General features: G+C 45.6%; 1 long non-coding RNA gene across 1 annotated transcript; it reads left to right on the top strand.

Annotated features, from left to right (window-relative positions):
- Positions 1–23,635: 23,635 nt before the first annotated feature.
- Positions 23,636–129,917, top strand: LOC307210127. The gene is made up of 2 exons (XR_013835848.1): positions 23,636–24,401; positions 128,902–129,917. It is a non-coding gene; the product is annotated as an uncharacterized lncRNA (long non-coding RNA).
- Positions 129,918–142,216: the final 12,299 nt, after the last annotated feature.

Raw genomic sequence — 142,216 nt, 5'->3', positions numbered from 1 at the left:
GAAGGAACTAGTATTTTGTGGGCAAGCAGTTTACTGGCTGGCACAGACAGAAATGTGCTAGAAAAACCTGGGGGCAAGAGGGCTAATAGTTGGGTCACTGGTGTCTGCTTTTGTTTCCTTTTAGTCACCAAAAATTATCTGAAAGATTTTCGTTTGCATATGGGTGTGATATATGATATGTGGGACAGGTTTCACAGCCACTCTCCAGACGTTTTTGACTATGTTTAGTTAGGGAGGTGTTTTGTTTTTGCAAATAGAAGGGCTTGATGCTTCTTCTTAAAATGCTGAGGGCTTCAAAGGGATGGGCATTGCTTTTTTGTGCTCAAAAGGCAAGATTTCATGTTGCCCATGGCACCCCCACTTGTTCAGCCTTCTGCACTCCTCCTCCTGCCCACAAATAAGGTTCATAATTGATCTAGAATTGCAGTCCCTAACACGCCCTTGCCATCTTTCAGTTGATCTTAACAGACGAAAGGGCTCATACAGGATAACATGCTCCCAGAAGTGCGCTGAGCCCATGCCACCAAAACCAACCTGTAATTTGGATTTATTCTCTTCTGCTTGGCTCACATCATGGAAAAACAAAGGTGGATGTGACGCTGTGCCACCTCTTCACACTGATAGAAAGCGTAGCTGTCAACTTTTCCCTTTTCTTGTGAGGAATCCTGAAATATACTCAGAGTCAAGAGTGGATTTCATGCTCTTTATTCAGCTCATAGTGGTGAGGAGGAATGGAAGTTCCCCCAGAAATGTATAGTTTATATACATTATTTACACAATGTGCCCCACGTGATTGGCTAATTCCGGGATTCTCCTGTAGGCCAATCAGGTTGCGGATTCACTTCCACCTGGAGCTGGATTGGGTGGCTCCTGTGGACCAATCAGACTGCTGCATTCTGAATCCTATTGTTCTAGGACCAATCACACTGCTGCATTTTGGATCCTATTCAACTCAGTACATCACAAATCCTATTCGGAATAAGGGATTTTCCCTTCAAAAAAGGGAAACATTGACAGTTATGATAGAAAGGGCCCCATTTGAGATAGAAGCCAGCATTGGAGTTAAGTCCTAGCTCTGTATTCCAAGAGACCTCCAGCCTGTGTTGTGCTTCTTGGTTAAGTGGAGCAGGAAAAAGGAAGCAGTGAGGACAGCAAAGAGGAGAGCGCAGCAGACGAGACAAACTAAGGCCGACCAGGTGAACTGTCACCCTCGCTAGGTAGTGTGAGGGAGCTCACGTCCTCATTTGCCTCTGAGTCAGAGATGAGGAATGCTGGAGCCAGTGTTATCTCTCAGTGCCTGCGTGGAGCTGACGAGGACCCTTCCTTCCTGCAGGGATTGCACTACTCAATGTTTACCTGTGAGCAAGCAGAGCCCGGCGGGGGGGGGGGGGAGGGCAGAGTTTAGCAGGGAAGGTGCAGCTCTCATGGTTGCGGTTTCAAGGGAGGAGGCCGCAACAGGAATCCCTGAGCAAGAGCTTTGCACGCAACCAAACAATCGTCTTATTATTACAAGTGATGCCATAAAGCCCGGCGCAGCACAAAAGCCCTCTCTCAACGCCGAAGCTAGAATAGACAGCAGCACCTGAGTCACTGCTCATAAAGGCATGCTGATTTCATTTGCTAACCCCCACTCTGTGTTTGGGGGAGGCAGGGAGAGAGAAGCTAAGAACAAAATGCCATCTATCTCATATATATATATATATATATATATATATATATATATATATATATGTTGTACTTGGCAACACGATAGCAATTAAAACGGAGACACACAGAGGCTTCTGTCTCTCCTAAGTGGAGGGCAAAGGTACTTTTTCGCTGCTTGATTGCAGAGTTCTTTTGTGACTGTCTCCTCTGTGTGGTAGTAAATAATGGCACACCCCCTTGCATTTCTCTATGGGCACTTTGGAAACCATGTTTTATTTATTGCAGTTTCATTCCACCTTTCCTAAAGGTGACACATATAGTTCTCTTCCTTCTCATTTTATCCTCACAACAACCCTGTGAGGTAGGTGAGGCTAGGAGGCAGTGACTAGATCACCCAGTGACCTTCATAGCTGAGTGGGGATTTGAACTCGGGTCTCCCAGGTTCTAGTCCAGCACTCTAGCCATTACACCACACTGGCTTTCATGTTGGAGGCAGACAACTGCAGCAATCCAGTTATCACACTGTTAAGCTATAGGAAAAGAAGGGGAGAGTTTCATAGCTCAGTCAGTAGAGCATGAGACTCTTAATCTCAAGGTCATGGGTTCAAGTCCAATGTTGGGCAAGAGATTCCTGCATCGCAGGGGGTTGGACTGGGTGACCCTTGTGGTTCCTTCCAGCTCCACAACTCTGTGATTCTATAATTTGGGAGGAAGCTGGAATGAAAAAAACAAAAACCCGTCCCTAAAGCTATAACACCATTTTAGGTTTTCAGCCAGAATATACCCTGACCTGCCGTTTGTCCACAGGAACAGCTTGGGGTGCTAAATTGGGCTCATGCTAATGAAGGGGAGAGGGACGCGGGTGGCGCTGTGGGTTAAACCACAGAGCCTAGGGCTTGCCGATCAGAAGGTCGGCGGTTCAAATCTCCACAACAGGATGAGCTCTCGTTGTTCGGTCCCTGCTCCTGCCAACCTAGCAGTTCAAAGGATGTCAAAGTGCAAGTAGATAAATAGGTACCGCTCTGGCGGAAAGGTAAACAGCGTTTCCGTGCACTGCTCTGGTTCGCCAGAAGCAGCTAGTTATGCTGGCCACATGACCCGGAAGCTGTACACCGGCTCTCTCGGCCAATAAAGTGAGATGAGCGCCGCACCCCAGAATCGTCCACGACTGGACCTAACGGTCAGGGGTCCCTTTACCTTTTTACCTTTAATGAAGGGCAGAAGCTCAAGGGATTCCCCCCTTCTTCAACGTCTTCTTCTTGTGCTTCTGATGCCCACATGCCATATCACAAGCAAGCTGTGTTTGAAACGTGCCCCCTCATTTCCAACTTCCATTGCCTTGACTTTTAAAAGCAGTTGACCACATAGCAAGGGGAACAGGTATTTGAAAAATGCAAGTCTAAATAATTTTTAGGCATGCAGAACTAGTGCCCCAGTTCTCTCTTTGGATCTGGGTTACAATATTCTCAGTCCCAAGTAGTGCGCTGCAAAATGCCCGGTTGTCTACAAAGTTAGGAGCAAATGTTTGCCTTCTTGCCAGGGAGCAGGGGGCAGAATGGGGTGGGGAACATGGCTAGATTCTTGGCCTACCTGGATAGATTACCAGGCGCAGACCAAGGGCTTCCAGCCTGTCAGTATTTTACAGTGGAATTTAGTGTGACATACTAGTAAATTCAGTTTGTGCAGTTAAAGCGGATTTGCTGGTCTTGTGCAACAAGTTTGCTGCTCCCCACCCCCCACCCCAAATTTCTTAGCAATAAGGAAAGTGGAGCTGAGTCTCCAATATTTTGGCCACCTCATGAGAAGAGAAGACTTCCTGGGAAAGACCCTGATGTTGGGAAAGATGGAGGGCACAAGGAGAAGGGGATGACAGAGGATGAGATGGTTTGACAGTGTTCTCGAAGCTACCAGCATGAGTTTGACTAAACTGCGGGAGGCAGTGGAAGACAGAAGTGCCTGGCATGCTCTGGTCCATGGGGTCACGAAGAGTCAGATACGACTAAACGACTAAACAACAACAACAAGGAAAGTGACAGGAAAGTGCATGGGATCGCATTTGTTTAACATAGCATCATATAACTTCCCTGCAAACAAGTGAAAATGAATATTTAGCAAGCCCCTGGCACATTGTATATGACCTCATTGCAAACATTGTGCAAACAAATCAGAATGAATGTTCAATAAACCGGTTATCTGGACACAACCCAAAACAGAGCACCAAGTGCTGAGCATTCTGTGTTGGTTAGCTGCTTGTAGGAAGCCACAATTAGATTTTTTCTTCTTCCCCTTTTAAGTAGGCTTCCTCTGGTACATGCTAATAAACCGCTCCAGAGGTTCATTGCTGTTGCATAATCTTACAAAACCACCAATGGTAGCTGGAATGAGCTTGCGCTTTATGCCTCAGGGTTGTGTCAGTTTTGGTACTTGTGGAATATTGTGTGCTCTTGATACAGATTCAAAACTTGCAAAGCAGTTATGGAATATGCAGAACTGGCAAAACTAACAGAAAAAAATTACATGAAAGGACAACAAAAACTTTAAAAGAGAATGGGAACCATTTACAACATATATGAAGAGGCAACATAAAGAAGTGGACTCATTGGCAGGGTTTGAGTAAAATCACAACTGTATACAACAAAAAACAATACTGTATGTATTGAGAAAATTTGGGGGAAACAATACGCAGGGTGAACAATATGGAAATAAAACAAAACGGGAGTATGAGGGATGTCCAGGGGAGGAGGGTCGAAAAATGAAAAATCGTTAAAGATATATTGTTAGAAGAAGTATATATGGAAAAATCAATAAAAATTATTTTAAAAAGACAAAAACAAAACGAAACCTGCAAAGCAGTGAAACCATCCGCGGAAGTCCTTGACTGATCTACTCACTCGGGCAGTGAGTAGGAAGGAGAGATTTATCCTCAAGAGGCACCGAGAGATCAGGTCGCAGAGAAGAAAAGGGTTCCCTGGAGGAAAATTTGTCATTTTAAACAATTGGCAAGGTATCAGTTCTGAAGATGTGGCTTTTGGGAACGTCCTCCTGAAATGTAATTTTCCATTGCTACAGGTGTTATACATATCAAGGCAGAGTATCATCAGCTCACGGTTCCACCGACTGCTTGGCCACAGCAGTAAAATGGCGGCAGCCGTGGGTCGGCAGGCGGGTGGGCATCTGCTGTTGGCCTGTCCGGGCCTCCTCCTTTCACGGAGCTCAGCCTTAGGAAAACTTCTTGAGAGAAGCAGATTCAGAGCTACCAAGACAATATCCCAAATTGCCCTAAATGTTCCTGAGATGAAGGTATCTTCTCTAGATAACTGCTTGAGGGTAGCGTCTGAAGATTCTGGAATTTCAACATGCACAGTGGGACTTTGGATTGACGCTGGAAACAGATACAAAAATGAGAAAAACAATGGAACAGCTCACTTCCTGGAGCGTATGGCTTTTAAGGGGACAAAAAAAAGAGGTCCCTGTTGGATCTAGAACTGGAGATTGAAAACATGGGAGCTTACCTTAATGCTTATACAATAAGAGAACAAACTGTATATTATGCAAAGGCTTTCTCAAAAGACCTGCCAAGAGCTGTGGAGATTCTTGCTGATATCCTACAGAAAAGCACACTTGGGGAGGCAGAGGTTGAAAAGGAGCAAAGAGTGATCCTTCAAGCAGTGGCGTAGCGTGGGGGGTGCAGGGGGGGCCGGGCGCAACATCTGAGGGTTAGGGTTAGGGGGCGCAAATCCACGGGTTAGGGGGCGCAAATTACTTGCCTTGCCCCGGGTGCTGACAACCCACGCTACGCCACTGCCTTCAAGAAATGCAGGAAGTTAATTTACAGGAAGTTGTCTTTGACTGTCCTTCATGCCGTGGCTTATCAAAATACAGCACTGGAACGGACCATATTAGGACCCACAGAAAACAAGACAGAGTATCATCCTCTAAGTGTTTTGGGAAACAAAGCGGAAATGGTTTCATAGGGCTATTCTCTTCCCCCACTGCCCAGCCCCTCTCTCTTTTGAATTGCCCTGCAAAAGCATCATGCAGATTGTGTGGTTTTGCATTCAGCTCCGTCAGTTCTGTGCCACAATTTTAAATCGCTGGGATGGATGCAGGAGAGATGCTCTCCTATAAAATGCTGGGTGTATACATGTTACTGCATATCAGAAAGACTTGGAAATACGTAAGCCGCTCCAAGATATATGCGTATATTTTTAAAGACCTGCTATTTTAAATCATGCATTGGCACACCTGATGCATTTTGTTTAGTGAAATAAATAGCAGGTATGTGCACCAGTCTGTTTCCTATAAAAATATGCCAAAGCATTCTTCCAGTAGTAGTAGTAGTAATAATAATAATAATAATAATAATAATAATAATAATAATAATTTATTATTTATACCCCGCCTATCTGGCTGAGTTTCCCCGGCCACTCTGGGCGGCTCCCAATCAAATGTTAGAAACAATACAGCATTAAATATTAAAAACTTCCCTAAACAGGTCTGCCTTCAGATGTCTTTTAAAGATAAGATAGCTGCTGATTTCCTTGACATCTGATGGGAGGGTGTTCCACAGGGTGGGCGCCACTACCCAGAAGGCCCTCTGTCTGGTTCCCTGTAACCTCACTTCTCGCAATGAGGGAACCGCCAGAAGGCCCTCAGAGCTGGATCTCAGTGTCCAGGCTGAACGATGGGGGTGGAGACGCTCCTTCAGGTATACCAGGGATGTTACCCCCACCTGCTTCTGCTCCCCATTCAAGGCGACTCTATTTTGCGCAGCCTTTGACTGAGCACTCCATCCTCTGGCTTCAAATACAAACACATTTGCTCACTGTTGTCTGTGCTGGGGATTCTCCCTTCCCTTGTTTGTCTCCCAAATTCGGCAAAATTCAGATTGCAAGCAAGCTACTCCAGCAGCAGGGACGTTTTTTGGTGTGGGTGTGTAAACCCATAAAGCAGGGTATTCAGTGTAATGCCCTGAAACTTATCTTGGACTCCCAATAGCCCCAGCCAGCAAAGGATTGTGGGAAGTAACAGTTCAACACCTAGAAGACACCTTGTTGACTATAACGGCTGTTTGGTGTATATACATAGAGGAAGAGATTATTATTATATTATTGTATTTTTATTTTCGCTTTCACCCTGCTGTCCATCACATCCCACCTGCATTGTCTCGGCTCTGCACGTGTCTGTTAAAACCCATCTGTGAAGCATGGAAACTCTAGCCAGACAGTGACCTCAAGGGCTCCCCTAGGGGCCTCCTGAATCATTAAGCAAATTAAGTTGTTAGGAAAGGCGGGGGCTGCCCCTGTAATTGGGTGTGAGTGCCCCAGGGGAGTCTGCAATTGTTACAAAGAAAGAGAGTGTTAGTGAGTGGAGAAGAGAGAGTGCCATCTTCCCCTCTCCTTCTACCCACCCCTTAACTCCCGCTCCCTTAAAGTTCAGGCTTGCCAAGAAAGATGGTTCCAGCCAGCCCGTTTGACTTCTCACCCAATTTGCTCTCCATTGCCTGTTCAAGAAATTAATTTCCTTCCCCTCCTCTTCCTCCAGATAGAATGATCTAATTATGACTGTGCAAGCCAACTCTCCGAAAACTCCTCTTGGGTCAGAATAGCTACAAATAGCAGCAGATGCATATCAGCCTTTGCAGGCTTAGGAACATGAAAAAGCAAATGTCTCGTCTGGGTCTGTTCTTTGGTGTCCCTTGGTGTGTCGTTTCTAGGGTTCCAAAGGTTTCCCCCACCCATAAATAGATTTTAAGCATTCAGCACATACATCAGTGATAAATACTGAACAGTAAAATGGACAGTGAACCACAGACTGAGTCTTTCCTAAGTAGATGCAAGTAACCTCGCACCACTGTTGACACATTTCTGACACTGCTGCTCCCTATACCTCAAAGCCTGCCATGTTCATGGAGACAGGGGCTCCTCTGATGATGGGTCCTGCTGCTCTGGTTCCTGTGCATCGACCCCCATCCCCTCACCATTCTCTCTCGTCACCCTGTGAGTACTTCCTTCCCCATCCCCATTGTCCTGCCGGTTCATGACCCCGGGAAAGGTCAAGGAGCAAACCCTACACAAATCCAGAGTGGAGTTCCTCAGATGGTTGGATGGCGCCATGTATGCCTCCTTCCGGCAACTCCCACAGCCAAGCTGGTGCCAAACATATTGCTCTGCATTCTTTTGGTCCACATCTGCATATCTCTCCCCGCCCCCATATAAAGATCATATGTTCATAAATTGTTATGAATAAAGTGCCCCTAGCATCAAGTCCATACCTGTGTCTCACCTCTTTCTTCCAGTCTCTGCACCTGAGTGTAGTTTTTGGGATCTTGATGACACTCAGCCATCAGTCTTGTGTGATTTCTGTTTTCCAGCTTCGTTGTCAGGATTACAAGGGCAAGTGTGTGTGTGTGTGTGTGAGAGAGAGAGAGAGAGAGAGATACGAGACTATGCCTTTCAATTGATTTATGTATAGAAGCCTAGTAGGACCCTATCCAGGATACAGCCTTTCCCTTGACTCACAATTTATTACTCATCTCCTTACAAGGTGTGTTAATTTTAAAAGTTTCCTGCTTGGCTCTGAGACCATGTGGTTCCTTTTTCCCTTTTGAAAAAAAAATGCTTAAGTAGTGCTTTAAAAAAGCAAAAAAACATGACTTCTAAATGCCTCCTTAAATATTGCCCCTTTTCTTCTGGCTGGCTGTTAAGCTTGCCAATAATCCCTCCTTGTCATTTCTTGTTGCTCTGATAGACAACACTATGTGTCAAAGTGCCGATCAGAAGGACCCCGAGGTCCCGTGGTTCATATTATGCCCGTGTGAATTAACTGGGGCTGTGTATATTATAGGCTCTGACAAATGCTGATGGATTGGGCTTCCCAGTCAATAGGAACTACTGTGGGAGCTGTCAGTACAATGGCAGTCATTGTTTGGCAGGGCAAGCCTCTGCCTGTTACCTAAAAGACTTGAGACAGGTGTATCGTGCTGTGGTCACGCTATGGAGCAGAGCGGCAGCCAAGATTTCCCCTTGCTCGGTTATGTCTCTCTCTTTTAAGGTTCTTAAGTTATGTCAGTCGTAACTTCATCTGGAGCCGAGTTAACAGCAGCCACCCTGCTCAGCTCCCCCTCATTACCAGGCCGCACTTGACATTCTGCTTCGGAGAACCAGAGCTTTAGGCACTGGAATGACAAATGGCAGGCCTCCAAAACTGGGTGGATTTCCTCTCCTTTTCACAAACCTCCTGCTTTTGGCAAAGGGAACAAAGGTGCAAGGTGCACGCTTCATTTCCAAGCTAAAGAAGTCCGTGGATGTGTCTCCTTCGAAAAGCATGCAGGCTCTTTCGCTACGCTTTTCCATATTTGCCACTGAAGCATTGCGAGGTAGGAACCTATTATCTTCATCTTGAAGACGGAGCATGGAGGGCTGCTTCCGACGTCATTTTTCTTTACTTCAGACCTCCATGGTTTGTGGCCCACCAAGTCAGGCTTGGCTAACCCAGGCCCTCCCAAGTGTCCCTGTTTTCCAGGGACAGTCCCATATTTACAGAAGCCATCCCAGTTTCTGATTTGATAACGGAATGTCCCGCTTTTCCTTAGGAAGTCCCAATTTTCGCTGGATAAATGTTGGAGGGTATGGAGTGGGCCAAGCCTGTCCGCCATTGAGCTGCAACCTCTTCCCCTGTGAGTTCATCCTGCCTATGTCTGCAATGACCAGGGGTCAGCAGACTTTTTCAGCAGGGGGCTGGTTCACTGTCCCTCAAACCTTGTGAGGGGCCGGACTATATTTTTTTGGGAGGAAATGAACAAATTCCTATGCCCCACAAATAACCCAGAGATGCATTTTAAATAAAAGGACACCTTCTACTCATGTAAAAACACTTGTTGTTGTTTAGTTGCTTAGTCGTGTCTGACTCTTCGTAACCCCATGGACCAGAGCACGCCAGGCACTCCTGTCTTCCACTGCCTCCCGCAGTTTGGTCAAACTCATGCTGGTAGCTTCAAGAACACTGTCCAACCATCTCGTCCTCTGTCGTCCCCTTCTCCTTGTGCCCTCAATCTTTCCCAGCATCAGGGTCTTTTCCAGGGAGTCTTCTCTTCTCATGAGGTGGCCAAAGTATTGGAGCCTCAGCTTCAGGATCTGTCCTTCCAGTGAGCACTCAGGGCTGATTTCCTTAAGAGTGGATAGATTTGATCTTCTTGCAGTCCATGGACTCTCAAGGGTCTCCCCCAGCACCATAATTCAAAAGCATCAATTCTTCGGCAATCAGCCTTCTTTATGGTCCAGCTCTCACTTCCATACATCACTACTGGGAAAACCATAGCTTTAACTATACGGACCTTTGTTGGCAAGGTGATGTCTCTGCTTTTTAATAACCCAGAGATGCATTTTAAATAAAAGGACACATTCTACCCATGTAAAAACTCTCTGATTCCTGGGCCATGCATGTGCCAGATTGAGAAGGTGATTGGGCTGGATCCGGCCCCTGGACCTTTGTTTGCCTACCCATGACATTGACCATCATTTGATAGTGAAACTGAAACAGATTGCAGTGGAGAATGTTTCCATTCTGATTTGCCAAAAGAGGAAGGGGAGTGAAATAGCAATATGGGTACCCCTTGCCTCTGGAGCTCTTCTTTGCAGCAGGCCTGTCCCTCATCCATTCTAAGGGGAAAGGTGTTCTGCATGCTATGTTCACATTACTGGCTTAAAATGCCATGAATTTGCCCCCCACCCCTTGCTGCATTTTAAACCACATTTGCACAGTTTTGTTCACATCAGCAAGCGGGCAGGGATATATTTACCTGACATGCATGCCCTTTTCAGATTTCTCGCCCTCGCAACTCCCCTGGAACAAAGCACTCACCTGTGCATGCATGCTTACCTGTGCATGTGTCATGGCTGTCTCAATGCACACATCATTCTTAAAAACGTACCGAATGCAGCTTATGTTTTCTAGTCAGGTTGAAAGGGGAGAGGATCACTGAACAGCAGCATCTGTCAACATCAGTATGGATTGTGGCTAACATTGTGTAAATGCAGCTTCCAAAACTAGCAGCGGGAGCACACCAGATGCAGCGTGTAAGCAGTAATGTGAGCATATCCCAAATTTACTTCCCTTCCATGGAAAGACCTTTCCCCCACTTTCAGATCCATTATTTTTTGCTTTCTGCTGTTTGGGAAGGGGAATGGGGTGGGGTGGGGGAGCTGGCCTCAACAGCTTATTTTGCATTGCCTCCTAAAAGTCATCTGCTGAAGCTGAACTATGGAAAATATTTGTGAAAGTTCTCAGAGGTCTGAAATTTGCTATGGCAAGGGTGTTGTGTTTCTCCTTTTCATGCTCTTGCTCTCCTTTAAAAAAACCCAAACACACACACCCCTCCCACTTGAAACTCTCAGCAACAAGTGCTGTTTTATTGCAGATAACTTACCAGTAGCATAAAGGCTGCTTTGTAATGCTGGGCTCCAGATGTTTAGCATTTTCAAGCAAATCTAATCATAAGGTACCTGTCTCATGAAAACACCAGCTGGGGAGGAGGAAAACCATAGATTTTCAAACTTCTTTGCAAAAGAGGGAGGGAGGGAGGGAGAAAAAGAAAGAAAGTGAATTTTTGCACTGCTCATGCAGCTGGTGTAAGTTCTGGGTTTGGGAAGCAGGAGAAAGCCTCCCTGTCACTGTGGGTGACCTGGTGATGCCCTGTTTCAATAAGGCTCAAGCCAATTGTGACTGAATGCCAATGGGGGAGTATGGCCTAGCAGTGAAAGTGCAGCTCAGAGGCATAGCAGAACCAGTTATCTCACCTGGGGAAAATAATCAATTTTGGAATGCTTTGTGTATTGCTCTGCATGCGTGTGTCTTATTCTGCTCCCCACCAAAATGTGCCATACAGTACATAACTATTCAACTTCCTTTAGAAGTGGCTCTTTTTTTGCCTTTTAACAATCACATCAGCCTTGCTTCATGTAAGTCAACAGATCCTTGGGCTTTTGGATTGTTGACGCATTACACCAAATGCAGGTAAAAGCTGTCTCTGCACATAGAATCAAAGAATTGTAGAAATGTGCAGCTGTCTGAGTCGGGAACTGAACCTGCAACCTTGGTGTTATCAGCATCCCGCTGTAACCATATACAAATATTTGTGTGAAAGGCTGTACGTGTGTTGAGTTGTGCAGCTCACCTGTTGTGTACACAGACTGCCCATACATTGAATAATAGAATCATGGGATTGTAGAGTTGTAAGGGATCCTGAGGGTCATCTAGTCCAACCCTCTGCAATGTAGGAATCTCAATGAAAGCATCCATGACGGATCCATCCTCTGCTTAAAAACCTCCAAGGAAGGGGAGTCCACCATCTCCCGAGGGAGACCATTCCACTGTCAAATAGCTCTTACTGTCAGAAAGTTCTTGTAACTTGAAGTCATTGGTTTGAGCAGGAGAAAACAAACTTGCTCCATCTTCCATATGACAGCCCTTTAGATATTTGAAGATGTCTCCTCTTTACCAGGCTAAACATACCTGTCAGAGCTGCCTCTAGGTCCCAGCTCACAGAGGACCAACGCTAGGCTGTAGTTATGTACAAAAGTCTTTATTGAGGTTCAGTTTCCATTTTAAAGCCGCAGCGCGCATCTCTACGTCTCAACCCTAGACCGGCGAAGTCCCGTCTGAGTCTCCGCCCCTTCCACACCAGTTTAAGACTCTTGCTTTGCTCCACCTCTTCCTAAGTTCCTTTCTCCTCTGGGCCCTCCTGCCCGCTAGGGTTTCATCCTTTCTGGACTCCTCTGACGCTGACCCCCCTGATTCTTCCCCCTCCTTCCGGCGGGCTTTAGGACCTGGTTCCCTATCCGGGCTACCTTCTGTGCCGCTCGCCTGTACATTTGAACTTGGCGCGCGCGCCCAGCCTGCAACTTTCCTCTTGACCGTTCCCTTGCTCTCCGATGGAGGCGTGGCCACCCCTGACTCATCTTCTCTCGCTGGTGGTGAATATGTGGGCTCTGATACCTGGGACTCCTCCCCCCCACTACGCTCTGGTGGGGAAGCTGGTCCTGATTTCCAACTGCTGCTCTGGGAGTCCCCGCTGGCCCCTTGTTTCTGGGGTGTCCCCCTTGGGTCCCCCCTTGCCCTGCCCATCGGCGCCCCCTTCTGTGAATCTTCCGATTCGGTGGAGAGGCTCACGGAATCTATCGGGCTGCTGTCATCCTCTCCTACGCTGCCCTCGGATTGCTCCCCCTCGCTCTCCATCTCCTCTCCTCCCTGCACTCCCGCTGAGTCCTTCAACCATTCCTCATAAGGCTTGGTTTCCAGACCCTTGACCATCTTGGTCGCCCTCCTCTTCACAGGTTCCGGCTTGTCAATATCTTTCTTAAACTGTGGCACCCAGAACTGGACACAGTGTTCCGTGTGTCTGCCTGAGGTAGAAAAGTGTTACATGTGAATAGCTGTATGAGTGTACAGTTCAAACATTTGTTGAATGTAGTGTGTGAAGAACACCCCTCTTTACTTGCTCTTTACTTGATTTCTGGTCGTACGGTAAGTGGAGTTAAGAGATGTGTTTACTTCTCCTAGAATGTGTTCATGTAATTCTAGTTTTCTCAGTGTAATTATCAGGGTGACTTTAGGGCTGACAGTGCAATCCCATGCCTGTTTACTCAACATTAAGTTTTGCCGAGCTCATCTGACTCCCAGGGAAGTGTGTATGGGATTGCAGCTTAATGTGCCTTCTTTTATTTGTTTAGAAAATTGATTGGCTGCTCTTCAGCAAAAGGAGGTATACTTTTTAAAAGAGGAACAGAAGTACAATCAAGTAGCTCAATGATAGAATGCATACCTTAGATGGCAAACATCTCAGGGTCAATCTCTGGCATATCCACGAAAAGGGATCAGGTAATGGGGGAAATCCCTGGGATCTCAGAGAGATGCTGTTAGTCAGAGTAGACAGTAATGGACTAGTTTGAAAATAGTTGGAACTGGTAAAAGGCAGCTTCCAATGTGCCTGGTCAGCAAAAACAAACAAACCAAAAAACCGCAGAGACAATTTCAGGTGGAGAAGGGATTCCAAAGGTAGGGTGCCTTACCTCACATGGTAGGGAGGCTTGGAGAAGGGCCTCAGAGGATGGTCTTAATAGCTGGGCAGGTTTGCTGAGATGTTACATCCCACCCATGTTAGTGGGGCATAATTATAGCGGAGAGATAATTGCAGAGGTTGTGTGAATGCCAGTGAATAACTGCACTTGCTTCCTGCTCACTAGCACCTCATAACTGTCAGGAGTTCAGCCTACACTCGAGTACGACCCTGGCAGAGACACATGCCCGACTGGTATGTAACATCCCTCAATCCCCACACCCTGCTTTCTGGTAGCTCCTGGGACTTGGCTGCATAGTTTAAAGTTCATAAGGACTGTTGTTGTTTACTCGTGTCCAGCTCTTCGTGTCCCCATGGACCAGAGCAAGCCAGGCACTCCTGTCTTCCACTGTCTCCCGCAGTTTGGTCAAACTCATGTTGATAGCTTGGAGAACATTTTGCAACCATCTCGTCCTCTGTCGCCCCCTTCTCCTTGTACCCTCCATCTTTCCCAACATCAGGGTTTTTTCCAGGGAGTCTTCTCGTATGAGTTGGCCAAGGTGTTGGAGCCTCAGCTTCAGGATCTGTCCTTCCATTGAGCACTCAGGGCTGATTTCCTTAAGAATTGATAGGTTTGATCTTGCAGTCCATGGGACTCTCAAGAGTCTCCTCCATCACCATAATTCAAAAGCCTTGTTTTAGAAACAAGCTTTTAGGTTGTCCCTAGTCCTTATGCACCTGCATTATTTTTGCCATTGGCATGTCCTCACCCCTGACACCCCTCTTTTTACAGTGTTTGGGCACAGGACCCTGACTTAGCAAATGCTGAATTGACATGGGCTCTCCTCAGAATTGGCTCTCATTTAGTGTTGCCTTTGGAGGCTTGTGCAAACAGCCCTAATTGTGCTCATTTATCATGGACCAAAAGAGCAAGGGAGTTGTTTGAGGATACTGCCCTTTCTAGATGAATTGTCTAGTGTGTGATATTGCACAGATGCTGTCTGAGAATCATAATTATTACTTCGAATAATGCACAGAATGTAGCTTATATCAGCAATAATAAATCAGACCTTAATGCCAATGAAAACTGGGCTCCAAAAACATCCCACAGCTGCATCCCTCACAGAATTAACTCTTTCCTCCCTGTGGTTTTAACTCTTTACTCCCTGTGGTTTTCTCTTCTTGAATGCGGAGAGGTGACTGTTTCTCCATGGGCATCCATGCTGTCTGTCCCTTGAGTTTAAAAAGGCATATTGCAGCCAACTAACCCAATAGAAATGTTAGTAGGTAGCACAATTATTTATCAATCCACATCATAAACAATTTCCAGTCAAGACAACAGGGGACAATTGGATGTGAGAATCAACTTATTAGTTCTTTGTTTTAAAACTGATGCAGGGGGGATATTATTTCAGATCTTCTCTCTCCCCCGCCCCTTATTTTCATAGAAAATAATATATATTTTAAATAAAGTTCAGTTTAAAGAAGAAATTTGTTTCTTTCTGGCATGACTGTGCATCAGAAAATATAGCCCAGGGAATGGCTTTAAGTCTTGTCAGGGGTTTCTATATCACAGATGCAATTCTGAACACACCTGAAGGAACTCAGACATGATATAGAAACCCCTGACAAGAAACTCTTTTGTGATTGGGGTGGAAGTCCCTTTAATAAAGAGGGGGGTGGGGAAAGTTGCACCAGTAGGAGTTAATACGAAGCAGAAAAGAGGTAAATGCTAGTTGTACGATTTGCTTAGTTTACTGTACAGTACAATTTAATGATGCTATTATTATTTGGAGGGGAAATAACTGTCAAGTGCTTACAGGTCCAACCAGTGATTATGCACTCTTCGGACATAACAATGGAAATTGGGAGCGGCAGGCTTAGTTTTAAGTGAACAGCTCTCACATCTCCATAAATTTTTTTAAGTGTCAGATTAGAGATAGGGAAGATTAGAGATAAGGAATCCATGTTTAGCCACAAAACTCACTGAGCCGCTTTGAGCAAGTCACTGTCTCCCTGAGGGTTGTCGTGAGGATAAACTTTTCAGCAGGGGGCTGGTCCACTGTCCCTCAGACCTTATGTGGGGGCAGACTATTTTTTTTTTGGGGGGGGAGGAAATGAATGAATTTCTATGCCCCACAAATAACCCAGAGATGCATTTTAAATAAAAGCACACATTCTACTCATGTAAAAACACGCTGATTCTCGGACCGCCTGTGGGCCGGATTGAGAAGGATATTGGGCCAAATTCGGCCACCAGGCCTTAGTTTGCCTACCCATGGGACAAACCATTGTGAGGATAACACGGAGAAGGGGGAAGAACCACTGATGTCACCTTGAGCTCCTGGGAGGAAAGCCAGAATATGTAACTGCAATATGTAAGCAAATATTTGGGGTGGGTAAAATATGGGGTGGGTGGAGAGAACCTGCATTTCTAGATGACCATTGGGTTCCCTGTCCAACTCTGCAATTCTGTGTTTTGTTTTTTAGGACACCCCAGCTGCTCTCTTGACTGCTGTTATTATTTATTGATGCTAAAAAATAAAATAAAATAGCTGTTTGCAGAGTATGAACCCCCCGAAATGGTTTGTTTATTTACTTATTAAATCCACATGCCGCCCTTCGAGAATCACACGGCGGTTTTTAAAGTATAGAACAATCCACTGCAGCATAGGAGGTCCCTTCAGCCCCCCCCAATAAAATATTTGAGGGGACTGCCCCCCCCAAAGTTGATGCACATTGCCATTCAAACAGTGTGCATGCACCACATCTTGTAATCAATTATGTGGGGCATGGCTTAGCTGCCCCCCCCAATATTTTATTCAGTTTGGCTACTCTGCATTGGAAAAACCGGTTCCCACGACTTGGTTCCTTAGTTAAACCCAGATGCTGGTTCTCCCCTCATTCTGATAAAGGGGGGGGGAAGAGTCTCTAATGTTGAGGGGGGGCTGCCAAATTCCTGCAGAGGAAGAGAGAGAGAGAGAGAGAGAGAGAGAGAGAGAGAGAGAGACGCCTTCATCCCATCCTGAGCTCATCAAGCGGGACGGAACACAAGCGGTCCTCTGTCCGGCCTTCCCCTCTTAATAATCGGATGCCTTTTGTGTCTCCCTCTCCCTGAACACTCCCAGCAATGTTATCATTCCCTCTGCCAGGCAGGCGCCTAGGAGAAAGAGAGAAATCAGAGACACCCCTTTTTCCTTGCACATTATTTCATTGTCCAAAGAGGCCACCTGCTCTCCACACTTTTATTTCCCAGGACACCTGATTTATTTTTTATTTTGTGTGTGTGTGGAAGGGAGGGGGAGTAGCTTATTGAGGGTAGGTTTCGACTTCTTTCTCCTCCTCTCCTTGCCCCCCACCCTCCAGCGCCTTAGGAGACCTGGTTAATGAGTAACTATAGCGTGCTTGGAGGCAGCTGTTTCAGACAAACCAAAGAGAAGATTTTTTTTCTTTCTTTCTCTCTCTCCCTCTGAGCTTCATAAGGGAGCGTTTGTTCTGTGGCTTCTCAATAGATCCTTGTGCAGGAGGCAAAAGAGTGGAGGGAGGCAGAGAAACGAGACACTAAATCACTGGACTCCCTGAAAAGCACCCCTCTTCCCCCCCCCCTTAAAAATCTCCCTTTTATAATAGCCCCAGCCTTTCAAGTCCAAGCTCCTCATTTAGGGTTGAGGAGGAGGTCTTTAAAAATCCATCTCAGCTCGGAAGGTTGCTTCAAATAATATAAAGCAAAAGAAGAAGAATGCAGAATTTATAGAGATACCAATAGCAGAGGCTGGAATCACCCATCCCTATCCCAGTACAGTAAGCCTTATGCAGGCGTTATGTTTTGGGGTCGTGCCTAAAGCCAAAATTATGTATAGTCAAAACCAACTGGGTTCAATGGCGGGTGGGATTGTCAAAGTCATTTTTTTCCTGGAACCCCACCCCCTTTCCACCTATTTTTATTTTATTTTAGTCATGCACGTAAAGTTGAATGTGCACAAGCTAAAAGTTTGTAAGTTGCAGGCTTACAGTATATAAAGGAAGAGACTGGGTGATAGCCAGCTAAGGAAACAATCCCCAAAGGAACTAACCACTGCCCAGTCCACTGGGGGGGGGGCACAACATTTACCTCACCCAGGCGCCAGCAACCCACGCTACGCCCGACCAAAAGCGAACCGTTTAGCCTCACAGGTGCCCAAGGTAATTAGTTCTCTTTCTTCCCTATGGTCAAGCTATTTTCTCCCCCAGGCAGGGAGAGCAGCCTGGAAAAGAAAGTAAGGACATCTCTGTCAGGGCCATCTTTGGCAGATGCAGCGCCGGGGTGCAAATATCCGCCCAGTGCCCCCAAATTACCAAGGATAGTGTTGGAGTGATCCCCACAGAGGCTTGGGGGTGAAGTTTTGCCTCTCCCAAGCCTTCGCGGGAGGAGAGTGCAGCTTCCCTCCTAATAATAATAATAATGATAATTATTAGTTATACCCCGCCCATCTGGCTGGGTCTCCCCAGCAACCCTGGGCAGCTTCCAACAAAGTATTAAAATACAGTGGTCTGTTAAACATTAAAAGCTTCCCTAAACAGGGGTGCCTTCAGATATCTTCTAAAAGTCTGGTTGTTGTTGTTCTCTTTGACATCTGGTGGGAGGGTTTCCACAGGGCGGGGCGCCACTACCGAGAAGGTCCTCTGCCTGGTTCCCTGTAACTTGGCTTCTCGCAGTGAGGGAACCGCCAGAAGGCCCTTGGCGCTGGACCTCCGTGTCCGGGCAGAATGATGGGGGTGGAGACACACCTTCAGGAATACTGGACAAAGGCCGTTTAGGGCTTTAAAGGTCAACATCAACACTTTGAATTGTGCTCAGAAACGTACTGGGAGCCAATGAAGATCTTTCAAGACTGGTGTTTTGTGGTCTCTGCAACCTCGCAGAGGCTTGGGAGTGAAGTTGCACCCCTCCCAAGCCTCCGCGGCAAAGCTGTGCAGCTCCCACAATTGCTGGGGCGCCCCTGAGAGGCCAGTGCCCTGGCGCAACACACCACTAAGCCCTATGGGAAAGACGGCTCTGACCTTTATATCCCACTATGGAGGATGCTGACAATTACTCTTGGCTTGTTGACCACTGTTGACCAGTGATGTGATCACATCTTTCCCTTTTGCTATAAGTCAGGTGTGGGGAAGTTTTTTGGCTCCACAGGCGTGGGATTGATGGGAGTTTGAGTCCAACAATGAATGAAGGGCATCATATTAGCTGTTCCTGCTCTATGACTCTAATAGTGTCGTTGGCATTGAGCACTTTGCAAATGGAACAGCTCTGATGAAAACTAGGATGAGTGTGTTAACTATACAGAGTAATGAATGCTTTCAACGCAGTGACATGTTGTCTGAAGAGAGAGAATCCTTGTTATTGTTATATAAACATAACAACCTGTCCAATCCAGCAGAGATGTGATTGTCAGACTAGGAGGCCCCAGGTTTGAATCCTCACTTACCTGTGAAGCTCATTAAGTGAGCTTGATTCTGCCATTCTCTCTCTCAACTACTTTGCAGGGTTGTTGTGAAGAGAAAGCGGGAGCAGCATGTATGCTGTCCTGAACTCCTTGGAGGATGGGTGGGGTATTGGGAAGGGGAGGTAGCTCAGTCATAGAGCACATGATTTTCATGCAAAAGGTCACAGGTTCAAACCCTGACGTCTCCAGGTAGGGCTGGGGGGAAAGGCCAGTCTAAAAGGCCAGTCTAAAACTGTGGAGTGCTGCTTCTGGCCAATGCGGACAGAACTTAGCTAAAATGGACCACTGGTCTGGAATAAGGCAGTTTCCTATGTTCCTATACCCATAACAAAGAAATTAATAAATGGGTGCTGATAGTTACATGCACATCAGATTTGTTTCAGTTGGTGGTGCGAATTAACTGGCTATATCAGAGGTGGAGAACCTGTTTCTCATCAGATGTTGCTGGACTGCAGATCCCATGATCCTTCACCATTGGCCATGTTGGCAGGAGCAGATGGGATTCAGAGTCAAACAACAGGTTCCTCACCACTGGGTCAAGCCAAAAGTTTCCAATTTCAAGGAGCAGTTTGAAGGAAGTGTTCTGTGAAGGAGTTCAAGGCAGATGGAGAAGCATGGGAAGAAGAAGGAGCTATGCTGATGAGAGTGAGCAAGTTGGGGAAGCGAAGTTCGCAGTAAGGGTATCATGAGAAATAAGGGGAGGGAATATGGGGTGAGGTCATGCCACAGAAAGCTTCACAGGTGAGGGCAAGGGCTTTGTGCTGGATGGAAAGTCAGGATCTGATGCCACATGTTCTGGGAACAGCTTTTGCACCGGTGGTTTGGACAGAGACGAAAGGTCTGGCTGAGAAGAGACTGCCAGAAGGAAAGTTGGAAGAGCCAAAGGCAGCCAGGAGCTGACCAAAGCAAGCTGTACAAAACCCGAGAGGTTGTTGTTTTTTGCAGTGTTGTATAGGGAGAAGCTATATCTGTGGGGATTTGAATTGTGCGCTAAACATTGTGTCCGTTGTGCCATTTCCAGAGAGCTGGATGCTTTCAATATATACAGAGAGCTGAAAAAGGCTTTCAGAAGTTTGTTTATACTCCACACACACACACACACACACACACACACACAGAGAGAGAGAGAGAGAGAGAGAGAGAGCGCCTTGCGTGACTACAGCTTTGGCTGGAAACATAAAGTCATTGTTTTAAAGTGATAGTCTCCTCCCTTTCTCCAACCTCCTTGTAAGAGGACAGCATTCCTCCTTCGCATTCCTTAACCACTGCTGAGATGGGGAGGGAAAGCTGTGGAGGGAGCGAAAGAGAGGGCTGGAGGAAGCAAATGTTTTAATTACTAAAATGGGCTGGAAAGGAGCGAAGGCACCCACTGAAAAAGCAAGATAAAGGATGTACGAAACAGGTAAATTAAGCATGATTGCCAAGAAAAGAAAAAAGAAAAAAGCAAGCCCGCAGGCTGAATAATATGTCAACCAGATGTTGCTAAGATACAAAGAATTAGTGGCGTTTCCCCCACAGGCTCACATGAGCAATTCAAAGCATCCTTTATTCTATTTAACCTGGAGGTCTCCTTGGTGGGGGGGGGGGGATGAGAGCCTTGTGTAGTGCCCATCCTGTGTGAGCCACAGGTAATCGTAGGTCTCAAGAGAGCAGTAGAAAGATGCTTTTGACAGACTGGCTGATAAGCAGACAGAGGCCTCGACTGGCAGAGGATTGTGGTCTTGCAAAGAAAACTAGGGGTTTACCGAGCAGATCATGATGTGCCGAAAAACACCAGGGCATAAGGTACCGAAGGGCATTGTTCCAGAACGAGCAGAATTCTCACTCACTTTCATCCTGGTCCGTAACACGTTTTATTGGACGCATAGAACATCCTTCCAATTATGGTGCTTTGGGATCGGAGTCCTAAACACTGCAGGTGAAGATCTTTCTGTAGCTGCCAGGGATAAGGAGCCTATGGCCCTCCAAGCTGCAGCTCCCGTCAGCCCTAACCATTGGGCATGCTGGCTGGAGCTGATTGGGAGCCCAACAATATCTTGAGGGCCACAAGTTTCCCATCCCTGCCTTAGGCAGTGGGAAGTAGACATTGAGATAGTGATCATTCAGCTTTTAAAAGTTGTGTGAAGTTGTGTGCAGTTTGGCTTTCTGCCAAATCTGCCATGCATTGGGGGGTGGGGACGACCGGGCACATGCTCACTTCTGAGACTGCAGAGGCTGATATTACAGTGCAGAATGCAAATCAGTTGGTCAGGGAAAGAAAGATGCTCACAGGAAGTGTTTCAAAAGATGGAGGGACTCTGGTCCACTGCCGATGGGTATTCCAGGTGGGGTTAGGCGAGTACGGTTATCTGAGAACTGTTTGAACCCTAGCATTGCAATGGGCAGCCCAAACCTGTTTTTCCTTTGTGACAAATCACCCAGCTCTTTCTGCCTGCTGCTGCTGGGTTCAAGAACCTGGAGCCTAGCAAGTAAGCTGGACCCATTTCCCCCTTTTGACCCCTCATCTCTGAAAACTATGCCATGGATGTGTGTTTTGTCTGCAGCCATCGCAGCCATTCTTTCCCTATTTTCTGAATTCATCCAATAACCAACCATGTGTGCATAGCCGGCCTTTAAGTTCACTAAGGACTACAAACTTTCCTGGAGCGGTTTTACAGTAAGATATGGGGGGTGGGGTGGGGGAGAGATCTGGTTCCATTTTCATCTTGGAAGTGTATCTGAGAAGTCTGGAAACGATTTAAATGCTTAGCAGGTGAGTGACAGGAATTCTCATCTAAGCATTACCTAACACCTTGCAGGAGGACTATAAATATCAAATTATCATCTGTCATCTCTCTAGCTGATGCCATTATTTCTCCTTGCTAACTGGTCACTGCAAAGGTTTCTTGCCTTATTGGTAGTGTGTGTTTTAAATAGCTGTTCTTATCTACAGTGCTGCTTGCTGCTACATTTTTTGAAGCTAAACCATTTTTGGTGTAAAACATGGAGAGGCAAACTAAGGTCCGGGTGCCGGATCTGGCCCAATCGCCTTCTAAATCTGGCCCACGGACTTTCCAGAAATCAGCGTGTTTTTACATGAGTAGAATGTGCCCTTTTATTTAAAATGCATCTATGGGTTATTTGTGGGGCCCACCTGGTGTTTTTACATGAGTAGAATGTGTACTTTTATTTAAAATGCATCTCTGGGTTATTTGCTGGGCATAGGAATTTGTTCATTTCCCCCCCCCCAAATATAGTCTCGCTCCCCACAAGGTCTGAGGGACCCTGGGTGTAAAATGATCCCTAAAACAAAAGGCTGCAGAGTGCCCAATTGGAAACTGTATGGATGAGAGGAAATTTGGGGGAAAGCTTTGTGTCCCCCCCTCCAAGAAAACTCAGAAAGATGCTAGTGTTTTGCTCATTCTTTAATTGTAAGAGTTTGAAGATAAGAGCATCCATCCCTTTATTTCTCTGTCAGAACACGAATGGGGGGAGGGATTCTTAAATATAATGGTCAAGAAATTAAAATAAGAGAGAGGCTAAAATATTTTTGTTTATTTTTGTTTTATTTATTTTATCTTATCTCCAAAACCCTGCCCTTCAACGTGAAATTACTCAGGGTGGATCACAGCAGACAGCACCACACAAAACCAATCATTTAAAAAAAAAAAATAGTATATGAGGATTGCCTTAAAGTTCTATTCAGTCGATCCATTGAAATCAATTGACCTAAGTTAGTCATGTCCATTAATTTCAATAGGTTTACTGTGAACACAGAAAACATTGAATAAAACAGAATCTGTAATTCAACATGTTTATTTAATGTACTTTTTTTTTTAAAAAAAAGCCAATTTCTAACTTGTACAAATAAAGTTAAGTACTCCTTGCATTCTGCACTATTTTAGATTCGTGTAGTCCCCAAAAGACTAAAGAAATTCATCCAATTCCTATGAATTCCTATTATAGGAATAAGACCAACAGGAAATGGGACCAGCAGTCCCCGCTCTAAATGACTTCGCTGTGCCCCGCACATGAATGGGGTACAAAAACGGCGCTAGTACTGCTGCGTCAAGGACATAGCGTGACGTCAGAATTGCGGTAGTTTTTTTTCCCACCCGGTGCATGAATTCGCTTAGCCTCACAGCCCAGGTGCATGCTTACTCACAAGTAAGCCCCGTTGTGGTTATGAGAATTTATTATTGCATTTCATTATCTATCTATCTATCTATCTATCTATCTATCTATCTATCTATCTATCTATCTATCTATCTATCTATCTATCTATCATCATCACGTTTAAATAACGAAGTATATAAACTGGAAAGTGGCGAGAGAGGGAGGGACGGAGGGAGAGGAAAAACTACGACTCCCGTGATGCTCTCTGCCTCGGCTTGCCGCAGTCGAGCGAGCCTGCGGCTGCGGAGTATATAAAAGCAGGCATGGCTCGAGCCCGGGCAGTGGGAAGGAGGTGGGCAGGGCGCGCGTTTGCCTGGTTCGCGGCGAGAGCGCGTCTCCTCCGGAGCTGCTTTTTTGGCGGCGCTCGGCCGGCGGGGTCCGGCAGGAGGGGCATGGCTAAGGCGCAGTTGGTGGGGGTGGACCTCTCGGCGCCTCCTCGATGCGAGGCGAGACGCTCCGTGATCCCGCGAGCGGGTGCTTCTTCCAGCCTCTTTCTCTCCCGGGTGCCTGGATGCGCTGGGAGCTGCTCTCGCTCTTTTGGGGCTGGCCCGGAGAGAGACAGAGAGCGCGCGCCTCGCCGGGCACAAATCGCGGGGGATCGTGCGCATTTCTCGGCTGGCTGCTGCAGGTCGGCAGAAGCCCTAAACCCCGAGTGTCTGCAAAGGGTGGGATGCGGGTTATTATGGCCCCCACGACCTGGACGCATCTTCCCCGTTGGACAAGGAAGGACCCCGCTGCGTTGGATTTATGCCTCCGGGATGTTCAAGCATCGCCCTTCCGGGAAGAGGGCATCTGCTGGAGAGGAGGGAAGATGCTGGCAAGAACACCTGGGAGAACCTGGCCCCTTGGTCTCCCTCGGGCCTGGATTATTGTGGTACCTCTGCCTCGCAACGATGGTTTTTGCGCACCCCGGTTAGGCTTGGACACCTTTGCCTGACGCAAAATCCGGTGCGTTTTGGAGCTGATCTGCTTGGTGCCCTCTCCGTCCCCGCCTTCATATTTGGAATATAATTCTTGCTGCGCTTTTCGCAGCAGCCTCTCTCCACATGGGGGATGCCCTCCAGGTAAGTTTCCTGCTTGCCCTCGATTGCTTTGGATTCTCTGGGAAGCGGTGGCGTGAGGGTGAGGGGCAGCTGGTGCTCTTCGTCTTGGCATCTCGGCTCCAACGTGGATGATGGAGCGCTTTCTGTTGTTACTGCTTTTTAAACAGTTCTGCCAGTGATTGTTTTACACGCACCACCAATGTGTATGGATGTACGTGATGCTCTTAAGGAGACATCGCCAAACTGGGAATAATAAGCGGGCGAATCCCCAGCACTGTGATGAGGGTGAGCGTAAAAATCATTCCCCTTTCTCTCCCTATCGCGTTCCGGGAAGTTTCGCTTTATTATCGCTTTGCATTCAGGGCCCGTTACTTGAAGGCTTGTATTAGCGAGGGAACAGCGCCCACCCACCGCAGGGAAGCTCCAGGCAGCCCGCAACCCGGTGAGATGGAGCCGCGAATGGATACAGACGAGCCTTGCGCGCGGCGCCCTGACTGGTGCAATTCTGGGGTGATTTGCTTGGGGGTGTCGAGAAAAAGCGGCGAGGCGAGCGAGTCATGTAGGAAATGGCATCTGGGGAGAGGAAGTGCATTATGTGCCTGGCGGTGGGTGTGAGGATGAAACGCACCTGTCCTTTGGGGAAAAGTCCTGTGCAATGTGTGTGGCTTATCCGTGCACATAATTAAAAAGTGTTCATCTTTTTTTTGGGGGGGGGAGAGCCTTGCATAATATTTCCTTCTTCCTTATTTTTCAAAAATAAGATCTAATAAAAAGCATGCATGTACTGGAGTTGTTGGAATGGTCATGTCCTGTTATGCAGGCGAGCTAGCCCAGTGGCTTGATCACAAAGCCTTGCAGTTCTTCCGTAGATGCACACATGCAATGCTTTGTCTGCTTGTTCCCCCAACACAAATTTTGGTTGTGCCTCCTTTTCCAACACGGGTTGGTTTTTTTCAGTCTCCTGTGCCTCCTTATTTTGTCCCTGGGGGCACAGGTGCTGTTAACCTTGCTCTGTAACTTAATACTGAGTCCTTCATCTGTGTAAATGGGCTCTAATGGTTTGCTTTAGGCTGCTCTCTTCTATATAATCAGCCTTTGTTTTCATTAGGGTAGCCAATATGCTCCTTGTTTTTCTTCCTTCCTGGGTGCCTCTCTGATCTCTGGAATTTCTTCCCACTAGGACATATTTCATGCACCCTCTAGCCAGGGTGTGCAAAGCTAGAATTCCCTCCTCAGCCTTCCTCTGTGTTTCAGTGACTCACCTGCCCAAGAGGCAGAGGCAGTTTATCTTGTTCCCTGACAGCACTACTAGCTCCACGGTGAGGTTTGCCGACCCCTGCGCTTGTACTGGGATGCTACACACTGCCTCACCACCACAGCCTTTTTATAGAGCTCTTGTGGGAACTGGTGCAATCTTGTCGCCCATGAATCTTATTTATGGCAAGAATGCCTTAAACCACATTTCTTAGCTTGACAAGGATCTTGGATCGAATGTCTCTTTTGCACTGCTTCCCTTCCTTTCACCCTCACTTGTGCCTGTTCTTGCTTCTGGGAGCACATTAGCGAAACTTGATTTGAATGATCTTATAGGAGCCATTTGCTCCCAAGGCAGCTCCAAATGTCCGTTAGATATGCATAAACATGTTTTAGTCTCTTGCAGTGGTGTGAATGAATTTCCATCCTCTCAGATTTTTTTTACATTTGTCGTCTCCCAAGACAGAGCATTTATGTTTTCAGTGGTGGTGGAGAAGTCAGTAGAGCTGACTGGCAGGAAGGTCATAGGAGGTTAGATACAAGGAAGAACATCCGAATCATTCAAGGTAGATAGATTAGTGCATGGTTTTCTTTGTATGGCAGATAGCTCATCCAACTCTCAAAGCTCACATGTCTGAGATTTCAGCCTCTGCAGGAATGCACTCATTTGGGAAGTGTGTAGACTACCTTGAAGGAAAGGTGGTGTAGAAATGTAAAAAATAAAAGGGTCTGTGTTGTCAGTGTAATCTTTTAGGCAGTTCCAGCATGATAGTTTCCTTTCCATCACTATACTAATTTTGGGGGGGATTGGAACATCATTTCTTGTATTTCAACTGCAACCTTATAGTGAAAATGAATGAGGCTCACGTTCCCACACAAGTACTTGAGCAATGGAAATCACTGTTAAAGAAACTGTAGGATCATCTCTGTGTGTTTCATCATGAGGGAGATGAAACTTCTGGCAGAGCTATGATGGTCTTTGCCTTGGCATAGGGATTTGGGCAAGCTAACATCATTAAAAAACAAACGGGATCCAGTGGTGACACTGGAACTTGCACGTTGTTGCAGTTTGTGTGATGTGACCATTAGCTTGTTGTGTTAAATACAACAATAAAATTCTATGTTTGAGCAGAAGCATACAGCAGAAGCAGAATGTCTAACTCTGAATATACATTCATTCAGATGCATATTCTAATAAATATGCATTCATTCTGATATATATTGCAGTAAAGGTTTATCATCCATACATGGTTCTGTAGCAGCAATATCACACACACACACACACACACACACACACACGGGTTTATAGATGCAATCTTTCTCATGGGAATTCGAGTGGTGCTATCAGTTTTATTTCCTTCTTGTCTGTGAATTGCATTCACTCTGACATTGTAGAAGCCTTTCTGCATGTGTGTGCATGCTCATAACCTCACGTCAACTCTCGGCGAAATATATTATCTCCTTTCTTATTTTGCTTCTGTAAATAAAGGCTACACCCCTCTGGTCCCGTGTTGGACAATTACAAAGGGATCGGGGCAAATCCTTTTCTAAAACAGCTAGCATAAAATATGTTCTGGAAATGACGCATGAGATAACTCCGCAAGAAGCGAATCTTCTGGACTTTAGCCTGGGTGCTGTGTTTAAATTCTCCCCTTTTCAAATGGGTGTATCATACAAACTATGGTGTTATTCTTTAGCAACCATCACTTGGGTTCAGCAACATTTCTGGACAGTAATATATTGCTATCCCACCAGCCTGGGGTAGTTTTAAGAAAGGTAATCAACAGCCCTGTAAGCACTTGGGAAAATATACCCCAAAGCAGTGCTGTTTTTCTAGAAAAAGAGGTGCTGGCACTCACAATGAACACCTTCCTTGTTCTCTTATAAGGGCAATGACTCCCACCTGAGAGGTGCCGGTACTGAGTTCAGGTGAGTTCTGGCTGAAAAAAAGCCCTGCCCCCACAAATGAATATTCAGGTAACTTGAGAAAATAAAGCGAAACAAACAAACAAACAAATAAACCCCAAAACACTTTCTCTCCATTTATTTTTGTTGCTATTGCTCATTTTCTTCCCTAATGTAGCCCTCACAATGCAAGCTTTGTTCAAGTTCCATTCATCTCCTCGCCACCCCAATTCAGCCTACAAATGTGTGTGACTAAAAGGACACCCTTCCATAACTGCCCCATGTCTCACATCTTTGACAAACTGCCTGTTAGCCTGCAAATAGCCTATGCTATTTGAAGGTGTAGTGCTGAGAGGTGAGTGAGGCAAACCATCCACACCACTGCTGATGCAATATGCAGTGCTGTTGGTCATAGAATCGTAGGGTTGGTAAGGAATGTTGGAAATGTAAAGAAAAGGAAGGGAATTTTTATCACATGTGGTGGAAGTGCAGTAAGGTAAAAGCTTACTGGGACAGTGGTACCTCGGGTTACAGATGCTTCAGGTTACAGACTCCACTAACTCAGAAATAGTACCTCGGGTTAAGAACTTTGCTTCAGGATGAGAACAGAAATCACGCGGCGGCGACGTGGCAGCAGCGGGAGGCCCCATTAGCTAAAGTGGTACCTCAGGTTAAGAACAGTTTCAGGTTAAGAACAAACCTCCAGAACGAATTAAGTTCTTAACCCGAGGTACCACCGTATAATGAGTTAAAGATAATGTACAAAAATACATTTGTTAAAAAACCAGAAGCATTTTTATTGGGGATAATAGGTGAGGAAATCCTGAAGAAAGACCAAAGGCTGTTCAAATATGCAACAACAGCAGCAAGGATTTTATTAGCTCAAAAATGGAAGCAACAGGAGTTACCAGCGATTCAAGAGTGGCAAATGAAGATGATTGAATATGCAGAGTTGGCAAAGTTGACCGGGAAAATCCGAAACCAGCGGGTTCAAACATTCCAAAAAGACTGGAGTAAATTTATATGACATTTGAAGGATAATTGTAAACATTTAATAACACTAGGAGGATTGACTTAAGAAACTTGTAATGTTGAGGTTATGTACTTTTTGACATACTTATTTAAAATTTGATAATTGAGATGGATATAATGTAAACAGGAAAAAATAGAAATGCTGTGAAATAGAAATAGTTAAGGTAACCATGAGGTGGGAGGGAAGTTGATAGCTCTTTTGAGCAAATAACAAGGCGAAAAATATAAAAGCACTGTAATAATAGATAATGAAAAATTCAATAAATATAATGGGGGGGGAATAGAACTGTAGAGTTGGAAGGGACCACGGGGGTCATCTAGTCCATCACCCCTGCAATGCAAGAATCTTTTTGCCCAGTGGAGGCCTTGAACCCACAACCCTGAGATTAAGAGTGTCATGCTCTACGTATTGAGCTATCCCAGAAGAAGATGAAGAAGAAGATGAAGAAGAAGAAGAGGAGGAGGAGGAGGAGGAGTTTGGATTTGATATCCCACTTTATCACTACCCTAAGACATCTCAAAGCAGCTAACATTCTCCTTTCCCTTCCTCCCCCAAAACAAACACTCTGTGAGGTGAGTGGGGCTGAGAGACTTCAGAGAAGTGTGACTGGCCCAAGGTCACCCAGCAGCTGCATGTGGAGGAGTGGGGAAGCGAACCCGGTTCACCAGATTACGAGTCTACAGCTCTTTACCACTAGACCACACTGGCTCAGAAGAAGAGGGATTAATGTCCTTAACTCATGTCATGTGTACAAAGCCTCTGTCCGTTTGGGACAAGACCTGACTAACATTCTACGCTCTTCTTGAGCCAGAAATGGCTGTTCCAGAGCCTTGCCCTAACCTGCTTCTTAAAATATATCCCCTTAACAATATTTGCATAAATGGAAATGAGAATTTCAGCATTTGGTTAAGTATATCTTGTGTAAATTGCACATGAAGCTGCAAATGGTTCATTAGCATTTCATAGATCTGTATGGTTTTCAAATCTATGTAAGCAAACCCCAAACAGATGTTGACATTGTCATGGGAAAGTTGTACAGCCTTTCTTGACTCTGTTTAGGAAAACTTGTTATGGGTGAAGCAGCTGAAGAGATAAAAAGTAAGCAAAGCAATGTTTGTTAAGCAAACTTTCATACAAAGAGGGAATTTCTGAGTTATGTGGTGCTTTTAATCGCAAAACTCATCAGATATCCTTGGTTGATTTTGGATGTCTCTTTGATGCATAACGCAATGTAACGTAGTAAAATCCTTAGCCCTTGTTTCCTGTTGTGAAGAAATTGACTTTTTTGTATCTGTGAAAGTTTTGGGTCTTTGGAGCTACTTCAAACACTGTTTCCTATACAAAGGCACTTTTGATAACCACATTCACACAACAAAACAGAGCTGTGTCCGGATTGTGGGAAAGCTGCAAATGTTCTCTAGATAGGAAGCTAGACCTATCTAAAACTTGTTCTAAAATACAGGCATTCTAGGGTGTTGCCTCTTCATCCATGGGCATCTAGAAGAAATCTCTGCAAAGGGATTCCTAACAGTGTAAGTGACACACTGCAGTACAAGGAGAAATGTTAGACCTGCAGTGTGAATTATATAGATAAACGAAGTCAAGGAGTACCATCATGTATAGCTGCTCAGCGGAGTTGTGGAAGAGTGGACAATCCTTGTGTCCTTTTCCCAATTTGCCTTTTGGGATTCTAGAACAGGCATGATCAAAGTTGTGCAATTTTATTTATTTTACTAGATCTGTGAGATTCATAAGGCAGGTTTCTGTTCTGAATTTAAGGATCCTGAGCCCAGGGATTTGCTCTGAGCACTAGAACTTGATTTGAACTCACTGGCCTTCCACACAAAATTTTGTTGCTGTCATTGATAAACAAATAATAATAATAATAATAATGATAATAATAATAACAACAATAATTTATTTATGCCCCACCCATTTGGCTGGGTTTCCCCAGCCACTCTTGGGCGGCTTCCAACAAAAGATTAAAAATACATTAAACGTAAGACATTAAGTGGGAGCCAAACCCTTGCCCAACTTCTTCAGATCATCCAGAGACCTTCTGCCCATCCGATCTTGAACACCACAGTATAGCTGCCGTTCTTGACTTTTATCCATAGTGCTGATGGGGAGGGGCTTCATGAGGAGTTGGCTTCTGATTCCATATATCTGGGATGGGGAAGCTGTAGCCATCCAGATGTTGCTGGACTACAGATCCCAGCATCCTTTGTCATGGGTTTCCCATGCTGCACACCTGTAGTGCATTGGTTAGGCTAGTGCTGTCATTGCCACTATCCGTCACAGGCACATGATGTTGGAGTGAAGCATTTTAGCCAAGCAGTGCTGAAAACAAATGCTGTGTTTTGAACAACATCCACAACTTGGCTTTGCTGATTCTTGCTCCTTTCTCTTTCTTTTAAACCCTGTTTGCACTATAGATTTAAAGCAGTATCATACTTTGGGGTTTCCCCCCGATAATCCTGTGGACTGTAGTTTGTTAAGGATGCTGAGAGTTGTTTGGAGACCCCCATTCCCCTCACAGAGCTACCAGGTTTAATAGTCAACTCCTCTCCCAGGGAACTATGGAAATTGTAGCTCTGTGAGCACAAGAGGGCTCTTCTTGTTAGCATCTAGAGGTCATCCTTGGTCTAGAGTAGACCATCCTAGCTAGGTGCCTTAAAAATTACCTCCCTGGCCTGGCTGTGGATTGGAAAGAAGGCAGTTGATTGGCAGGGGAAGTTACTTTCTGGCAGGTTCCAGGCCTAATACAGATGGATGCCAACATCATCTCCTTTTCTGTATGTCTCTTGTAAAGACATGAACACCTTTGCAAGGGTGTGAAGACATCTCCTTCCCATCAATGCCCCCTGGTGTGTACAGAAGCAGAAAGCAGGGTGATGTGAACAGCTGGGGAGGAAGAAATATGAAATTCAGGTGGGGGAAACAACTTTACTGTGCTGTGATGTGAACACACCCTTTTCTCCTGCCGTAAAAAGGTGCTTGCTGTGGATTGCGACCTGTATTCCATACTGCCTCCCTGGTGCTCTGGCCATAATATCGTACTGGTAATCCCACACAGGGGATGAGAAGGGGAAAATGAGTCCCTGACTTTGAGTTTGTGTGTCGCTGCCAGTTTGCTCCATTCTCCAAATCCACTCCTCAATCACGTAAATTAATTAATTTTAGCATAAGACATTAGATATTCGGGGAGTTGCTTGTACTGGATTTTACTCATAGAAGACCCATTGACATTAATGTGAATCATTAACATTAAAACTTAGTTGAATGCCACCCATTATATTTCCCCCCTTTTAGAAACAGCCAAAGGGGGGCGGGAGGCTTATGCGCTTTGTGTGTGGTCTAAATTTTAGAAAAGAAATGAAACTTTCAGAATAATTTGGTGAGAGTTTCATCCATGCATGGAAGCAGGTTCCCCATGCAGGTGTATTGTGATATACCTTTGGACCTTGCTTGAATTCTCTGGATGCTGCTGCTGCCTCTGGGGTTGTAGGATTCTTAGCAGCTTTTAGCCAAAGCATCAATTGACTAAAATCAGATGACTACTGTAATTCAATTTGTAAGTTAATAAAGTCATGGATCCAAAGGGGGGTGGGTGAATGGGACAAATTGTATAACATAGTAAGAGGAATGGGCAACTAGAGCAAGTGGAGAAACAGACAATCACAGCACACTGGTTCTGTTCCAGTATCCAGCTGTCAGATTCCAAGGCAATGCATAGTTTGTTCACAGTAATTCCTCCATCACTGAATGTGTTCTGACAATAGACATAATTAGCTGGAATACAGACTGTTTTTTTCCTTTTCCCCAGCTGTGGCAGCTGGTATATTTTGTACCACAATAAAGGTTTTGTCATCCAGCTTTGGCAATCTCTCTTAGACCTGAACTTCACATTCCATTGCAATGTTTTCACTGTGCTTTCAGATGTACACGTAGAAGCTTTAAACATTCAGCATTCAATATGTTTCTTTAGAAAAGCATAGCTGTCCTTGTTTGGTTTCTTTGGGATAAGCAAAGTTACCTTTTAATTGTGAAGGAACAGTGGTGTTCATGGGAAGTACAGTGGTGCCCCACAAGACGAACGCCTCGCAAGACGGAAAACCCGCTAGACGAAAGGGTTTTCCGTTTTGGAGGCGCTTCGCAAAACGAATTTCCCTATGGGCTTGCTTCGCAAGACGAAAATGTCTTGCAAGTTCCTGCGGGTTTCCCCCCTTTTTTTCCTTTTTTCCTAAGCCGCTAAGCCGCTTATCAGCTGATCCACTGATAAGCCGCTTAACAGCTGATCACTAAAAGCCACTAAACCGCTGATAGCGCTAATCCGCTAAGCTGTCAATGGGCTTGCTTCGCAAGACGAAAAAACCGCTATACGAAGAGCCTCACGGAACGGATTAATTTCGTCTTGCGAGGCACCACTGTATTCACAATAACCCTCTTTCTCATTCTTGCTTGACTTAAATCTGGTATGAGAATTTGTACCTACATCTCCATGGTCCAAGTCGGACACTTTATTCATTGCACCACACCAGTTATTACATTACTAATATATATATATTAATTTATTGCATTTATTATGCATGGTTTTTTCAAGCTGCTCCATGGGGTATTCACTATTCTTTTTTCCAAGGAGCCTTTGAGATAAGCATTGAATCTGTAACCTTTCTTAGACTCACCCTTGTTGAGTGGAGATTTCAACCTGTTTGGTCCTAGCCCAAGGATAGGGAATCTGCAACCCTCCAGATGTGGGCTGCAATGTCCATTATCCCTGATCTGTGGCTATGCTGGCTGAAGCTGATGGGAGATGGACTCCAGCAACATCTGGAGGGGACCCCTGCATTACACCGTCCCTCAATATACACTCATCTTTCTGGCAGGTTAATTTTTAATTGTCAAGCTTTCATAGCACATTTATGAATGTATTATAACAGGACCTAAAATAGTTGGCCATGCATTCTGTAACTTCTAAACAAAGTTGATCAACTTCCCTAGTAGCTGGAGGCAAAGAATGACCTCTTGACTGCCTCCTGGGATGTCCTGAACTGTGCATCTTTTGAGTACACTGTTCAAGATACCTGATGATGGCTCATTCTTGAAAAGTATAATCTCTCCAGTTATCTTTTGAGTTCCCTTTACTCACCTGTTAGTGAGTCAGATCACACACCTATAAGCATTTTATTCAAGGCTTGCTTGGGTAGCCTTTGACATCGATAGTCGGTACTATATGTTAAGAACTGTGAATATTTGTGATTAAGTGCATGTAATTCACAGAATCATATAATTGTAGAGTTGGAAGGGACCCTGAGGATCATCTAGTCCAACCCCTTGCAATGCAGGAATATGCATCCTCATATGGGGATTGAACCCACAACCTTGGCATTATAAACACCATGCTCTAATCAACAACTGAGCTATCCAGTCGGCTATTATTATTGAATATTTCTGAACGTTGTGTGTTGGCCTTCCAAAGTAAAAATATGTGGACTATGATACATCTAATATAGGAAGGCAGAAACCTGTTGCCCTCCAGATGTTGCTGGACTACAACTCCCATCATCCCTGACCATCAGGTCATGCTGGCTGAGGCTTATGGGAGTTGTAGTCCAATAGCAACTGAAGGGCCACACAGATTCACCATCCTTGCTGTAACCTAGTGTTTCCCAAACTTGGGTCTCCAGCTGTTTTTGGACTAAAGTTCCCATCATCCCGGACCACTGGCCCTGCTAGCTAGGGATGATGGGAGTTGTGGTCCCAAAACATCTGGAGGGCCGCGTTTGGGAAATCGTGCTCTAACCTGTTGGACAACTAGTTTATCTAGGCTGCTACTTCATAAAAGTGAGCGCCAGTATTTAGAGGAGGTAGAGATGGAATTTATAGTCAAATCTCAGTTTAAGTTTAGGTGCAGATCATGGTTCAAAGGGGCCTAGACAGTGTACTCCTAAATCTCAATCCTTGCCATAACCTAGTCAGTTTCCAGTGGCATGCACTGCGCCAAACACCAGTATACTGCCACAGGACAGAATGTATTCAGTAATGGTTGGGTTTTTGTTTTGTTTTTTACCAAAAAAGTACTGTACTGGCCCAAGAAATGTTGTTGCTTTAGAATCATAGAATCATAGAGTTGGAAGAGACCACAAGGGCCATCGAGTCCAACCCCCTGCCAAGCAGGAAACACCATCAGAGCACTCCTGACATATGGTTGTCAAGCCTCTGCTTAAAGACCTCCAAAGAAGGAGACTCCACCACACTCCTTGGCAGCAAATTCCACTGTCGAACAGAAATGTTGTTGCTTTAAGTGGAGTTCAAATGTCAACACTTTGAAACATCACCCTGTACCATTCAAGCAGCAGTTCTTGCCTTCATCTATTCTCCCCTCTCACATTCAAAGGTAGCAGACTTGTACCCACTTACCTGGGAGTAGAACTTATTTTTTGAGCAGATCAGCACAGGATTTTGCTGTGTATTTATTCACACCCACACTCCTGTTCCATCTCTCTCCCTGAAAGTTGCCAAAGTTGCTTGCCAGATGTCGGCAGGACTCCAGCTCTCATCAGCCCCCACCCAACGTGGCCAAAGGTCAGGGATGATGAGGGCTGGAGTCTAGCAACATGTGGAGGCCCGAGGGTTAGACACCCCTGATTTCAAAGGGAACTTTGCTACACAATAGGCCTATTCTGGCATTACACTAATGGATGAAACCAATGGAGGAGGGGAGCTGTGCCAGCTAGCTTCGCCCTGGTGCTGTGTAGACAACACCTGCAGGAAGAGAGAGGGAGCCTCATGCATACAGTTCTGCAGGTTTTTGTGTGCCTGAATAGCTTCAGTGTGATCTGGAACCGGAATGTACCTGAATGTGGTACTAAGTCAATGTGTGCACCATTAGGGGAACAGCTCCACATTACCTGTGTTGATATAGCATTATTATTATTATTATTATTATTATTATTATTATTATTATTAAATTTATTAAAATTGATATACAGTGGTACCTCGGGTTAAGAACTTAATTCATTCTGGAGGTCCGTTCTTAACCTGAAACAGTTCTTAACCTGAAGCACCACTTTAGCTAATGGGGCCTCCCGCTGCCACTGTGCTGCCGCCGCACAATTTCTGTTCTCATCCTGAAGCAAAGTTCTTAACCCAAGGTACTATTTCTGGGTTAGCGGAGTCCGTAACCTGAAGCATCTGTAGCCTGAAGCATCGGTAACCCGAGGTACCACTGTACTGCCCTTCATCCAAAGATCTCAGGGCGGTTTGCAACATTAAAATACAGGGGGAAAGCACAAAATAAACAGTTAAACAAAAGCAAAACACATTCAAAAGGCCATAGAATATTCATCAGCCAAAGACCTGGTTGAAAAGGGACATTTCTATAATTATTATTTTCTTGCTGCCCTTTGAAGCAGAAAATCCCCTTAGTTCCAGTGAGGGCTCAGAAAAGCAAAGCAAGAACATGCCCTATACCAAAATCAGTCCAGTGGGCTAGATGGACCAATGGACACTGGTGGAGGAATGGGGGGGGCGCAGCGCCCCTGGCACCATCGGGGAGGGGGTACCATCATGGCTGCCCCCCTGACGCATGCCACGCACCCTCCAACCGCGCCGGTGCCACGCCTCCGCGGGCGGTGTGCCACGCTCCTGGGACGTGAGCCACGCCCCTGCAGGAGGCGAGCCACACCCCCAGGACGCGCACCACTCCCCCAAATGTGCTTCACGCGCCCACAGGCAGCATGCCACACCCCCTGGGATGCGCACCAGCCACGCCCCCACCTGCTCCACCATGCCAATGGATGAACTAACTGGCATCAATCTCCAGGCTAGGAGGATAGGGCTCATATGTCCCACCTACCCTTTGTGGAAACATTTGGGTGGGATGTAGGAGAAGCTGCAACATCAGTCAGTAGAGCATGAGACTCTCAATCTCATGTTGGGCAAAAGATTGCTGCATTGTGGGAGGTTGGACTTGATGACCCCCAGTGGTCCGTTGCAGTGGTCTGTGATTCCTATCATTGTACAGTGGTACCTCGGGTTACAGATGCATCAGGTTACAGACTCCGCTAACCTGGAAGTAGTACCTCGGGTTACTTTGCTTCAGGATGAGAACAGAAATCGCACGGCAGTAGCGGGAGGCCCCATTAGCTAAAGTGGTGCTTCAGGTTAAGAACAGTTTCAGCTTAAGAACGGACCTCCAGAACGAATTAAGTTCTTAACCCAAGGTACCACTGTAATGCTGTGTTTGTGTGTGAAAGACAGAGAGAGTGATGGTAACAGATTTAGCTGTTGGGAACTAGATATGCTAGGTTAATCTTTTTTCTCTGTGGAATCAGGGACCATCCCAAACTGGAGAAACTTATACCGCCAACTGGGAGTCCAAGCCATCTCTTCTTCAAATTCGTATGTAATCTAGGGAAACTAAGTGCCTTCTTCAGCTGAAAGGGTTGTGGGGTCCACTTGTCTTGTTTTACCATTGGAGGACAATATTTGATTAGCCCACAGCTGGAAGTGGGATTATTTCTCTGTTAACATTTTCCCAGAGCCCTCTCATCCAGCTTCTTATAGATTTCAAGTAGGCTCGGTTTTTAAAGAAAGTAGTTTCTTCTGGACACACAAACAGAGGGGCTGGGTGGGTGGGGAGGATGGTAGAAAACCCTCTGCTTAGAGTCATGAATGAAACTCTTTCTTTTCCACCTACTCCCTCCCTCCCCCCCCTGCCGCCACCGGCCACCCGAACCTCATTTAATGCTTCCTAAAAATGTATGGTGAGGGGAGGCCCCTTTTATAACTTATTCAATTGTTCCTTAAAGAAAAGGAGGAGAAATCCTTCTAAAAGGAGGGGAATGTGTTCCCCCACTCCCAGTCAGCATTTGGTGTCTTTAAGGCCTTGCTCTATTGTAAGTCCAGGACAGAGACCCTTCTGTGAGGGCTGGTTGGGATCTCTTCACCAGATTCCCCCCTCCCGCCTCATCTCAACAAGCCCCCATTCTCTTCTGAAGAGGGTCCCTCTGTCTAACGCCAAGTAACTCTTAGGGGAGCATTTATCCTCGGGCACTTTCCTCACAAAGCTCACTGGAGTGTCAAATAAACTCGTTCAGACCTGCAAAAGAGAGGACAGAGGGTGCCGGTGGCGGGGGGGGGGGGGGCGGGGAGGAAGAGAGGGGAAGGGAGAGAAACACACACAAAAACCCCTTTATTTTCACCCCTGCAGGGAAACAAATACGCTCCCCTGTACGATAGCAGTGGATAAATTTGTCGGACAAGCCATAAATCAAGACTTCTTTCTTTGTGTAGCTTGTTGGCAAGGCTGAGCAAAGATTGCGGCTGCCACCACAGAGGTGGCTTGTGTGTATGTGAATTGAGTGTTATCTGTTTTATTTGGGGAAGAGGGAGCTGGAAAATGACTTGTAGCTTTAGCGTGTCTTTTCTTTCCCTCCTAGCCCCCGGCAACCCCACCCAAAACCTGATGGAGAGAAGGACTATGGAGTCAAAATTCACCGTCTACCTTTTTATACTGAAGTATGGGACGCGGGTGGCACTTTGGGTTAAACCACATCGCCTAGGACTTGCCGATCAGAAGGTCAGCGGTTTGAATCCCCGCGACGGGCTGAGCTCCTGTTGCTCGGTCCCTGCTCCTGCCAACCTAGCAGTTCAAAAGCACATCAAAGTGCAAGTAGATAAATAGGTACCGCTCCGGCGGGAAGGTAAATGGTGTTTCCGTGTGCTGCTCTGGTTCGCCAGAAGCGGCTTAGTCATGCTGACCACATGACCCAGAAGCTGTATGCCGGCTCCCTCGGCCAATAAAGCAAGATGAGCGCCGCAACCCCAGAGTCGGCCATGACTAGACCTAATGGTCAGGGGTCCCTTTACCTTTATGCTATGTGGTGATTGATAGGAATACAGTGGTACCTCAGGTTAAGTACTTAATTCGTTCCGGAGGTCCGTTCTTAACCTGAAACTGTTCTTAACCTGCAGCATCACTTTAGCTAATGGGGCCTCCTGCTGCTGCCGCGCCGCCGGAGCCTGATTTCTGTTCTCATCCTGAAACAAAGTTCTTAACCTGAAGCACTATTTCTGGGTTAGCGGAGTCTGTAACCTGAAGCGTATGTAACCTGAGGTACCACTGTACTTCCTTGGGTTGCTTTATATCTTCCTTGGGTTGCTTTATATATAAAGTATTCCACTTGGGCAAAAAAAATGAGAGGCACAAATACAAGATGGGTGACACCTGGCTTGAGAGCAGTACATGTGAAAAGGATCTAGGAGTCTTGGTTGACCACAAACTTGACATGAGCCAACAGTGTGACGCGGCAGTTAAAAAAGCCAATGCAATTCTGGGCTGCATCAATAGGAGTATAGTATAGCTCTGGTCTAGTATAGCTCTGGTCAGACCTCACCTGGAGTACTGTGTCCAGTTCTGGGCATCACAGTTCAAGAAGGACACTGACAAACTGGAACGTGTCCAGAGGAGGGCAACCAAAATGGTCAAAGGCCTGGAAACGATGCCTTATGAGGAACGGCTAAGGGAGCTGGGCATGTTTAGCCTGGAGAAGAAGAGGTTAAGGGGTGATATGATAGCCATGTTCAAATATATAAAAGGATGTCACATAGAGGAGGGAGAAAGGTTGTTTTCTGCTGCTCCAGAGAAGCGGACACGGAGCAATGGATCCAAACTACAAGAAAGAATATTCCACCTAAACATTAGGAAGAACTTCCTGACAGTAAGAGCTGTTCGACAGTGGAATTTGCTGCCAAGGAGTGTGGTGGAGTCTCCTTCTTTGGCAGTCTTTAAGCAGAGGCTTGACAACCATATGTCAGGAGTGCTCTGATGGTGTTTCCTGCTTGGCAGGGGGTTGGACTCGATGGCCCTTGTGGTCTCTTCCAACTCTATGATCCTATGATTCTAACCGTTTTGTACTGGTAGCAACTCAGAACTGTAGCATGCTAGATTGTGGCTGTCTGTGGGTTGGTTTGTAAGGGCATGTTTATCGCTTGATAGCAGCACTGAGTGATAAGGTGCATGTGTGAATGAATCGTCCCACATCCAATACCACATGCATGCATTGATTCTTCTCAGCAGAGCCATCCATGAACACAGTGCTGCCACATACCCAGTGTTCATTGTTAAGTGAACTGACCTACCTCAGATTGCCAGACTACCTCAGAAGGTGGTTAGACTCTCCTTCCCTACCTGCAAGGGATTCTTTAGCTGTGATTCCTGCATTACAGGGATTTGGTCTAGATGACCCTTGGGATCCCTCCAAGTCTCTAATTCTGTGGTACTGTGACCTAGGGTCAATCTCCTTTAGAAAGACTAGGGATGAGGAAGGAAAGGGACGCTTCATGGCAGAGAAGCTTGTCCAGTGAGCCCAGTAAAAAGGTAAACGTAAACTTAAAAGACCCCTGGATCGTTAAGTCCAGTCAAAGGCAACTACAGTGGTGCCTCGGGTTACAGACGCTTCAGGTTACAGATTCCGCTAACCCAGAAATAGTACCTTGGGTTAAGAACTTTGCTTCAGGATGAGAACAGAAATCGTGCGGCAGCAGCAGGTGGCCCCATTAGCTAAAGTGGTACCTCAGGTTAAGAACAGTTTCAGGTTAAGAACGGACCTCCAGAACGAATTAAGTTCTTAACCCGAGGTACCACTGTATGGGTTGTGGCACTCATCTCACTTTTCAAGCTGAGGGAGCCAGCGTTTGTCCACAGACAGCTTTCCGGGTCATGACTAAACCGCTTCTGGCACAACGGAACACAGTGACGTAAACCAGAGCGCACGGAAATGCCGTTTACCTTCCCGCCGCAGCAGTACCTATTTATCTACTTGTACTGGTGTCCTTTCGAATTGCTAGGTTGGCAGGAGCTGAGACAGAGCAACGGAACTGCTGACCTTCTGATTGGCAAGCCCAAGAGGCTCAGTGGTTTAGACCACAGCGCCACCTGCATCTAGTAACACTCATTGAAGCACACTCAAGTCATGCCTGTCTTTAGGCCTTAAAATCCTCGTCACTATTTCTCACGGCCCCAAGAGGACTACCTGAGGTGGACAGCAGGTGGATGAGCTCCAGTGTGAGCCAGATGGAAAAACTGAGTGCTGGCAGCTTTTACAAAGCCTGGCTGAGATGGTCTGAGACTGTTTCCTGCTATTCCCAAAGCAGAAACATCTGCTGCAGCCAATGTTTTACTTGTGCAATGGGAGGAGTGGCTGTTGCCTTTTTAAAAAAAGTCTGCAGGGGAAGAATGACAGAAACTCTCACTGGAGAAAAGCAAATGTCCCTTCTTCCCTTGTTTCTCTAGGGCTTTGATTCCTGAAATGTGGTACCTTTCCCAAAGGCTAACACTGCCTAGCAATAGGGAATTGGGGAGAGTTGTAGGACAGGAACTAATGGCAGTGGTACATTTTGAAGTGCAGAAGCCTCACTTTTGCCACACACCCATGGATGTTGTTAAAACAGCAACTGAATCTCCACCTACCCATGAGCCACAGTACTTCATACCTAGTTAATAGGGTCAGCTTGACAGTCATAGATTAGTGAGCTGACATGTGTGGCTTAGTGGTTAGCATGATGGAGTATGACTGGCAGCCTTTGGGTTCACACCTGCCTTTATTTTTTAATTAGAAATGCAAGCTGCCTTGCAATGTACTGTCCACTGTCTAAACTGCTAGGGAAGCACTTTTTTCAAAGAAAAAAATATAGAAGTATCTCGTCACTGCTTGGCGATTTCCACCATTCCTGTGTTCTAATGCATCTCAAGCAATGCTGCAACTTGAAAGGCTCATTATTACCCCATTCACTTTCCAGCCCAGTTGGAAAACCTTCAAGCTGTGCTCCTTGCTGTTCCCCCTTCCATGATTCCGCTGTTTACCTGCAAGCTTCTGACTTGCCTCACATCCCACCTTTTGGATTCCTGAGCCCCACACAGCTCTTCTCAGGAGCGAGAGGCAGCAGGCATGGGAGTTGTGAACATTCCAGAGGAGAGAGCCTGCTAGCCTGTGACCAAAATGTAGCCAAAATGTATCCAGAGGCCAAAATAGTCACTATATGTGAGATAACACGGAACATCAGTTTCTATAAAGTCACCATACAAATGGATTTGTGCAAAAAAAAATGTTTATTTTTATTTATTTTATTTATATACCACTGTTTCATAAAATATATATCATAATGGTCTACAACAATATAAAGACAGAAAACCAAACAATAAAATGGGGGGGGGGGGAACAGTTTTCAGCAGGCATTTGAAAGTTGGCACAGAAGGTGTCCCCTGAATCTCTTTTGGCAGCTTGTTTCCAGAGGAATGGGCTGTTGTCATACAAGCCTCACCAGCTCAGGGAACGACCATTGACACTTCTGCAAATGACCTCACTGTGATCGAGCTGGGATATAAGGTTCCAGACAATCCCTGAGGTACCATGAATCTGAGGTTGTTCAAAAATTCAAATATTCACAGGGAGACACAGCGTATTTCAGCCCTCGTTTGTTATTGGATTTCTCCTGATAATTTAGCACAAGTTTTTGATATTGTGTGATTGCTTTTTGGTTTTGAATTTTAATAATTTTACTTCATATTATCCCACCCTTCTTCTAAGAAGCTCAGTGTGTAACTGGGCCAAGGTCTCCCAGACCTAGTCATGCACTTTAATTCAGGGGTAGCTAGCCTATCTTTGGTTGAATTCCCTGAGGGCTGAATTCCGGCAGTAGATCTGGCCAACTTATGTACGTGCACTTACTTGCTTCTTCATGAGCCCAACCACCCCACGTGATGTTCTTCTGATGAACAGCAGAGGATTTGGAGACACGTTCCTCCCCTTCACAGTGCTGGGCTAGGAGAAATTAAAAAACACAGTTGTCTGCCTGAATTGTGTGTGAGAGGGAAAGCAAGCAAGTGTGTTCATGTGTCAGTAGGCTACATTTGATCCTCAGAGAGGTTCCTGATAGGGCTGGGTGATATCTGGTTTTCAACGTCGTGATATATCACCAGCTAAACATCGTGATATACTGATATATCACAATGTCTGAAATAAGGATGGAGCTATGTAGAGGCATTGGCTGGCTTCACGGTTTCCCCCACACTGAGATTTTTGCACAGTGCGCACACACATCATGATTCATGATATATATTGCCAGGTCAAAGATTATGAAACCGACATCACAATATGGACTTCAAACCGGCTCTGGAAACGGTGGCTTAGGTTCCCCTGTTCTGTCCCCTTTATAAAGATCTGAGGAATGAGATCATTACCCCACTCTAACTTATCATCCCAGGCCGCCCATCTGTGGCCACATTGTTCTTTCTTTTATCAGATCAAAATGATCAGACAACAGCAAAGGTTGCTAGGTTTATCGAGGATGCAGTGAGATTAAGGGCCACTATCTGAATGATAATCTTGGTCATTTGATTGCCCATTTTACCCATTGTTGTCTTTTTATTTGTATACAGTGGTACCTCGGGTTACATACGCTTCAGGTTACATACGCTTCAGGTTACAGACTCCTCTAACCCAGAAATATTACCTCAGGTTAAGAACTTTGCTTCAGGATGAGAATAGAAATCGTCCTCCGGCAGCGCAGCAGCAGCAGGAGGCCCCATTAGCTAAAGTGGTGCTTCAGATTAAGAACAGTTTCAGGTTAAGAATGGACCTCCGGAATGAATTAAGTACTTAACCCCAGGTACCACTGTATATTGCTTGTTTTATGTTGCCATGGCCGTTGGCAAATGCGAATAAAGTCTATCTATATATCTATCTATATTCAAAGCGGCTTCAGTCGATATATTGATATACCCCCCAGCTCAAGTTCCTGAGTGCCAGTGCAGCCATTGGGCAAAAATAGGATTGGCACCTCTAGTGGTGAAAGACCACTCCAGGCGTTACCCTTTAATAGCACTGCAGCTAATTTCCTAATCCAGCACCGCAAAATTTATGACCCACCAACTGCAGCCCACCAGTCGTGCTTTGTAGCCTTCCGTGTGCTTATCAGTAATAATCCTCCACCATCACTTTTTTGCAGTTCTGAGCTAACATCCATAGCAGGTTTATTGAGGCCCATCTTGCATGACTAACAGGAAGCATTTAATGGCTTTGTGGCTCACAAATTGTGGAGGTGCCGTCTAAGACAAGCAGGCTGCATTGACCCACTCTTGACAGAGACCCCCTCTCTGCCTGGTCAACCGCAGTTCCAATCAACACCTTCACATGTGTGCATTGACGGAATCACTCCTAATATTTTGTTCACGCAGAAGTCTCTTGAGAAGGTTTCTCAATGCAAGATCTAAAAACCAAGGGTGTTCAAACTGTTCTTGTTAACATTACTGCCATCGTCTGGTGGAAGAAAGAGAAGCTTTTCCCGTCAGCGATAGTCAGGAGGAAATCTCCCGTCTGCTTGGCTGTGCAAAGTGGATCTGTTCCAGCAGTGCTTTCTTAAATAGCTGAAGGCAAGCTTGGCATTTCTTAAACAAAATGCTTAAGCCATAATAGGTGAGAGCCACTGCGTCTTGGCAAAGTGGGTTTTCTGTCATCTGATACTAGTGTCCACCTCTCTTGCAAGGAGAAGTTGTGTCACGGTTTGCGCTAACAAGTGAAAAGAAGTGGTCTCTCTGCCTGTACATGTAGCACTTTAGAGACCTCTGCTGGAAGACCCCTGCCAATGCCTTGGCCACATGTTGAATGATTGGAAGAGGTGTAGTACAAATACTGATTTTCAATAAATGGAAGAGACTAAATTCCTGAGGCAAGAGCTGATGACGTACAACCCAATTCTGGTCATTTTTAATTTTTTAAAAATAGTATTTTATTAAGACTTTTTATAATACATTACAAAAACCAAACATATCTGAACAAAGAATAAAAACAGTGAAGGAAAGGAATAGAAGAATACATAGTCCTATTCCTAAGTGAGCCCCACTGGTATGGTTGGGCTTCTTCCCAGGTCGCTGTCCACAGGGATTGCAGCCTTAATGATGATCCGAGAATGGATGGCATGCAATAAAAAGAGCACTCTAACCTAACTGAGACCTGACTTTGTGAGAAAAAGGCAGTGATGCTGATAAGGATAGGGATACTGGAAATACATGCAGATCAGGGTGTAAAATATGGCGGCCCTGCTTCCCTATTTACTAACACACAATTTCACTGCTGTGAAGGACAGTGGCTTGGTCTGCATGACTCCTGGTGGCAATATAACCCGTACAAAGCTTGTTTGGTGTCTTTGTGTGTAAGGCATCAGCTACATTGGCTCCCAGTATGTTTCCGAGCACAATTCAAAGTGTTGGTGCTGACCTTTAAAGCCCTAAACGGCCTCGGTCCTGTATACCTGAAGGAGCGTCTCCACCCCCATCATTCTACCCAGACACTGAGGTCCAGCTCCGAGGGCCTTCTGGTGGTTCCCTCACTGTGAGAAGCCAAGTTACAGGCAACCAAGCAGAGGGTCTTCTCGGTAGTGGCACCCGCCCTGTGGAATGCCCTCCCAACAGATGTCAAAGAGAACAACTACCAGACTTTTAGAAGACATCTGAAGGTAGCCCTTTTTAGGGAAGCTTTTAATGTTTGATGCATTACTGTATTTTAATATTTTGTTGGAAGCCGCCCAGAGTGGCTGGGAAGCCCAGCCAGATGGGCAGGGTATAAATAATAAATTCTTCTTCTTCTTCTTCTTCTTCTTCTTCTTCTTCTTCTTCTTCTTCTTCTTCTTTGGATGGTTCAGTCAGTAGAGCATGAGACTCTTGATCTTTGCTTTTGCACAGCCAGGCAGGCTGCCTTTTTCCTCCTGGAGTAACCGACTGCCCTGGGGGGGGGGGGAGAGATGCAGCCCACCTGATATGGCGAAGGCACGAACCGGAGGGGGACTGGATCTCACTCAGCTAAGCAGTTTAATGAAGCCCCTATGCCTCTCATCTGAGCCAGAGAGGGATCGGGATTTGCTCATAGGGCTGTGTGAGAAGGAAGAAGTAGCTGAGATACATTCCAGACATTGTGATATATCAGACCCTCCACGTGTCCTTATTTTCTAGGGACCGTTCCAGATTTACAGAAGCCATCCCAGTTTCTGATTTGATCCCGGAATGTCTCGCTTTTCCTTAGGACGTCCATATTTTCATTGGAGAAATGTTGGAGGGTATGATATATCAGCATATCGTGGCATTAGCTGCTGATATATCATGATGTTGAAAACCAGATATCACCCAGATCTCTGTGTAGTACATACTAAAAACCATAAATGAATGAATATATCAAAAAGGGTCTGTTTGTTGGACTGTGTGCATACAGTCTACCCACTTCTTCAGGTACAGTTCTTTAACGTTCATGTGTATAACCTCCATTTTATGTGGAACAAATAATTCCTGGAAGAGGGAAGGAAGGGAATAATATGCTGCCTCTTCTTGATTGCCTTTCCCCACCTTATTCTAGCTTGCCAACTTTTACGATCGCCTTTAGAAAGTTGTCTACATTTTTTGATAGCTGCCTACAATTTGACTTGGATATTACTACCCACTTGCCCTGCAGCAGATTATGGTCTCTGCTGACACCTAGTGACTCTTGATAGACTAAATTGGAATATCATGCCCTCTAGTACTCCCGTGGTTCAAAAGCAACTTCCTCCGCTCTCGAACTCTCTTGATGAGGGATATATAGATTGTAAGGAACACCTTATAGGAAGAACAGGAGAGTCTCATCTAGAAAAAAGAGAGCCTTGCTGAAACTGCTTTAGCAAAGCATCCAGTAGGACAGAGTCGGGAACTTGAGGGTTGAATACTGTGTGTATGATCTAGTTTGTGCTAGTCCTATCCACATGGATGACCCCTGACTGATGGATACGGGCAGCCTAAATCAGGCAGAATATACACACTGGGCTGGAATGGACCATTTCCCAGACACAGTGTACTGGCTTAGGAAGGCAGAGACCCTGCAGTCCCTGGAGCCCAGGTCAAGTGGTTTGCTGAAGCCTTCTTCAAGAAAGGCTCTTAGCTGAAGAACTGCACGTGACGCAACAATTGTTGCCTCTTGTAAGGAATATGGATTAAGTTTGTTTTGCTTCTGCTGTGCCATATGGGTCACTTTAAGATAGAAATTTTGTATCTGTTGATTGCCAACACCAGTTACTCGAATCAGTATTGTGCTTGTCCATATAACTCTACTCTGTAAAAAGTGCTGCTTACAGCAACTATAAGTTCCACTGTCCTGTGATATCATATATGGTATATACAGTTGTTGGCGGTTTTTATATTATTTTTGCTGTAAAAATGTGTGAGATTACGATATTGTATTTATTTGCATTACTGAGAGTTTGTACTACTGATGAAGCCCAGGACAGTGAAACAAGGCTAATATTCCGGAAATCCTTGTCTTAGACTCTGTGAAAGGATTCTGTGGAACTGTAACAACCTTTCGTGTGGTTGTTGGACTTTATGAACAGACAGGTGTGTTGCCCCATTTAAACTGGACACATTTCACATAAAACACACTTTAAAAATGCAAAATGTGTGTTTTCGGTGCATTTCCCCATAAAATGTTGTGTGTATTTTGAAAACGTAATGTAGTATTTTTGTGTGTGTGTGTGTGTGAGTGTGTTACGCTTCTTGCAGAATGAAACAGCATCACAAAGTCCAGAGCAGTCTGTAATCTGACTGGGAGTGCAAGTGGTCCGCAGGTACAGTGGTACCTCAGGTTAAGCACTTAATTCGTTCCAGAGGTCTGTTCTTAACCTGTAACTGTTCTTAACCTGAAGCACCACTTTAGCTAATGGGGCCTCCTGCTGCTGCCGCACCGCGAGAGCATGATTTCTGTTCTCATGCTGAAGCAAAGTTCTTAACCCGAGGTACTATATCTGGTTAGCGGAGTCTGTAACCTGAAGTGTATGTAACCCGAGGTACCACTGTATGTGTATTAACTTTAGAAAGCAAGGGTTCTTTACTGCTGAGGCATGACTAACTTGTGTGAAGTGACGTGGAGTCTGCTGCAGAAAGGAAGGGCAAGGCTTTTCATTGTTCTACCCTTGAGCTCGGTGGTTTCTGCCATCACTTGCCAGTCAGGGAAGGGCCAAGCCAGACCCCTAGTGGGTGATTGCGAGAATCACAGAATCGCCGAGTGAGGACCATCATTCCTGCAATGCAGGAATAGGCAGCTGTCGCATACAGGGATCAAACCTGCAACCTTGGTTTTATCAGCACCATGCTCTAACCAACAGAGCTATCCCTGAGACAAGAGAGGTGTGTGTGTCATTTTTTAAAAGTGGGGTTTAACACTTTGACTCCTGCTGTAGTCCCAATATAGATCAGGACTCACGCCCCTTTAATTTACACCACACAAAAAAGAGAGAGAGAGAGAAGGCCCTGTTCATTTCAAGGGGACGTTTTCTTTCCAATGCAAGTTACAGGTATGGGCCACCCTGAATGGGACTTGGGAGCAGGGCAAGGGTTAAAAGCCCTTGTACGCCCATGCTTCTGGATTGGGCCCTCTTTTCTGACAATTCATGGAGGTGGGGGTAAATCCTTGCACTTAAACAACAGCAACAACATTTATACCCAGCAAAATATTAAAATACAATAATTCATCAAACATTAAAAGCTTCCCCAAACAGGGCTGCCTTCAGATGTCTTCTAAAAGTCAGATAGTTGTTTGTTGCCTTGACATCTGATGGGAGGGTGTTCCCAGTGTGGAATACTCCACAAGTGTCCTGAAAAAACTGGGACATCCCAGTTTTTATCATGAGACCACAGCGGCCATTTTGATTGCTGTGATCTCGCATGAGTTTGCGGCAAACTCTACCCCCCGCACTTTTTCAGGGCCGTGTTCTCGTGCAGCACCCCCAAATGTGTGTTTGGGGGTGCTGTACCCCCAAATCACCTTTTTTGAGGGGAACGTGGTGCAGAATTGTGCGCGATCACAGCAACCGAAATGGCAGCCCTGTTCATGGCATCCGTGACTTTGAGTTCAAAGTATTGGAGGGTATGACTGTAGGAGTCCAAAGAATCCTTATTCTAGCATTCTTTGCAGGAATTCTAGTGGGCCTTAAGGTAAAGGTAAAATACCTCTGACAGTTAAGTCCAGTCGCGAACGACTCTGGGGTTGCGGCGCTCATCTCACTTTACTGGCTGAGGGAGCTGGCGTTTGTCTGCAGACAGCTTCTGGGTCATGTGGCCAGCATGACTATGCCGCTTCTGGCGAACCAGAGCAGTGCACAGAAACGCTGTTTACCTTCCCGCCGGAGTGGTACCTATTTATCTACTTGCACTTTTTGGCATGCTTTTGAACTGCCAGTTTGGCAGGAGCAGGGACCGAGCAATGGGAGCTCACCCCGTTGCGGGGATTTGAACCGCTGACCACTGAAGAAGAAGAAGAAGAAGAGTTTGGATTTGATATCCCGCTTTATCACTACCCGAAGGAGTCTCAAAGCGGCTAACATTCTCCTTTCCCTTCCTCCCCCACAACAAACACTCTGTGAGGTGAGTGGGGCTGAGAGACTTCAAAGAAGTGTGACTGGCCCAAGGTCACCCAGCAGCTGCATGTGGAGGAGCGGAGACGCGAACCCGGTTCCCCAGATTACGAATCTACCGCTCTTAACCACTACACCACACTGATACTTTAGGTAGCACTACCATGGCTCATAGACATTGACAGTGTAATTCTCAAGGAATTTGCCTAAACCTATTTTTATCTAAACACCTCTATCATGGTTTCCTGCTTACTTTTTTTTTCTAAACCAAAAAAGCCCCAAAGGTTGTTGCTTTTCTTCCTAGTGGAGTTATCTCACCCCTTGTTCATATTGCTTTTGCTTCTGGTTCTACTTTTCTGAACTTTTCTGAACTTTTTCCAGCTTTAAAATATCCATCTTGAAGTGCGGTGACCCCGAACTGCATCTAGTTTTCTAAGTATGCTCACACCGTAAATTTGTATAACGGCATTAAGATATTGGCAATTTTATTTATTACCCCTAATGTGGAATTTGCCTCTTTCCAAAGCCGCCATTTTTATGTATGCTACATAGTAATTAAGCAACACATACCATTTTGGCCTGAATATAAGTGTCACTCCCCCTCTCCCCAAATTCCGACTGTGAAAAGTTAAAGTGAGGCTTAAATTTGCGACCTTACAAAAATGGGCTTTTACGACATCGCTGCTGAAACAGACTTACGGTAAAATGGAGCAGGTGTGAGTGCCTGTGGAATTTGAAAGGTGAGGCTTATATTCGGGCCCATAGCATAAATCAGGGGTCAGCAAACTTTTTCAGCAGGGGGCCTCACATCTTGTGGGGGGCTGGACTATATTTTTTTGGGGGGGGAATGAATGATTTCCTATGCCCCACAAATAACCCAGAGATGCATTTTAAATAAAAGCACACATTCTACTCATGTAAAAACACCAGACAGGCCCCACAAATAACCCAGAGGTGCATTTTAAATAAAAGGACATATTCTACTCATGTGAAAACATGCTGATTCCTGGACTGTCCGTGGGCTGGATTGAGAAGGCGATTGGGCCAGGTCCAGTCCAGTCCCTGGGCCTTAGTTTGCCTACCCATGGCTTAAGGTAAAGGTAAAGGGACCCCTGACCATTAGGTCTAGTTGTGACCGACTCTGGGGTTGTGGCGCTCATCTCGCTTTATTGGCCGAGGGAGCCGGCGTACAGCTTCCGCTCTGATGAACCAGAGCAGTGAACGGAAACACCGTTTACCTTCTCGCCAGAGCGGTACCTATTTATTTACTTGCACTTTGACGTGCTTTTGAACTGCTAGGTTGGCAGACGCAGGGACCGAGCAACGGGAGCTCACTCCTTCGCGGGGATTTGAACCGCCGACCTTCTGATCAGCAAGTCCTAGGCTCTGTGGTTTAACCCACAGCGCCACCCACGTCCCATACACATTTAAGTGGCATTGTTAGCATTTTTTACCCCACAGAGCATAACTTTACACTGAGCCACTTTTTCCTTTCTAATGCTGATTCCCCCATTTTGGGGAAATCCTTTTGCAGCTCCTTGCAATCCATTTTCGCCACCCCCTGCAGGAAGCAGGGCCGATCAGAGGCGGCAGAGTTAACAGGGGCTGCAGGAATCGAGAGAAGCATTGGCTGGCTTCATGGTTTCCCCCACATTGTGCTTTTTGCATAGCACGTGCGCGCGCGCGCGCGCACACACACACACACACCATGGTTTGCGATTGTCAGGGAACTGCCATCGGAGCCAGAGGCGGAAGGAAGGCTCCAGAGGGATGCCGGCGAGGGTCCCAGTAGGGAGAGAGGCAGCCCATGTGGTGGGGAAGGAAATCAGCGTAGTACCAGTGGAGAAGGGGGGCAGATGGGGGAATCGGAGAGAAGGCTCCTGGACTCCTCACCGGAGACCAGTGGGGAGAGCACGGGTCCTCCGCTGCCCACACCCTCCCTGTGCAGAAGACTTCCGCGCAGGGAGAGTAGGAGGCGACTGGGCGTCAAAGAACTTCTTTGCTGGAAGAAGTTCAAGAAACGCCCACTGACGGATTCTGCCAGCGACTGAGACAGCCACGGATGGGTGGCTGTCCGGACAGAAAGGGTTCACCCAGGTGACTCAGCCAGGTGTGGCGACGACTTACGCACGAGCAATCCCCTAGAACCATTACAGCGATGTATTGCCAGGTCAAAATTATAAAAACCGATATCACAAGAGGGACTTCAAACCGGCTTTGGATGATATATTGATATAACGCCAGCTCAACTGTCCGTTTCTTCCTACTTTCTGCTTCATGTTCTGGTTATTCCAAGACAAAGGAAATGAATGGAAAAGGTGTTGTTATGTAGTGAAGTTTCACCCTGGGCCAGCAGGGGGACACTGTAGATAGTTTTCACTCAGGTCCACGTCAGTTATTTTAGGCGGGAAACTCTGGGTTGTTGTTGCTACAATGTTGACAGCCGGCTGAGCTGTTTGCTAGTCAGTTCTATTCCAGCTTACAAAATAAAGAGCTGCTTTGGAGAAATCGCTGTGTCGTCTGCTATGTCAACCCACAACTTAACAGGTGTACAGTGGTACCTCGGGTTACATACGCTTCAGGATACATACGCTTCAGGATACAGACTCCACTAACCCAGAAATAGTACCTTGGGTTAAGAACTTTGCTTCAGGATGAGAACAGAAATCGTGCAGCAGTAGCGCGGCGGCAGCAGGAGGCCCCGTTAGCTAAAGTGGTACCTCAGGTTAAGAACAGTTTCAGGTTAAGAACGGACCTCTGGAACGAATTAAGTACTTAACCCGAGGTACCACTGTAATGCTAAGTAGAGCTTGGTGTGTTTAAGCTCATTTATTTCGATGGGCTTTGGTGTGTTGAATTCTGTGTATAGGTTCATGCTGCAAGATGCCTCGTGCTATTTTCTCGGGTGTTTTGTAGAGACTCTTGAGCCAAATTGGACTCTCAGCCTAGGGTGAATCTGTAGTGTTCCAGAAGGCTGCATGGTGAATTAGTCATCTGATTACTCTTTGTTACACAGCCAAGATTCGCTTTCATTACATAACGGAGAAAAGTCGAAAGAGATCCCCATGCCAAAACTCAACCAGGCATTTTGAGGGATCGACTGTTTCTACCATGCAACTAGTGGTAACATGCACGAGATTTGCCACACACAAAAGACCAATTTTGGAGGTGTGAATTGGTCTTAACACGGAAAGCCTCTTGTCTTCCAGGCCCTCAGCAGTCGTGGGAATTTAATACTGTTTTGTCTGGCCGATTTGTGGTACAGATTACCGAGATTGGCACATGCTTACCTAGCGCTGTAGGTATCATTTGCTTTGGAGATAGCAGTCTTCAAGGCCTCTTAAAGACAAAAAAAATATTATTGCGTAAGTTATTAGGAAAAAGGGACGCAGGTGGCGCTGTGGGTTTAACCACAGAGCCTAGGGCCTGCTGATCAGAAGTTTGAATCTCCACGATGGGGTGAGCTCCCGTTGCTCGGTCCCTGCTCCTGCCAACCTAGCAGTTCGAAAGCACATCAAAGTGCCAGTAGATAAATAGGTACCGCTCTGGCGGGAAGGTAAATGGCGTTTCTGTGCACTGCTCTGGTTCTCCAGAAGTGACTTAGTCATGTTGGCCACATGACCTGGAAGCTGTACACCGGCTCCCTCGGCCAATAAAGCGAGATGAGTGCCGTAACCCCAGAGTCGGTCACGACTGGACCTAATAGTCAGGGGTCCCTTTACCTTTAAGTTATTAGGGAGTAGAGTCTGTTTCAACAGATGAAGCTCATAGACTCATAGAGTTGGAAGGGACTCTGAGAATCAGCTAGTCCAACCCCAGGAATATGCAGCTGCCCCATACGGGGATCGAACCTGCAACCTTGCCATTATCAGCACCACACCCTAACCAACTGAGCCACCCAGGCAGATGTGCTTGTTACGTGGTTACAGAGAGGAAAATGGGGTAGGAGGGTCACATGGCAAGAAGTAAAACCTCTGATGGTACATTTAAATTCAAGCTTGAATGTATGAAAAATAAGGACAGTGGCAATTTTTAACCGTTACTGGCAATGTAAGTCAGCAGTGTTTTAACATGGCTGGGAATTTCGGGCTTGTCGCTCTGCAAGCAATAGCTAGCCGTTGTCACTTGGTGGCAGTATTGCTCCACTGCTGGAGCAGCTGTTTTGTACTTGACTGTGTTGCTTGGGCACTCGTCTATGCAGTCCCATGGTATCTAGGGCACTCATTCATTGTTCTTCTTGTGCAATTGGCAGAACATTCTTCGGCTGAAATAAGCAAGCTTTTGGTAAGACTGCAGCTTCTTCGTTTTCTTTTTGAAGCGCTCAGCTGGGAACTTCCAATACTATTTTATGTAGGTTGGCCTCTTCCCAGCATTCAGAACAGATTATGTGCATTGTAAAAAAAAGGGGGGGGAAGGAGGGGGGGGGAGAAGATTGCGAGTCTTTTAGGGCTAGGCACCCATTCTGGTTTTGTGCCTGGCTAAGAACATGCTACAGGAAAATCTCTCCCATTCCCTAATTCTTTGTTTTCCAATAAAGGCAGACGTACACACATAGACATATGTTCCCTCTTTGGACTATGTGACTCTAATATCTCCTGAATCTACTCCTTTCTAACCCCAATCTTCAACTTTATACCCATCCGCAGACTATTACAAGACTGATAAGGCAAGGAAATAAACATGACCCCCCCCCCCCCCGACAAAGTTGCCAGTCACTTACTGCAAAAAGGTGCTGCCTTCTTCCACTTACCTACTGAAATAAATCCTAAACATGCTTGTCAATGGGGTATCCTGCTATGAAATCTTGATGGTGAGAACTGAGTGCTGCGAAGGAGGGAATGAATCAGGCCCAGGGAGTCTTTTCCAAGCAAATGCAGACTTTTAAGTCCTGCAGAATCTTTTGCAGCCTGGACCATAGCTGTCGACGTTTCCCTTTTTTAAAGGGAAATTCCCTTATTCTGAATAGGATTCCTCGCAAGAAAAGGGGAAAGTTGACAGCTATGGCCTGGACTAATCGGCAGAGAATGTGGTGGCAGTATTGGAACTGGAGCTTTGCAGACTCCAGAATGCCAGAAATGTCGCTTTCCCCAAGCTCATTAAGGATTGGCGCAGAAAGGGGTTGAGGAGGTTGGCTGTCACCTTGATTAGAAAAGAGTGAATTGCAGGCTTTTTTTCCTGGAAAAATAGGTGCAGAAAAGAGTGAACTGGAGGTTTTTTTCCCTGGAAAAATAGGTGCTGGTACTCGCCATGAAGTTGTTGCAGTACGTGTCACACTTTTAAAGCAAAATAAGAGGTGCCGGTACTGTGTAGCCTTGAGTATGCCCCCCCCCCGCAAAAAAAAGCACTGGGAAAACTTGCATTTCCCCCTCTTTCTCCAGTTTTCTTGAAAAGGGGCTGCTTGTTGAACTAAGGCTGAGAAGCCACTTTTCCTAGAGAGATAATTTGTGCTGTTTGAAGATATAAACTGCATAAATCTATTCAAGTTAAAACACAAGTCTTCCTACTGCTTTGTAAATCAGCTTTATTATATCTGGTGTGCTCTGACCTGTAGCATGACCATGTCATAAAAGGTGGAATTCTCATGGGGGTCTGCCCATCCTTTTGAGTTAGGTAAAAAGGTAAGGTAAAGGACCCCTCGACGGTTAAATCCAGTCAAAGGGGACTATGGGGTTGCAGCGCTCATCTTGTTTTCAGGCTGAGGGAGCTGGTGTTTGTCTGCAGACAGCTTTCCAGGTCATGTGGCCAGCATGACTAAACTGCCAGAGCACACAGAAATGCCCTTTACCATCCCGCTGCAGCAGTACCTATTTATCTACTTGCACTGGCGTGCTTTTGAACTGCTAGGTTGACAGGAGCTGGGACAGAGCAACGGGAGCTCACGCTGTCACAGGGATTCGAACCGTTGACCTTCCGATCAGCAAGCCCAAGAGGCTCAATGGTTTAGACCACAGCGTCCAAAGTCATTTAGCCATCCGTCGTGTCCAATTAGAGATGTCACATCTCTCCGGTCGAGGAAGCCAGTGAAAACTTGCCTAGCGTGTGAGTTTACCTCTAGCGTCAATATGAGCTTGCATAATAAAAATGTCTGCTTTACCTACTTTAATAATAATAATAATAATAATAATAATAATAATAATAATTATTTATTATTTATACCCTGCCCATCTGGCTGGGTTTCCCCAGCCACTCTGGGCGGCTTCCAACTGAATATTAAAAACAGTACAGCATCAGACATTAAAAACTCCCCTAAAGAGGGCTGCCTTCAGTTGCCTTTTAAAAGTAAAATAGTTGTTTATTGCTTTGACATCTGCTGGGAGGGCGTTCCACAGGGCGGGCGCCACTACCAAGAAGGCCCTCTGTCTGGTTCCCTGTAACCTCACTTCTCGCAATGAGGGAACCGCCAGAAGGCCCTTGGCGCTGGATCTCAGTGTCCAGGCTGAACGATGGGGGTGGAGACGCTCCTTCAGGTATACTTTCCTATGGCATTGTTTGTTAAGTACAGTGCTTTCATATCTCACCTGCTTTCCATCATGGAAATCGAGGCAGCTTAAATGGGGTTTCCAGGTAGTCTCCTGCCAGGCATTGATCAGACCCAGACCTGGTTAATTTCAAGTAAGGTCACTGCATCATGTCACCTCCAAGCCAGGTCATGCCCCGTGGCCTTTTGGAAAGCCTGACATCTTTACTTCTGTACTTTGACAAGATGAGAATGTATGGTGTCTGCATTTTAGGAAGAATGTTTCCCTCCCAGATCTTTCAAACCATCTTCCTAGACCTTGTGGCAGTAGCTCCCAGTGCCTGGATCAGGGTACATAATAGTGTGCCATGACAAAATTGCAAGGAAGTCCTCTTACCTGTCGCATCTTGGCTCTGGCCTTGCATACTTCCTAGGGGCTAAGCTGATGTTTTCTCCTAAAGCTTTGCTGTTCCATTAACAGGTGATGGGTGGCTTTGGGGCAATTGGAGAGGGTGAAATGGGGGTTTGAGTGAGCACAGCATTCCTTTTAGCAACTGGCGACCACCATCTTTCCCAGGCAATGTTTACTACTGGGTTGCTATTTAAATCTAATATGGCTATCAATACTAAAACCACCATCACCACAAATACGGATAAATTCATAATAATAATAATAACAATAATAATTATAATACCCCACCCTCCCCAGCCAAGACTGGGCTCAGGGTGGCTAACACCAGATATAAAAACAATTGATTAAAATACAACTTAAAAACAAGATTAAAATACAACATTAAAATGCAGCCTCATTTCAGCAAAAACTAAATCAAAAACTTTTGGAGGATGAAATTGTCAAATCTTCACCAAGGCAAACTATCCAGACTGGTCCTGCATGGGCCAGAAAAAAGCCAGGGAAGTCCCCAAATAGGAGTTCCATCACAGAAGAAGAAAAGAAAAAGAAAAGAGGGGAAGGGAATCAAGTTGATTCCAAGCCAAAGGCCAGGCGGAACAACTCTGTCTTACAGGCCCTGCGGCAAGAAATCAGACCGTGCAGAGCCCTGGTCTCATGAGACAGAGCGTTCCACCAGGCCGGGGCCAGTGTTGAAAAGGCCCTGGCTCTGGTTGAGGCTAATCTGACTTCCTTAGGGCCCAGGACCTCTAGGGTGTTGCTATTTATGGACCTTAAGGTCATCGTGGGGCATACCGGGAGAGGCAGTCCCATGTTAGCAGTGTAAGAAACTCAGATATATAAGCTAGTCACCAAATGGCTCCTTAAACCAGGTTTACAGTCGCGAAAACGGAATATCTGGTTGCCATTTTGGGGTCAGGCAGCTCAAGAGTTGTATTTCTCAATTCAGCTTTTTAGTTCCTGAAATTCGTTCTGGTTGTGCAAGTAAAATATCACAAATAGAACTCTACAATTTGTGTTGTTAGTGTGTGAAAGCAGGCAAGAGCCAAGGATCCCCAGGCATGCACCTCCAGATGGTGGAGACGTCAGGCACCAGGCCATCTTCACTTGGTCACAAATGGCTGATAGGCGCAAAATGCACCTGCCGAATTTTGAACGCTGATTGTTAGTGGTTCTTCCTCCATTGTCAGAGGCACTATGCCTCTGAATGCCAGTTTCTGGGAATTGCAGATGGGCCGACTTCTCCCATGCTCATGTCCTAAGCCCATAGGTATCCTTATGGCTACGTTTTTCATCATGTAGCAACATCCCGAGGGCAATTGTAGGTGACAGAAGATGGTGGCCCCCAGCCTGCAGTCAGAGAGCCATTGTTTCAGCTGTGCTGGGAGAAGTGCGACATCAGCAAAACAAGCGGCAATAAATTAAGGTGACCTTGGGAGCACAGCACAGCCCTCTATTTCTCTGCTCAACCCCAAGCCCTCACACCAAAACTGCACCATAAAGCAAATGCTAGTACTTTTGTAACAGAGAGCCAAAATACAGTGGTACCTTGAGTTACAGAAGCTTCAGGTTACAGACTCCGCTAACCCAGAAATAGTACCTCGGGTTAAGAACTTTGCTTCAGGATGAGAACAGAAATCATGCTCTGGCGGCACTGCAGCAGTGGGAGGCCTCATTACCTAAAGTGGTACCTCAGGTTGAGAGCAGTTTCAGGTTAAGAACGGACCTCCGGAACAAATTAAGTTCTTAACCCGAGGTACCACTGTTAATGTATTATCATTATCATTATTACTCAAAGGCACGTTGCCTTGGATGTATACTCAGTTTTCTTCCTTCGAAGTGAGCCAATTTGAATTAAATATTGGGGTGAGGGGCACAGATAAGCCTGGCCCCACATAATCAATCACAAGATGCAAGCGCACCATTTGAATGGCAATGCCTATGAACTCTGGGAGGGGGCTGGCCCCCTCAAATATTTTATTAGTGGGGCCAAGGGGACCTCAGCCCCTAGGAGTGGTTCCTATGCTTCCTTCCAATTAAGTTATGTAGAGCATCGTTCTTGGGTAGAAACAGTAGTGTAAGGAATGTGCCTTCATTATTCCTTTCAGCTATTCCCCCCCTCCTTCTCCCTTAATATATATTTTTTTAATCAGCTGAAGTGTCCACAAACAAAAGAGGAGGCCAGATCTGATATAATCTAAGGCAAAATATCCAGGGTGTTTCTAATCAAAAGAGATTTTCTTCTCCTCCTTTTTAAAAAAACAACCCACCCCCAGCAACTTTCTCTAGAAGAACAAACAGGAGCCGTTACCACTTCCTCTCAAGTCGTAAACAAAACCAGAAGAAACCTTGCCAAGAGACTTTCCCTTCTGATTGTTTGAGCTTTCAGGCTCTGATTGGTATTTTCCAAGCAGCCAGGGCTCAGGCTGTTGAGTTTCGGGAACAAGTTGTAATACTTACAGCTCGTGCAAAACTTCTTCTCTGCACTACTTTATCTTTGCTTAAAAAAAATAAGAAAATCAGAAGGCTTGAATCTTAACTCCTTGGGGATGTGTGTGCATGTGTGTGTTTAGCATCTGGATTTCCAGTAATTTACTTCATGCCTGAACGTCTTATCTTCCATCTTTGCTCTCAGAGTTTCAGTTAAAAGTCTCTGGGCTTGAATGATGATCTGTGCTGTGCTTTCGCTTCAGACTCTTTCGGCCAAAGCATCCTGACCCCGGCCTTCCCCAGCTCTGAAATCCTGTCACTCCCTCCTGCCATTCTTTGAACGGGTCTCCATCATAATTCTAAAAAAATTGATTGACACCCCAGTGCACGCTCTTCAGACTGTTTGCAGCAGCAAAGGCCCCTACCAGCAGCCCAGCCACTTATAAACAAGGCATGGGACCCATTCAGGAGACAGATATTACTTTTTGGGGTGTGTTTGTTTGTGATCACTGTTTTCAGGAAAGAGCTTGTTGCTGGATTGTTCTGTGACCTATGCGTTCTGAACTTTAATAATGCAAGTTTGCTTTCTTCCCTAGCTGTTGATTTTGAACTTCACCAGCTGAAACAGTACAGGTAGAATATTTCCTGTCAAATATTTGCGCATTTAGGTTAGTGTCCAGAAACAGTTGATCCACTTTCTGCTGAATATCAGCCTCAAACATTTGCTGTCTGTCTGCAGACTCCTTTTGAGGGGTATGTCTTCACATAGTTCAAATGTTAATATGAGAATGGGAAAGACAGAGTAGGACCAGTATTTGAAATTCGCCAGGCGCATTTTGCACCTGTCCATCGGCCTTTTGCGACCAAGTGAAGATGCCTGGGTGCTAGGATCTTGTCTGACGTCTCCACCATCTTGGCTGCATGCCTGGGGATCCTTGGATCTTGACTGCTTTCACACACTAACAACACAAACTGTAGAGTTTCTATTTGTGATCTTTTACTTGCAAAACCAGAACAAATCTCAGGAACCAAAAAGCTGAATTGAGAAATACAACTTTCGAGCCGTCTGACTCCAAAATGGCAACTAGATATTCCATTTTGGCGACTGTAAACCTGGTTTAAGGAGCCATTTGGTGACTAGCTGATATATCTGAGTTTCTAAAACTGAGTAGGACCTAGGGCTGTGCAATAAGTCGCCATACCACTGAATACCGGTATTGAAATAACATTGTGATAAGTGTTTCAACAAGGCAATATACTGGTGAACAAAAGGTGGACACTTAACAGCTTGGGGTGGGAGGTAGTTCAGCTGAACTGATAGTTACAGATACTTTGCAGATAATTTGCTGGCATGGTGTCTCCATCTTTGTTTGCTCTCTCCCTCCTCCCTACTAACAGATAAGAAATGACATAAGCTGGCAAACTCTTTCATCTTCACCGGTATCTTTCCACTTAGAGCTCAGCTAATTACGCAGAGCCTTCTAGCAATCCAGGAGGAACGCCCCATTAAAGACAATCAAAAGTCCAGCGGCAAAGTAAAGAAAGAAGGTAAACTAATAACTGGAAAGCACTTCTTTCTTTTAGGAAAAAAGAGAGGGAAGAGTTTTGAGTTTTTATTTTTTATTTTCTGGTGGTGTTCCTGTTGTTGGTTCCCCCTAAATAGCTTTCCTCCATATTTAAAAGGGGGTTTTCTTATTTAAAGAAGATTATCTTTTTGTTTGCTTGCCCTCCCTCCCTTTGATAAAAAGGGAGAGATTGGTGGGATGAGGGCTTTTTTTTGGGGGGGGTGGCGGCTTTTGTTTGTGTGTGTGTGTGGGGGGGGGGGGTGAATAGAGGGGAGAAGATTTAGCTGGCTGCATTATGCCAAAATGGGAGGTTGGGTACTATGTGAGAATGATGGGGAGGGTGTTTTTCAGTAAGCAGTGCAAGCATATGCATGTCTACTCACAAGCAAGCCCTACTGAATTCAATGTGGCATACTCCCAGGAAAGTAGAAGTAAATTTAGTTGAACTAAGTGAGGCTTATGCATGCACAGATTCCACTTAGATCTTTGAGTGGGGAAGCAGATGGAACTTGACTAGTAAATCACTTAAACTACTCTTAAATTAGTTGAAAATATATTAGATGTATTATATGGAAGTTAATTTAATACAGTGGTAGGTAAAGGTAAAGGGACCCCTGACCATTAGGTCCAGTCGTGGCCGACTCTGGGGTTGCAGCGCTCATCTCGCTTCTGGAGAACCAGAGCAGTGCACGGAAACGCCGTTTAACTTCCCGCTGGAGTGGTACCTATTTATCTACTTGCACTTTGATGTGCTTTCGACTGCTAGGTTGGCAGGAGCAGGCACCGAGTAACGGGAGCTCACCCTATCGTGGGGATTTGAACTACCGACCTTCTGATCGCAAGTCCTAGGCTCTGTGATTTAACCCACAGTGCCACCCGTGTCCCATAATACAGTGGTACCTTGGGTTAAGAACTTAATTTGTTCTGGAGGTCCGTTCTTAACCTGAAACCGTTCTTAACTTGAGGTACCACTTTAGCTAATGGGGCCTCCTGCTGCCGCAGTGCGATTTCTGTTCTCATCCTGAAGCAAAGTTCTTAACCTGAGGTACTATTTCTGGGTTAGCGGAGTCTTTAACCAGAAGCGTCTGTAACCTGAAGCATCTGTAACCTGAGGTACCACTGTATTTTTATTAAAGCTACTAGTTCTTTACATTTTAAGGCACTCCACTGCCACAGGGAGCCTTGCCAAGGCCCTCAGCTGCTGCGAGGAAGCATGGCGCATCCTCCGCCACCATGGGGAGGTATGGCGGGACTCTCTGCCGCCACGGAGGCCCTCTGTTGCTCCCCACCGTGGGGAGGAGAAAGAAGTTCAAGCCTCCACATGCTGGACATACCTATTGGTACACGTAAAGTAGGCTGCTGAGTATTGAGTAGCCAAACCCAGTTAGTTCACTGCACCTGTGTCACTCTGTGCCATCTTTGGTGATGGCTGAAGCTGATCACCTCCTTAAAGTGGAGAACTGACAGGCCATAGGCAGTAGCTCTGGCAGTTTTGGGTCCGTGTATCTTAGGCTTGTGGAACCTCTGTCCATACGGATGTTGAACTGCAACTCCCAGCATCCCCAGCAAGAGTGGCCAATGGTGAGGGATGATGAGAATTGTGGTTCAGCACCATCTGGATGGCTATCTACACCTGCTGTATATAGGATATAGGGATATATGTGTTTGAATGCCTCCTGGCACACACATTGAAACGCACCCCAGCATGCACAAAACTTGAATGTCAGGGAGTTGGCCTGTAGCTCAGCCTTCTCTCTGATACCTTTGCATGTTCAAGGAGGCTTTTCACATACGTGGATTTGAATGCAAAACTCCTCACATTTTTGAAGTCCCATGTACAGTGAGTACCATGCACAGTGGTTTCGGTATATGCTTTACAGCAGCATTTAAATATGCCACACAGAGACCAAAGAACGATTGATGTCAACTACCAACACATTGGTGTCTTGTGCTTCCCCCTACAGTGGTACCTCGTGTTACAGATGCTTCAGGTTACATACGCTTCAGGTTACAGACTCCACTAACCCAGAAACAGTACCTCGGGTTAAGAACTTTGCTTCAGGATGAGAACGGAAATCATGCTCCGGTGGTGCGGTGGCAGTGGGAGGCCCCATTAGCTAAAGTGGTGATTCAGGTTAAGAACAGTTTCAAGTTAAGAACAGACCTCCGGAATGAATTAAGTACCACTGTACTTTTGTTCCAAACAATTTCCTGCACTCATGGTTCCAACCACTTGGCAATAATTCCTTTCTACAACGAGTCTTATGGCCCCTGCCTGTGGGAAAAACGGGGGGGGGGGGACATATTTTTTTTGCATTGGACACTTATCATTGCAGATGCTGCTGCTATCTCCTCTTTTCACCCTGATCAGATCCTGAACCGAGAAACCAAGCCAGAGAGTGTGGGCTTTAATTAACTAGTTCGTTGCTACGTCCGCGAGTCAGTTCCGATTCTTCTTGTTATTTCAGCTGAAGTTTGAGGGGCGTTTCTTGGGGGAGCAGAGCAATCCCTGCGCCACATGTGCATAGATTGTTGAGGAAGGAAAAGGAAAAAGGTGCTGGGAGGCATGTTCCCACATCACTTCTGGGCCTGGGATTTTCATTTTGTTTTTTAAATGTGCAACATTGTTGTTTCTGTTCTTACATCATGTACCAAAGATTATGAAATCGCCCAACGATAACAAATAATCGCAGGGCAGAGAGTAGGCGGCAGCGGCTGAGAGGGAAGGGAAGGGAAGGGAAAACTCACGTCGGCTCCAAGGAACTTGGCTTGATCTGCAAGCGCTTGCCCCTTGTCGGCTGCTGTTGTTCAACTGGGTGAAGGGTAGGGCTGGCACAATCACAGGCTCAAACAAAAACCCACTCTGGAGCATTCAGGTCACAACTACAAGTTGCTGTAGGCCTGCCATGGCTTGGATGTTAGGCTTGAGAATCTGAAAGTGTTCCTGGTTAAGGAGGCTGCAATTCGAAGGTGATGCCTAAAGGTAAAGTTAAAGGTACCCCTGCCCATACGGGCCAGTCTTGACAGACTCTGGGGTTGTGCACCCATCTCACTTAAGAGGCCAGGGGCCAGCGCTGTCCGGAGACACTTCCGGGTCACGTGGCCAGCGTGACATCGCTGCTCTGGCGAGCCAGAGCCGCACACGGAAACGCCGTTTACCTTCCCGCTGGTAAGCGGTCCCTATTTATCTACTTGCACCCGGAGGTGCTTTCAAACTGCTAGGTTGGCAGGCGCTGGGACCGAGCAGCGGGAGCGCACCCTGCCGCAGGGATTCGAACCGCCGACCTTTCGATCGGCAAGTCCTAGGCGCTGAGGCTTTAACCCACAGCGCCACCTGCGTCCCTAGGTGATGCCTAGCCAGCTTTAAATAAATCAGGCTCTCTGCCTCCCCCCACTTGCCCCCAATACAGTGGTACCTCGGGTTACATACGCTTCAGGTTACAGACGCTTCAGGTTACAGACTCTGCTAACCCAGAAATAGTACCTTGGGTTAAGAACTTTGCTTCAGGTCAGGATGAGAACAGAAATTGCGCGGTGGCAGCGGGAGGCCCCATTAGCTAAAGTGGTACCTCAGGTTAAGAACAGTTTCAGGTTAAGAATGGACCTCCGGAACGAATTAAGTTCTTAACCCGAGGTACCACTGTATCAACCTCGATGCAAGCAAATGGGCACCTTAGTGCACTGGGATGGATGTCAGTGTTGATGAACGCCTGCATAAAAGCAACTGCCCAAAGTCACGTCCCTTTAATTTCAATTGAATTAGTCCGGAATGAACTGTTTATGAATATGGAAAGCAGTGTTTTTAAACCCCCTTTTAATGAAAAGCCTCGATATCTTTCCTGCTCTTCCCAGGGCAGTTGTGACTCTGTTGCCCAGTGTCCTGTATTGATGACCCATGGGCTGAATTGCTGCCTTACATTGTGCAAGAATATATTTGTGAGTGACTCTGGTTTTGACTCTCAGAATGGGATGTGGGATGTTAGTCAAGCAGTTTGCAGTCAGTAGTTTTATATTGTTTATCTGAAGGAGCGTCTCCACCCCCATCGTTCTACCCGGACACTGAGGTCCAGCACTGAGGGCCTTCTGGTGGTTCCCTCACTTTGAGAAGCTAAGCTACAGAGAACCAGGCAGAGGGCCGTCTCAGTAGAGGCGCCCGCCCTGTGGAACGCCCTCCCATCAGATGCCAAAGAGATAAACAACTATCTGACATTTAGAAGACATCTGAAGGCAGCCCTGTTTAGGGAAGTTTTTAATGTTTGATGCATTACTGTATTTTAATATTTGGTTGGAAGCCGCACAGAGTGGGCGGGGTATAAATAATACATTATTATTATTATTATTATTATTATTATTATTATTATTAGCCAATGGCCACCTTTTCCTCTTTTGTAATACAGCTGGATTCATTGTAACAGCACCCATTCTTGGTGCAACCATCGAAAAAACACCTTGATAACAAAATGCTCTGCTTTGCATCCCCCCCCCCCCGTTGGAAAATCCATATCTGTTCATGGGCATCATTCTGCCTAAGCCTGCATCTGCAACTTTGAAGCCAACATCTTTTGAATATCGGTTGCAGGAAACCGCAGAAGGGGAGATAGTGATATGTTTATACCCCAGCTGTTTTAAAACTACTCCAGGGAGCTCGAAGTTCAGAGAACATAGGAAACTGCTTTATTCAAAGTAAAATATTGGTCCATCTGTTGGACCAGTAAATAGCTATTTACTGTCTGCACTGACTGGCAGTAGCTCTCCGGGGTGTCAGACAGGAGCCTTTCCTAGCTGTACCTGGAAATGCCAGGGACGGAAACGGGCTTTCTGAATGCCTGGCACCTGCTCTCCTGGAAGATCAATAATGGCGGGCAACTCTCCTGGCAAGACAGCTTGCCTCCCACACCAGTCCTTCTCCTGCCATATGTAGCTGTGAGAAAGCATTTGACCTATTCCAGGGCGCACTCTTAGTTCTTATTTCATTTTATTTCAGTCCGACATACAGAAAGCAAACAGCCCACAGGTGGGATGCATACTCAAGTTGTGGACACACTTTACCGTTAGAAACACGCTCATTCCCTCAAAGATTTCCGGGCACTGTGGTTTACCCTTCGCAGAGTTACAAGTCCCAGCGACCCTTAACAAACGACAGTGCGTCTTCTTCTATGTGTCCCCGTGTCAGTTTCATACATTGACCACTAATAATGAAATATATGTTGTAGATATTTCCCCACATATATTATGCTATTTTTGTGATATACATATGGCATGAGAAAACTTTGTATCCAGTCATACCTCATGTTACATTTGCTTCATGATACGTTTTTTCAGGTTGCGCCCTGGAAGTACTGGAAAGGGTTACTTCTGGGTTTCGCCGCTCGCGCATGCACAGACGCACAAAATGGTGTCACGCGCATGCGCAGAAGCAGCGAATCGCAACTCGCACGTGCGCAGATGCGCCACTGCGGGTTGCGCTCTTTTCATGTTGCGAACGGGCCTCCGGAATGGAACCCGTTCTCAACCAGAGGTACCACTGTATTTATTTGTATAATTTGTATTTCTGTTTATAAAACCCAATACCCCCCCCCAACGACAGAGCGCAGAATTTTATTTTATTTTTTTGGCGGGAAAGAAATGTGCCTCAAATGTGCTTTAAAGATATAGTGCGTGTACAGCCTTAAGCTGCTTGCCCGGCCTTGTTGAAGGCAAAGCCTTCTCTGTAGGTGGGTGCCTGGGCATCACACTGCAGTTGAGTATTCTCAGCCTCCTTTTACAGAGAGCAATCCCTCCTTCTCAAAGATGGTTTTCTGGCAAGCCCGCCTTATCCTGAGGGGTTTAAAAAGAATCTTTTCCTGCTGCAAAATGATTAAATCTGACAAGCTATAAATCCTGCCTTCAATTGAGAGGCTGGAGGAAGGAGGAAAATGAAGCCCAACAACTGTTTGAAAACAAAGTTTGAGGTGAATTTATGGCCAAGTTAAAAAGCAAGGCTACCTTCCACCCCTTATCTATAGTAAAACATGTCTTTTCAAAGTGAACTATGCAGAGGAGAGCTCGTAAAGCAAAAGGGTGGCTTTTGAAAGGGGAGGGAGGGTGAATGTGAGAATGTAACTCATGAGGTAAAAAGAGGTTGAGAATACTTAACTACAGTGTGATGCCCGTTGAAAATAGGGACGTCCGATCAGAAGATTGAGGGCACAAGGAGAAGCGGACAACAGAGGACGAGATGGTTGGACAGTGTTCTTAAAGCTACTAACATGAGTTTGATCAATCTATGGGAGGCAGTGGAAGACAGGAGTGCCTGGCGTGCTCTGGTCCATAGGGTCACGAAGAGTCGGACATGACTAAACGACCAAATAACATCAACAAAAGGAAAAGCAGGCTATTCTGGGATCAAATCAGAAACCGGCACAGCTTCTGTAAATCTGAGACTGTCCCTGGAAAATAGGAACACGTGGAGCGCTTGAAATATTAGTGATTTCTCTATTGTGGTTGTTTGAGAGAGGTTTGGAAAGGAAGAGTCTCACTTTCTTTTATAAAATGGTGGGGATGCCAGGGCACTTCAGATATTGTTGGGCACTAACACTCATCACCCTTGACCACTGGCCATGCTATCTGGGACCGATGAGAGTTGGAGTCAAAGAACATCTGGAGAGCCACCTGGTTCCCCACTGTTTGTGAACCAATAGTCACAGATATGTGCCTTGAACCACTTCATCTCGGCAGATAAAATCTCAGCTGGACCCTTCGGGTGCTCTTATCTCTTATCTTTTTCGGGAGTGCAGCAAAAGAGCAATTAAACCGGGGAGAGGCCAGGAGCGCCCGCGCAAATCTCTTACAGAACTCCTTTAGAATAAGGTGAATTATCCTGCACTTAACAGACAAGCAAGAGATGGGGCTTTTCAGGGCTGTTAACACACTGCATTTGTTTCTGCCAGTTTGCCTTTGTCGCTGACCACCTAGTGTTAAAACTTCTGCTGAATTAGTTCTATGCAGACTTTGTGTTTACACAACACTGGGCTGTCCAGCACCGAAAGGACTATTGGCAAAGGTTGATAGCATCCTCCTCTCCTCTCTACCCCCGCTCCCGGCCGTTCTGTTGGTGAGGAGGCTGCCACCCACACAGATCAGCTGCGATGGAGCATTGTGCAAAAACTTAGGGAGAAATAGCCCATCCTCAACCTCGGTTGAACGTGCAGTGACCATCACATGCACACAATCACTTTTCTGGACCAGGCAAGTGAATCAAAGGCACTCGGGAAGGGGCAAAGCCAGACACATCTTCACATCTTCTTGCATCACCTCTTACGCTCAGGACCTCTTGCGCTGTAGAAATCATCATCACCATCATTTTATTTGTATGCTGCCTTCCCACAGTTACAACAGTGCTCAAGGCGGCTTACTGTATGAAAATATTTACATAGTTACAGACATCATCATCATCATTTTTATTTGTATGCCACCTTTCCTGAAAGATCTTCATTGGCTCCCAGTACGTTTTCGAGCACAATTCAAAGTGTTGGTGCTGACCTTTAAAGCCCTAAATGGCCTCGGTCCAGTATACCTGAAGGAGCGTCTCCACCTCCATCGTTCTGCCCTGACACTGAGGTCCAGCACCGAGGGCCTTCTGGCGGTTCCCTCACTGCGAGAAGCAAAGCTACAGGGAACCAGGCAGAGGGCCTTCTCAATAGTGGCGTCCGCCCTGTGGAACGCCTTCCCACCAGATGTCAAAGAGAACAACAACTACCAGACTTTTAGAAGACATCTGAAGGCAGCCCTGTTTAGGGAAGCTTTTAATGTTTAATAGGTTATTGTATTTTAATATTCTGTTGGAAGCCGCCCAAAGTGGCTGGAGAGACCCAGCCAGATGGGCGGGGTATAAATAATATATTATTATTATTATTATTATTATTATTATTATTATTATTATTATTATTTCCACAGTTAAAAAACAATGCTCAAGGCGGCTTACAACATAACAAGATTTACATAATTACAAAAGTTAAAAATAATAAATAAACCACATCAAAAAATACACAACCAAATAGGAAACAATTTCCACATAAATCAAAATCTTAAACTAGGAATACATAGCAAAGTAGTCATATAAAAGAAATAAAACACATCAAAACTACATAACCGAACTGAAAAATTATCCACATGAAAATAAAGATACAAAAAATTAATTTCAACAACAGCAAAAACTCCCAACTTTCCCCCAAATACCCCAGTCCTTGCTGGGCAATCTGCAGCAGCAGTTCTTATGGAGCCTGTCAGGCCCTGCCCTAGGCCAGGTGGAGGGAGGCAGGATCAGGGCCCTCAGGCTCCCAGCAGGTCAGACTTCTCTGGGCAGCATCATCAGCAGTTCCTTCTGGGCTTAGCAGTAGTTCTTCTAAATAACTGGAGGGTTTTTAAAGGCTCAATTACTCAGTTATGGGCATAGCGTAGCTGCTCTTCCTCTGTATCATTCTGCATCCCTGTGCTACTCTGGTCACCGCCGAATTTTCAGACGACATGAAGAAAGTCACATTAGCCTCGTGACTGAGCGAAAGGGAGAGGGTTAGCCTGATTCAGTGGCTGAAAATAAGAAAAAGAAAGAAAGAAAGAAAGAAAGAAAGAAAGAAAGAAAGAAAGAAAGAAAGAAAGAAAGAAAAGTGAACTGGGCTCTTCTCCCCTGTCCCCATTGTAGCCAGGCAACTAAGTCTTTCCCCTCTACTATTCGGTTTCTGTCGGCCTTTGCCAACCTGTGCTTTGAGCTGTTTTGGAGTGCAACCCACGCCAGCCCAAGGGATGATGGGAGCTGTAGTCTAGCAACATGTGGCAGGCATCAGGCTCCTCACCCCTGGGTTAACCTCCCCTGCCTGTGCACTGTGATTCTTCCGTAGGGTTGCCTGGTCAGGAGCACCCAGACTCCAAGATTCTGACACCCAAATCTGAGACCTAGGGGCAACTCCTGGTGATGCCCAGGGGAAGGCCTCTGGTGCTGTCATGGCGGCAAGCCCTGAAGACGGAGGTAAATTGGAAGAGGGGAGCAGAGACGGTCAGGGCACGCTCCCATGTCTGTGCCATAATTTGCAATGAGTTCCTGCCGGGCTGAAGCTTGTAAGCTGCGTGCACAGTCTTTTTTTCTTTCCCTTTTCTTGGATTATTTTTAATTAAAGATTTTCTCGTGTTACAAAACAAACAAACAAGGAAAAGTACGCACAGCGTCTCCACTTTCACTTCACAGAGTCTTTTTCACAGTTCGTTTACATTCGGTATGAGACGCTGTTGTCATAGGCATTGTGCGATTGGGGAAAATGAGAGGGGAGGGAGAGAAATAGGGGGATAACCATCTTTTGTTCTGTTATGTACTATTTGTGCATAGTTTTTGTGTCAGCAGCACTGACATGGGTAGGTTCTAGATCAGCAGTTCTCAACCTGTGGGTTCCCAGATGTTGTTGGACTACAACTCCCATCATCCCTGAGCTCTGGCCTTGCTAGCTAGGGGTGATGGGAGTTGTAGTTCAACAACATTTGGGGACCCACAGGTCGAGAAAGGCTGTCATAGATAGATATATAGATAGATGACAGATAGATAGATAGATGATAGATAGGTAGGCACTTTGAGAGATTGGAGGGTCCAGAGCTTGGTTGATTGCAGTATGGTTTGTTTGTATTCGTGAGGTGGGTGGGGGGTTGTTGGGTCAGATTAGCCATATTAATTCATATGCTGTTGGGAGGGGGTGGATAGGTCCTTGTCATGGAGATGCACAGTTGTTGTTGTTGTTGAAGCTACCTGGAGGTTCAAGTCCTCCACTTCCTTCCTGGAGAGGGCCAGGCAAACGTGGAGACGCCAGGTCAGACCTGGATATATGGCAACCCTATTCTTCTGCCCTGCTGTTTTAAAAGTAGAAATGACCACATGATTCCAACCTACACATTTTTAATATAATCTCACATAGAGTGGTACCACGGGTTACAGACGCTTCAGGTTACAGACTCTGCTAACCTAGAAATAGTACCTCAGGTTAAGAACTTTGCTTCAAGATGAGAGCAGAAATCTCCTGGCGACAGTGGGAGGCCCCATTAGCTAAAGTGGTGCCTCAGGTTAGGAACAGTTTCAGGTTAAGAACAGACCTCCAGAACGAGTTAAGTTCTTAACCCGAGGTACCACTGTATCTATAAACTGTGTTAAGATGACAGCACTACTTTTTGTCCTTTTTATATATATACAAAAGCGGCATTAGTGACGTTACAAATGACATGCACAGTTTGGCTGGATTTACAAAAAGGCAGCTCTTGAATACAGAAATTCTCTTCTTGCTTGTGTACAAAATTAACCAGATTAAATCCTACAAGGGGGGCTTGCCAAAAGTAGATTTATGGTGGAGCCTGCCTGTAAGGCTCAGGGAAAGCAGTGTTTCCTTCTTATTCGCCCTGGCAGAAACTCCCCTTGAGGCAGGCCTCTCTTATCCCTTTCTTGTAACTGAGGTTGAAGGAATTTGCCCAAAGCTGAATGGTGAGTTGGGATTTTGCATCTAGGTCAATCCAAAATCTTTCCCACCGAGCGAAACTGAAGCCACCTCCCCAAATGTCCTGACGATGGCAGATAACGAAAGAAGGTCATGCTGCCCTGTGCAGTGCAACACTTGGCATTCAAAGCTGAGGGATGGGTGTTGTGGGTGGGGCCCTGGCCACCATCGTGGAGCTGGAGAAGGAAGGTCGCCCAAATGAAGGTGCAAAATTCCAAGGCATCTGAGCAGAGGCTTCTGGGACAAACATATTCAGTGACCATCTCCATGTGCAGACACCTGGAGGCTTCTCCTTAGCTTTATGAGTTGGCTGCACCTGCATTGCCCTGGCTTCACCTACCGCCCGCTTTGTAGTGGCAGCAGATAGAAACACTATCTACCTTGACAATCCCCCAGTGATGGCAGCAGGGCCGTCCTTAGCAGATGCTGTGCTGGGGTGCAAATATCCGCCCAGCGCCCCCAAATTACCACGGATAGTGGGGGGAGCGTGCGAAGCTGCACACTGCCAGCCATGTGGGGGGTGCAACTCTCCCCCATGCAGGAGAGTAATCCCCGCAGAGGCTTGGGAGGGAAGCTGTGCGCAGGCCAGCCATATGGTTGGCGGGGCTCAGCTTTCATCCTAAGCCTCTGCAGAGATTGTTCTCCTCCCACGGAGGCTTGGGAAGGAAGCTGCACGCCCGCCAGCCATATGGTTGGCGGGACGCAGCTGGCGGGCGTGCCAGGAAAGGGGAGGCCGCTGGCAAAGCCACACAGCTCCCCCGCTCACTGGATGCCCCTGAGAGGCCGGTGCCCTGGCACAACAAACTACTAAGCCTTATGGGAAAGACGGCTCTGAATGGCAGCCAAGTATTGTAGGGGGCTTTGGGCTTTCTCAGGAACCCTCCCATTTTTCCAGTGGTGTAGCATCGTTTGTGCATGGGCAGGGGCGCGGTGCGGTGTGTGAATGGAGCCCACTATGCCAGCCCAGCCCTCATCACCAAGTGGGGCCACACTGTGCTGCCTGCCCACTCGTTTATGGCGGAACCCAGCTGGTCAATGTGGCCCTTGGCAGGTGAATGCTCCCAGTGCCTGTGGAGAGGTGGGCTGGCCGGGCCAATTTGAGAATACTCCTTGCTTGCCTCCCTCCATCATCTGTCCATCGTCCGTCTGTTCACCATGTGTCACCATGTGTGTTTGTCGATTTTAGTCTGAGTGGACCGGAGTGGGATTGCTGAAATTCAGGGAAGAGCGAGCCAAACGGGCAGTATGACTACCCAAAGCACATAGACCATTGCTCTAATAGTAGGAGACTTTTTGGTGTGTGTGACCTGTGTTGGGGAAAATGTTATGTGCGAGTCCAGAGTGTGAGGTTTGCTCTACATCAACAGAATGGTCAAGGGGGACTCTCAGAAGATGCTCAAGGTATCCTTCTCAGGTTCTATCTCATTCACTGCTCTGTGCTAGGATGTTGTTGGAAGGCAGCATGCCTCCAGTTTGTCATCATAGTTAGGTGCGTATCAGATCTTGACTTGCTGAATAACCGCGATGCGTTTTCTCTGCTGGACAAATGCATGCCGGCGCATGTCCTTTCTCATGGGCATGCGCACAATGCCTTGGCATGAAAGAGGTCTTTGAAAGTATGCAACTGTGGGCATGATGAATCCAAAAGATGGGATTCCTTCCTTCACCCTGGACCCTTCCTCCCCCCTCCATTTGGGGAGCCTCAAGAGATAACAACCCCATGATTCGCTGCATTGCCTTTTGCTAACAGCGCTTTGTTCATACAGCTCCTGTTCCAGGCAAGATTAATGCCTTGAGTAAATGAGAGTGACAGGCTTCAAGATGCTGGGGGAGGATAGAAACAGCCCATTCCTTCAACAAACACTTCCCTGCCTCCTGTATCCCTAAGCAGCTAGGTTTTCAGGGGCTTCTGGCTGGCTGCCAAGGGGCGGGAGGGGAAGCGACGCTATCAGTCGGAAAGATCTGGTTGCCTTGTTTTGGGGTGGGGTGGGGTGCCAAGCAGCTCACCCTCCGCTTTGGGCACCATAACATGAACTCTTCCTATGCGCTTAGGTGAAAACCCTAGGCTGCCTAAGCATTAGATCCTTTTTGTCTTTCCTTCCTGTGGCTCGTGTTACCTCCTGAGCCTGCTGAAAGGGTCTCTTTCAGGGAGTCTCCATCAACACTGCGGAGGCTGGAGGAAAGGAAATGAGAGGGGTTATGCTTTGTACCCCTGAAAGTAAATGGGCACTAGTGTTGTGAAAGACTCCAGAGTCCTCTTTTTGCTGTGACCTGTGTCATGAAAGAATACTGCATCATACAGCGGGGGGAAAGATTGTTTTGTTTTGTTTTGTTTTAATCCCCGATGCTTGCTTACCTCCAGAATCCACCCTACTTCCTTTTAAAGGCAGTAAAAATCTAGAGAATTTTGCAGGGAGTTCTAAAGCAGTTCCTGTATCTGTTTGGGGGAAGAACCTTGGAACACTGGATAATTTGGAGGTAGCTCAAAATCCAGAGCCCTTGTCTCAATGTGGTCTCCCTGTAGAGTCTGATATACAATAGTCGCTGCTCTCCCTTGCAGCGATCAAAGTTTTCCTTGCCACTATGGCGAAGCTTCCATTGCCATCTCACAAGAGAGATGAGCAGAACCCCAGTTGCCTTGTCCAGGTTGGAGCTGGAGTGTGGAAATTGAATAGGAATTGGCATGTACTGCTGAGAAGACGCCTCCACCCCTTGCAGCAGTAATCTGGAGAAAAAACTTTGGGCTTGCTGTTTTGGCACTGTGTGGCAGAGGTCACGTGATGTCAAAGAATCCTGCTTTTAAAGTGTTGCCGATTATAAGGATCTGTCATCTTATCACATGACTGCCAAGTCATCCTTTCAGCCTTTGGCGATTCAGTTTGGGTACACACCCATACATTGAAAGCTCCTGATTTCCCCCCAATAATCCTGAGAACGGTTGTTTGTTAAGGGTGCTGGGAATTGCAGCTCTGTGAGGGATAAACTACAGTTCTCCAGGGGAGGTCATGTGCTTTAAATCTGCTTTATATGTGTGGCGTGTGTACAGCCTTTGTCATTAGTTGTAAGTTCAGATATAAAATATCTATCTCATCAACATACAGTGGTACCTCGGGTTAAGAACTTAATTTGTTCTGGAGGTCCGTTCTTAACCTGAAACTGTTCTTAACCTGAGATACCACTTTAGCTAATGGGGCCTCCCACTGCCGCCCTGCCGCCGCCACATGATTTCTGTTCTCATCCTGAAGCAAAGTTCTTAACCCGACTCTGGGTTAGCAGAGTCTGTAACCTGAAGCGTCTGTAACCTGAGGTACCACTGTAGTTTGGAAAGCTTCAAATAATTGAAAAATGTTGATGAAATAAGATTTTTGAATAAGTCATTAGTTGTCTTTCTGCGGGAAAGCTTCTTATTTTTTAAAAAAAGTTTATAGCTTTAACCACGCTGTCCAGTGGTTTCAATTTGCTTCCAGTTCACTAATACCAATAGGTGAGTCCACGTTATTTCCTCACTGGCTAATGGCATGCTGAATTAGCTTGTTCTTCAGCATTCTTTCTCCCCCACACACCCCCGACTGTTGGCACAGGAACTGATTAAATAAGTTTTTGTCATAATATATCCAGGGGGTTGGCATGGTTGTCTGCCATTTTGAAAGTGATACGCTGCTAGTTAGATTTATGTAAGCAGGTCTCTTGGTTTTATATAAATGACAAACCGGCAGTGTGCTGTTTGTTCATTTGCTCGTTTGTCTGTCAATGTGTTGTTTGTTTGTTGCATTTAGGCATCATGGAGCAATTTACAATATAATAAACACACACACACACACACACACACAGAGAGAGAGAGAGATGATAGATAGATAGATAGATAGATAGATAGATAGATAGATAGATAGATATAGATAGATAGATAGATAGATAGATAGATAGATAGATGATAGATAGATAGATAGATAGATGATAGATAGAGATATGAGAGTGTCTCTGTTTACAAAACCCACCAATTACGTATATACAAGTAATTCAGAACAGTACGTACTAGGGGGGATCATAAAAAAAACAAAACTTTTTTTTGAAAATGCTTGCTCCAAAGGTCTTATCTTACTACACTAGGGAATATATTGCTATATCTGAAATTTCATGCATATCAGTTAATATCTTGACCCTGCTCCACTGAATAGAAATTTCAGCCTTCACGACACAGGAAAATGGCCAAGTAAAGAGCTATTTTCGTGGAGGAGGGTCAAGATATTAACTGCTATGCATGAAATTTCAGATAAGACCTTTGGAGCAGGCATTTTTTTTTTAAAAAAAGTTTTTAATGAACCGCCCTAAAAGGTAAAGGGCACTTGACAGTTAAGTCCAGTTGCGAACGACTCTGGGGTTGCAGCGCTCATCTCGCTTTAATGGCCAAGGGAGCTGACATTTGTCCACAGACAGTTTTTCCGGGTCATGTGGCCAGCATGACTAAGCCGCTTCTGGCAAAACCAGAGCAGTGCACGGAAATGCCTTTTACCTTCCCGCCGCAGTGGTACCTATTTATCTACTTTGGCGTGCTTTTGAACTGCTAGGTTGGCAGGAGCTGGGACTGAGCAACGGGAGCTCACCCTATCGTGGGGATTCAAACTGCCAACCTTCCAATCAGCAAGCCCAAGGCTTGGTGGTTTAGAACACAGCGCCACCCGTGTCCCTATAAACCACCCTAGTATATACATAAAAGCAGTTCACACCCAATACAGATGCCACCACACTAAAGGCTAAATTCTTACATCATGCAGAATGGACCTCCTGATGGATGTTATCCATGGGATGTCCTTTCCTGCAGAGCACAGTTATTGGTTGGGTGTGTAGGGAGTGAGACAGTCTTTTAGATAGTCTGTGTACGTGTATGGGTACTTGCCATCCCTGTTTCCCTGGGGGTACTCAAGAGTACGCAGTACTGGCACCCCCCAGAAGAAAAGCACTGACTAAAAGTGTGTCACTTACTGTAACAACTTCATGGTTAAAAAAATATGAAATAGGGTGGTGATTACAGTTTTGACAAGGACCCAGTGTGTATCAGAACCACTTGAAGGTGTTACCAAATGCACTCCTATCTTGGAAGCTGACAATTCTTGCCCTGGAAGGGGGAAGCCCATATATGCCAAGAGTGTCTAGTAGGTAAAATGGGATATAAATCTTTCAGGATAAATGTGGACTTTTTGGTGACTGAGCAGCAGCAATACACTCTCCCCACAAAAAACACCACCTCCTAACTTTGGCTACATTTGCCCATCACAGTAAACCATGGTTTATAGTTTACCAGAAGTAATCATTCCCACTTTGCTCTTCCCTACTAATGAGTGGGAGCAATAAACCACAATCCGTTGTTTATAGTGTTTACAGCTGAACCAGGGATTGTGGTTTGTTTCACTCCAAGGTAAGCACAAGCTGAAGCCAACACTTGTTCTTGGCTTGCCAGTCATGGCGTGTTGTCCCTGTTCACCAGCAGGAAGAAGTGAAGTAAGAGCGAGTCACACATTCACGGTAAACCATGGCTTACTGTAATGTGCAAGTGCAGTCTTTGAATCCTTTGCATCCTTCTGCTTTAATGTGCATGTGCTAAAAGAGAGGTGGGAAGCAAATATCTCAATGTGCCCTTTGAAACTGGAATACCAGAGCATTGTGCTGCAAATTTCACATCTTGTCCTGTTGCTCTAACAACTGATTTCCCCGTAACATGAATTTATATGATGGGCTCCTGTACAACCCCCACCCCAAAGCCCCTGGATGTTGTAGTATGATATGGGATACTTGGGGGGACAGAAGGAGCGGTTCACCATGTAGTAGAGCCTGCACAAAGAGGGCAGGGAGGACTTGCCACCACCTCCAGGGTGGTGGAAAACAGGATGGGAAGCAAGGCAGTGGTAGTGGCAGCCAGGGAATAGATTACTTTGTTTCTAGTATGTTTAAGAGCAGGAACCATGAAAAGGCTGTGTAAATAAGGGTGAAGAAATCTTGCTAGAGGCATGTTGTGGGAGAATCCGATTGGCTGTTTGGTTCAGAGCACTGCCAAGTTTTTCGGCTACTGGCAATCATAAACCCATTGGGCTGGTGCTTGGCTTTATAGCTGCCCTTTTGATCTTCCTTCCTTGATTTACCTTTCTGTTGTCTTCCCTGTGTGCATAAAAGACAGAGGAGCGGCAATATCTTCCTGCCGCTCTGCAGGTGCTTTCCACTCCCCTCCTCTCTGCTTCTTAACTTTGGTCAGCTGCTCATAAACTTCTGCCATTCCTAGTATTTATAATATGTACAACCTTCCAGCCTTCCTGTATTAGCACTCACCCACTATCTTCCTGGTGCAGCAGTGTGAGATGGGGGGGGGGTAGTGATAATGTATGCTAGCTTGTTTGCATAAAGGTAAAGGGACCCCTGACCATTAGATCCAGTTGTGGCCAACTCTGGGGTTGCGGTGCTCATCTCGCTTTATTGGCTGAGGGAGCCGGCGTACAGCTTCCATGTCATGTGGCCAGCATGACTAAGCCGCTTCTGGTGAACCAGAGCAGCGCACAGAAACGCCGTTTACCTTCCTGCTGGAGCGGTACCTATTTATCTACTTGCACTTTGACGTGCTTTTGAACTGCTAGGTTGGCAGGAGCAAACGGAAGGCAGGAGCAACGGGAACAACGGGAACTCGCCCCGTTGCCAGGATTCGAACCGCCGACCTTCTGATCGGCAAGTCCTAGGCTCTGTGGTTTAACCCACAGCGCTACCCACATCCCTGTTTGTTTGCATAGGAACAGAGAATTGTAGCAAAGGAAGGAGCTCCATCTCATCCAACCCCCCTGCAATGCGGGAACGCGCAGCTGTCCCATACGGGGATCGAACCTGCAATCTTGGCGTTATCAACACCACACTCTAACCAGCTGAGCTATCCACTTGTTGGCATGTGGCATCCTGATTTTTCTTCCTGGTCTAGTGCGGCCGTGAGCTTCAACTTATGGAGGTTGATGAGGCTCATGTCAGTGGAGTAAAGGAGATTGTCAGGCTGGAGTCTGGAGATTTTTCTACCGCTCTTTCAAAACAGCCACTGGAGAGATAGACACCCATTCATTTCTCTCTCTCTCTCTCTCTCACACACACAAACACGCTTTGTTGGGAGAAAAGGATTCTACACAACCAACTACTTCTAAAACAGGTCTGCTAACGCCCCTTCCTTCATTGATAAGTATCACACCTTTCCGATGGAAGTTGGGAAAGAGAAGAGTGAGCTCACCTCTCAGCAGAGGAGAATGAGATACAACAACCCCTGCCAACTCCCCATATTTTGGACCAGCTCCATTTCACCCATGTTTTCCTGCTCAGTATTTTCTGGGAGACCATCCTCTTCCTTGGTCTTTGTGTGTGAGCCTGGCCCACCACCAAAGGGATGAGAGGGGCTTTGATCTATTGTGGGTGATTAAACTCCTATCATCCAGACTGACAGCTTAATATACCTCAGCGAGGCCTCACTAAATTAGTTGTGTCTGTCTTGCCAAAGCTGCTGCGGCAGAAATGCCTTCCGACAGTTATTGGCACTTGATACCCCTTCCCCTTCTTTTAATATACAGCAAGGGCTGCCATTCTCCTAGATTCCAGGGCGTCTGTCCTCATGTTTCATATAAACTGATCTAGCGCTGCTGGAGTTACTCTCTCTCTCTTGTCTTTGTTGAGTGGAAACAGCTGCCTTTGGTCCTGCTCCCAAGAATCTGCCAGTGTGTATAGCCTGCTTTGGTCTTTGCTTCTCCATCTTCATACATTCAGATGCCTCTGTGAGTTATTAACATAGACACGGATTTTCCATTTAATTTCAGCAATGTAGTTGAATTTTAGTGTTTACGAAAGCAGTGGCCTTATTGAAAACCTCTAGCAATAACCTCGGGAGAGCCTTTCAAAATATCAGCCACGAGACCTTGTCTCCTGAGAGCTGCCAAGTATTCCTGTTCTCTTGGATTTGTTGCTGACAAAAAAAGTGCTGTGCTGTGTTTTCCACGACTAGAAAACCTACCAGGTTTGTGTAGGGTGAAGGAAGTTGGGTAGGGCCTTGAGTGTAATCTATTCTACACTTGCTGCATGAGGGATTGAAAGTAAAATAAAAATGACTCTGAGCCAATGATCTAAGTGAATTCAACACACATCCATTTCTTGAGGTTTGGGGTTTAATCCAGTGTGATGGAGTCAATTTCATTAGGGTCTGACCACCATTATATTTCTTTTACTGGTAGTTCAGCTACCAATTTATAGCTAGATAAAATTTAGGCAGAAGATTCCCAGTTTGAGACTTGAGCCTACAAGTGGCAGAATTGTATGTGAGTGCCCTGACACCTGGATGCCACACTCTGAACTGAAGACAGAAAGTCTTATTCTTAAAACATCAGTGCCAACTTCCTTTTTAAAATTCTAAGATGATGGAGATTCAGCAAGTTCTCTAGGCAATGAGCACAATGAGCTATACCAGTGGTAATAATTTTAGCTCTTTGTTGGTGCAGCTGTTGTTGGCATATTGTCAACTGAAACACCCTTAATTTGGGAATTGGATATTGTCCTGTTAACCCTGAACTGAGGCTAGAGTAAAAAATAAAAATAAAACTCATGGGTTTCATTATCTAATAAGCTATTTAAAACAAACAAATAATAGTCAGGTTTCTTTCTCTATGCATATATTAGGAAACTATGTGTTTCTTGGTGGGGTGACAGGTGAGACGTCACACTGAGGGGGAAACGATTCCCCATGTCACAGAATGAAGATGTCCGTTATTGTGAAATCCAAAGAACAGTCTAGCTTCGAGCACAACTTCTCCAGCCAATTTCTTCTTTTTTTTGCCAGGAGCTTGGGGAAAAATAACTTCATAATTACCACTTTTTAAAAGGAAGGAATCTTGCATTAAAAACAAATCTCCTGCAAGGATTATCAAAGCATGTGGCATCTTGTCAAATGTGAAAACGCAGTCTGGGCCTTCTCATTTTTTTTTGGGAGATGAGAGATGTTGATATCAGCGTATATCTTGGGTGCAGACGTGCCAAATGATGGGCCTTAGTGACCGTGGGACCCCTGATTCTGGGGGGGGGGGAACTTGTCCAATCTATTCCATTCAAGGCTCCAGCTGTGCTTTACAGCTTGAAAATTCTAATCATATGTGGCACTCGCTGTGAGATGTCGTCCAGCCCAGACACCGAGATCTAGCTCTGAGGGCCTTCTGGTGGCTCCCTCATTGAGAGAAACAAGGTTACAGGGAACCAGGCATAAGGCCTTCTTGGTAGTGGTGCCCGCCCTGTGGAATGCCCTTCCATTAGATGTCAATGAGACAAGTAACAACACGACCTTTAGAAGTTTTTGATGTTTGATGTTTTATTTTGTTTTTGTATATGCTAGGAGCTGCCCAGAGTGGCTGGGGCAACCCAGTCAGATTGGCGGAGTACAAGTAATAAAATTGTGATGATCTTAAACTGGAAAGCCTAATTCTTTGCAAATTCTTGGGCTTTTGTAACTATTAATTTTGGTCAGAAACTACCCAGCTAACTAAACACCTCCCCCCCTAGAGCCTCTCCTCACCCCTGTGCTCATTGACATTGACATTTGAGCTCTCATTTTAGTTAATGTCTTAGAGAAAGTTGTTTATTGGAGGGAATGTGCTCATATTTAGCAGGAGGGTACATCAGCTCCCTCTACTCCTGTACCAGAATCTCATCCCTTCTGTATGTAGCTGTGATGTTCTGGGACAGCAGTAGGCAACCTAAGGCCCGGGGGCCGGATCCGGCCCAAACACCTTCTCAATCTGGCCCACGGACGGTCCGGGAATCAGTGTGTTTTTACATGTGTAGAATGTGTGATTTTATTTAAAATGCACCTCTGGATTATTTGTGGGGCATAGGAATTCATTCACCCCCCCCCCAAAAAAATACAGTCTGCTCCACCACATGGTCTGAAGGAGAGTGGACCGGCCCACGGCTGGAAAAGGTTGCTGACCCCTGTTCTGGGATAACTGGATTGCCCCCAAGAAAGTGAGGTTGGAATTTCTAGTTCACACCACCATGCGTAAAGCATGTGATTTGTGAATGGCATGTTGGAGCCTTTGTTGGCAAAATACAAAGAGGGGCAAGGATCAAGACCCTTCCTTTTGCCTCTTTAAGCATGCAATATACCGTATTTTTCGCTCTATAAGACACACCAGACCACAAGACTCACCTAGTTTTTGGAGGAGGAAAACAAGAAAAAAAAAATTCTGAATCTCAGAAGCCAGAACAGCAAGAGGGATCGCTGCACAGTGAAAGCAGCAATCCCTCTTGCTGTTCTGGCTTCTGGGATAGCTGTGCAGCCTGCATTCGCTCTATAAGACGCACACACATTTCCCCTTACTTTTTAGGAGGGAAAAAGTGAGTCTTATAGAGCAAAAAATACGGTACATAATGTTTGCACATGTGCACCATTGACGGGTGATGCTGTTTGAGGGTATTTTGCATGGAAGGCAAGGTTGCAAGAGAAGGAGCAGGGAGTGCAAAACAGAACTGGGAGCAACTTTCTCACCTTGTCAAATCCAAGCCAAAAGTAGGAGAAACAGCTGGTAGTAAGGTGGTGTGAGCGTGCTCCGTGCCTGCAAGAGGTTAAAACTTTTGCCCCAGTGTTTACTTTAGTTGGCTGCCACACTGCATAATAATCTGTCAGCACTTCAGGTGGGGATTTATTTATGCATTAAAAATGGCCTGGGGCGGGCGGATGCAGACACTCTGCAGCATGCTGGAAAATGTGCCTTTAGCATTAAAGAAAGAAAGAAAGAAAGAAAAAGCCAGCCTCTCCAAATATTTCACTCTTTTAATAAGTGCATTTAATTAAAGTCATATAACTTTTTTATTATTCTTATTTTTTTATTAAGGAGGGGGAAATTTGTGGCTGAGAGCAAGGGCTGGATTACATTGGTGGCGGGTGGGGGGTTAAATTCTCATACTTAATGGAAAACTCATCAACAGCATGTTGTGCTCTTTTTCCCTTTCACGCTGCTTTGATTGTGGATATAAAGTAAAAGGGAATTTTGGTTGTTGTTATTATTATTATTATTATTCCCCCCCCCCGCCCGCAACACAAAGTCCTCGCCTCTCAGAACCGTGTCTGTTTTCTATGTATGTTGCAGAATTATTAAATTTTCCAAATAAAAACCAACAGATTTTTCTCGTTGTTGGATGGTCCTTTTGGTTTTTTTCTTCCCCCGCTCCCTCCTTTTTCTGAAACTTCTCAGTTCCTTTCAGGTTGCTGCAAAGAGCCATTTTTGGGAGAAATGGCAAGCTTTCTGCAAGAAGGTTTGATTTTGTACGGCAGAAGTATAGAAAAGTTGCTGTGATGGGGGGACCTGCCTTGGCCAGGAGGGCACAATGTACTGTACATGAAAGAGAGTGTGGTATATTGGCAGAAGGCAGTAAAATTTATGCAGGTCCACAAAATACAGTTAAAGCATGTGCAACCCACATGTGGTGTGGATCTGCCTTTATTTTCAGTTGTGCAATGTTTTCTACAACGCAACGTTTGCTTTTAACATAGTAAAATAAAAACACAAGCTTTTTATGGTGGGGAGGGGCATTGAGATTGGGGAGAAGCACACGACATTGTCATGAATGTAACTTCTTTTTTTTTCTTTCCAAATTTTTTATTCATTTTATAACACAAATAAAAAACACGAACAGAAAAGACAAACAATACGAACAAATTTTTGTCATATCCTTATTTTTCTAAACATTGTTAAGTGGGCTTCCCCAAGTCTCACCTATCTGATTTTCATTTTACTTCATCTTTAGCAGTTTACATATAATCATAATTTCTAACCATCCTTTTTTAAAAATCACACTTAAAATAACTTCACATTTTATCACTTACAAATAATACTATTTTAAAATACCCTATCTTCTACTTCTAACCCTACAGCCTGTATATCCACTTCCAAAGCAATTCTAAGGTTTAAATATTAACATATTTTTTCAAATATTCCTTAAACTTCTTCCAGTCTTCTTCCACCGTCTCTTCTCTCCAGTCTCGGAGTCTCCCGGTCAGTTTGGCAAGTTCCATATAGTCCATTATCTTCATCTGCCATTCTTCGATAGTTGGTAAATCTTGTTTCTTCCAATTCTTCGCTAACAATATTCTCACAGCTGTTGTGGCATACAGCAAAAAAGTAACATCCTTTTTGGGGATTTCACCCCATGAATGTAACTTCTCATTGGACCTCCACTTGGAGTCTAGTGTGGTACAATGCCATCAGCCATGAGTATTGCCAGTTTAGAGTGGGGAAATTTGAGATATGCAATGATGGACAGTAAAAGCTAGCTATTTTCTTTCACATATCAGCTTCATGCAGAAGCAGTTTTGCAGGAATACTTTTCAGAGCCTCCACCACCACTCATAACTCACTGTGGGGTTAATCCCCTTGGGGGAAGACCATAAAATTGGGATCCTGCCCTAGGAACTGAAGTTATAGGGCTGTTTCTTTGTGGCAGACCTCAGGAGATCACCACAGAATTGTGTGTTCTTCAGTGGCTATGTCTCTATCCTTGGGTGGTGTAAAAAAAAACCACCAACTTCTTGCCAACCCTAATATGCCTGCTCCTGTTTGCCCTCGATAGGCTTGCACTTTCTGTTCCTTCTCCGCTCCCCATCCTGCTCTTTCCCCCCATAGCTCTGTGACTCACTTTAGGTTCTGAAGGAAAGCTAGGCTCACTGGCCAATGCATAAGTTATGGCAGTAGTTCAGTGAGTTGCCCAAATACAGTGGCAACGAGGTAGAAGAAGCAGAATGCTACTGCCTTGGTTGTTTGAGGGCTTTGGTTTTTTCTCTCTCACTGCAGGCACCAATTAGCAGTTTTTAAATTAGCGGTTTAAAAATAGAGCACGGTTGCTTGTGTGGCAGGGGAAGAGCAATTAAAATGGCGGGGAATGTAGGAGTTGGATGGTTTCCCTTGCCCTGACAGGGCCCCGTGGTGGCCCTGTGTGGTGGTGGAGCAAGGTGAGCATAAACGGCGACATGCCACATGCAGGAAGGCCAGCACCTCCAGTAATTACATGTCCTCCGCCAAGGGATCACTCTTAGCTCTCCAGACAAGTAAGAAAAGGCAGCATGTGAGGGCCTGTAAAATGGCCGCCTGTTCTGGTGATGCAGATGGTTGCCTATCATTGGCTGTGAGGGAAACATTCCAGATGGCTTTCCAGTGAATTTCCCCTTCCTTCTCCTCCTCGTTTTCATTTCTCTTGTCTTAAGAGTAGCGTGAGGAGATATTGCCTATGCGTCTTCAGAAAGAAAGGCACTACTAGTCAGTCTTTTAAGCTATTCCTCCTCAGAGACTGTTGCCTTGATTGTCGTTTGAATCTAGGTAGGAAAGGTTGAAGGGGGGGGGGGGAAACTGGCCAGGCCTTTTGGCTGAGGGATTTCTGCTGCATATATTATCCAGGCATGTCAGTGGGATAGGAGCTCGCCCAGAGTTCTGGCACTTACTGCCTCCTCTTGTATTGACAAATGTATAAAGGAAGGCTGCTCCAGCAGTTAGGGTGTTGCATTTTGGCCAAGTTAAACTCCCGACACAGAGACTCTCTGTGTGACCTTGAGCGAGTTGCAGGCGGCTTCAAACCTCAGCATCGTGTAACTCTGTTCTATTTCTCACTTTTATTGGAGTGCCAACTCAGGGAGCTCTTCAGCCCATGTAGGCTCCAGGTTAGAAGTAAGCAGAGACGGGGTTCCCCCCCCCCCCATTTTGGTTTTCGTTTGTTGTTGAAAGAAAATGCGTTTCTGCTTTCCAGTGTGCTGTCATCTGCCTGCCTTGAAATGGCGTGCACTTTCCCCAAACTCATCGTTCCACTCCAAGAGGCTCATTGTATCTGGCGACTGATAAATATAACGAAATATAGCAATTTGCATTTAGCAAATGTTCCCCTGCCAGCCTGCAGCCCTGATGGGGAAGGCTTTTTGCAGTATCACAAGCTGCAGGGGGGCTTCCCATGAGAGTGCAGCCGTGGCCTGGGAATGGTAGCTTTCCCTACAGCAAACTCCCAGTTTCTTAACACTAGCAACAATGCTTTTTAGCTATGGACTCTTTGGCAAGAACATTTTGGCAGAGCCTGGTGAGATGAGTGATCACTCAACCATTCTGTAAGGCAGGAAGGTTCTCCAAAAGGAGATTTGTTCTCATGAGCTTTGAGAAGTGGAACAAGTTGTTTCTTAAGTGGTGTGTGGGGAGCCCTCCAAATTTCCTTGTTTCTGTCCAGTGTGGCTTCTGGTTGCAATTGATATGCTCAATCATGTCAAGGTGGAGAAGGGTCCGTTTTCAAAATCTCCATGTGGTTCAGGCCCACGTGATAAAATTCCATATTTTAAAATGTGTTGAGGGATGACTTATTTTTAACCTTAATAGACAAAGCCCCTTTCATGCTAGCACATGCTGCATTGCTGTGAGATGTGTTTTCCATGAATTGGTATCCTTGGGTGCTTTGTCATTTCTCTCTTTTTTTGCACCTGCACCCACATAGGTAGTGATTTTGAAAGTGCCATGTGCGCATAAATATTACATATCCATATATATGTACATAGGTTAAGGAGGGCATGTTTCTTATTTTATTTTACCCTGATGCTGCAGTTGCAGATGCCTTTTAGATAGGTTATTGGAATCCCCCCCCCCCCAATAAAACTAAAACTGTTACAGACTAGTTGCTGCCCAAGAACATTATTGCTATCATAAATTGTTGCCGTTTAAAGTTATTGCTAGGGAACATGCTGTAATAAATGAAGCCAATGCTGAATGCCCAAACTACCCCCTGGCCTAGCCTCAGGCAATACAGTTGCTAAAGGACAAGAATGGTGGAAATGCCCATCCAAAATGAGAACATTAGGGGTGTGCATTTTGGTTCCTGTGAACCATGGTTTGCAAGCCTAAATATGATATGAAGCGAAGTCGGTGTTCTCCAAAAGTCGGCCAGACCAAATGAGGCTTTTCCAATTTGGAGCGTGCAATGTGCATGTGAAAACTACAACCCCTCTCCCCCAATCCTCCCTATAAAGCAAGTGTCAGGCAGGGAGGAGAGAGAAGGGAGAAGATTTAGTTTTGTGGCTCATATCTCTAGGTCCCAACCAAGGAATAAGTTTAAGTTTGCTTCCAATCACAGTGCTTGTGAGAGGCATATAGAGGAAACTTACAGACTGCTGTCAAGTTGATTAGGACAAAAAAGAGAGTCTCAAACTGTTTCTTTATTCGTCGTAACCCCGTATCTATCCATCTGAATTTTTGCAGGTTTCCGATACACACGCAAGTAGCTGGTTTGTAACAGATTTTTGTAAATAGATTTAAGGAACAACTTTGAGCGAGTTGCAACAAGTAGAAAATGCATGAAACCATTTAATGTAATAAACATTTTAAAACTACAAATAGGTAGCAATAAAAATTCAGTTCATAACAAAATGCAGGGCCCAACATGGGCAGTGAGTGGGAGAAACCCAGGCCTGAGGATTCAGGGAGAGCTGGGCTGCAATCCAGTTGCCATGAGGGAAAACAATGGAGCTAAACTGTACATCATCCTTTTGGATATTTATGCAAACTTATTTCTCTGCACCTATTGGGGAGTGACTGAGCTCTGAACCTATTTGTAGGGCTTCATCCCTCGGACAAGTCAGCAACACATCGCCATGGATGCCTATGAGTTGGGTTGGGTTGGCCAAGAGCAACCCATGACTTGTCAGCATCAGGCAGAAAAGAGAAGTTGGCAGAGTGCAGAAGACCTACCTGACCCAGGAGAAGGTTGACTCAATGCTGCAGCTCTGATGGCCTGCCCTACAGGATCCACGCCTCCAATCAAAAGCAGCACTGTGCAACCGTTAAGCGGGATAATCCAATCCTGCACTCGGCTGGCCACAACTCCTTCTTGAGTAGCTGCCTTTGCATGCAGGGAAGATGGTCGCAAAGGACTTGACATCATGCAATATCAGATTCTCCCGCTTAGCAGCTTTTAAGCGGGAGGATCTGATTCTGCATGGTGCCATGCTCCCTGACCTTTGAAAAAGAGTTTTAAGGATGCAAAACTCCTGAGCTCCACCCCCAGATTGATCTGGGGTGCGGTTGGTGCTTCCCACCCAAGCAGCACCTCACTGCATTTTAAGATGCTAATGTATCCATAGCCTTAGGCCACTCTCTTGCTGAGTTGTGATTCAAATCCAGGTTTCCCACACTTGCTTCTTCTCACTCTCTGGGATACAGTAAAGTTCAATTAGCTTTAGGCTAGGTTTCCCTTCAATAGTTGCCTCTAGCAGCCAGGGAACCCCACAAAGTCCCTGTAATATGTTGGCAGAAACCAAACCACAGCTTCGGTCACAGCAAGTGAATACTGTTTCTTGCCTCTGGGCACTCCAGGCTGTTGCAAGATGGGGATCTTAAATAAGCCAGATGCTCATACTTCCACCACTATCTGATGTCTGAAACTCACTGTGTGTGATATCAGATGTTGATTAGGAAGCAGGTGCTCTAAGTGACTAATGCAGCCTTAAAACAGGGGGAAATTTAGTCAGGCTGGATTTTGCCAATGCCAGAATATATATATATATATATATATATATATATATATATATATATGCGCGCCTGAGGGCTTGTGAGAGGTGTCAACCCATCAATCTATGTGTTTAACTTATACGGAAATCTGTTTTGTTTTGAGGTTGGAGGAAATCTCCAGCCATGTTACCGTAGGTAGAACATGCACTTTGGAAATCAAGTTTTTAGCCTTCTTTTTTTCCACCAGTATCTACTTACGCTTTGGTGCTGTGGATCAGGATTATAAGTAGAAATGCCAAATGTTCACAGTGTAGTCTTCAGCGCTTAAGAGAAACTGGCATTCTCTGGTGAACATACAAATCCTCAATCCAAAATTGTCAAATGAATGAGCTGCTTTTATGAGGTCAGGTTACCTAACCTGCTAAAGAGCTGTGTCAATCTTCACTGTAAAAAAATACACCATTTCCTCTTCGCTACAAACAAGAAGGCAAAACTGGTGTTGCAAAACATTTTATTCCTGAAACACTGTTGCTGTTTTTTTTTTTAAGGACATTATGCCTGGTACAATAGTTGAAATCTTTTCCCCAAGTAAAATGAGCAGTATTATGCCCACCAGACAATAACAGTGAAAAAGGGAAACTCCTACACTGACCCACAAGCTCGGACTCCAGTCACAAAATTGGCACTCCTGGAAAGCATAAAATGAAAAGAAGCCTTCTGGCTCGTAATTCCACAACAGGAATGTCTGGAAGTGGCAAAGTTGCCATCGTGAACGCAGCATGGCACCACGACTCTGTGCAAACTCCTCCATGCAGGTTTCGTATGGCGATTTTAATGCGGAAGCTGTGTGCCGAAAGTAAGCTGAAACACAGCTTGGATTATGCTGTGAAAATGTGGTGTTGGATAATTCAGACATTGCCTTTCCTAGTTGCAGGTTTCCATTCAGAGTTTCTGCCAAATAAATGGTGGGAGGAATTGTAAACCAAGGGTTGCCACTGTGGTGCCCTCAAGATGTTGTTGGACTACAGATCTCATCATCTGCAGCCAGAATGGCCAGTGGTCAAGGATGATGGGAATTGTAGTCCAACAGCATCTGAAGGGCCATAAATTCTCCATTGCTTTCCTCTGCAGAGCCCTGGGCTATCTATATATGCGGAGGAGTTGTCTGTCAGTGTTAGGATTTCTCCAGTCTGCACCCCACAATATGATGTCTTTTAAACTGATGCCACATACTTCTTAACATGAGAAGTATGAGGGGTTTCTGCCTGTCCCCAAAACTTGCTTGATGGAAACCCACCCTGCAGGTTTGTGGGTGGGTGTAGGTAGGATAACTGCAGCTAGTGGATTGCCCTCGTAGAGATATTCACATGTTCCAGTGCAGAAGCATTTCAGAAGCATATCATTTCACCTCTGGCCCAGGCAACTCAAACTTAAGGCAGACTTAAGGGGAAGACCAGAGTGCGCACTGGCTCCCGGTGGAGTACAGGATCAGGTTTAAGGTGCTGGTTTTAACCTTTAAAGCCCTATACGGCTTAGGACCCTCGTACATACGGGACCGCCTCTCCTGGTATGTCCCACGGAGGACCTTACAGTCTTCAAACAAAAACATCTTGGAGGTCCCGGGCCACAGGGAGGTTAGGCTGGCCTCAACCAGAGCCAGGGCTTTTTTGGCTGTGGCTCCAATCTGGTGGAACGCTCTGTCACAAGAGACTAGGGCCCTGCAGGACTTGACATCTTTCTGCAGGGCCTGCAAGACAGAGCTGTTCCACCAGGCCTTTAGCCAAGGCACAGTCTGACCCCCTCCTTTGGTAATCCTCACAGAACTCTAACCCAGTGGTTGCCATTTATTTGATTTTGAATTGATTTTAAAATGAATTGATTTTAGAATGCTGTTTTACTTTTATTGCTGTTAGCTACTCTAAGCCTGGCTTCGGCTGGGGAGGGCGGGATATAAATAGAATATTATTATTATTATTATTATTATTATTATTATTATTAGCGTGTGCCATACAGAGGTGGATTTTGGTTAATGTGGAAATTAACAGTATGGTAAATTGCAGTGTAGTTATGTTGCTTTTAAACACAAGAAGAGCCTGCTGGATCATACCCAAAAGCCCATATAGTCTGGCACCCTTTTTCCAACACTGGCCAAGCAGGTGTCTCTTGGGAAGTCCAAGAGACATGATGGCAATAGCAGCTTCCCACTTTTGTTCCCCAGCAGGTGGTACTCAGAGGCATTCAAGCACAACTGAAGCTATAGGTTTTTGTAAGCATTAGGGGACCTTTTCAATAGGAGTATAGCTACTCTGTGCTGGTCCAGACAAACTAGGCTGCACCTTGGTATGTAATGTGGAAGCCCTTCTGGTGGCCAGTTCTGCGACAGTAGCTGAAACTGCATCCCCACACCCTTGTCCCAGATTATCTTGACCCAACTCTCATGGATCCTTGTTTCACCTTCCATTTACAGTGCCCGGATGTTGCCTCCATTCATTTTGTTTCCAGTGAATGAGCATACTAAAAAGGAGAGCCACATTCCACAGCATAATCTTAGGCAAACAGGGCATGGCTTCTCCATTAATCAAGGTTTCTCTCATCTCGTTTTATTTTCCCCGGCATCTTAATCAGCAGCCTTGGCTCTTTCCCAACTTCTCTGATGTCTGCACAGTTGAACTAACACCTGTCCAGGTAAATAAATGGTGACTCTGGGCTGCTGTGTACCGTACTTTGGATTTGATTACTTGGTCCATCCAGGGAAGTGGAACAGTGGCAGAACATTATAAAACTACACACACACACACACACACACACACACACACACACACACAAATAAATTAGCTGTACTGTTTGTCATACGAAAACCTTCTACCCCAGTGGTATATTTTCTAGTATCATGGGAATCATATGTGATCCTTTAGGCCGCAGTGGGGGGCGGGATGCTGCCTTCTGCCTGCATAACAACCCTACAGCCAATTCATTCTTCCTTGCAGATGACCATAGCAGCAATGCTGTGTCTGATATAACAAAGTCTTGTATACTGAGCTGTTTTCAACGCCAGGCCACTGCTCACATTACTGAGGAGAGGGACAGAGTGGTCTCCTTATGTTTCTGAAAGCCTACTTCACTACTGGTCTAGAGGGAGATGATTTGGTTCAAAATGAGGAGAGTTTGAGGTGGGGCTTTTGGATTTCACTGAGGGCTCACCACCTCCCAGCACAAGTCAAAGGCCCACTCTGGAGGCTGCAGTTGGGTGTGGTTTTTGCTCAACTGCTTCAGGTAGAATGGTTGCTTCTGTTGCGTCTTCTGCTGCAGGGGATGGGGAACCTGTGGCACTCCAAAGGTTGCTGGACTACAACACCCCTCATCCATGACTGTTGGCCATGTTGGTTGGGGCTGATGGGAGTTGGAGTCCAGCAGCATCTGGCAGGCCGCAGCTTCCCCACCCTTGGTCTCCTTATAGCTGTAGCACAGGAATGCAGTGATCATTGTTATACTGGAACAGATAAGCATATATCTAACACAGGATTTTGTTCAGGCTCATGACATACAATGCCTCTATTGAGGGACATGTTCTTCACACGGAATGACTGAGTGGGAATCATTCACTCCCACAACTGTTTTAAGTAATACAGCTTCAAATAGTCATATTGTCTTCTCTACAGGGTGGTCCAAAATCCATGTCCTGTGAGTGAATTACCATAGAACATTTGAATCATTGGCCATCAAGGCATTGTCTCATTTGTTCTGTGTTGTAGCTCTCTGTAACCAGCATAACTGATCAGAGTCTGACCTCCTCCTCTCTTTTGAATGTCATAACCTTCCTGTTGGTTTTGCTCAATGAGAAATCAAAGTGTCACTGTTCGGAACAGCACTTTTCAACCTTTAAGGGAAACATTTTAAGGTGTAATGTTTTATTATGTTTTTATATATGTTGGAAGCCACCCAGAGAGGCTGGGGCAACCCAGTCAGATGGGCAGGGTACAAATAGTAACACCATCACCATCATCTCTTCTCCTCCTCCTCCTCCTCCTCCTCCTCCTCCTCCTCCTCCTCCTCCTTCTTCTTCTTCTTCTTCTTCTTCTTCTTCCTCCTCCTCCTCCTCCTCCTCCTCCTCCTCCTCCTCATGTCATTCTTGTAACCTGCCATTTAAGCCATCAGAGCATGAAGTTTGTTCAAGTTACTGGAGAGGAAACACACAGGAAACCCATATCCCAAACTATATTGCAAAAGAGAACTTTGAAGAGGCTCTCTCCATGTTCTCTGAGGGGACCAGTATGCCTTGGTCAATACTTTCCAAGGTCAGAGTGCTTACTAATTAACTTGTGAAACTTGGTTATCAGAGAGTAGTTTTCAGTGTTCTGGAAGGAATGGTGTGAAGAGCTGTTTGGGGACGAGGAGGGAGTTCCTTTTCTCCTTTGTTACGTCCAAAGTATATAATTATATTGGAAGTGGATGAAATTAATGAATTCCATTCAGCTCCATCATCTCTTTCTGTGTCCTTCCGTCTCCCACCTCCTGGTTTAGGCATCTGAGACTTACAGAGTGAACTTTTGAAACACATTAGAGGGAAGAAAGGGTGGAATCTATTTAGATGCTTGGTGAAAAATGTCACTGAACAGGTAGAACCTACAAGGGTGGCCATGGTGGTGGATGTCAACTCTTCCTGGCTTTGGAACTCCCTCCATCACAGCTGCCTGGTCTGTAAAGCTTTTGGGCTTAACCCTTTGTTCTCATCACCAGCTAAAATCAAGTGTGCATATAAAAAGTGCATTTGTTGTTCTGCCTGGCCTTTGGCTTGGAATCAACTTGATCCCCTCTCCCTCTTTCCTTTTAGCTTTCTCCTTCTGTGATGGAACTCCTATTTGGGGACTTCCCTGGCTATTTTCTGGCCCACGTAGGACCAGTCTGGATAGTTGGCCTTGGTGAAGATTTGACGTTTTCATCCCCCAAAAAGTTTTTGATTTGAGTTTCTACTGAAATGAGGCTTCATTTTGATGTGTTTTAATCTTGTTTTTAAGTTGTATTTTAATCAATTGTTTTTATACCTGGTGTTGGCTGCCCTGAGCCCAGTCTTGGGGTATAAATAAAAATTATTATTATTATTATTATTATTATTATTATTATTATTATTATTTGTTCATATTCATAAATTACTCTCCTTCTATCTACCTGCCCTGGTTTGTTTCCTTCCTTCCTTTCCATTCATTCATTGTCTCTCTCTCTCTCCACACACACACAAACACACAAAGCCCCTGCCCCTGCCCCTGCCGGTTTGTGTGTTGTTTCTTGGGCAAGGAGCGGAGGACATTCAATAGATCATAGGGTTGCAACAGACCCCCAGAGTCATGTACTCCGATCTTGTGCAATGCACGAACCACAGCTAAATAATCTGACAGAGATGACCATCCAACCTCTGCTTATAAATCTCCAAGGAAAGAGAGTCCACCACCTTCTCATGTGGTCTGTTCCACTGTTGAACAGCTCTTAGGAACAGAAAGTTATATTATTTTTATTAATATTATTTATTAAATTTGTATGGCGCCCTATACCCGCAGGTCTCCGGGTGGTTACAACATAAAATCTCAATAATAAAAAAGGAATACATAATAAAAACAAAAACAAAAACAACCCAATAACCTCCCCCCCCAGTCAGGGTTTATGGTTCTCTTTAAACTGGGAGAAGGATACTGAATTTACAGTCTTTCCAGCAAGCCTAACCAATAGAGGCTTCAGTAATAGTCAGCATCTTTGCCATTTCCTAGCTAATGCTCCCCCAGGGAAAATAAATAACCCTTCTGGCACATTCTTTGTAGTTGAGTAAAGTAGACATAAGAGGTTTGTGTTCCATCTTTGGGGGTGGGAGAGTGGGGGGACGGGGGACGGGACAAACACTGAAATACTATAGTCTTCCAAGAAGCTTGAATTGACAAATTATTCCTTTCTGCTTTGGCTATTATTTATTGGGGGATTGAATTTGCAGCGAGTGGGGACATTTCACCTGACAAACTTCCGCTATCGAGATGAAAATATGTAGTTTGGCCTTAAGGACCTTCTGTGAAAGATCTGTCATTGGGCCTGGGATAGCTCAGTCGGTAGAGCATGATAACTCTTAATCTCAGGGTTGTGGGTTCAAGCCCCATGTTGGATGAAAGATTCCTGCATTGCAAGGGGGTTGGACTGGATGCCCTTCATGGTCCCTTCCTACCCTATAATTCTATGCTTCTATGGGCTTTCCATGATCTGTAAAAGCTTGCTTTGTATCCTTGCTCTAGGGCTGGCAGTTGTCGCCAGCTGGCACACTAAAACAGTAAGTGACATCACACAAAGAATCCATTTGTCCAGTGGTCCTGTGTGGTGTGCATTAGCCAGTAATGAACCTTGCTGCATGTCAAAGCACAAGCCTCTTGCATTTCTCTCTTTGGGATATAGGTTCAAGGAGTAGTGGTATCGCCTTCCCAAATCACGTCCTGTTCAGTGTTAAAAGCACAGGATTTGCTCACCCTTGCAAGTGACCATCATTTCGTTCAGAGGAAATCCCATCCGCCGAACATATTAAGTCAGTAATGGCGGTGAACTGTGCTTCTGCCTTTCCCTTCAGCACTGACAAACATTAGAGGATAAGAGGAGCCCGAAGAACCAGGTCAATGGCCTTTAAAATTCAGCATCCTGTTCTCACAACCAGATGCATGTACAGTGGTACCTCGGGTTAAGTACTTAATTCGTTCCGGAGGTCCCTTCTTAATCTGAAACTGTTCTTAACCTGAAGCACCACTTTAGGTAATGGGGCGTCCTGCTGTTCTCATCCTGAAGCAAAGTTCTTAACCCAAGGTACTATTTCTGGGTTAGCAGAGTCTGTAACCTGAAGCGTATGTAACCTGAGGTACCACTGTATGTATCACCTGGAACTGATATAATGCATCAGTTCTTATCTTGTAGTATGATTTGGTCTGGATGGTGGAAGTTGCTCTGTGGGGTGGATTGTCCAGACAGACAGCAGAGGGCTAAATTAGATTGGCTTTCCACATTATTGGCAGTATTTCACTTTCTTTGTCTGCAGATCTTGCTGTGTTCCACGCACATCAAAGCAGGTGACATAGGTGCTGCAGGTGAGACACTTTGAAGTTCAGCATGCATGACATCTACTGTAACCTGAGTCGTAGGAGCTATTTTATAAGTTCATTTTTTCTTGTTTTCATTAGGGTTTATACTTTTCTAGTTATCAATGTACATCTGTGAAGGAGAGGTATAGTGGTACCTCAGGTTAAGAACTTAATTCGTTCTGGAGGTCCGTTCTTTACCTGAAACTGTAACCTGAAGTGTCTGTAACCTGAAGTGTCCGTAACCCGAGGCACCACTGTATAGCACAACAATGTTATTTTATAACATTGATCTTTTTAAAAGAAATGATTATATAGGTAAAGGTAAAGGTACCCCTGCCCGTACGGGCCAGTCTTGACAGACTCTGGGGTTGTGCGCCCATCTCACTTAAGAGGCCAGGGGCCAGCGCTGTCCGGAGACACTTCCGGGTCACGTGGCCAGCGTGACATCGCTGCTCTGGCCAGAGCCAGAGCCAGAGCCGCACACGGAAACGCCGTTTACCTTCCCGCTGGTAAGCGGTCCCTATTTATCTACTTGCACCCGGAGGTGCTTTCGAACTGCTAGGTTGGCAGGCGCTGGGACCGAGCAGCGGGAGCGCACCCCGCCGCAGGGATTCGAACCGCCGACCTTTCGATCGGCAAGCCCTAGGCGCTGAGGCTTTAACCCACAGCGCCACCTGCGTCCTAATGATTATATAGCCACGCACAAATACCCTTTCCAGTGACTATTTTAATGGCAGTGACCGGAAAATGTTTGTGTTTTTAAGAATTTCTTAAAGAGATTAACAATATAGCATTTTGCTATAATGCTATTAGGGACGCGGGTGGCGCTGTGGTCTAAACCACTGAGCCTCTTGGACTTGCTGATCAGAAGGTTGGTGGTTTGAATCCACAAGACGGAGTGAGCTCCTGTTGCTGTGTCCCAGCTTCTGCCAACATAGCAGTTCGAAAGCATGCAAGTGCAAGTAGATAAATAGGTATCACTGTGGCAGGAAGGTAAACGGCGTTTCCGTGTACTCTGGTTTCCGTCACAGTGTTCCATTGCGCCAGAAGTGGTTAAGTCATGCTGGGCACATGACCCGGAAAGCTGTCTGTGGACAAATGCCAGCTCCCTCGGCTTGAAAGCGAGATGAGTGCTGCAACTCCATAGTTGCCTTTCACTGGACTTAACCATCCAGGGGTCCTTTACCTTTTACCTTTTATACTGCTATTCCTCTCCTTTATTGAATAAAGAAAATGTGTCTGGAAACACATTATAGTGTTAATTAATTTTTTTTTTTTTTAAAAAAAAGAAGCATGCCATGATATGTCACCCACCAAGAAAGGTCATAATGATTATGTGCTGAAGGGTGATAGGTTCCTTTTCCTGATAAGTCACTGCTCCTGTCAAAACCTTGCCCTTTTCGAAAATGGGAGAGTGTATCTAAAGGTTTCTGCACCTGTGGAGGCTGCACTACTTGTCTATTCTTTTGGGAGAGCGGGGGAAGTCTAATTTTCAGCAGTGTGAAATGATGAGAGCATCATATGGATGTCCTGTAAACAATGAGCGAAGCACAGCAATTCCACCTAGTGTGTAACCACCGTGAATCTCTTTGTGGCCCCATCATATTACAACTTGGAAACGTTTATAATGTCTCTGTCCCTTGCAGCCCCGGCAATTCTCCACCGTGACGTAGAATAGACTTCTGGTCTGAAACAGTAAAGCTGCGGTTCCTTGAAAGCTTCTTAAAAGACATTTGCAAAAGTAGTTGAATAATTATTCTGTTTTTCAGGATTCTTCTCGTTATTAGTTCAGGATATGTTGGCAACACTTGATGCTTGCCATTTCATCACATTAGGAAGAAGTGTTGCCACCTCTTTTTTTTCTGGCAGGATTCCTCGGCCTTTGATAGATATATGTCTGTTGTCTGGCAGATAAAAACAGCAGTAGAGAAACTGTCTCTCACTGAGTTTCTGCTTGCCATTCTGGCTGCTAAAAGCACAGAAACACTGCCAGAATGGGGGGTGGAGAAGAGCTGCTCAAGTTCTGGGACACTTAGCATATTCTGCATAAGTTCTTTTCCACTGCAGACAATCAACATATGGCCCAGTGAAGGATCCAGTGTGGTGCCTGGGTTGTAAGCTATGGACCTAACCTGCTCTATTAAACTGATTCAAATACTGACACATGCAAGTCTGGATTCATTTCCAGGAACTACCTGGAAGCACTGGTGAGTCTTGTTTGGCTTTAGGCCTGGCACATTGCTGCATTAAGGATTTCACAATTTCCTCTGTGGCCTCCTGGATTTCATGAGAATTGCATTCTCAACCTACCTCCTAAGTGTCGGGTCCTTCATCTGATCAATTGAGTAGCCTTGGATATTTGTTTAAGGTTATCTCTCCTCCCCCCTGCCCCCTTCCTCTGCTGGTGCCCTTTGGCTGTTTTCAGTTTAAACCCACCCCACCCTTCTTCCAGTTCCTTCCTTTGATGGAGAGAGTAAGCCCAGGTCTGTCTAATGGGAACTGTGGTACTCTGTGATGTGGTTCGTTATCGTGAAGCTGTTAATAAAATCTGTGCGTTTCCCCAAGCTGTCACTCGGTCGAGGTGGGAAATATTCCCTGAGCTCAGTCAATGTTTTATCATAACAGCAGCATGCACAGGCTTGATGAGCGCCTAAAGTCTTTTGTTTGGCTGGGTTTCTCCTCTCTCCAATGGATCAAGTGCAGTTTGGGCTGCTGTAAAACTGTGTAAGGAGCTGCAGTGGAAGATGTCCTTCAGCATGGCCTAGTGGTGATGTTTAACCACCTTCCCAGTGTCTGCTGGCTCCCCACCCTCCCAGCTCATGGTAGGAATGTGATGGGTTATTTTGTCAGCAGTCGCAGGGGGAGGTTAGGGTTAAGAGGTGAGCACTCCAGGTGCGGCTGAGCATGAGGGTTTTATACATTTCGTTGGTGAGAAGGGAATGCATCCTTCGTTTCTAATGACAGGGCACTGCAGGTAGGGACATGATGCTCCTTGTCTCGCAGATGTGTGGTTAAGCAAAAGACAATTGCAGATGTTCCTGGAATTCCCAAACCGGATACAAAATTGCTAAGAGGATACATAGATGGGGGAGCGTTGCCAAGAGCTTTTACATAATGAGAGGATCATGTTATGCTTCTCTCGCTTCAGGGCTCGGTTGAGCTCCTCAGCTCTTCTCTGAAGTTGGAGGTAGAACGCACAGAGTTCTCTCTCGTTAAGAGAGGTGTGTGTATTTGCACACATGCATGCACACTTGTACATGTGTGTGTGTGTGTTTAAGCCCGGAACACCCCACAGCCTTGACACTGTATATATCAGATGAAAAATTAAAGTTGTCTTTTTAAAGGTGTGCTAAAGTTTACATTGCAAACAAACACCTCTGTGTAGAAATCTGTCTTCAGTTTAGAAGGAACATAGGAAGTTGCCTTATACTGAGTTGGACCTTTGATTCATCTAGATCAGTACTTTCTGCACTGGTTGGCAACAGCTCTCCAGGGGGTTCAGGGAAGGATCTCCCAGTCCTGTCTGGAGATTCTCCACCTCTGGGCTCCAACTTCAGTCCACTTCCCCAGGTTTTCTCCAGTCCACCCTTCCCTTCCCTTCCTTTGGTGTTAAAAAGCGGATTAAAGGGGGGAACAAACGCCCCCCCTTAGGTCAATATTTGCAAAGCAGGTGGAGAGATAGCTTCACACTTTCTCCAGGAGGGGAATGGGAAGCATTGCCACTTAGAAAACTGGTCAAGTGTGTAGGAATTCCTTTCAAACTATACAAGTGAAAATGGATCAGCCTGGGTTCCCTGTTTCTCTCACTTTTCAGGTGGAACAAAGCACCTGTGTCTCATGGGAGGGGGGAAGTGCTCCTGTTCCTATAAGACTGCTGCCAAACTCTGTGAGGGCTCAGTTCTACAGAGCATTGGGTTGTTGTTTTTGTTTTTGCCAGGACAGAAATTAGAATTTGTTGAGTCATCAATCCGATTTCAATAACTGTCCTGTGAAGCTGAACCATCAAGTGCCTTGTGACCCTCGACAGCCTCACTCTTGTCCCTTTTAAATTTATCCCACTGATTTGAAATGTAATGCCAGTAAAGGTATTTGTATTGTGTTGCCCTCCTCAAAGGTGGGATCAGAAATCGGAACCATGATTTGATACGCTTCCTAAAATGTTTATAGAGTACCACTGGCTGTGGCCTTGTGCGTGGTGCAGGGAGAAGCAAGGAAGATTATAGCCCAGGGAATAGTGAATTGTTTACTGAACCATTGTGTGTGTGTGTGGGGGGGGGGGAAATACATCTGGTCATTGACGGGGAAAGGATGATGGACTCAGCTGCTCTTTTGCCATCACTGAGAGCCAAACTGTACTGGTCCCAATGGGGGACAGCAGCTTCAGTGGAAAGATTTTCCTTGGGACTGCAGTAGGAAAGGGTTAAACTCCCCATCCTCACTTGCTTTGAACCTGTAAATTAATAGTGCTGCCCCCCCCCCCGCAGATGCTATTTGCTATTTGCCCTTGAACGTCGATCTGAACTCTGCTGTTGCTAGTATAAAGTTAAATGCTCTTTTCAACTTGCTTATTTCTGTTGTGCAGATGAGCAGCCAAACAAGTGGAATTTGGGTGTCCATTATGGCATTCCCAACTTTCATCAGCCCCATCCAGCAGAGTTCAGGGATGAAGGGTGCTGGAATCCAGCAGTATCTGGAGGCACCACATTGACCACCCATGATCTGAAGAACCATCTTCTTCACTTCGCAAACCATCAGTGCTTGGCCACCCCTCCTTCTGATATTGTTCTTCCACTTCCAACAAAAGGAGAAGCAAGGCTGAGAACCAAAGGAGAATTTCTGAAGATGCACAGTGCCGTTTTTCAGAGGGCAGATGGACACCACTAACTCCCCTGTTGTGAGCTTGGCTTGAGCATGTACTCAAGAGATGTTTATATGCTGCCTCGGGAGCATGCGCAAACTCCTTGCCAAGAATCCAACATCTGCACAATTGATACTTGGCAGGAAATCCCTGTTTGGTCCCTGAAGGTAATGAATGAAAGCGGCTGGGTGTGCATCCCACTATTTCAGTCTTTGGCTCCGCTGTGCCAATGGCCCTGACCTGATAGAGACCATCCCATGTCCACCATCACTATAATGAGGCACGTCTGTGTATGTGAGTGTATGAGACAGCATTATAAATTGTCAGTGGAACTATACCAGGAAATAGACTAGGTATTCAGCTGCCTGGGCAAGTAGGAGTTTTTGAAATCTCCCTCAAAGCATACAAACCTAGAATACTACATTTGTGAGTTAAAAACCCCTGGGAATGAAGATCCCTCCCCTTGCTGCAACTCTGAGAATTTCCTCTGTGGCTTTGACTCTGACAGTTTTCATAAAGTAGTACATACTTCAAAGCACTAAGCAACCATAATAAAGGTTTTATTTGCGAAAGAGCTCTGCTCCCATTTATCCTGCATGCTGAGCTTTTGTGACTGACCAAATCTTCCCCCTGCGGAATGAGAACTGCTAAAACGCACACACACACACACACACACACACACACACACACACACCACTTGTGCAAAGCAAAAGCCGTGTTGTTTTGCTTAAGAGAGAGGTGAAGAGGAAAAATAAACTTGGCCCAGTTCTGGGGCCTGAATATTTTTTTTTTGCCAATCAGCTCCATTATCCTCAACACTCAAGATTGAAAATAAATTCCCCTCCATTGTGCGAGGCTCCCCCTATCCCCAGCTTTCCAAAGCAACTGTATTTTGCTTTCTTTGATGACACTGGGGCTCCAGGAGAATCGCTGCCCTCCCCACCTGCTTTTATGACACACTGTAAGGGATTTAGGCCTGAGTGCAGGTGGGTTTTCTCCCCCCTTGCTGTCACCTGGACATTGCCATGGAGATAATCCTCAGTGAAACAAAAATAAGAGTAGAACCGGTTGGACAGAAAGTGCAAGGCTGAGAGCTCGTAGCTGGAGGAGGGGAGGGATAAGTGGCGTAAGGCCAAGGCGAGGGCAGCGGAGGCTCAGTGGGGAGCCTGCCTTGGCTCTAGAACTTGCTTGAATCCAGTCATTTTTTTGGGGGGGGGCATTGCAGCACTTAATCAACAATAGGCAAGTCCTCTCCCGTTGCGTTTAGATGGGATTATTTGTGTCCTCGGACAGGATTCTGCCGATTTCCAGCCAGCACAGTAAAGCAGGTCAGCGAGGCCGGCGTCTCACCAAATGTAACGAACACGAGAGTCCCCTTGAGCAAACATTTGTGCATGTTGCTTGCCTAGGCATCTTCTTGGCTGACCAGTTTTTAGTGCTAGATGGAATTCTGCAGCGTAAGCAAAGACCACATGGGAGGATTTCGAGCCACGGCGGTGCATTCGCTACCTGGCTCCTTGGTAACTGTGTATTTCTGACATAAGCCTTTTGTGTTGGAAGGATTGTTTGGCTTTGCTTTTTAGCTAATCTTCCCATTATCCTGTTGAAAGATGCCATGTGTGTAGCAGTCTGTATATTCTGTAGTACCGCTTAGCACCATAATATGTTGTTGGCCTAGTCTTGCATTTCTTGATGCAACAGAGGAAAGCCCCAGTGTCACTGCCTATGTTTTCATTCCAAGTTCATGCTGTAACCTATATCCAGCCACGTCTTTGTATCTGACTTGTTGTCAGATTAGAGCTGCACTTTTATTTTCTTTTTTCTTTCTCTTTTTAATCTCACTTCTGCATGACACAGACCTGAAGCTCTGTAGACACCTACAGAACTAAGTTCTATCAGATCAACTGATGCCAAGATCTGAGCAAGGCATTGTAACAGAGTCTTGTGAAAACATCAGTTAATAATAATATTATAATAATTTATTATTTATACCCCGCCCATCTGGCTTGGTTTCCCCAGCCACTCTGGGCAGCTTCCAACAGAATATTAAAATATTAATATATATTAATATACACAATGTATGTCAAAATACAATAACCTATTAAACATTAAAAGCTTCCCTAAACAGGGCTGCCTTCAGATGTCTTCTAAAAGTCTGGTAATTGTTTTTCTCTTTGACATCTGGTGGGAGGGCGTTCCACAGGGTGGGTTACTTGCATTCAGATGACTGGAATTTGACCGGGAATCCAGAATTAGATAGGGAAGTGGGGAAGGAACTGGCCATGTTGTGCTTGCATGCATCATCTCTGAAAATTTGTTTCATTCACTCAATGGTTTCTACATCTGTGTGGCTTGTACTACCATGTTTTCATGGGTCCTGTGACCTTTCTGGAATTGGGTTCATCCCTGAAGACCTTTCAATATCTGGTGGGGTTTCAAACAATGGCTGGTGGCTCCTCCTCTGCCTCCTTCTGGTGCAGCCAACGGAGCAGGACTGCTTTGACCTGCTTTCCCCTCTATGGCAGCAGCAGGAGAAGGAGCCTTCATGCTTTGGGGACATGGGAGGGGCTGGTCCTGACCCCCAAAATATTGAGGGGGCCCCAAAAGGTCTCGGCTTCCAGGAGCTGGTGCCTCTGCACTTTCATTCCTGCCTAGACAACAATGGGGAGGGGGACACAAGAGGATGAGGTTGTATCTTTTGATTCCAATGTAATGGTTCTTTCAGTATTGCTGGGCTTGTGTATCCTTCCCAGAATAGCAGATTGTAAATTTCTTCTTCCTTTTCAATCTTGGTTGGCTCCCCACCACCATTGAGTCTTGAATAGAGTATATTTTGGGGTTGAGTACCAAGAACATAGAATTTACTCTGTTGAATATCTCTCCAGGGGGAATTCGGCAGCAGAAGGGGGCAGTTGATGAAGGAGGACTGTGGGCCTCTTGTTCGCAGGCCTCGATTGAAGGTTTCTGTGGTCTGCCCTGGGGCCAGCCACCGGGGTGTGAGGAAGTTTGGCATGAGATTATTACCTAGGGCCACCAGCAAACTCTGGAGTAGAGCGAAAGATCAGCCAGCAGCCTCGTATTTTTTTGGACGTAGCCTAGGCAAATATTGAGATACTTTCATTTTAACATGGAGGCTGGGCAGGAAGTAAGGTTCTTTGGCGCCCATTTGATTGCTAATGGTAGCAGAGATGGAAAACTTAATCTGTGTGGCGTGCACAAGAAGCCAGTAGCTCATTAGGTTGCTGGGGTGTGCGCAGGATGGCTTTTAGAGGCCACCAAAAGACGTTCTGAGGTTTCAGACTCCCCACAAAAGTATGGCTGTGCCTTCTGCTTTAAATACCTCACTGGTACTAAAAACGGCATTACTTTTAGTGGTGACGTTAAACAGAATGTAAGGTTTTAATTGCATAATCTGTTCACTTCTTTAAAATGTCACTTGGAATTTCATCTTTCCCCGCCGCATGTTCATTCCACAGGCCCTATGTGCCACTTTTGCCTGTCTGCATAAAAGGAGATACACAATGCTGTTTCTAAGACAGGGATAGTAAATCTGTAGCCACCCCAGACATTATTGGACTACACCTCCATTATCCATTATCTTGAAAGACCTACACTGGCTCCCAGTACGTTTCCGAGCACAATTCAAAGTTTTGGTGCTGACCTTTAAAGCCCTAAATGGCCTTGGTCCAGTATACCTGAAAGAGAGTCTCCACCCCCATCATTCTGCCTGGACACTGAGGTCCAGTGCCGAGGGCCTTCTGGCGGTTCCCTTACTGCAAGAAGCCAAGTTACAGGGAACCAGGCAGAGGGCCTTCTCAGTAGTGGCACCCGCCCTGTGGAACCCCCTCCCACCAGATGTCAAAGGAAACAACAACTACCAGACTTTTAGAAGACATCTGAAGGCAGCCCTGTTGGGAAGCTTTTAATGTTTAACAGACCACTGTATTTTAATACTGTGTTGGAAGCCGCCCAGAGTGGCTGGGGAAATCCAACCAGATAGGCAGGGTATAAATAATAAATTATCATCATCATCATCCATTACTATTTATCTTGGGATAGCTCAATTGGTTTTAGAGTGTGATGCTGATAATGCCAAGGTTCCAGGTTCGATCCCCATGCATTGCAGGGGTTGGTCTAGATGGTCCTCAGGGTCCCTTCCAACTCTACAATTCTATGGGTTTATGGTTCTCTTGGTCATATTGGCTGGAGCTGTTGAAGTTGGGGTCCGGCAAGAACTGGAAGACCATAGGTTCTCCACCCCTGTCCTGAGCAAAATGCCCTTCTCTCATTCTTATGGCAGGCACTTGATAGCTTTTTATGGAGAGATGGAAAGGCATAGAAAGAGGGGGTGGGGTGGGGGTGGGGCAGAAAATGGAGACCAAATGTTCTTCTGAACCTGGAGTTATCCATGAATAAATGGTTGAAAAAACATAAATTTCATTGCTGGTTTGTCAAATGCAAAGCAACCTTGAAGAGGGATGGCCTGTTCCTCTACAAGAGACAGCCTTTGAAGATACTGGTTTTTATCACTTCGGAGGTTGTTTTTGTTTTCGTTGTTGTTTTGCAAAATTTAAAAATTATTGCAAAGGATTCATATGACCAAAAGCAGAGAACCCTGGTCTCTCTGCCACATATGCCCCTCTGAAACAGATGTATCAACTCACAGCCACCAGGACTACACGTTCTTTTAAAGGAGTGTGTTTGCCCACCAAGCTGTTCCCACTGCGAATATATGCAAGGCTGAAAATGCATCATCTGCTGTCTGGTGCAGCTGCTATCCTGCTGTCTTTTGGGTACCTGCTGCCCAGCATGGCATGGGAAAGTATGAGCTTTTTCTCCATCTGTACTGCCCAGCCCTCTGGGCTATCCAGTTTTCTTAGACAGCCTGAGACGCAGTGGCTTTTTTGCTGCCTGTTTGCTTTACTCCCAGCCTTGCCAGTGAGCCATTATTATTATTTTGCAGCCTCGATGACAGTTTGCTGAACTCATGCAGGCATTTTTTTAATTTTTTTTTTTTTAGGATATAAAATTGAAAGCAGGGTAAAGTGCCAGGAACACAAACCCCACCAGGCAGCCGTACTGTTTTATAACAGCTGTGTGAGTCTGCCTGCTGAAGGAGGAGGCCCGCTCTGTGGTATGTTTGCCTTAGGAATTTTAACCAGGTGGGCCTTGTATGTTTTAAGGTGTATGCTTGAAGGCATCTACTTTTAACCCATTAGGCAGATGAATTTTGGGAGGCAGGCCGAGTCTAGGAAGAGCTTGAGCTGATAAAATGGAATGATAATTGGGCATGATAGGAGAGAGAAGCAGGTCAGATGGTTCAAGGATATTCGGGAGCCTAGGCTAGACTCTGCTTCTTTTCTTCCACCTGCCTCTACTTCCTTTCACTGCCTTCCACCTAGGACAACACACAAATGTTACATATTGATTCGTACAGGGGGAGGGACAAGCATGAACTGCTTCACAAGTTTTCCTGCATGCATAAAGGGTGAGGGGGAGAGGTAAAGGTAAAGGGACCCCTGACCATTAGGTCCAGTTGTGGCCGACTCTGAGGTTGCGGCGCTCATCTCACTTTATTGGCTGAGGGAGCCAGCATACAGCTTCTGGGTCATGTGGCCAGCATGACTAAGCCGCTTCTGGCGAACCAGAGCAGCACACGGAAACGTCATTTACCTTCCTGCCGGAGCGGTACCTATTTATCTACTTGCACTTAGGGGTGCTTTCGAACTGCTAGGTGGGCAGGAGCAGGGACCGAGCAACGGGAGCTCACCCCGTCGCAGGGATTCAAACCGCCGACGTTCTGATCGGTAAGTCCTAGGCTCTGTGGTTTAACCCACAGCAAGCAGACCCAATTCCACTTCTACTATACCAGGCTTCCTCAAACTCGGCTCTCCAACTTTTTTGGGCCTACAACTCCCATGATCCCTAGCTAGCAGAACCAGTGGTCAGGGATGGTGGGAACTGTAGTCTCCAAACATCTGGAGGGCCAAATTTGAGTAAGCCTGCATTATACACTTCTCTGAGCCACTTGCCCTGTTCATGTAGGGCAGTTTTTCCCAAACTCTGGATTTCCAGCTGGGTTTTTTTGGACTGCAATTTCCATCATCCCTGACCACTGGTCCTGCTAGCTAGGGATCATGGGAGTTGTAGTCCAAAAAAACCCACAGCTGGAGACCCAATTTTGGGAAACCCTGATGTAGGGCCTGAGGTTTGTACAGGAAGGACCAGAGCATCATTTTAGCCCTTACCCTTGACATCACAACCTTTCCTGTTCAGTAAATGCAGCTTCTGTGCAGTTGCACCCAAATAATCAGATGCAATGGTCCTGATTATGGAGATTTGGGGTTGGGATCCACTGCATGTCCTAGATGGAATGCTGTTGTCTTACCCTGCTGTGATATGTGTATAGCCACCCCTTGGTGTTTTTGTTAATCTCGTAGGAAATGCCAAACATGCGGCCGGGGCAGGGGTATGCATACAAACTCTGCCCTAGAGTCCTTGTGTGTTTTGTGCATCCTTGACCCTGCTTGGCCCCCACACTCAAAGGAGACCCCCTTGAAATCAATGGGCTTAAGTTAAGATGGATATCACACCTATATTTTATGTGCACTGCCATTTGAGGGCAGTCATGTCACTGTACAGTGGTACCTCAGGTTAAGTACTTAATTCGTTCCGGAGGTCCGTTCTTAACCTGAAACTGTTCTTAACCTGAAGCACCACTTTAGCTAATGGAGCTTCCTGCTGCTGCCGTGCCACTGGAGCACGATTTCTGTTCTTATCCTGAAGCAAAGTTCTTAACCTGAAGCACTATTTCTGGGTTAGCGGAGTCTGTAACCTGAAGCGTATGCAACCTGAAGCGTATGTAACCCGAGGTACCACTGTAGGTCTAATTAGAGTATTCCTCAGCACTTGAGGAAGATGCTGTCTTCCTGGCTCTGTGTTTTTTGTCCCTTCAGAACCAAAGCTGCTGCTAAAATTATGCTCTGGTTAGTGAATCACTAGCTGTAGTCAGATGATCGTTTCAGGACTTGTGTCTCAAAATCATACTTCATTTATCTCTAGGGCATGAGAGTTTTCCAGAGCACTTCACATCAATCATTGGAGTTTTTCTTCCAGCAACCCTTCAGTATTATTCCCTCTCCGTTGTTGGCCTGTGGAGGTGTGGGCATGCTGTGAATAGTGAAGCCATGGGAGAAGTGAGACCTGAACTGGTGTGTTTTTGGCTCCTTGGCCAATCTGCTCAGTGAAAACACCCACTCTAGTGGGCATGGAGTGTATTTCATCATTCTGAAAGTGGGAGAGCGTGCAGACAGCCAGAGGGCATGTCTGTGTCCAATCATGAATAAAGGAGGGAATCCCCATAGATAGGAATCTTGATTGAATCCAATGCCTTGAGGAAAAAGGTTTTGGAAAGGGAGATGCACTGACAGTTGCACCGAAACTCATGCCAAGTATCCTAAATGATGCCAGTTGTTTTGTCTGTTGTAACTCTAGAAGCTAGGCAAGCTCTGAGCTGGTGCAAGGGTGGAGTTCAGCCCATGGATTATGAAGAATTAGTCCCCATGGTCATCTTGGCAGTGCCTAGTCCTGAGTGAAATCTAATTGTGGTATTTCTTAACAAGAGAGAGAAGGGGGGGGAGGGGAGGTAGAGAGCATCTGTTGTCCCCTTGAGAATAGCCTGAATTGCCTTGCATAAGTCATGCTGGAGGATTTTAAAAATTGGATTCTAGGTGAGGGGATTGGTGGAGTACCTCCAATTTCAATTGGGTCTGCAGCATGCAGGGATGTGAGCCTTAACCATTCTCTTCCCAGCTGGGGTCCCGATGGATTTAGTGCACACCTGCACCCATGCTGCAGTTAGAAACACAGAAAAACCTCCCATTGGCACTAGTTGGCTGTTCTTCAGAAGGTACTGAAAGGAAACAGGAAGGAGGACTTCAATGGGGTGCCCCTTTTTGGCTTAGTGGAGGTGTAGAAGTCAGATCCTTCTGCTGACCCGACCCTACCTAACCGGTACCCGTCTTGCAGTCGTTGAATGCAGACCGAGGTGGTGCTTGAGAATGATTGATTGATTCTTTGCCTATTCCACAGAATGCAATGTTTGGGAGCGACTGCTTTGCAACATGTCCCAATGCACTAGGCTGTTTGGCCGGTCCTGCCTGCTTTTGTCTCCTGTAGTGTGGTTTTTGTGGTTGAAACCACACCAAGCTTGTAGAGGAGGAAACCCATTAAGGATTAAGAGGTCAGTCTGCATTCTGCATAGTTTCTGTATGTGTCTGAATGCAAGTCTCAGAGCCACTTGCTTCTATCAGCGTCACCAGCAACCCCTGCAGGGCACAGGTGGAATGTGACTCTCCCAAGCGAAAGGCAGTTCCCACAGACCGTCTTCTCCTGCCTGAGATGGAAGGAATCTATTCAGCGGCCAGGATTTATGAACCTAGCCTCTTGCCCAAAGGCCTTCTCAGAGGTTTAGAGCGACCCAGGCCATTTCCAGCTTCTGAGGGACCTAGCCATGAGAAAAATAAAAAATGATGACACACAAAAACCTATTTAAGACACCCAGAAAAGAGCCAGTGGCTTGTTTATAGAATCAGCTGATCTGAGAGGGAACGTTCTTCATGGTCTAATCTTGTTCCATCAGAACCAGCACTTTCTTAATCATTTTTGTGAATATTTTTAGCTCTTTAATATGACAAAATCTGTTACCAGCTAACACAAAAAATATGTCTTTTGCCAGATCACCTCTACTATTTGCTTAAATCTGCACTTCTAAGCTGAGAGTGTGTGTCACATTTTGGTCCAATGTGCATACAAACAAGTTGCAAAATTTATCAAATAGTTTTTTAAAAACCTCAAGTGTCAAAATCAGAGACTCGTTTTGAGCTTAATGCCCTAGGTCTAATGGCTATCCTGCCCAACATCCATTGTTTGGCCCTGTTTGTCTATAACTGTGAAAGTGTAAATGTGTGTGTATGTGTGTGCAGGTCCCAGATTAAATGAATCAAGGAGCAGCACTTGATATGAAAAACCCTTTGTCTGAGATCCCTGGAGAACCACTACCAGTCAGATGTTACTGGTCCAGATAGACAAATGGCATGAAGCTTGGTCTGTAGCTTGGTGATGCTCATGTATATGGCACTTTTCTGGGATATTCAGTTAGGAATGATAGCCGCAAAGGCCTTCTGATTCGCCAGCTGTGCCCCTTCCTGGAAAAGTTAACATCTCCACGGTCATCCCTGCCCTAGTTAGCACCAGGTTGGACTACTGCAATGTACTGTACATGGGGTTAGCTTTGAAGACCAACTGGAAATTTGACTTTGTGTAGAAAGCAACAATCAGCGTTTTGTCTGAGGCTAGTTAGTTGTTGAGATCATATTTATGCCGCTCATGTACCAGTTTTATTGGCTACTAATTAATTTCTGTGTCCAATTCAAGGTGCAGTTTCTGACCTAAACAATCTGGAACTGAACTAGGCTGTTTCCTCTTGCCTGTGGCCTTTTCAGCTATGGCACCTTAATTTTGGAATGATATACCTGCCCTCATCACTGTCTGCTCTCAGGAACGCTCTCAGGAAAGCTCAGAAGCCATTGGGCATTTAGAATTCCTTAAAATGATTGCCTCTGTGAAGCATTCAGGTTTTCATCCTTCCACTTTTTTTGGTGGGGTGTGTGTGTGTGTATGCATCATAGTCATATTTCATTCACTGTAAGTTTCCTTTAATGCATATTATACAGAAGTGTAATTAATTTCTGGTCTTCTCAGTGTGGAATTCGTGATACAGTTTGGAGGGACTGCAGAAGGAGCTCCCAATGGAGGCAGTGATGGCCACCAATGTGGATGGCTTTACAAGAGGGTTAGACAATTTAATGGAGGATAAGTCTGTCCATGGCAACTGGCCATAACAACTGTGTTCCACTGCTACTGTCAGAGACACTGTGCCTCTGAAAACTGGGGAGAGTGCTGTCGCACCCAGATCTTGCTTGCAGCAGCCCCACACTGTTGCTTGCAGCAGTACCAACCACCACTAGGTACTGCTAGAACAAGGTGGTGGACTAGGTAGGCCTTTGGCCTGGTCCAGCAGGGCACTTCTTGTGGTCTTTCCCCCAGAAATGCCTGGAATGCCAGTGAAATAACAGGAAGGCCAACTGCAGAAGCCACTCTGGTCTCAAGATGGTTCTGGTTGGAACACAGGTTTAAACACCACTGAGCCAGAGCAGAACACAAATTCCATGTAAATCTTGATGCCAAATGAACTTCTCATCCTTCTTGAAGGCTGGGAGTCAGGCTTGTTTGTGCATGGGTGAGCATGATACTTGGTTGCTTCTATTATCTTGCAATAGACACTTTCAGAAGGAATTGTTCTCCCTACTTGGCTGATTGACACAGGAATGTTCTGAGATTGCCACACACACTTCCATCTTCCCAAGGAGTTTGAAGGATGTGTGATTCCCAGCGTGAACTTGAAAGGGGACAGAAGTAGTTATTCTAGATTTCAATACATTGCAGGGAATATATGCAAACAGAGTACGCAAAGTTGGCAAAGTCATTAAAGGAACTCTCCTGTAAAAAGAAAGAAACAAAGAATAGAATAATGTTCTTCCCTGCTTTCCCAGAAATGACGCCTACTTTCATTGCCACGTGATACTGCCTGGTCTGATTTGAAGTTCTGCATTGGTCACATTGGCTCAAGAGTAGAATCACTGTTCATGAGCACAAGAGGAAAAGGCCCTTCAGCACGTGGGCTCCAAGAGAAGGTGTAGAGCTGGCTGATCCTCCAGGTGATGTTAGACTCCATCTCCCATCAGCCCCAGCCAGCATGGCCAATGGTCAGAGATAATGGAAGTTTGACTCCTATAGTATCTGGAGGAAGGCAAGTTCTCCATCCCATTTCTACAACTGGCTAATTTGCCAAACCAAAATATTGACCAAATGTTCACTTTGGAAAGTATGGTTTTATTTTATTTTATTGGTTCCCACTAGCCTTGAGACTGCAAAGGTGTTTTCTTTTTCAAACAGGAAAACAAACTTAATGAGCCTGGTCTGGGGCCCCCCAAGTGCAGATTGCCTCACTTGGCTCCCCTCCCCTGAGTCTTTAGAGGTGAGAGCAGAGGCCCCTCGGGAATACCGTTGACTCGAGACTGAGTGAGAGAACCTATTAAATGGGAATTGGCCAAATCAATAAATCAAGGCACCTGAAAGCTGAAACTAAGGTCTAAGGTGATTATGCTGCTAGCATTCCGCGCTCCTCTCGTCAATTAAAATAAACACAACTAAGATGGCAAACATGTCAATCTGCCACATTATGTTAAATGGAAAAGCATTTGTTCAGTTGGACACAGGTAGATGTGCATGCAACTGTAATGCTTTAAGGATTGGTCACCTTTTAAAAATGGAAAACACAAGTCAATGCTACAGAAGTGTGACCATTCCAACTACTGTGTTCTGTCTAGAGCAGGGCTTCCCAAACTTGGGTCTCCAGCTGTTTTTAAACTACAACTCCCATCATCCCTAGCTAGCAGGACCAGTGGTCAGGGATGATGGGAACTGTAGTCCCGAAACAGCCGGAGACATGAGTTTGGGAAACCCTGGTCTAGAGCGGCGGTCTTAATCATTATAGCAAGCGTAGCCAAGGTGGTACCATCTCAATATTGTGGCAATTTTAGGTACAGGTTTTAATTTGGGTTGCCCCCCCCCCCCCCGGCATACTTAAGATATCTTGTAATATTTCTGTTGTGCTTAGCAGCAGCAGTTCTTTTCTGGTCTACAGAGTGGGGTACAAATAGAAACAATAGCATTCCACATGTGGACTGGGGCCAGTGTGAAAGTAGATCACATACCTCTCCCAGCAGCTGCCAGGATTGTGGAGTTGAAGCACCACGTGGTGACTCAGAGCCATGTGTTGAATGTTCCCATGTGTTGAATGGAGAAGGTGGTGCATCTCAGCGGTAGAGCATCTGCTTTGCATGCAAAAGGTCCGTGGCTCAACACCCAGCATCTCCAGGTAGGGCTGAGAGAGATCCCTGCCTGAATCCCTGGAAGTATGCTGCCAGTCAATGAGTAGACAATACTGAGCTAAATGGACCGATGGTCAGACTCAGTTTAGGCAGCTTTCTATTTTCCTATGTCCTTGCAAAACAATGTATAATTAGACAAAACTGCATGAAAAAAAGTGATTATTATGAGAAAGTTAAAATAAAATGCTGATTACAGGTAGGTAACCGTGTTAGTCTGCCATAGTCAAAACAAAATAATAATAATAATAATAATAATAAAATTCCTTCCAGTAGCACCTTAGAGACCAAGTAAGTTTGTTATTACAGGGACGTGGGTGGCGCTTTGGGTAAAACCTCAGCGCCTAGGACTTGCCAATTGAATGGTCAGCGGTTTGAATCCCCGCGGCAGGGTGCGCTCCCGTCGTTCGGTCCCAGCGCCTGCCAACCTAGCAGTTCGAAAGCACCCCCGGGTGCAAGTAGATAAATAGGGACCGCTTATCAGCGGGAAGGTAAACGACGTTCCGTGTGCTGCGCTGGGAGCTTGTCACGCTGGCCACGTGACCCGGAAGTGTCTGCGGACAGCGCTGGCTCCCGGCCTATAGAGTGAGATGAGCGCACAACCCTTGAGTCTGTCAAGACTGGCCCGTACGGGCAGGGGTACCTTTACCTTTACCTTTTAAAGTTTGTTATTGTTATTAAGTTTGTGCATCTGAAGAAGTGTGCATGCACACGAAAGCTCATACCAATAACAAATTTAGTTGGTCTCTAAGGTGCTACTGGAAGGAATTTATTATTATTATTATTATTAAAATGCTGATGAATTTCTTTGAGGCTTGGTTTAAAAAATAATCATCATAAATTGCTGCAGAAATGTGGGGAAATGAATTTAATGTGGGGAAGAAATGAAACCAAAAGATCCTTCCATCCCTTCTTGTAACCGTTCCCCCCTGATTTTTCAGAAGGGAATACAACATGTGAATGGCCTTTGCATAATGCTGGTATGCTACCCATTTTATCCCTCCTAGAAATTAGATCATGAATGTTTCATCAAGAAAAGGCTGTACACAGAATGAAGTGGTTCTAGCGCACAGCTATCAAACGTAGACTAGTAATGGCAATACTGCAGAGAATCTGTTCTTGAGTAGGAACTTGTTTGTGTGGTTGGTGGATGCAGATGAGATATTTGTAGCTGCTTTAACCATTTTAAAATCAAAGGAGCCAGTTAGCTCCCAGGTGAAGAGTTCTGTTCTTTTTTTAGTACATGTTATGTTGCATATTGAGAGGGCAATGGAAGAGCTCAGGTTTGCCTCTATGCAAAGGCCAAATTTAGGGTGGGGATGGTTTTGTGAAATTTCTTCTCCACCCTGCCTCCATAGTTGGCTCTCTAATCCTTACCTACGGGCCTGTCTCATGGAGGATGCGAATTAATTTCCCCTCCTGATCCACTCTGGGGAGTCCATTGTGTGCATTAGACAGGCTTTTGTGGTGCTAATTTACCGGATCAGATTGGGCAATTAGCTGTTTATAGGACTGGGTGTGATGCGTAATTTTCCTGTTACACTGCAAAAGGTGCATATGTGTGTCTATGCAATCAAAATTTATCCCCTCCCTCTCCCAGCCTCATTTCCCTTGGGCTCACTTGAAGTCAGTGAAGTGCAGGGGAAAAAAATCTCTCACTTCCTGTGGTTTTGGTGAGACTTTCATGATGCCCCATCCAACCTGAATCTTCTTGTGGAGTAAGGGGGTAACAGCCTGTTTTCAGATCTTTGTTGTATCAGTCTGAGCTGGATTACTAATTCCTCTTGTTAACAGGCCAATTGCTAACTAAAGTCTGTTCTGTCTATGACTCCACTCAGCCCCCCCCCCCCGCCACAGATGCAGCTGATGCGATTAATGTTTGTCTTCTAACTGTTGAGGTGGGGGGAGAGGGTCAACTGCAGATTGTTGACTTAAGTACAGCTGCTATAAAGAAAGTTGGCAATTCCTTTGCCTCGGATAACTATGGGATTGGAGGACTTGCATGTTGGCACAAACATGTGCGGGTATATTTGAATTATATTAAATTTTTGAATTAATTTTATGTTAATTTGTTAAATTTTTTGAAAAGCAATAAGATTAGTTGGCAAAAATAAATAAACGTGCAGTTAGATTTGCCTCCACTCCTCTTCTTTCTAAGGTTGTGTGCACATTCAAAGCACACAGTCTCCTAAGAATTCTGGGCAGTTTACGCCTCACAGAGTTAAAATTCCCAAGCGACAGTGCCAGGGCGAGCGGGCAGTATTCTGTGGCTCTGTCCAGGTGCAACCCTGATAGCTCTGTTGTGCCCACAGATCTTACAGAAAACCCATAATCACATCATTCACCCTTCCCTTGCCTGCCCAAAAGGGAATTTTTAAAATCTTAATAGCCTACCCATGTGGCAGCTGTGGCAGTACCCTCAGCAGCAGCATGAGTGTGCATTCAGGCAAACCGCTTGCCCAGTGTGCAGCCGGGCTTTGATGGAAACTGCTTGCAAGGGTGAGGTCCAAACTGCTGCAGTTTGAAACAAGCAGCAGCATGCTGGCTCTTGCAATGCCACCATATACAGTCATACCTTGGTTCTTGAACGCCTTGGCACTCGTATGTTTTGGCTCCCAAACGCCGAAAACCCGGAAGTAAGTCTTCCAGTTTTTGAACGTTTTTGGGAAGCCGAACGTCCGACGCGGCATCCACTTGAGTGCAGGATGCTCCTGCAGCCAATCGGAAGCTGTGCCTTGGTTTTTGAATGGTTTTGGGAGTTGAACGCACTTCCGGAATGGATTACTTTCAAGAACCAAGGTACAACTGTATACAGTGGTACCTCTGGTTAAGAACTTAATTCATTCTGGAGGTCCGTTCTTAACCTGAAACTGTTCTTAACCTGAGGTACCACTTTAGCTAATGGGGCCTCCCGCTGCCGCTGTGCCGCCGCTGCATGATTTCTGTTCTCATCCTGAAGTAAAGTTCTTAACCCGAGGTACTATTTCTCGGTTAGCGGAGTCTGTAACCTGAAGTATTTGTAACCCAAAGCGTTTGTAACCTGAGGTACCACTGTATGTATATATAGAACAGGGGAATCCCCACATGCACGCATCCTGTAATGCAGTGTTTCTCAACCTGTGGGTCCCCAGATGTTGTTGGACTACAACTCCCATCATTCTTAGCCAGCATGATCAGAGGTCAGGGATGATGGGAGTTGTAGTGCAACAACATCTGGGGACCCACAGGTTGAGAACCGCTGCTGTAATGGAACCCCAGTGTCAGGGGAGCCACAGAAAGAATGTGGTTGGTCAAGGGCGCCGTGGATTCAAAAAGGTTGAAAACCACTATGCCCAGAATATCTAGGTAGGAATATCCCCTGCCTAAAACCCTGGAGAGCTGCTGCCAGTCAGTGTCAAGAATACTGACCCAGATGGACTGGTGGCCTGTCATGTTATAAGGCCGCTTCCTCTATCCCTGTGACAAAGTCTGTGATTCATATGAACCTGTTAGACTAGACGTGTTCATTAGGAACCGTCTGTATAATGCACAGCCCCAGGATAGCGGAGGATGCCAGACATCATTTCCCCCTCATATTTGAGGAGTGAAACAGTTCGGTTTAGATTGTGAAACTGTCCGGGATGATGCCTGCCTCCTGGGGATTTTCCAGCTGGCAGTGTGGGAGCAAACGGGCTTCGATGGAGCGCCTTCAGGAAGAATTCCAGACAGAACTCCGAGAACAACACAACAGGTTTCATTAGTTCTGGCTCTGATATGATTTACCTCCCTGCTGATACCTCCCATCTCAATCAATCACCACTGTGCCCACAAAAATGTCCCTGATCGTTTAGTGAAGAGAAGCTTTACCTTAATGGCCATGGCATGATTGAAATGCAGGTGGTATAAAAGCTCAACGTCTTTTTTTTTTTTTTTTGCATCAATTAGCCTCACCGAAGCAGCATCTTTGGCACCTGATCCAGACCTCTGCAACAGAAGGAGGTTTTCATTCATAAAAGTGGAAGGAGTACTCTTCGGCTGAGAGTAGAAAAGAGCTAAAAAAGAAGTCGAGAGTCAAAGGAGCTTAATCCCAAAAAGCCTGGAAGAAATATTGTATAACTTCTAACGGGTTGCTTTGCTAGCTGCCAAACCTTGAAACTGATTTATGCTGTTTATGGTTAGAGTGTGTTGCCTCTTTCTTCTCTCACCTGTGTTATTCTGCCTGGCCAGGAAACAAATCTTGGATTGCTTTTGCGGCCAAGGCACTTCTGGGTCTTCAAGCCAGTCAACCAGCCTAAGTTGCCTGAGATTCCTGGTACTCATGAGCGTATCAGGTGGCTTGGGGTGCCAGAGAAAGAAACTACAGGTGTGGCCACATCATGGCTTGCTGAAATGGAATCCTTTTCAAGATCAGTTCCCCTGAGCTCCTGCTCAAAGAAAACCCCTGTCTGGATGGAATGTGTCCTTGAATAATAAAAAGGACTCTTGCCTGCCTGGATGAAGGATAAGGAGAAGTGTGTTTGTAGGAAGCAGCCTATTTTACATAGATAAAATTGGTATTCATTTCTCTGCCACCTTTGCCTCTGACCCCTCTCACTCCTGGCATGTGGCCTCTGGGAGGTAGCCTATAAGAGCTAAAAATGTTTCCCACTCCTGATGTCCTGGGTAAAGGACCCCTGGACAGTTAAGTCCAGTCAAAGGTGACTATGGGGTTGCGGTGCTCACCTTGCTTTCAGTCCGAGGGAGCCAGTGTTTGTCCACAGACCACTTTCTGGGTCATGTGGCCAGCATGACTAAAGCGCTTCTGGTGCAACGGGACACCATGATGGAAGCCAGAGTGCACAGAAACGCCATTTACCTTCCCACCACAGTTGTACCTATTTATCTACTTGCACTGGCGTGCTTTTGAACTGTTAGGTTGGCAAGAGCTGGGACAGAGCAACAGGAGCTGCTGATGTCCTGGGATAGGTGTCTAGCTGGCATCATGGCAGCAGAACCAGCAGTTCCTGGTTTTTAGGCCGGTGCTTTCATCTGACAAGCTGCTGAGCCCCGGAAGACACTGCTTGGGAAAAGATGGGTACATTCTGAGACTGTGGAACCAGAGAAATAGAGCTGCTGCCCCTTGCAGCTCCTTTCAGTAAATCTGGGTGACAAAATGTGAACGAAGCACAGAAGCAACCTGAAACTGACTTACTAAGGCCCCTTTCCTTAAAATGTGGAGAGCTGCAAGAACATGTGGTTGGATTGTGCAAGCCTCCTCTGTTCAGGCGACATCTGTAGGCAGAGGGAGAATCTTGTTGGTACTGGGTCAGGATTGAAGAAGGGCAGGGGCTGACAGCTGACGGCTGGAAAAAGGTCATTTTAACTTACCACACCTGTCAGGTTAGCAGTCGCAGAATCCCCCTCATTCCTTGGAGCTGGGGAAGGGGGCTTAATAGAGAAGCCCCAAGGTTATCTTTCAGGTGCTCAGGTTGAATGAGCTGTCTCCAGACCCATTGTGGTTTAGACAGTGCTAACATCACTTTGGTGTTTATCATCTTGTTTTAGAAACCAAGGAGAAGGGGATTTTCTTCATTCTTTCATCACCTTGTCAGTTCAGATATGACACATACAGTATGTGCTATTTAAAGGAGCAGCAGCCTTCTTAGCAATGATGCAAGGCGAAGAAGCTATTTGTTACAACAAAAGTAATGATCTTTCTCAGCGCTAGCCAAACACTCTAAATGCTACACTACACCAGTCGTCTACCTTGTCAAGTCTACTGTATTTACTCGAGTCTAATGCACCATTGAATCTAAGGCACACCTCAGTTATCAGAACCTTGAAACCAAAAATAGTATTTGCTGGCAAATGTAAATGCGCCATCAAATCTAATGCACACCTTAATTATCACAATGTCATTTCGCCAAAAAAAGAGGTGAGCATTAGATTCAAGTAAATACGGTATTAAGATTCCATAATGGTATAAAGGTAAAGGGTAAAGGGACCCCTGACCATTAGGTCCAGTCGTGGCCGACTCTGAGGTTGCGGCACTCATCTCGCTTTATTGGCTGAGGGAGCCGGCGTATAGCTTCCGGGTCATGTGGCCAGCATGACTAAGCTGCTTCTGGCAAACCAGAGCAGCGCACGGAAATGCCGTTTACCTTCCCGCCAGAGCAGTACCTATTTATCTACTTGCACTTCGACGTGCTTTTGAACTGCTAGGTTGGCAGGAGCAGGGACCAAGCAACGGGAGCTCACCCCGTCGCGGGGATTCGAACCACCGACCTTCTGATCGGCAAGCCCTAGGCTCTGTGGTTTAACCCACAGCGCCACCTGCGTCCCCATAATGGTATATGTGTTGGTAAAATAGCAATGAAGTTCCAAGCTCACATCTACCGTGCATGTGTATCAGTGGAAAAGGCTGGGTATGCCTACAGTAAAAAAAAAGACAAATTCAAAGGGTTATGGCTATACAGCAACGAAGCCTGCTGTTCTTCCTGTCTTTGAATATGAGAGTAAGGGAACATTCACTATGGGGAATGGGTAAAAATGGAAGCTGGCTAAATAAAACGCCTTCTCCACCAAAGGTTATCAACTTTTCCAATGATCGTTACACATTATTGATTGATTGATTGATTGATTGATTGATTTGATTTGATTTGAATACAGCCTTATACCTGCAGGTCTCTACAGTATAAAATTCAGTGAATGTGTGCAACATGACAGGATTGCAACAGTCCCCAGCCAGGACCATCCATGCAATCCCTACCTGCTTACTTTGCACACAGTATGGCATGTCAAGGAACCCTGTTAAGAAACACAGCCCTGGCTATGCATATAGTTTGTTTGTATGTAGGTAGGGACTACGCAGAGTGTCTTATGAACATGTCTATGCTAGAAAGAGGACCAGGGCTTGCCACCATAATCTTCCTTCTCCACCGAGTAAGGTGTTCATTTGAAAAATGTGCAGAGCAGTCTCTGAAACAGAGATTGATGGCAATTTTAAGGTAAAGGTAAAGGTACCCCTGCCCGTACGGGCCAGTCTTGACAGACTCTGGGGTTGTGCGCCCATCTCACTTAAGAGGCCAGGGGCCAGCGCTGTCCGGAGACACTTCCGGGTCACGTGGCCAGCGTGACATCGCTGCTCTGGCCAGAGCCAGAGCCAGAGCCGCACACAGAAACGCCGTTTACCTTCCCGCTGGTAAGCGGTCCCTATTTATCTACTTGCACCCAGAGGTGCTTTCGAACTGCTAGGTTGGCAGGCGCTGGGACCGAGCAGCGGGAGCGCACCCCGCCGCAGGGATTCGAACCGCCAACCTTTCGATCGGCAAGCCCTAGGCGCTGAGGCTTTAACCCACAGCGCCACCTGCGTCCCTTGATGGCAATTTTAGTCATGCACATAAACATGCTAGAGAGCATTAGGGGTTTTCAGAGATGGTTGCAGCGTACATATCAGGTTAATAACAGAATTGCTCAGGCTCTTCCTCCACCATATATAGGGGGAAACAAAAATGGACAGCTTGACTGGCATTCCTTGCTCCTGCTCTTACATGGCGGCTGGGGAAGGGGCACAGATCCAGGCAAAGAGTTTGAGAGGTTAAAAACCTGCGGGAAGTAGAGGGCTGCCCGAATGATGGCTCATCATCACATCCAGGAATAGCAAAGTGCTGGTGCTGCCCTGATTTGAAGCTACTGGCAGGAGACGGGCACTTTGGTGGGGAGTTGTGAAGGGGAATTCATCATATCTTCAGCACAAGTTAGCTAAATCTTTTGGGACACCATTTTGTATGACAAGATAATCATGGTGGTAGGTGCAGACCCCTATGCTTTTACAGTACTGGGACGGTGTTGTTTGTGGGTGGGAAGTCTGCTCACATGGTAATAAAACCATGCTGCTGTTCAGTGACTGTATAGTTGACTCTGTGAAGGTCCAAGCAAATCACAAAGCAATGGTGGCACATGTAGGGTCTGTGAAAACGTCACAAATGTGCGCACAACCCGGTTCCTATTTGTTGGGTTAATAAAGGACATCCAAAAACATGAACTGGAGATTGGGTTCTGATCCAATTGGATGTTCTCTTTCATCCTTCCTTATGGAGCCAAAGCTGTATTGTAAAATTTAATTCCCATTCATCACTCACTGTGAAATTTGTATGCGAAAGTATTAGATGAGTGTGTAAAAAGTTATTGCTGCCTTCTTAAAAGGATCTGTCTTTTCCATGACACATAATTCATTTACCAACATAAAAGGGAAATGACTCACCTTTCATCCAAACAAGGACTCCTAAAGCTTAGCCGACAGCACCTGTCTGGGACTTGGTTACTTATTAACTAATTGCTAGCCAAAGGTGTCCTGGGAAATAAAGAGTTTGCTTAAGTTTCTTCCAGCTTGGCGTTTGAATGACCTCTCCTTGCTCGTCAAATAGGATTTGTACACTGAGCAATGTATATAATATGATCTTGCACTTAGCCAGTGGTCAGTGAGTGCCCAACAATCAATTTCTGGATAAGGTTTTAAAATAGCTGCCAAAAACTACATCTGCTAAGAGGCAACTACCCAACTCTAGAGATCAAAATTCTGATTTTGTTGCCTAAAAAGCAAACATAGGCACTACAAACATTTTTACTACCTAATAAAAATATGGCCAGATACCTGTAGCTGAAGAAATTCACACTGACATGTGGGTTTCCTTATCTTTCTCCTTTACTTCCTTCCCTTCAATGCCCTTCTTGCGATTGACAGGAGAAATGCCGCAGTAATGCTGTAGCAGCTGGCAGAATTCTCCCTTCAGTGCTGCTCTTAGACACAGGATTCCATCTTAGGAGTCTCCAGACCAATGGTGAGGAAACTGTGGCCCTCCAGATGTTGTCAAATCACAACTCCTGTCTTCCTTGACATTAGCTGGCTGGGGCTAATGGGAGTTGTCATCCGACAACATCTGGAGTGCCACAAGTTCTGCATCTTTGGGGTAGACATGCCAAAATTATATCTCCTTGGCTCCTTAGCTTGCAATCCCCAAACCAGTTCCCCAGGCTCCTGTCTCCTCCGCTTAACCTTCCCTCAGGTCTATGAACATCAGTGCACTGATTGCTCTATCCTGTTCCTTCAGCTCACCTTTTTCTTCTCCCTGACTTCTTTAGCCACTTTCTGGTCAGTCAACTTTCCAATAATAGCCTACGTGAGATTTAATTCCCAGTCAAGCAGAGAACTATCCATTTTCATAGACTCCTGACTAGGGATGGAAGGGTCTGTCAATTTTGGTTCTCTCTATTTCTCAATTTTCCCATCTTAAATTCAGTCCTGCAGCAAATTACTAGCATTTTAGTGTGCATTCCTCCTAATAAACACATTTTCATATGCAATTTTGAATAATGTCCACATATTATACCACCTACTATAATTCATTATTGTATGCTATTTTCACTGATATATGCAATTTTTATGCTCTGACAGTTAAGTCCAGTCGCAAACGACTCTGGGGTTATGGCACTTGTCTCGTTTATTGGCTGAGGGAGCCGACGTTTGTCCGCAGACAGTTATTCTGGGTCATGTGGCTAGCATGACTAAGCCGCTTCTGGTGAAACCAGAGCAGTGCATGGAAATGCCGTTTACCTTCCTGCCGGAGTGGTACCTATTTATCTACTTGCACTTTGACGTGCTTTCAAACTGCTAGGTTGGCAGGAGCTGGGACCGAACAATGGGAGCTCACCCCATCGCGGGGATTCAAACTACCAACCTTCTGATCGGCAAGCCCAAGGCTCAGTGGTTTACACTACAGCGCCACCTGCGTCCCATCACTTTCCCCTAATGTATGTTTGGGTTTGTTTTGAAAACTTTGGTTGGTTGAAAAATTCAAAGGATGACTTAGTTTAGGTTCTCATATTGTTTCAGAAATGGCAAAGTTCGTAGATAGGTGTGAACTGAGTTGAATTTCACCTCTATTCCTAACCCTTACTGTGAACTTTTTGATGTGGATGCTTGAACTGCTCCATGACTTCACAGTGTTTAAGCCAGGCGATGCATTACCTTGAGTTCTACATATTTTTGGATTCCCTTGGATAGGGGTGCATGAGGATCAAACTTTTCACACACCACAAGATATTGAACTTGACATGAATTTTCTTCCAACATCTCCAGCCATGAAGAAGATATTCTATTGTAGTGTGCTGTGCTATGCTGTGCTGTGCTGTGCTGTGTTGTGTTGTGTTGTGTTGTGTTGTGTTGTGTTGTGTTGTGTTGTGTTGCTGGACCTTTCTAAAATGGCACTGGGATTCTGTTTTTCCACTCCACCCCCTTTAAAAGCAGGTGAATTCAGAACCAAGCTTGAATTATGGTGTGTGTGTGTGTGTGTGTGTGAGAGAGAGAGAGAGAGAGAGAGAGAGATTTCGTTCTGCTGGCTTCACATTAATCCACTGCAAACAGAATGCCAGGGAAGTGAGTTAACCCAAAGGTTTAATCTCCCTAAAGCTGCCCTGAGATATGGTGGAAAGTAAGCTTTGACTTACTAATAGACTCTAAATCTTGCATTGCTACTTCGCAGAGGTAGCTTTTTTCTGTAGCTTGCTTGCTTCCTGATTGTTCTGTCACCAAAAGGGAGAGAAATAGTTCTGCTGCACTCAGAACCAAGATTAAGGGGTGCCTTTTTAAAATAGAGCAGCTAAGGGGAGGGGGGCTTTTCAGTTTTAATTGCTGCCAGGGGGATGTTGTACGGTGAAAACTGCCAGAATCGTTTCCTTTCCTGTTTTGTTTTTCTGCCCACACAGTTTTGCAGTTGCCGATAAACAAAATTCCAAGTCCCAGCAAGAGGGTTTCCCCCTCCTCCTGAATCAGAAAAAAACACCCTGTGCTGAAGAGCGAGCGCATGCTTTGCTGAACTAATAGAAGGAGGTGGAGGAACAGGAGAACTTTGTGACAAGCAGATAGATCTAGATCCACATTATTATTGTTTTTATTCTTGGTCCTTTTGCTGTTTTCTCTGGATAGGGATGTCTTCCTGTCCCGCTGCTTGAGGTGGAATTTGCACATTTACAGCTTGTGCCCTTGTACGGAGGCCAGCTCCAACTCTAGCAGTTTATGCCGCCTCCTCTTATGGCCTGAGGGAATCTCTGTGACTCGGGGGTTAGAGAAGAAGAGCGTGGGGGTTGGAGGCCAGGACTCTTTGACCCTGGAGACCCTGTTGCCTCGCTGCATGTGTGGGCCATTGGCTGAATCATTTAGCCTCACTGTGTGTTTCTGGGAGTTTTCAACTGCTGGGTAACCAAGCTTCCCTCCTTGCCAGAAAGCAGTAACGTGAGGTTTATAAGCCTGATTTTCCCCGATAAAGGATGCTATGTGCCTCTTGGTTCTCTCTCTTCTTTACTCAGCTCAATCCAGATGTAGGTGTGTAAATGTACAAGCACATTCAGCTTGCTGTTTGAAATGGGACGGAGGAAGGTTTGGTCTATAAATCCAATAAAATAATTGTGCGTGGTACCCTTTCATATTGGCCAGAGATGTGGAACCTGTCACCCAGTTCCCCCGGAGAAGGGTTCACATGGAAACACTACTGCCACTGATATTTTTCTAGAAAAAGAGGTGTCGGGACTCACCATGAATGCCTCCCTTGTTCTCCCTCGGGTTACAGACGCTTCAGGTTACAGACGCTTCAGGTTACAGACTCTACTAACCCAGAAATAATACCTCAGGTTAAGAACTTTGCTTCAGGATGAGAACAGAAATTGTGCGGTGGCGACGCAGCAGCAGTGGGAGGCCCCATTAGCTAAAGTGGTGCTTCGGGTTAAGAACAGTTTCAGGTTAAGAACGGACCTCCAGAACAAATTAAGTTCTTAACCCGAGGTACCACTGTAATGGCAATGGCGCCCACCTGAGAGGATTGCCGGAACTGAGCTCACTGGGTGATGTTGTGCCAGCTGCTCCATCTCAGCCTGACCTACCTCACATGGTTGTTGTGTGGATATAAATGGGGAGAACCATGTACACCTCCTTGGAGGAGAATGTGGTATACAAACGTCAGAAACAAAGCAAACAAATAATTTAGCTGGCTTCAGTTTAGTGCTGCACTAATGTTCGTTGCTACTTGCGTCTCCCTAAGCGGTTCCCAGAAAGATTCAGAATCTTATGGGCAGCAGCAAGTGACTCTTGAGAAGACTTCCAAGTGGACAAGGAACCATTTCCCTTTTCTTGCTGCAGTATATTGTGCGCTCTTTTCATGGGAAGGGAAGCAGCAGCTACTGCTGTCTCCAAGGCTGGGATACTGGGGATAACAACTCCAAATGGGAGACAGTTGGGGTGAAAAGTTGCCGCAAACAACCTTTCATTTTTTGCAGCAGCGGTAGTGATGGTGGTATGCAGACATTTCCACCCTGGATCTTGGCATCTGCTCACATTTTTTGCTATGACTGTACTTCGTTCCGAGGCAGAAAACGCTTGACTTGTAAAAAACTGGCTAAAGATTTATTACTGCCATCTCTGGAGCAAGTATTTGAAATCCTGACTTCCACAGCGGCATTCCTGTGCCCCTGTTGGAAGGCTGCTTGGCACCTACGTCTGAGCCTGGGTGGGGCATTTCGGGAAAGAGCTTTGATCTCTCCTGGCAACACACTTTCAAACAAGCCGCAGAAGGAGCAACATTACCTGAGAGGGTGAGATAACAGGTAACAGCTTTCTGCGCAGGGCCTGTGATAATTCTGCTCTTTATGGGGCTTTGATTGCAGCAGGATACTTAGGAGCCCAAGGAAACTTCAAAAGCTGCGCACACTGCCATTGCACCACCTTGTGCAAAGAACCGTAAGAGGGGCGGGCGTGTGTATAGAGGCATGTTTATTACTCTCATTGAGAAATATTTGCACTAGCTCAAATACTAAAGCAGGAAGTAACAGAGTGTTGTTTTCCAGCTTGCACAGTTAGAAAACAAAAGAAAAGAACGGCTGTGCCAAGGTTGGCTTTAAATTTCTCAGCTTCTGCCATTCTTAGGGAAACATGGAGTAAAACAGGCTTATCACTGAATTTGCCATATGAGAATGGAGATAGATACGGGTTCAGCCTTTCTATGCCCAATTAGATATGTAAGGTAAAGGTAAAGGGACCGCCGACCATTAGGTCCAGTCGTGACTGACTCTGGGGTTGCGGCGCTAATCTCGCTTTATTGGCCGAGGGAGCCGGCGTACAGCTTCCGGGTCATGTGGCCAGCATGACTAAGCCACTTCTGGCGAACCAGAGCAGTGCATGGAAATGCCGTTTACCTTCCCGCCGGAGCGGTACCTATTTATCTACTTGCACTTTGACGTGCTTTCGAACTGCTAGTTGGCAGGAGCAGGGGCCGAGCAATGGGAGTTCACCCCGTCACAGGGATTCAAACTGCTGACCTTCTGGTCGGCAAGTCCTAGGCTCTGTGGTTTAACCCACAGCGCCACCCGTGTCCCAATTAGATATGTACTTAATATGGAATAGGCAGATGCGTATCTTGTTTTTCCTTAGCCAATTAAAGGTGCAGGAGAGCCCAGTTCTCACTGTGAAGGCAGTAAATGCTGGTGGGAAGACTAATCTTTTCATCACTCCTGCACCTCGGTTGGCATAGACGCTCCCTGCCGCAACTGTGGAGCTAGGAGCCATGGAGGGAAAGATCACCACTGGCACTATTTGGAAATGCTTGTGTAAAGTGACATTAAAAAGCTCAATGAATAAAGCAGTGGTGATAATCCCAGGATGTATCGCTACCCCTCACAGTTATAGGACAGACGTAATTCACTGTTAATAGTTGGGCAGGTTGCTTTGAGCCACTTCTTCACTGAGACAATTTCATCCTGTCATAACCAGGGGGAGTCCTTCCTCAGGATGAAACATTTTTTGGTGAGGTGGTCAGGAATAATGTCTGCACCACTGCCATTTTTTCCACAGTAGCTAGGAATTCCTTTTTTTAAAAAAAAAAAATCAGCAAAATAAAATCAAAACTGCTAAAGTGACTTTTGAGTCCAGCTGCAATTTAAACAATAATTTCTAGAGCACGGGCACTGAGGAAGGATCCATTTTCCTCAGAGTGAGGCAGAGAGGTGGGTGGGGAGTAGAGAGAGCAAAACTCTCTACCAGTAAGTGACAAGGAAAGTGAAAGGGAGATAGCCCCTTGTCTTGGACCACCTAAGTCAGATCACCAACCACATGGCAAAAGCAGTGCCTATTTAAAACTAGGACCCAAATAATTTTTCAGCATCTTAAATCCTACCACTGAGGCGTGCAACAAGAAACCAGGTATACTTATAGGCAGACACAACTGTGTCCAAGAGTTAAAGTTTCTGGCCTCTGGCTTCACGCTGGTCAAACATTGCCCAGATGCTGGAAGGTATGTCTTGTTAGCCCCTAAAAGCATAACAGAGCCCGCTTGTTTCGCCTGTGAGGGAGTGTGTGTGACGGTTATTTGTCCAAGCTAATTTCCTTTTTCACCACCACCCATTCCTAATTCAGCTTTCCCTCCCAGAATTAGTTCTACTGAGCACAGTGGCAAAGCAGAACCTCTTCCCTCTGGCCTTCTGTTTATCATCTTCTGTCAAGCGCATGCTGTTTCCAGGCAACGGAAAGGAAGTGCCAACTAGGGCCACGTGGTTGTGGCCAGTCATTTCGTGTTAGCATCCTGGGGCAAAGTCTCATTTATTTCTAATCTAATGTTTCTAGGGGAACGACACAGTCAGCGTGTCCCGTACTCCATGCCAGTTTAGACAAAACTGCCTCTCTTGGTTTCTACTTTCCTTGGAACTAGTTCTCATAAGGATTGTGTTTACAGTTTCTGGCTGAATATTTATTAAGTTTCGTAATTTTTTATTTATTTTCTTTTTTTTAAAAAAAAATACACAGCTTAGTCCGAGATAAACTTTGTTCTTTTCATTTCGTTCTACTGATAAAATGTGCCACTCCAAAACTGCGTAACACATTTGGAATATAGTTTGATACAAGATTTAGCCCAACATTTTTCAAGTAGCCTTTTGTTTGGATATGGTGTTTTAAATGGTGGTGGGGGGGGAGAGGATAGATTCTCGCCCCCAACCCTGCTCACTTCCTCCAGTCTGGCATTTCTCAAGCCACATTTATGGACTCATTCTCACAATCCTGCTACTCTGTGTATCTCTCCCCCCCCGCCCCACCCAATGAATGAATAGAGCTTCAGTGCTGCAGCACTAGAGTGCTTTTAATAATGCTGTTTTCAAGGATGTAAGAAAATGAAAAGAATGGAAATGGAAAAATAGTTGTTAAGCACATTAGGACGTAATCAGTTAGCATTAAAATTAATTTTGTGTGATTCATGAATCTGTAAGAGGACAGGGGAGATATAAGGTCACAACTACACCAGTGATTTTTCGGAGGTAAAATGGAGAATTCAGGAGCCTTGACCTGCTTCTTCATTAGGATGTTGTCAATAAGCATCTGTATCTGGGTTATTTTTTTAAAGAAACTGCCTGCTTTTTAATTTGCTCTTATATTTCCTTCCCTCATGAGCAGTGTTAGAAACTCAGACATATAAGCTAGGTGCCAAATGGCTTCTTAAACCAGGGTTACAGTTGCCAAAACAGAATGCCTTGTTGCCATTTGGGGGGCCAGGCAGATCGAAAGTTGTATTTTCCAATATGACTTTTTGGTTCCTGAACTTCATTCTGATTGTGCAGAGAAAATAAAACGGATAGAATTCTACAGGATGTGTTGCTTGTGTATGAAAACAGGCCAGATTCAAGGATCCTCAGGCATGCTCCTCCAGATGGTGGAGACATCAGGTGCCATCCTGGTACCCAGGCATCTTCACTTGGTCACAAGTGGCTGATAGCCAGGTGCAAAATGCACCTGGTGCCTGGCGAATTTCGAACGCTGCTCATGAATCCAATTCGATCAAGGAATCACTCCCTCTTGTGAAAATTCTGCCTTTTGTGAGTTAGGGTTGCTCAGAATGAAACTTCTACTGCTTACAAGCTTGTCTGCCATTATCATACATGATAAGTATTCTGGCATAACAGATGCTCCTATATAATATGTGCTGCTCTGTTTCTCCTAATTAATTAGTCCCAGCTCACTGTGAAATCTAGTTAAAATGTGTACTATGGATACACTTGCATCTGCCCATTTTCATAAGGGTGTTTCAGTCTCCCTCTACACATTGGCTATGATTTGGATGCTACTTGTGCTTTAGATTCTGGTTTATATTCCTAGTTCCTTAAACCATATTCAGCTTGAGTTTTCCAGTTCAGACCCAACCTAATACAAGCCAGGATCTCAGCACTCAAGCCAGCATGCAATGGCAAGGAGAAGGCCAAGGGTAAAGCTTGTAGCTGTGGTGCTGATCTATGGCATTGTAATACCTGGTTCGAAACCTATGAACCCAACCACTATAGTGACATTACCCATCTGTTTGAATTCAGATTCCTGTAAATGGAAGGTGGTGATTTAAAGGGTGAAAGAAAGTGATGGGAGATTTTCTATTTCCATGTCCCCTCACTTTGAAGTTGCATCTTCCCTTCCAGAATTGGAGCCAGACCAGGGCTGGTGGCTCCAAGGAGGAAAATCACAACTGGGGAAAGGGTTATGCAAGCTCCCTCTGCCTGCTCTTTAAAGCACACAGTTTATAGGAATTAAGAAGCATCTTGCTTCTAACACACCAATTTTGCCACTATCACGTCTAGTTCACTGCATAGTCTAGGTCACAGATGGGCTCTCTGCAACCCTAGAGCTACATGGGACCTTCTGCCTAATTTTATCTGGTCCTCAGCCTAATTTCAAAAGCCCTCTGCAAGTGATCAGGCCTTTTGGTAAGGAAGAAGTAGAAGACAGATGGATAGCTAGATACATAGAAACATGCAGAGATACATAGATTGATACATAGCTAGATACATAGATATGTTTATTGTTGTTTAGTTGTTTAGTCGTGTCCGACACTTCGTGACCACATGGACCAGAGCACGCCAGGCACTCCTGCCTTCCACTGCCTCCCGCAGTTTGGTCAAACTCATACTGGTAGCTTTGAGAACACTGTCCAACCATCTCATCCTCTGTCATCCCCTTCTCCTTGTGCCCTCAATCTTTCCCAACATCAGGGTCTTTTCCAGGGAGTCTTCTCTTCTCATGAGGTGGCCAAACTATTGGAGCCTCAGCTTCAGGATCTGTCCTTCCAGTGAGCACTCAGGGCTGATTTCCATCAGAATGGATAGGTTTGATCTTCCTGCAGTCCATGGGACTCTCAAGAGTCTCCTCCAGCACCATAATTCAAAAGCATCAATTCTTCGGTGATCAGCCTTCTTTATGGTCCAGCTCTCACTTCCATACATCACTAATACATAGTTATATGGATACATAAATCAACACATAGATGGATACATAGATACAGATACATAGATGGATACATGGTAACACAGACAGGTAGGTGCATCGATGGATACAATTTTGGAATATAGTGGTACCTCGGTTTACGAACTTAATCTGTTCCTGAAGTCTGTTCTTAAACCAAATCCGTTCTTAAACCGAGGTATACTTTCCCTAATGAGGCTTCCCGCTGCCGGTGCCCTTCCACCATTCGGCTTCCGTTCGTAGACCGAGGTAAAGTTCACAAACTGGAACACTACTTCTGGTTTGCAGAGTTTGTAAACTGAATAGTTCGTAAACCGGGCTGTTCGTAAACTGAGGTACCACTGTACTAAGGTAGCAGAAGGAGGGAGGAAAACAGGGATGAAAGAAAGAGAAAGGGCTCTGACCTGCCAGTCATTGACTTTGGCCCTGCTCATAGCCAGAATGCTTCCTCTGACAGATTTTCTCCAACAGATCCCCCTGGATAGAATATACAGCTGTCCATCCCCGATTTCTACGACCATATGTTTGGTGGCTGTTCAATATCAAGCTGAGGTCAGAGTTAGCCCTCCAGAGTCTTGCTATTGAAGTGGATTGTTCTGCTAAAGCAAGAGCTATGCATGTCAAAATGAAACACATATATAATTTATTTCATCTGTCAAATGTTAAGTGCCTTTGTCAATGGGAGAAAGAATGTGTAGTTCCATTGTTTTTTTTAATAGCACAATGGTTTCCATAGCAAACTGACCATTGCTTCTTATTTCTTTTCCTGTAGGATCACATGTCTAAAGAAGAAGGTAAGCAGTGCACAGAGGACGCTGACAGAAAGGCTAAGATGCAGAAGACCCAACTGTTTGTGCAGAAAGGACCTCACCTGATGGAGGAAACCTCTTTGGAAATGTCAGGAACGCTTATGCTTATGACTTGTAGTCCACCAGCTGCTAAGATCCGAAACAGATGTCTGGTGAAGAGAGGAGCTCTCATCTCATGATCAGCAGAAGTGGAGTATGGGATCTTCAGCTAGCAGAATACTGGGTCAAGCTACCTCACCAGTATCTGTTCATAATGAAGCAAGTTAACTTTGGTTTGTTTCCCCTGGTTTACAGTTTCCAGATGTTCCCTCCTTTTCCGCTGTGCCTGTACCTCCACCAGAGACCAGAAAACCACTTGGGGAAAGGGAACAGCCATTTGGTCCAAACAGGAGTATATGCCACACACACACACACCCTTTGTTGTTGAAAGATTCAAATATGGCAATGGAAATAGCTGTGAATTTTCCCAGTGTCCCCTGCATCTCTTATGCCTCTTCTTTCATTGCCGATTTAATGATTCAGTGGAAGATCAGGATGCCCAGATGATCAACGGGAAGATTGGAACAAGAAGATGGTTTTGTTGTTGTTGTCCTGATGTATCAATAAAATCATTTTTTTTTAAAAAAAAAAAGAAAATTGGACTATATATACCCAGTGTTGGGGGCCCACAGAATTTAAATCTGTTCCTGGGGAATTAATGGTCAGTTTTACAAATTTTACTGTGAGTTGTCACATGGAAACCCAGGAAATACAAATTGTCATTCTTCTGTCAAAAGGAAATTATAATTATAATGTCACATATACTTATACCGAAGAGTCCATCTGACATACAAAAGACAGCCTCAAATGAGCATGGATAAGCATGGGAAGTTTTATTGTTTCATGTTTTAATTATTTTGTTGGGAGCTGCCCAGAGTGGCTGGGGCATACTAGTTGGATGGGCATCATATAAATAAAATTATTATTATTATTATTATTATTATTATTATTATTTTACTGGAATAAGGTGAGAATGCATTAGAACTGTACCTTTTCTAAGTGAGGTTGTAAGAGAGATGAAAGTAAATTTCAGCTTGTAAAGTAGCTGAAAGCAGCCTTCTGCAACCCCCATCACCCTCAGGCATTATGGACAGCTGTCAGGCATGAGGGCAGAGGCATTTTTAGGGTAGTTGCACTGGACACCGGCACCACAGGGAGCGCTTCAACAGTGATGTTGAACGGAACACAGAAAGGCTCCATTTGGGAGACCAAAATCTGTCACTGATGAAGGGAGTCTATTTGGGTTTTTTATTCAAAGTGTTGATCCTGACCTTTAAAGCCCTAAATGGCTTCGGTCCAGTATACCTGAAGGAGTGTCTCCACATCCATCGTTCTGCCCGGACACTGAGGTCCAGCGCTGAGGGCCTTCTGGTGGTTCCCTCACTACGAGAAGCGAAGTTACAGGGAACCAGGCAGAGGACCTTCTCGGTAGTGGCGCCCGCCCTGTGGAATGCCCTCCCATCAGATGTCAAAGAAATAAACAACTGTCGGACTTTTAGATGACTTCTGAAGGCAGCCCTGTTTAGGGAAGCTTCTAATGTTTGATGCATTACTGTATTTTAATATTCGACTGGAAGCCGCCCAGAGTGGCTGGGGAAACCCAGCCAGATGGGCGGGGTATAAATAAATAAATAAATAAATAATTAAATAAATAAATAAATAAATAAATAAATATTATAATAATAATAATAATTAATTAATTTAACAAAATGTATACTGTAGGAAAAACTCTGAGCGGTTTAAATAAAAGATTTAAATTATCAATGTAAAAGCAGGTATTTTAAAATCAACAATAACTAAACAAAGAACTAAAAATCCAACCAGCTCAGTTGGTGAGAGCCTGATTGCATCAAGGTTGCAAGAATTTAAAACAACTGGTCAGCAACAACAAAAATACTACAAAGTAAATAAGAGAAAGAGGGGGAGTGATTTCAAAATAAAAATACCATAAAAAGCAAAATACAGACTCGTACCAATGTTAGTCATACCCATAATGACTAGGTCCATTATTATCAGAGGGTCTGCTCTGAATAGTCATTGGATACAGCCCACAGAAACATCTGTGTGTCAGGGCAGAGCCCAAAATATCTGTTTAAATTGGTAACTGAGTTATAAAAGGGCGTGAATGCAAAATAATCTCCTGGCTTTATTCAGGTTTTCTGACAGATCTCTTGGCTGCTCTCCTGGGTACATGGAAGAGTTTCCTTTGTGGTGGAATTATATGTTTCCCCATCAAGTGAGTTGACCTGAGCATTTCATGATTACCAAGAGTTCTGTTGTGGCTTGCTGGGGATTCTGTTAAGGGATCATATAGCTGTTTAGAAAGAGGAATGATTATGGGAAGCAAAAGTATGTGTTTTATCGTGCATTTGACAGTGGCATATTCAAGGGCAAGGAGGGCAACAAGCTATTAGAAATACTGTGCTATCTCTCCTATGATGCCCTTCTGTGGAAAAGGATATGAAGTTCCTGGTTGGTGAGCATACACTTTCAAATGCAGAAGGTCCAGTGATGAAAATGTTCCCTTGCAAATGTGTGTTTTCTGTACTACCAAACAGCAAAATACACCAAATCCACAAATCTCAAAGGAATGTGGGGAAGTTAATGTGCTCAAAATTGAGTCACTTCTTTATTCAGGATACATTCCTTTTAAAAAGCCAAAACCAGGGCTCTATCCAGATGGTTACTTTTCAAAAACTTGTAGAGCCCTCTCAGTCTGCAGTCCACATGCCTACTTTTCATGGGTCCAGCCGTGATATCTGGTTGTCATGAACTGGCAGGATGACAGGCAAGGCAGAAGAGGATCCCGACGAGGGGTGTAGCTGGGACTGGGACACACCGGGGCAAGTGAGGGATGGGGAAGGAAGTACTCACAGGATGGCGGAGGGTGGTGAGGGATGGGCGTCAGTGCACAGGAACCAGAGCAGCAGGACCAGTCACTAGAGCCATAAATATGGCAGGCTCTGAGGTGTAAGGAGCTGTGGGAGTGATGCTGTAGGAGGCTGAGACAGGCAAGGGCCCACAAGCCAGTTCCCAGCTGGCCAGTTGAGGCTGGGAAGAGGTATGTGATTCCTCAGCTGAAGTCGGCTCAGAACAGGTGAGGGTCACCTGCCTCATCAAGCTCAAAGGCTGCAATCAGGCCAAGTATAAAAGGGAAGCAGAGCTGAGGGACTGTGTCTGCTCAACTGGACCTTGGCGTGGATGTTCCTGGGCCTCTACAGGACTGTGCTCTGGGTTTAACTCTGGATTGTATCCTGACTTCTGGACTTCAGACTTGGCTACTTGGATTCATAGAATCATAGAATCATAGAGTTGGAAGAGACCACAAGGGCCATCGAGTCCAACCCCCTGCTAAGCATTGACCTTGGACTGGCTGTGGCTTGACCCCTGGACTTTGGACTTGACATACTGACTTGCTGCCAGGTAGGCCAGGGGTTTAGGATGCTGCTCAAAGCAGTTTTAACATACCTCGTAGAAAGCTTTGAGCCCAACTGTGAAAATGCCAATCCCAGAAGTATGATCAGCACTTCAGCACATACATGCCACGTTTTGCCTAAATTGTTGCTGGTTACTGCTAGATAGGGGACATGGGTGGCGTTGTGGGTTAAACCACAGAGCCTAGGACTTGCTGATCAGAAGGTCGGCAGTTCGAATCCTGAGCTGCCGTTGCTTGGTCCCTGCTCCTGCCAACCTAGCAGTTCAAAAGCACATCAAAGTGCAAGTAGAAACCGCTCCAGCAGGAAGGTAAATGGTGTTTCCGTGTGCTGCTCTGGTTTGCCAGAAGCGGCTTAGTTATGCTGGCCACACAGTGGCGTAGTGTGGGTTGTCAGCACCCGGGGCAAGGCAAGTAATTTGCATCCCCTAACCCATGGATTTGCGCCCCCTACCCCTACCTCTACCCCTAACCCCCAGATGTTGCGCCCGGTGCGGCCGGCCCCCCTGCACCCCCCATGCTACGCCACTGTGGCCACATGACCAGGAAGCTGTACGCCGGCTCCCTTGGCCAATAAAGCGCGATGAGCACCACAACCCCAGAGTCGGCCATGACTGGACCTAATAGTCAGGGGTCCCTTTGCTTTTACCTTTTTACTGCTAGATAGTACCCATGGTGATCAATTTGTTTTAATATTCAATTTTTGGTTTTGACTATTGCTTACCAAGCTTTAACATGGAAATTAAATGTCAGATTTAATGACAGATTCCCAGCAGATTCCCAGCAATATTTGTTAGCATTGTTGTTGCATTCCTTGGAAGAGACTCATGATAGTCAAGTCTGCTCTTCCCTTTAGGCTGTGAATTTTCCTTAGACTTTCCTCTATCCTGACACATCATCTTAGCCGGACAAAGTCTTTCCTGACCTTTTAATGTATTTTCCTGCTGTGATAGTCCTCTTATGGGTTGTAATCCCCTTGTGAATTCCACTATGATCCACTATAGGCAGGGCTAGCAAAAAGTGGAGTAAAAACACTATACTGGAAGTAAACACAGAACAACCTCCACTCACTGTATGCACTACATCTGACTGAAGCTACGTGATGCAACCAAGGAGTTCTGGCTCCAAGCAGTACTTGGGGACAGAAACTGCCTGTGTGTGATGCCTTGAGTTCCAACATGGAAGAGAGGCGATTAGAAATGTAATGGTTCTGACCAGATGGAGATAAAGATTTGTGGTTGCCATTCTGATCTGCTATTGATGATTGGTACATACAGCAGTGTTACCAGTTCTGCATTACATTATCATGATGTTTTAAGTGATTTTTCCTTTTATGAAGTATTGTGCAATTCATTCTGAGAGTTCCTGCCAGAACGATGGTTCTTTCAATCAGAAGATCGGAAGAGTGTCGATTTCAGAGTTCTTTGAGGCATGCAACATGCTTTTTGATGGACACATGATCCTTGGTGCACAAAACTCAAGTTTCTGGTACTGCCTGCCATGTTTGCATCCCTGCGGTTAAATTTGAACTAACACGACTTCGAGCAGTGCTGAGAACCAGCACTACGTGCACCTTGGCTTTGAGATGAGAGATCACCAATTGTTACAGCGACTCTGGAAGTCTGAGATCCTTTTTTGAAGCCCTTCCTTGCTGGCATGCACACACAAGCTGTACCTGTGTAGACTTGCCCAATATAGCCGATGTTTTTATGCAGCATCATACCCAACTGAAACGGAGGAAGATTCCTTCAAGGACAGCACTGTATGGTTTTATTTCTTTCCTCCCCTCTTCAATGTCAAGGCCAACACCCATCGTTCATTGAAGAAGACTGCATCCCTGTACAGCATGGTAATGAACAATTTCTACAAAGGGAAAGGCTGTTTGCAGAGCATATCAGCTGCACAATCTCAGCTATTTCAGGCTGCCTGCTCCTCGAGGTTCATCTGCTTGGCAGGACTGCAGGGACTGTAATGGCAGCAGTGCATATATATATATGAATATATATGAATATATATATATATATATATTCATATATATCAGAGGCATCAGCTGCATGGCAAACACATGCAAGGCAGAAGTTTCTGGTTTTTTAATAATGATTTTTATTAAACCTTCCAAATTATTACACAACTCCAATCATATAAATCTTTTTTCTGTTGTTATACATTTTCTTCCTGGCTTCCTGTCCCTCCTTCCCTGGTGTTTATTTTTATTCCCCCTTAATTAGCTGCATTAAAGCACATTTTTCTACCCCCCTAATCCATTCTCTATGTTCTTCCGTTGCTCAAATCCTGCATATGTTTTCATATAAGAATGATAATTTGATAGGTAGTCCACCAATGGTCTCCATTCTTCTATTAAAAGATCAGTTTGCCCTCTTATTTTAGCACCCAGTTTCGCCATTTCTGCATAGTCCGTCAATTTCATAAGCCGTTCTTCCTTAGTTGGAAGTCTCTTCATCTTTCCATTTTTGACCATCTAAAGTTCTAGCTGCAGTTGTTGCATACAAAGAAAAAGGCTACTCAGCTTTTGGGGAATCTCCATCCCTATTATCCCCCCCCCCAAGGCTTCGGGTTTTGGGAAATGGTCAGTTTAAACATCTTTTTCAATTCATTGTATATCATTTCCATAAACCCTTGGCCTTGCCACAGGTCCCCCACATATGCACTGTTCTGACTCTGGGCCCCACCTCCTTTTCCCAGTGCAGAGCAAACAGCTTGGCATCCGAGTACTGCAACAAAAATCAGTTGGAGGTGGCAGGCAGGTTAGCACCAGCGAAAGCAACAGGCAGCGGGCAACAGCATTGCCACCACACCAGTGGCAACCAGAGGCCAAAGAATGTCCTCTGCCATGCTGAGGGTTGGGCAGGAGCCCTGCAGTCCATTTTTAGCAGCATTGCCACTCGGCTTATGTGGAGATGGACAGAACTGGCAAACTCAAGCTATCAAGGATGGATGAGGAAAGAAGAGGATGTGGGAGCTGCATAGCCATTTATCTGTGTCACTTGGAGGAAAAGCAGCTGAATATTCTTGTTAATGAGCAAACAAACCTTGGAAGTGCAGATAAACCCAGTGGGATTTATAAGTTTGCTTTTGTGGAAGGCAAATATTAACCTGCAGTTAGAGTCTGTCCCCATAGCTACCTTCTTGTCTGCTTAAGGACTTGGGCTGTCTGGTGGCCCTTGCCTCCAGCAAGGGCATGTCTGTGTGGAACTTTTTCAAGGACTGACTCTTTTGACAGCTGAGAGGACAGCCAAGCTGCAGAGACTTCCTGTCCTCTGAACTGATCCCTCAATGTGACATCCCTGTGGAATGTTAAGCAGGTGATTCCGATCCAGAAGACAGGGATGGGGAACCTCAGGCCTAGGAAACAAATGTGCCCCCCCCAGGCCTCTCAATCAGGTCCTTGAAGAAGAAGAAGAGGAGTTTGGATTTGATATCCGCTTTATCACTACCCGAAGGAGTCTCAAAGCGGCTAACATTCTCCTTTCCCTTCCTCCCCCACAACAAACACTCTGTGAGGTGAGTGAGGCTGAGAGACTTCAAAGAAGTGTGACTGGCCGAAGGTCACCCAGCAGCTGCATGTGGAGGAGCGGAGATGCGAACCCGGTTCCCCAGATTACGAGACTACAGCTCTTAACCACTACACCACACTGGCTCTCACCTTGGGACCCTCCCAAGCCATATCTCTCGCTGCCCTTCCTTTGCACACTCCGAAGGATTCCAAATGACTTTCTCTGGTTCAAATGTTTTCTTGAACTGTGATACATGCTTTGGATGGCATGTGGCCTCCAGAATAAGGTTACCAGACGTCCCTGTTTCCCGGGGACAGTCCCCGGATTTACAAATCAGGTGAAAAGTGTCTCCAGATTCATTGAAAAAAATCTGGTAACCTTACTCCAGAAGTAAGGTTACTCGGGCAGCAAAGGGTTCTCCATCCCTTCAATAAGGCTATGAAGTCTCACCTAGCTCTGCCCAACCAGCTATGGGGAATTCATCATAGAGCTTGCCTGTCACTTCTGTGGTTTCCTAGTATTCTGCCTCTGAACATATAGCTATCATAGCTAACAACCACTGATACCCCCCTGTCATTTAGCCTCCCAGTGGACCCTCTGCAACCATTCCTGATGGGTCCATATTTCTCACATACTTGTCTCAGGCCAGCAAGGAGTAGGGCTGGACTCGTATATCAACTGCGGCTGGGAAATGGAAATGATGGGAAGCTGTGTTGTTGCTCTCGCCTTTCCCATTGTAAAACGCCTTTCTTGGCTGCATCTCCTCCTAGCTTTGGGGTTGGGCTTTCTACTAAGAGCAAACTGCCTAGGGCCCTATGAGGTACTGGGAAGAAATGGTGGCATGGATGCCCTGCCCTCCAGGGGTTCTCCACCTAAACTCTGCTTTATGAAGGATATGACACGTTGAGTAGGCCTCAGAGGGATGGCACAGCCAAGAGGGCGGCATGCATTTAAGATATAACCTCGAGGGACCCGAGCACCCATTTCCCTGTGAAACAGTTTGTGCCTATATCTCTATTTAATTATGTGGAACAACATTAGCAGGTTTTATTGTTCTGCAGAGAGCAGAGTGTGGTGTAATGGTTAAAAAGTGTTGGGCTAGGACTGGGGGAGACCTGGGTTCAAATCCCCACTGAGGAAATAGACTCCGGATTGGAAATGGGGATTTTTATGCTCTTAATCACAGATTCCCACTTTTAATCTAGTTTAGACTTTCTAGAAAACACATCAACTCGTATTTGAAAATGTAAGCCTCTAAATGAAGAAGAAGAAGAAGAAGAAGAAGAAGAAGAGGAGGAGGAGGAGGAGTTTGGATTTGATATCCCGCTTTATCACTGCCTGAAGGAGTCTCAAAGCGTCTAACATTCTCCTTTCCCTTCCTCTCCCACAACAAACACTCTGTGAGGTGAGGCTGAGAGACTTCAGAGAAGTGTGACTACCCAAGGTCACCCAGCAGCTGCATGTGGAGAAGCGGGGAACCAAACCCGGTTCACCAGATTACGAGTCTACCGCTCTTAACTACTACACCATACTGACTGTATTAAATGATACCATCTTGGATGGCTTGAGTGCTGCCCTAGTGAAAGGAAATCAGAGCACATTGACACTCTGCATGGTCTTAACTTCTTTTATAAAAAAAGGAATAATGGAATGTTGAGGATGTGTTGAGGTAGCAGAGAGAGAAAGAGGCTGAAATTGGGTAGGGGGTTAAAACCATATCCTGTTATCAACCTTTGTTGTTGTTGTTGTTTAGTCGTTTAGTCGTGTCCGACTCTTCGTGACCCCATGGACCAGAGAACGCCAGGCACTCCTGTCCTCCACTGCCCCCCGCAGCTTGGTCAGACTCATGCTGGTAACCTCGAAAACACTATCCAACCATCTCGTCCTCTGTCGCCCCCTTCTCCTTGTGCCCTCCATCTTTCCCAACATCAGGGTCTTCTCCAGGGAGTCTTCTCTTCTCATGAGGTGGCCAAAGTACTGGAGCCTCAGCTTCACAATCTGTCCTTCCAGTGAGCACTCAGGGCTGATTTCCTTTAGACATACCAAATAGCATTGCAGGGGGTCCTTTCCATCTCTACAATTCCATGATTCTATGTACTGCTCTGCTCCTCAGTCCCTATTCTTTCCTTCTCATTCCCGCCTCCCTTAGACTTTTTCTGATTCCACTACTCTTGAAAGTGGAGCAAAACCTGTTTCCCAACCTTTTCTAACCAGGTCTTTCCCTTGACATAGGTTGAAGCTTTTTATGTGAATTGGGTCAGGTTAAAAGAGTCTCTAGTAAAGGATGGATGATGATGATAATAATAATAATAATAATAATAATAATAATAATAATAATAATAAAAAATAATAATGAGGTTGCAGGGCTCAGCTCCCCCTTTGCGTTCTCTCTCTCTCTCTCTGTGTGTGTGTGTGTGTAAGAGAACTGCTCTTATTTCTCTGATCCCTGAAATCGGCTCGTTGTGGAAATATCTTGACCCAAATATGCGGAATTAAACTACTGGTTTCAGCATTACATACCACAACAGAGAAGCAAAGAGTATTGCTATTTGTGCCATGTCTCTAGCCCATGACGAGAGCTCTCCAGAAGCCAAAGCGAAGGAAGGGTTCACTCTGAGTTCACAAGAGGAAGGGTAACTTGAGTTTTCTGCCCAACCTCATTTAAGACAATGCCAGGTACGGTTACAAGGCTATTAGTAACAGTAAATAGTTACCTTTTCCAGGTAGCCTAGTTGCTTGAAGTGGACATGTCCATCATTGATGCCAAATGCTGTGAACAGATTTCTTTTCCTCTGTGCCTCATGCTCAGAAATCGTACACATTGCAGGTTCCAACATCTCTTATTTTAATACATCGCAAATGTCATTTTCCTGTGGTTGGATTGCATGCCAGCTCCTGTAAACACTGAAGGGTAGTTTTGTACAGAAGCACATGACTGCTACTTGCATGTGCCAGTGGTGTATGTGTGTGCATGCTGTATTGATGGCCATCTCCCCTCTACACCATGGTCTCACTCAGGTGAGGTCTGTTGTCTTATCTGACCCAAACACAGACATCCCTATACTCAAGAGGCTTGTTCTAGACTCCTGTAGTTGCACCGGACTAAGGATGGTGATGTGCAAATTGATGTGCCTTCAAATGTGAAGCTAACTGAAAACAAATATTTTTTGGAGGAAAGAAATTGGGCGTCCAATTTCTGCCCATGGTTCTCAACTCAAAAAAACTATTAAGCAGGTATCCTTATCTAGATCAGGGCAAACGTTTCTGAAACTCAAAGGTGTTTCCAAAGTAGTTCGTGATATGTCAAGGAACATTGCAATTCTGGTGGTAGTGGGGATATTCTGCGGGATCTAACAATTCCACTCTCCTAAAGTTTTCCTCTGGACTGTGGCCACAGAAAAGACAGAACTAGTTTATAAACTCCAAACGCCAAAAAACTGACAGTCTTGGAACTAGTAAATGACAAGGAAAGGACAAAAGTCATATGAATGAATTTGCAATGCTGGCTGTTCACACAAAGCATATTTCCCCCACTGGTTACGTTGCAGTGTTTCACCCCCCGAGCTTTCTTCCTCCAGCTATTTTCTGTTCTTTCCAGCATCATCTGGCGTGTATGTTTACCAGGGACTTGTAGATGCTCTTCTACTTATTTCCCCTCTGGGGCTCATAAAGTCCATCTGCTGGAGGAGCTGCTGGTCGGCTCCGGGGGAATTCCCAGCCCTTGGTGTGGTCCCTTGTACTGATGATTTGCAGATTCCGATGCAGCATGTGTTCTGCTACACTGTTTGTTTTGACAGCTTAACAATGCCTGGTTCAGCAGCTGCAGGTGTGCGCAGAGATGCCTCTGCATGGGCTCAGAAGGAAGTGTGTATAAAAGCTGAAAAAAGGCCACAGCCAATATCCTCGGAAAACATTTCAGCGTAGGCCTTAGTGATACTTTCCCAAAATGTGCATTCATTTAATGATGCTTCATATCAGTGATGTGCTTTACATCCTGGTTTAGACCACAGTGCCACCCGCTCCCTGAGCCTCTTGGGCTTGCTGATCAAAAGGTCAGCGGTTCAAATCCCCACAACAGGATGAGCTCCTGTTGCTCGGCCCCAGCTCCTGCCAACTTAGCAGTTCGAAAGCACGTCAAAGTGCAAGTAGATAAATATGTACTGCTGCGGCGGGAAGGTAAATGGTGTTTCCATGTGCTCTGGCTTCCGTCGCGGTGTTCCATTGGGCCAGAAGTGGTTTAGTCATGCTGGTCACATGACCTGGAAAGCTGTCTGTGAACAAATGCCAGTTCCCTCGGCCTGAAGCGAGATGAGCACCACACCCCATAGTCACCTTTGACTGGTCTTAACCATCCAGGGGTCCTTTACCTTTACCTTATATCCAGGGTGTAGATAGCATACTTTGAGTAGGAAGAAAAAAGATTTAAGTTTCTGTCCCTTCTACATGTCATTCAGAGTCTTCCGCTGCCTTGCCTGGATTCTCTTTCCTTGACTGCATTGAGGCTTGTAAGGCCACTGCCTAGCTGAAGCTAAGAAGGTCTAGGCTTGGTCCATGTCTGGATGGGTGATTTCCTGGGAACCACATGTATACCCTCTTGGGTTCCATGATGGAAGGAAAGTGGGATATGAATGTAAGCAAATAACAGGATATACATGAAGAACACATTTCAAAGTAGAGTTGGAATTGTAGAGTTGGAAGGGATCCAAATTGTAGAGTTGGAAGGGATGTAATGCAGGACTCTCAACATGGAGTTCCCCATCCAATCTGAAACCATACCAGACCCTGCTTAGCTTTGCCAATGTGCTAGCAGTTTTATTGCTGTGCCACCAAGGTGCACCATAGATATGGCAGCCACCAGGAGCAGCTAGGACCACACAATAACTGAGCCACACAAGGATGGTAGCCAAATCTTGAAAAATTATTTATGCACTTCTATTCTTATTTCAAAGAACTCACGGTATTGCAAACGTTTCTGTCTCTGACCCCTTTCACATTTTGAGCTCACAACAATCTTAGGAGGGAGGGAGGTCAGGCTGAGAGATATTGAGCTCTGTGGCTCATTGGGGATTTGAACAAGGCTCTCCCCAGCAGCCAAACCACCACATCATGCTTGATTGCCAAGGTTGCCTTCTCTGCCCCCCTGATTGTTACCCCATTGTTTCCCATCTTACCACGGACTCTCCTTTGTGGTTTCTGTATCCTGTTACAGTGTTTACATACAGGCTGCAAGTTACGACATCTAATAGAGCTCTTTTTAAGTGCATGGGGCACTTTGCAATCATTAGCTCATCCATCACAGTCACAAGCAGCCCTGGGAGGGAGAGAGGTCGCCTTTTATTAGTCTCACTTGAGGTAAGGGGGAAATGAGACTGTAAAGGTGTTTTCGCACATCACAAAACCAGCACTCCTTAGCGACTGCTTGGCTAAATTGCTAAGTTGCCCAAGGCAAATCTTCTAATGTTCAACATGAAGCTCCATCCCCAGATTGGCCCTACCTGGGCAGTTTGCTCTACATTTTTCCAGGAGAGCCGTTTGAGTGGCTGATCCATGCCAGTTGAAGAGGCATTCAACCTTCACAATGGCAACCCAGACAGTTGTTTGCCTTAAAGCTGAGCTCCGTAAATAATCAAGGCTGCAGGATTTGGATTTGCTTTAGTTGACAAGCAGTCTCAGACTAGACATATTTAGGGCTGCCATGTGTCCTCTTTTTTCCAGGACATGTCCTCTTTTCCCATGGCTATGTAAAATGAGAGTCGTCATAGCAATCCATAGTTAAAAGCAGAAGTTGGCAAAGGTGTCCTCTTTTTTGCTCTTCGAAATACAGTGGTACCTTGGGTTACGAACTTAATTCGTTCTGGAGGTCTGTTCTTACCTGAAACTGTTCTTAACCTGAAGCACCACTTTAGCTAATGGGGCCTCCCTCTGCTGCCGCCGCCGTGCGATTTCTGTTCTCATCCTGAAGCAAAGTTCTTAACCCAAGGTAATATTTCTGGGTTACCAGAGTCTGTAACCTGAAGCGTCTGTAACCCGAGGTACCACTGTATGTCAACCCTACAATACATTGGCATCCTGTGCAAATGCCACTGCCTATTAGTCTCTAGAGATGCGTGGGAGATTCATTACAGCTCCTGCCCATATGTGACCTTTACATGAACATGTGAAGCTGCCCTCTACTGAGTTGATTGCTGATCCCAGAGATTCCCTGTAACCTAATGTTGCTTCCTCTGGCTAGGCAGTGAACACCCCAGGATCTCACACAGCATGGATGCCCTCTGGATGTTGTTTGGAAAG

The sequence above is a fragment of the Podarcis cretensis genome, assembly GCF_951804945.1.
Source record: "Podarcis cretensis genome assembly, chromosome: 2".
NCBI classification, from domain to species: Eukaryota; Metazoa; Chordata; class Lepidosauria; order Squamata; family Lacertidae; genus Podarcis; species Podarcis cretensis.
This window is presented reverse-complemented; position numbering and strand designations above follow the sequence as displayed.